Genomic DNA, 144,179 nt, shown 5'->3' with positions numbered 1-144,179 from the left:
AAATTTCTTAAGTATGGTTCTAGAGCCCCTGGAATGTGGCAGGCATCGATGGATATAGCATAGCTATCTATACTCATTATCACCAGAAGTCCTTGCTAGTAGTAATAAGAGCACTGTACACACGTATCATCTGCCATATGCGTGTACATGATGAAAGATCACTCAACAGTAACTACTAAATTTTGTAAGCATGGCTCGACTCTACCAATTATCTACTGGCTCCAAAAGCCATGCAGCTACTTCATTGTTAATGCTAATTGTTGATTTGACAGACTGTAGAATCACCTAGGAGATAGGTATCTAGCTATGCCTGTGGGAAATTGTGGTAGTCTGAATGTAATTGCCCCCGTTAGCTAATAGGCAGTGGCACTACTAAGGAGATGCAGCTTTGCTGGAGTAGGTGTGGCCTTGCTGAAGAAAGTGTGTCACTGTAAAGGTGGGCATTGAGGTCTCATACATGCTCAAGCCACACCTAGTGACTCAGACCACTTACTGTAGCCTGCAGGTCAAGATGTACTTTGCAGGTCAAGACGCTCCTTCTCCCGCACCATGTCTGTCTGCAGGCCACCATGTCACACCATGATAATGGACTAAACCTTACTAAAATATAAGCCACCGCAATTAAATCCTTTTTCTTTAAAAGAGTTGCCGTGGTCATGGTCCTTCTTCACAGCAGTTGAAACCCTAACTAGGACAGGAATTATCAAGGAGGAAGACCCATTCACTGTGGTTTTCTCATTCTCTCTGTCTGGGATCCTGGACCTTGTAAGAGGGAAAGGGAAACTGACCAGCAGCAAGCATTCATCCACCTCTGCATCCTTGACTGTGGATGCAGCATGACCCTTGAACTGTGAACCAGAAAAAACCCCGACTCCCTTATGTTGGTCTCTTCAGAGTATGTCATTTCAACAGCAGGGGTAAAACTAAGACAGCTACTGACAGCAATGGTCTTCAGAGGGCAAGATAGGCTGAGATGGCCTCCTGTGAGCTAACATGCTTCCGCACCCCAGCATGAGGTGAGCATTGCTAGGATTATGTCGTGAGCTGAAGCTGTGATGTGGAGAAAAATCTCAGGATAACTATCCGCAGACACAAATAGGACCCAAGTTCTGACTCAAAAACACGCCAACCATTAAAATTCTGAGCATGACAAAATTGGAAAATATTTGGTTCAAGTGTGCCTCCCATCAGCCTTCTGGGAAGGAAATCTTAATCAAAACAATTTTACAGGAAAGTGGTTAAATATGACGCAAAGGGCCTCCAATATCTTTCCCCCTTTTATAGATGTAATGCACTATCAATTTGTTGGCAACACATACAAGATTAAATGCTTTCTGAAGTGTCCTGAAATTGCGTAGTTCTTTCATGACTGCACTTTATCTGTGCTTTCATCTTATCAAGTTACAGTAAATCATACACAGTCCATAAAATATTCTATAAAATTTTTTATGCTGGAGTGCTAAGTTGGACTTTCCTCTCTCCACTTCATATTTGCCTTTTTTGTTCATTTTTGGTTGTTGGCTTAAACTCAGTCTCACTGTGTGCACTGCCTGGTCTGGAACCCACTGTAGACCAGGCTGGCCTGGAAGTCACAGAGATTCACCTGCCTCTAGCTCCTAGGTGCTGGGCTTAAAGACTTCTGTCCCTACACCCAAGGCCTAATACACATTTTCAAACATCAGGAGTTTTCTGTTGGTGAATTACCAAGAAGTTACTATGTATCTGTCCCTGCCAGGTGCTTGGAAGAGCCAACCTAGTTCCCAGATTTTACAAAAAGTATGGAAAGAATGGCTAAAATGTAAACTAACACTGGCTTACAACTGGAAACAAAATCAGTGAAAACCAGTAACTAATTCCATGCTCTGAGTGCCTCCTACCTATCAGGGACCACACTAGGAATTTGTTTAAATGATACCTGATCAAGCAAGAAAGGGATGGCTTCTTTTTGTTACATTAAAAAAAAAAGAAGGAACCAGAGAGGTAAGAAAACTTGTTCAAGGGCACATGGAGCACAAAGGAAGGCTGGAATACTAACTAAATATTATCTGTATCATCAAATTCAAAGTATATTCTAAAAATAAATATTATTCTGTATTATTATTAAATTCTAAGTCATTCCTTTTAAAATTAAAACAGAGAAAACCCAGAATGGATTCTAATAAATTGTCAGTGCATCTTATTGCTGGTGAGAAACATAAGATTGACAGCTTGGTCAAGTCTGTGGGGCTGATGATTCACACCTAAACTTTGACGCATCAACTCTTTGAGTCAATGTATTTAATGTCACTTGTTTGTATTGAATATTCCTCTAACTATGACTCAGCAGTTTATACCTATGCTTCTCTTCCCTTCCTCTCTCCCTTTCTTCTTCCATCTCCCTCTCCATATGTCCTTCTTTCCTCTCTTCTTCTATTTCCTGTTCCCCCTACCATCACCTCTGTCTTACTCCACCTTTCAGCTTGTTTCAGAATGAATAGTATCTGATTGAGCCAAATGAGTCTGGGCTGTTTTGAGTCCACAAATCGCTCTATCTAGCAGGCATGTGTTTCCATTCTTCTGTGTGCTTCATTGGCAACTCACTACTTAAAATGTCCACCCTCTCTACTTTATTTACTGACCTCTCGATTATCAATATCCCCCCCCCCATCCTTGTGCAGTGTGCCCATACCGGGTTGTTTATTCTATTATCTATAATGTCAGAGCTCCCGATACCTTGCTGCATCAAAATACAAGGCAGAATTCCCGGCAAGATGAAATTCTTCTTGATTCACTCTTTATTCACAGCTTCTCTTACAAGATAAAGAATTAGCATGGTCTTAAAAGGTTTAAATAATTAAGAAGTCAAAAGTCTGGTTTTCTTGCAGCTTATAAAAAGGTCTTATAGAAAACCACAATCTACAGAAATAATCTATGGGTTCAGTCTGTATCTCTAGGCTCCAGGACCCCAACAAGGCTGTCTCTCGTAAGCATTCAGAAACCCCAAGGGCTCATGAGGACTATAGAGATCTTGTTAGCTGAGAGAGTCTTATGGATAGGGAATAGTAGAGACCGCTTGTGACATGGAGAACTGGACACCCTGCAGGCTTCCTGGGTAGAATTCTTCAGGAAGCAGGCGTGTTTTCAAACATCCCAACGTCTTTCCACTACCTTCAATGAAAGCCTCTCAGCTTCTGTGTTTGACATTTTCTAGCTCCCCCACGCCCTCCCACACTCTGTGGTGTTCCTTTCATTCTTGAGGATCATTCCTTTGTTTGCTTCCTTTAATAAGAGATCTCAGCATAAAACGTAATATCAATTTTCATCAGCTTAGCCTGGTTTGGACGAACTCATTTCTCTGAGTAACTCAGAGAGTTCATAGCATAAGTAGAGAAACAATGAGTCTTTAAAGAACTCATAATCAGCCTTGGAGAATTTTGTCATGTAGTTCTGGAAAACAAGGCATTTTGTCTCAGGAGAGGGATCCAGGCAGAGAAAAGAAAGAAAATGAGAAAATCCTTGAAGCATCTCAAGGTGTCTGAGGGGACACTAATATAATATTACCATTCTCTGGTGTGACCAGTGGTGACTACACCCTGGTAAGCTAATCTGTTATCTTTATAGAAACCCCACACGGAAATGCATCTTGCCAGTCCTTTCTGCCTCAACATCAGAGTATCTTAATTTCCCAGATTACTCTGGAACCACCTACAAACATCTTGTGTTGTTGCTTCTTGCTCCTCGCTCTCCCCCGAATTGCACGCTTATTTGCATAAGGCTGCTTTCTTCCTGAAACCTCAAGCCCATAAAGATGATGGCTGTGCCTTCTTTGTTTATCCTTGGATCTTCTCCCAGCAACCAGGACAATACATACCTCCCAATCATGAATGATTGATATGGGTGTTTTTCATATAACTTCAAAATATCTACTTTATAAATGAAGAAATTGAGGCTCAGAAGCTGAGATCATCTCAAGGTCAAGATAAAGTCTGAGGAGCTTGAGATGAACTGAGCCAATTTTCTAAGTGTCATTGAGCTCACATATTTCCTAGAGTATATCTCAGCTTCAGGAATTGCAAACTATTTATTTTACTTTCCCTAATCCTTCTGCATATGCATATAAATAAATACATTTGACCTTCTCCTTCGAATCTTCCTCATAGATTTTTGGATAGACCTTGCACTGTTATCACATTAAAAGTCAAACAGTGACATACACACAGGCACACACACACACACACACACACACACACGCACACACACGGTCAATCTAGAAGAGATGCTTATTTTCTGGCTCAGAAACCCTTAACTAAACTTTAAATTCAAATGAAATCAAGGTAACAACAATTTTATCAAACATATTAATGAGATGCAATAAAAATTTAAAATGATTCTATGGCTAAAAGATGAAGCATTGCACACATAACTAGTAATCATGGAGAATGTTCTAGAAAGTTCAGAAGAAACATCTGACCTCATAGAGGCTGTGTAGCTAAGTTATGGGAGACTCATACTAAAGGTAAACATATGAAGGTGTTAGCCACAGAGTCCTCCTTGGACATGGAGATACAGCACACTTAGCATTATTGTGTTTAAAACCAAACAATGTAATGCTTGGGAAAGGCTTGTAAAAGATCCCATAAATGTAAAATATTGAAAGATGACAAGTGAAACCTGAAAAATAGTCATCTTATTTCCACGGGCTTTCCTCTATCACAAGAAGCATGCAGGATGTTTGAACTGAGTCAAAGACAAATACCCTCAGAGGTCTGAGTTCCTAGGACCAGTGAAGCCATACATCTTTATCTAAGAACCATTTCAGACTTCCTGCACATTTTAGGCTTCATTCATTCTAGAAGAGAACCCTCTCAGAATCCATCAACCTCACTTTCAGCTCAAAGCACAGCATCTAGAGCTATTTGGTATCATTTTACAGTACAAACTTCATTTAAGTAATTTATAGGCAGAAGAGAATGTCTAATTTGCCCATAACTGACGGCAAGAAAATGAAAGACGAGCTCAGTAAATATTTCAGATGACTCGGCAATACAGCTCAGAGGCTTTTTCAAATTCCTCCCAATATCCAGACAAACAGATATACAGATGTAATACCTCCACAGCCTAAGGATTAGACTCTGCCCTGTGCTCAAAGCCCTTGTGCTGACATTCCAGCATTATCCATGGATGCCAATTTAATCACTGTCAAAGGATGCTCTGTGCCCACTGTTTCTTCCAAGCTTATGGCATTCTTGTTTGTTAAATTCATTAATGTATTTTAATTACTCTATAAATTAACCTCTCTTAGGTTCTGAGGGTGGGTGCATGTTGGTGAATATGACATTACACTGCATGCAGCTCCTATAAAGACAGACTAAGTGCCTCTATCCACAGTTTCTCTCAGTCTTATCCTAGCCCCCTTTATTAAATGCTCCTTCCTATTTCTGAGTATTTTTCTGAACCCTGCAGGTGCCTTTCCTCCTCACTCCATACTTCACTCTGACATGTCATAGGTGCTATCTATGAGGTACACTGTGGCAATTTTTGAGGTCATTGTTGTGGACAGGTCATCCTGATTAAGTTTCTAAAAAACATTATGACGTCCAGCATCATTAAACTCCGGTGTACAGACAAGAGACAGCATGCCCAAGCTCTAAGCATCAAGTCATGCTTCCAGCTCAGAGAGCCCCACGACTATGTTCTAGCCCCAAACTTTACCATCATCATTTTTCTCGTATCCCCACCCCCACACCTTCTATCTGTTTTCTGAGAGTTTCCTGAAAGTGAGTTTGGGTCTTGTTTACCTCCTCTTCTCACCTGGTCACCACACTCACACTTCTTGCCAGTGTGTTTCCATGGATCTAGACAGTGAGTCAATATTTGTTGGATTTAATTGAATTCTATGGGTAACCAATTTAAATTCTGTGAGCTCTCCTTGGACCATCTACATATGACCTTTTGAGCTCTTCTAACATACCAAGCTCACTCTGTCCTTCCATATTTTTGTAGCCTAATTTGCATAGACTATTGGGTATTTCTGTCACCAGCTATTTACCGTGCAGGGCAAGCTGGTTGGGCTTGTTGATATTCATTCAGCTGCTGTTATAGGAAGCAGGGAGGGAACGGAATGTGTCTAAAAGGCTGAAAAGTATTGTAAAGGATGGATGGGTCTACACAGAAAGCCGCTGGGGCTTGCAGGAGGGCACAGCTCAGAAAATGCCTTGAACAGCGGTCCCTGCAGACCCATCATTCTCCCTGGCAGGCTTACCCGGCGTGGCTGCCAAGGTTACCACTTTAGTAGTCCCAGGCAGCCGGATTCAACACAGAAATACAATCACATTTTCTCCTAGCAAATCCAGAAGGAATTATTTGTGAGGAGTTGTAGGTCTGAATGCAAGAGAGAAACTTGGACATTGGTTTTAGTGGAATAATTCTTGATATCCCAACAAGGCCTTCACTGTGACAGAGAGGTGTGCCTTCCAATAACCACAGAACAAAGAGGTCAGGAAGCACAGGAGACTGTGATATTAACATGTGTTTAGGATTTCCACAGAACTGTGAAAAGACAGCTGCTTCATCCACAACTTAGATGTTATAGTTTGGATATTCAATGTAGCCAAAAAGGACAATATATTAAAAGGCTTGGTCCCAAGGTGCCAAACTGGAAGAGTCTTTGAGCGGTGGAGCCTAATAGGAGATCCGTAGGTTACTAAAGGCAAACCATAAAGAGGGACTCTAGGAGCTGGGAGGTAGCGGCACACGTCTTTAGTACTAGCACTCCAGAGGCAGAGATAAGCAAATCTCTGTGTGTTTGATGCCAGAGTTTGAGGACTGGTCTACAGAGTGAGTTCCAGGATGGCCAAGGCTACACAAAGAAACATTGTCTCAAAAAAAAAAAATCAAAAAATAAAATAAAATAAAAGGTGGGGTGGATTGTAGGATATGGATTCCTTCCTTTTATTTCTTTTTATTCCCAGTGATGTGGTGAGGTTTGATCCACTGCTCCCTCACTACAAAAGCCCAAGCAGCAGAGCCAGCCAACCACAGATCGCAATCTCAGCACTGCACACAGAAAGAAACTTTCACCCGTTTTGAGTTGATTAGCTCAGGTATTTTGTTATCGCAATGGTCAGCTAACGCATTGGTTCCAATATAAACACACATAGACACTCTGGATTTCCCAGATTATGGCAATGAAACTCTTAAAGATGTGAAACTTATTTGGTTGTTACTAATATGCATACATAGGCAGGGCTAGCATGGAAATTATCATCATATATCGTATCATCTATGTCACAATAGTTGTTGGGGTCAGAGAAATGATAGTAAAATTAGAGCATGGCTTTCCATATTCCTAGTCTTGTATTCTCTCTGGCAAGAAGCAACTTCTCCGGAGGTGTGTGAAGTCTGGGAGGGAAACAAATGTAAGCTAGTTAATTCAGGGAAACGAAATGGAATTTCTAATGTAAACACCGAATACCAGGAAAACGGGTGACCAAATTTCAATACACACAATAATAATGTATAGTGTAACTACTACACGGGATAGCAAGACCTTGGAGGCATGATGATAAGTAAACAGAGTCATCAAAGAGCATAAACTGATAAGAGATTCATCTGTATAAGAGCTGTGCAGGAGAAAGATAAAAAATTTCCCATTAGAACACTGAACCTCTGGGTTTGCTGAGTAACTATGGCAACTGTAGTTCATTATTCCACGTGCTTTTCCTACACATTTCTCCTTCTCTTGCCGGCCTGGTTGGCACCTGTTCATCTTGCAGGTCAAGGTTCAGGTAAAGTATTCATCGGAACTTTCCTTACTCTCTATTATAATATCTCTTGGAACCAGTTACCAGAAACCAGTAATACACATTCTATGCAGAAAGGATTCATGAACAAAGTGGGTCATAAAGAGCTGTACTTTACATATTTTTTATTTTAAGGGTTATACATTTTTTTAAAACTTACAGCTAAAATATAAAAAGGGAAAGACAAAAGTTAGGATTCTGAGCTTTCAATTTCTCCTAAGTCTGGAATAAAGAGGCCTGGGCCACTCCCCTCCCAGAAAGCTACCTTCCTCTTAGTTACCATATGCAGAAAAGGTAGATTTTCTTGTTCAATAAAACATTAAACAAAACTACATTAGTGTGTGCAGTATCAAATCAAGAAGGGGTTCTTCCAAAACTTCTATAGGTTGCTCATTATAGTCCTCATGTTAACTTCTTATGTCACAGAGCCTATGGAATATAAAAAGTGTGAAGAACAGAATGCACCTAGCACACTGGGGGCCACAGATCCCCAGACTGAATCCCCATCCTTTCATTCTGGGGTCTCATATATGTCCCGTATGGTAGGACATTTCTCTAGGTGGATGTAGAATGACATGCTTTTCACTTAGAATTAAAGGATATGACTTTGGAAAGGTTGGACAATTTTTCTGAGCAAGGATCCACGACTGCTCCTGGGTAGCATAAGTTTGATGTTACTGTAAACTGCAAGCCCCAGCTAAGACCATCTCTTCGAGAATTCTAAAATCCTCCACTGTAATCTTGTTTCCCGGATAATAAGAGAAACAAACATCATTCAAACTTGCAATTGATCTTTATTAAATAGTCACTTTCTGCAAAGCATAAAAATAATGTGTAGCCCGAGTTCCACATGATTTTGTTCTAGGAGAAAACTAAAATTACATTTCTTCTCTGAGAATTTCATTCATGTATATGCTGCATCCCTAATGTGCTCACTGCATCCTTTCTCCTCCCTCTACCCTCTGTCTATCCATCCCCTATTCCCTTCCAATCTCTGTCCAAAATATTTATCTTTTGATTTGCTGTGTCTCTTTGGATTTGACCAGGGTTGTCTACATAGCCTTGGGATTTGAATTACCCACTGAAGCATGATAGGCACACAATGGAAAACAATTACTCCCTCTCTCCCAGAGTCCACCAGAACCCTATAGTTTGGGAATGAGCTGTAATATTGTTCCATGAGCCTAACCCCATCCATCACTAACTGCTGACAGGGCCAGGCTTATGCAGCCCTGGTGCAAACAATCACAGCAAATATGAATTTGTAATTCCATTGGCTGTAGCATGTCAAGAGAATGGATTCCACTGTTCTTCTCCCTGCCTCCTGGCTCTCATATTCTTTCCACCCCCACTCTGCAATAATCCCTGAGCCCTAGAAGGTATCGCATAGTTGAGTTGTTTAGGACCCACATTTATCTCTTATTCTTGCCACTGTAGGGTGAGTCTCTTGCCTTCACTATCATTCACTGCAAGTAGAAGTTTCTCTGACCAGAGTAGAAAGTAGCCTTTATCTAAAGGTATAATCAGAAATTTAGAAGATAGTTTGGCATCATATCTGTTTAGCTAAATATCAGTAGTAATTCCCCACCTAAAGCCTGTGTCCTCCCAAGGCATGGATCTTTAATTTTTTATTACATTTATTTATCTGTGTATATGTGTGTCAGCCTGCATGCCACAGAGGCATGAGGAGGTCAGGAGATAACATTCAGAAGTCAATTCTTTCTCTCTACTACAAGGGTCATACCCAGAAATTGAACTCAGATTGCCAGGCTTGACAGTAAACACCTTTACCATTGAACCATCTTGCTGACTAATGGAGGCATGGACTTTTGGCCAGGCTTAGACATCGGACACAGGGGGTCATTCTACCTGGAAGGCCTTGAATCCAGGCTGGCTATCCCTGCAATAGTGGTACCAGCTGTATGTTAGTACACTTGCCTGACATGTTGCTACTGACATTCATACAGTTCACTGCTGATTAAGGTCGTCAATGCCTTTCTTTCCTCAAAACCTTCACAGCACTTTCTAGTGTTTTCAAAGCTATCTACCAGGGAAGATTCCAGTTCAATTCCAGACTGATTTCTTTATATCTTAAAACATGGTGCATTATGTCTTTAACAATAAGGGAACAAATACTTACACAAAATAAAGACTGTCTGTGAGAAATATATAGCTGCCATCACACTAAATGTAGAAAAGACTCAGGACACTTCCTTGAAGATCATTTATAAAGCAAATATATCCACTGTGTCAAGGAGGGGATACCTCCATAGATTTGATCATCAAGGAGGTCCAGGAGGTCCCCCAGACAATGCAAAATCTTGCTTTCCTGCTTGGTTGAACTTGACACATTCAATAAGGGTTCTGGTTCAGGTTTATGATATTTTACAACAATACTCCCTGTAGACCTTTATTTCTTCAAAAGCGAGAAACCATTGGAAAGGATTTTCAAGAACCTTGCAAGGAAGAGCTTAATAACAGGTTGTTTCTCTTTTGTGCATCTTCCCTTTGTATCCCCTGAAAGTGTACCCATACATCCCTTCTTATCCACCAAAATTACAAAACACGAAGAACCAGAAAGTATGCACATGATATAAGTTTAAAGATTTGGATGGGGAAAAATGGCAATTAAAATATCCTCAGTCTTTTTTCTTCTTGGCTTGGGAGAAATTATCTGTTACCATGAGTTTTCGTTTTGTTTGTAAAAATGGATAAATTAACTATTTTTCTAACAAATTGAACATTTGTGTTTCCTTAAAAATTAAGATGCTGAAGTTCTCCACACTAATATGGACAAGTACAGCATTTTTTGAGGTGAAACCTTCACTAAAGAAGAGGTTTCATGATAAGACTGGCTATGTGTTGTATTTTCATTCTTTTAAATCTATTTTAAGTTATGGTTAAGAGATCTGGGCATCGTCATGGCATTTTCAGACATATATAGAACTATATCTATGCTCACTCCAAGATATAGTTCTCTTTCCCTCTTGAAACTGGTACATTTTTTACAGATTCAGATGACCCATTCTCAATTGATTTCTAATCTGGGAGGCTGCAAAAAGTTAATAATGAACAAATGGAAGAGAGGACTCACAAGAACCTGACCATGTTGCCAGTCTGCCTTCAGTATCTTGCCTTCCAAGGGAAAGAGCAGGATTTACAAGTCATCCGATCTACTGTTCACAGGTCACTCAACATGTGAAGCACAGCTTTAACAGCCCTAACCGACTGAGACATTTCTAATGGGATGAAATGCTAGCCTTGGCTACATGTTATTTCTAATGGGATGAAATGCTAGCCTTGGCTACATGTTATTTTAAACAGTAACTAAATAATCATGAGCGCTTTTCTTTTTCCTTAAAATATGTATATTTTAGCAAAAGTAATAATTAACAAAGTGAAAGGACAATCTACAGAAAGGGAGAAATTATTTTCACCAGACAGAGATTAATATTAAAATAACTTACAGCAAAGTCAAATATAAGATAAGTAATATAATTAGGAAATGCTATGAATAAAATCTCAAAAGAAGAAATACAAATGACCAACAAATACACAAAAAGTTCCAATATGAGCAGCCATCAGGAAAATAAATGTCAAAGCTACATTGATCTACAACATCTACAACTCTACAATATCCATCTTATTACAATTGTCATAGCTACCGTCAAAAGAGCAAATCAATTAAAGGGCCAGAGAGATGACTCAGTGGGTATCTTAGCTCTGGTGCTAGTGCTATGATGAAATGCCTTGACCCAAAGCAATCTGAGGAAGAATTTATTCTGGCTTCCAGTTCCAGAGGGTTAGATTCCATATGCTGGAGAAGGGGTGGTAGTAGAAGGAAGCTGAAAGACCACATTTCAATTGCACACAGGAATCGGGGGGGGGGGGGGGAAGGAAGGGAGGGGAGGGAGGGAGGGAGAGAAGGAGTGAGTGAGTGAGGGAGGGAGGGAGGGAGGGAGAACAAACAGGGCATAGAAGAGACTATAAGTTCTCAAAAGCCCACCCCTAGTGATGTTCTTTCTCTAGCAAGACTGTACTTCCTAAAGATTCCATAACCTCCCAGAGAGTGCCAACAATTAGCGACCAAATATCTAAATACATAAGCCTTTGGGGAACATTTCTCAATCACACTTTGACCTCAGTGGATAAAGGCATCTGTCACCAAGCCTGATAACCTGTGTTCCATCCCTATGTCAGAAGGAGAGAACCAAATCCTGCATATTGTTTTTTAATCTCCATGTGTGTGGCATGGAATGTGCACACAAACACACATACAAATAAATGACAAATGCTGGTGAGAATATAGAGAAAAAAAAGAATCTTTAGAAACCCTGAGGAGTGTGTGATTCCTGGAAAAACTAATTATTGAATTTCTGTACAATACACCTATCCACTCGTGTATATGCATATGCATATATATGTATATATGACTTAAATTTAGCATTTAGAATAAATGCCTATATCCTCATGTTTATGGTGACACGCACAATTGTTAAGTTATGAAATCAACTTACGTGCCTAGCAGCAAAGGACAGTCAAAGAAAATATGATATCTATGCACAATAGGGTATATTTTTTCATAATGAAAAATGAAATTCTCCCAATTTGTTCTGAAAGTATTGTAGGAATTAGTAGAGAATGAGAAAGGCATCAGGACTGGTTGGCAGGGGCAAGTGATGAAGAATGGCTGGATATTATCATTGCATTCATCTATGCTAAAATCACAGGACTTTTTGATTAACAAAATTAATATGCTATTAGTAATAATTTTAAAAGGATTACCATAAAAACAGGTGTCTACCATGGAAGCGTCACACAGTCAACTAACTCAAAGCTCATAGGGGCTAATGGAGATTGAACTGACAACCAAGGAGCCTGCATGAGACTGACCCAGGCACTCTGCAAGTCTGTTACACACGTGTAGCTTGGTCCTCTTATGGGACTCCTAACAGCGGGAACAGGGCCTGTCTCTGACTATTTTACTGGCTTTTGAAACCCTACTTTTCATCCTGGGCCACTTTGCCCAGCTTGATGACTGATCAAACTATCGCAATAATTGCAGAGCCTTATTTTGCCTGGTCTTGGGACCCTTTCCTCCTACTGGGTTGCCTCGTCCATCCCTGATGTGAGCATTTGTGCTTGGTCTTTTTATATTTTGTTGTACCATGTTCAGTTGATGTCCCTAGGAGCTTGCCCTTTTCTGGAAGGAGTCAGAGAAGGAGTAGGTCTGGGGGTTGAGGGGTGGTAGAGGGAGGGGAAGGAGTAGACAGAGTGGAAACTGTGGTTGTGATGTATTATATGAGAGACAAATAAATTAAAATTTAAAAAAGAATGAAAAAGACACTTCTTTTTAATTTTTATTTTTTATTCATCTATTTATTTTACATTTCAGCTGCAGCCTCTCTCCCCTGAATCTTTCCCTCCCAGTCCCTCTCCCTCAATCCCACTAATCTCCTCCTCTTCTGTCTCCATGCAGGTAAGGGCAGGTCTCCTATGAGTATCAATAAAGCATGGCATATCAAGTTTCAGTAAAACTAAGGGCATACACACATTAAGGCTGGGCAAGGTGGCCCAGTATGAAAATCCTGTCTAAAGCAAATTAAGGCTCTGCAATTATTGAGATAGTTTGAGCAGTCATCAGAAGAAGGAATTTGCTTTAGACAGGGTTTCTATTGCTATGAAGAGACCTCATGACCACTGCGACTTTTATAAAGGAAAACATTTAATAGGGGCTGGCTTAGAGTTCAGAGATTTAGTTCAGTATCCTCATGCAGGAAACAGGACAGCACTCAGGCAGATATGATGCAGGAGGGGTAGCTGAGAGTTCCCCAACTGGAGCTGCAGGCAACAGGAAGTGAACTGTGTTGCACACTGGGTATAACTTGAGCATATCCTCAAATCCCACCCCCACAGTGGCACAATTCCTCCAACAAGGCCACGCTTTGTAATAATGCCTCTTCCTATTGGCCAAGCATTCAAACACATGAGACTATAGAAGCCATTCTACAGAAGGTAAAATAATAAAAAGCAAAAGCATGAGTTCCTTTACATTTTTTTCTAAAGCAAAATTTCACCACCAAGTCCCCACTGAGAAGAGTCCACTGTGTTTCTCTGATGACTAGACAGTTGCCAAATATCAAATTGCCAATTATGCTAGTCCTCAATACTATATGGGATTCCATGTGAAACATTGTTTTCCCACTCTTTCCTCTAGTGGATTTCTTCAGTGATGACAAGGCAGTGCTCCAACATCCCATTAGAGATTAGCTGCTGTTTTTCAGGACATAATCACAGCCATGTCTCTGACTTCATATTTTTAATTCATCTGGGCTTCAGGCTAGCTTTATGCATTTTCTGTATCCTCTGCAACTAACTGAGCAACTCATGCTTTAGTAGCTACTGAAGGGAAATTGCCAGGTATGTATCCTAAGAAATGTATTCAAGAAGGTTCATAGCTGTAAGTCAACTCTGTCCCTTCAGAAATGTATACAGTGATGCCCTAAAACTCATAATCCTATATTGGACAGAATGTGCCTTCTTGCTGAATACAGTTGTTCTATACAGAAATAGTTAGAATAAGATCATGCTGAGGTAAGATGTATTTGACCTTAGGCTAGCCTTCTCCAACCAGTTATTCCAAATTTGATAACAATACATATAGTATGGGAACCTGAAAACCTTGGGGTGTGACTGGGTCATAATGGTGGAGCCTTGGGGAGTAGAAACAGTGACTTTGTAAGAAGGGGGGCACTTCTCCTCCTGGTCTTTCTGCTCCACTGTATGAGGATATAAACAAAGCCCATTCATCTATAAACTAGAGAACATCTCAGAGGCATCAGATTGGCCACAAGTTTGACAGCCTTTCTGACCTTAAAGCTGTATGCATTGTTATTGTTGTGTATAATAACTGTATAGTATGGGTGCTAGAATTTCAAGGTAGGGAATTTTGAAAGGCATAAGCAACTCCTAACGCAATACGATGAAAATTCTTATAAAGCATGCAATGAGAGAGGCGTGCAGATGAGACCACTAAGAAGGTTCATCAGAGATATGCTGTCCCTAGTCAACGAGCTATCAGAAATTAAGAGTCTAGCACATAGTTTCTCAAACTGTGGGGCTTAACACCTTTGGTAAACCTCCATCTCCAAAAATACTCATATTTTGATTTATAACAGCATAAAATTACAGTTATGAAGTAACAATGAAAGAATTTTATGGTTGGGGGGGTCACTACCACATGAGGAAATGTTTTGAAAGGTTACAGCATAGGAAGCCTGAGAACTACTGGTCTAAGGAGAAACACAACCCTGGTGATACATGGACTTTGAATGTTGGCTTTGAGAACACTGGGATTCACGTTTCCATTGAGTTAAAACCTGTGGTTTTATTGAGCCATCACGGAAGACATAGCAAACTGAAACTAGATGATATTCAGCCCATGTGCACTGGTTTAGCCACCAGCTCTCACACAGTGGCATCATTACTTCCAATTGGTACGTAGATTCTGCTTCACTCTTCTGAAAATTTGAAATCTTCTGGTCTCTCTGTCAAACTGAATGTCTTTCTTTGGACCCACAGACAGTCCTCTAATGTGGAAACTAAAAGTCTAAGGTCTTGTGGACATAGAAGGCAGAGTCTCTGCAATTCAGCCTCCTAATCAGGTTTCATCACGCTCCTCTTATAAGGAAGAATGGAGACCACGCCCATTCACTTAGCACCCCATTTTGTCAGTACAGACTAAGGCCACATCACCTTCACACTGTACAGTGTCACTCAGCTCCTTGGAGAAGATGATGAATGATTACATTTGGAGACCGGTAGGGTCACGATCTAAGGGGCAGCAGATACAGTATCTAGCAAAGACTTCTTCCTGCTTTTCAATTGGTTGGATGATAGAAACAGACATCCATGCCAGCTTGTACTAATAACACCCACCTAAGAGGAAACAGATGTGAGCTATCTTTTTAATATGAACCCTGACTTTTTAGGGAAATTAAGTTTGAGAGCCTAGATTCCTACATTGCTTTTGCCATGATATTAGCAGTCATGTGGGTACAGAGTCAGGTTTTAAAATAGGCAGTAAAGGGAAATTTGGGATTAGAGTAGACCCCAGTGGATGTCTAAGGGATAATAATAGACCCTGGACTGTTACTCCAGTTACTTATTGGATGGGTTCATATGATCTATCTTTATGGAGTAACATTCATTATTTTGCATTTGTTTCATACAGGGATGAATGAATGGTTTCTTGGATGGATTTTTAGGTAGGGTTTGCATGTGAGTTTCTTGTTACTGTAACATGAAGGGATGCCAGAAAGAATGAAGCATGAGCTGGGGAGATGGTTCAGCTGGTAATGCTTGCAGGGCAGACATTTTACCCTGCATGGTTGTGAGTGCCTGTGTCTACTTGGAACATTGAGATAAGCTGATCTCCAGAAACTGCTGGCCAGCTAGCAAAGTTAATCAGGAGCTAGCATTCTGATTTCAGTAAAAGAAAGCATCGTGAAAGATCTTAGATAAATCCTTTGGGAATGTAGTGGCATACTTATAGCCGCCACCAGCCCAGAGGCTGAGAATACCATCAAACTGCACCTGAAGCCTAAAGCAGAGATTTTTTTTCCTACTTGTTACAACCAACCTACTTGATGCTTGCAGCAGCGTGCTTGAAACCACCATGATTTAGAGCTCTCCTCCTTTGTTCTGTTAGTATAAGAACTCTGTGAAATTGTTACCACGTTGGACTGTGGTATTGAGGCCCACCTGAAGCTGTGCTCCTGAGTCATGCACACTTGTGCCCACTCATATTGGGCTCAAGAATAAATGACTGGCTGTACTTTATAAAGTGAGAATTCTGAAGCTGTGGCTGGGGCCCAGGAGGGGGTACAGATTTCAGCCTTGGGTGCCATTCTTCCAGAGATATCTTGTTTTGAAATAGGATTGCTCCCTGAGTTCTGGGACTCACGGCTTAGGCTAAGCTAGCTGGTAGCAAGCATCCAGGGTCTGCCTGTCTCTGCGCATGTCACCATCCCTGTCGGTTTGTTTCATAGGTGCTGGGGGATCAAACTCAGGCTTCATATTTATACAGCAGGTGCATCATTGACTGAGCAATAACTTCGGCCCGTGAGAGCTGTATTTTCACATGGACATAATGGATATGATAATTAGTTTAAAATGTTATACAACTGATATTTATAACAAAACACCATGTTTTATACCTCAGTTATATATAATGAGTACCGAAGTATATATGTAACACTAAATGAAGGCCTTTAGTGTAAAGAAGGGCAGGGGCTGAGAGCCACAAATGATTGGTTTTTGGTATTTCTTATTTCTTACATATTTCTGCAAAGATACCCAAAAAGCACAAACACAGACAACATTAATCTCATATACAATGAAGTCATCGCTGCCAGTATCTGGCTCACCCTCAAAGAAAAACAGAGCTGTACCTGACCTCTATTCCCGACTACATTTTAACACATCTGAGAGCTTGTCTTACCCCAATCTGCTGTTTAGTCTCTGAAAATTGATTTATCTATTCCAGCTTTCAGAGCCCAGGTTCCCTTTGAAATTCAAATGAAGCTCTGTGCAAATGCATCCTCTTTCTCCCAGGAACCTCAGACAGGAGTCTTGAGAGAGTGAGGATGGCACCTGGGAGACTCCGTTCCTGCTCTGCCCTCCCGATTTCATGGGACTTTATATGATAAAAAGCCACATACGCTAAATGCTGCCACAGCTAAGCAATCAATCAGCAGTGACTGCTATTGTTATTTTTAACTACTTAGAGTTCCTCCTTGAATTGTGCAATAACAGATCATTTGAGAAAATTCTTGATTTCAAAATAATTACACAGCTCTTCTTCAGTTAAATCCTTGACTCATTTCTCAAGTTTATAATGATGCCCTGAAAGGGCTTTTGGCTTCTGCAATAACAAGACATACTGCCTACACGCAGATTGGCTGCGAGGTTGCATCGTCTAAACTCTCATTTGCTCGGGTCCCCTAAGGCTCTAAAAGAGGCAAACAATGTATTCCAGGGGTTATGTGAGTTTATAAAATTTGCTGAATAAATGTGCTTGAGCAATAGACAGTGAAGGCCATTGGCTTCTCACTCTATCTTCTCACTGCTCTGTCAGGCGGAGGTGGGAACTAGATTTGAAAAACAATTTGGGTTTAAAGAAGAGGATTGATGAGATTCCCTGTTGCTCCTACGTTATGTTCAAGGTAGACCACGCCTTTGTGAGAGCATATCCCAAGGATAGAATGTGAACTGACCTTATGGCTATGACTGTGAATCAAAAAGACTATGTCCTATGTCACCCAGTACTATAATTAAAGGAGGCACAGCAAGAGTGAGCTACACAGAGCTATAAATTAGCCTGCAGAAAACCTTATCAAACCTCATTACTTAGAAGGAAAAGAGATGATAAACATTTTCTTAACCCAAAAATTATCTCAAAAATTTAGGTGACATTACTAAAATTATTTACCATCAATTTAAAAATAACTGTGCATTGCAAATACATGTTATTAATCATTATAAAAGTCATTTAGTTAAGCTTTTTAATATGCATGACACTTCATGATGCTATGCATTGTAATACCTAAATATTTTTTGTTCTTTGATTTTCAAACAACTTAGGATAAATACAAAAAATAAGGTCAAATGAGTATTTCATAATTTTAAAACTTTTAAAACAGTTAAAAATCAGTCACAATTTTCCTATGACTTAATAATACATATGGAGAGGATCTGGGAAGAATTGGGGGGGGGATATGATTAAAATATATTATATAAAAATGTTTTCATTAAAAAACTAAACAATGGGAACTTTCAATTTTGTATATGCTTCCAGAGTTCAGCTTGCAATAAATATTGGATGCAATACTTATTCTTATGTATAAAATATCCTAGACAAAAAGTAATCAAAGAGTATTTAACCATATAAAGAAAATGCTATACTAGAGATATGGTAGTTAATTAGTAATAAATATGACAGATTTCAAATCTTTATGCTTTTATATAAATTTACCTGAGAATGACATACAATGTGTTTTCATTAGGTTCCTCCCCTAATTCTTCTTAGATATATACTCTTTCCCCACAACCACAAACTTCAACTTTGTGTGGTCTTTAATAACCCATCAATTCTAATTTATGCTATTCATAGACTTGTCCTATAGACTTAATCTATAGATTTAGAGACACAGATTTAGAAAACAGTGTGAAACTATGTCCATTCATGAGACTAATAGTAGAGTGTCACCACTCAAACTAGACTATGTTTTCTTGGCCATATTCAGTACCAAGCATTAGTTTTCCCCCATGGAATCGGCCTTAAACCCAACCAGATAGTAATTTGATGATGTGGGATGTCCTTCTGTATGTGTGTTGCTTTTTATCAGTTGATAAATAAAGCTGTTTTGGCCAGTGACTTAGCAGAGCAAAGCCAGGTGGGAAATCCTAACAGAGATATAGAGTGTAGGTGGAGTCAAAGAGATGCCATGTAGCTGCTGAAAGAGAAAGGCACCACAGCTGAAAGCTTACTGGTAGGTCACAGCCTCACGGCAATTAATAGAAATTGGTTAATTTAAGATGCAAGAGTTAGTTAATAAGAAGCCTGAGCTAATAGGCCAAACAGTGTTGCAATTAATATAGTTTCTGTGTGTTTATCCAGGCTGAGCACCCGGGAAACTAATGAGCAATCACCTACTACAATTTGTAATCTCTGTAACATCTGTGTCACTGTTGAACCCATGGATATACCTTGCCACACTGGTCATTATTACAGTATGAAGGGTTCTAAGCTAGGAAAAACTCTTGATGACAAATACCCCCTAGTAGCCTATATAGCATACTGTGGTGCCATGTAACTACTTAATAGGGCACTTCCTGTACAATACCAACCCGGTTTCTCCATGTCCTTTGATAAAGCATGTGGTCTCTCAGCAACATGGTCTTTCCATTAAAAGTAATGACATTATATTACAAAATTTAGAATAAGTATTTAATTTATATTTCCATTATGAATTATTATTTATGTTCTTAACTCATTTTATATGATATTCTGAAGGAAGATCACCAAATAGTTAAGTTTTGGGCCCCATGAAACCTTCATCAGCTAGTCCCATCACCTTGGTCTCTCAGTGAATATACACATAGATTTGGGTGCATCTGACAATTAGCTATAAAGCTACAATATCCATCATGGGAGAAAGAACACTGGGAATAAAATGAGGACTAAATACCATTTTTAATAATGAATGAAGACTCACTCTTCAATTATGAAGCTCCAAAGTATAGAATTGAAACCCGAGACCAACCTGGAAGGAACATGACTCATCCAAAAGTCAAAGCTAAGCATAGTAGACAACAATTAGTTCATGCACAAGTTAGAAATCTGTATCATAAACTCACTGTATACAAACTGTAAGGCCAAAGAGTTTTGGCCCTGCCTTAACTTGGTATACCAGACTTTGTTGACTCCCCAAGGGAGGCCCTACCTTTGCTGAGGAGTGGATTGGGGTAGGATGGGGAAAGTGGGAGGAGAAGGTGGGGAAAATGGAGCTAGTATGGAAATTTTTTAAAATTTTAAAAAGAAGTTGTGTTTATGACATCATTTTATGACTATGTCTTCTATTAGTCTCACTATCCTGTCCATAGAAAAATAAACAAATGTATAAGTCTTAACAATTCTATTTGTGTTAAGAAATATGATTCACAGTGTTATTGATGAATAATGTCACCTGTTTTAAAAGCCTCCCCAGCTAAGGCATATGCCCAGGCACAAATGCATTTATAAACAGTTTTCTCATCCCTGACTGAAGTTTGGGCATCGACAGCCCCTGTGGGTAAATGAGCCCTCACTCTTAACGTGAAATTGCAATGAGAAATTCCATTTATTCTGAGAGATAAATGAACTGGTGTCAGAAAACGAACCCTCATCAACACAAATAAATCAGGGGAATGTTCATTCAGAAACGCTAGCCTGGAAAAATGATGCAAAGTATGAAAAAATAAAGCAACCACATTAAGTATGTAAAAGAGATTTATTGGAAGTCACATCAGCTTTACAGTAAAATTATGATAATCAGGAAAAAAGCACTGATCTTTTACATGTGAGTTCTTTTTTAAGATGGAATAATAATTTTCTTGTTGTTGAACACCAGAGAACCTACACAGATGATTAGGCCCTGTGATTAAAAAGTGATCAAACTCACTATCAGTATGATAGCCTACTGTAAAAGCAAGCCATTTTTTAATGCCACATGAAAACACATTACTAAAACTTCTATTATAATCCCACTTATGAATAAATTTATTCACTAAGGCATCTTTTCATGTGTCTATATTTCAAGCAATGTAACACCATTTGAAAATGTTTGAGTTGTATATCAAGTTCTTCAACATTGGGACATTCCATCCTGAAGCAAAACTTCTGAGACTCAGGGAGTAAATAGACTTCACAAGCCTGGGAAAGCTGAAGTGTACAAGAATCACAGGGTGTGGCCAGAATTCAAGACCTGGCCAGACAGCTCCAGAGGCAGGAAACATCCCCTTGAGTAGACTCTGACCAGCTGAGCTGCCAGAAGGAGACTGTCTAATACTGTGCTGTACTCAGTTAGTGCAGAGAACTCCAGGGCTGCACCTTCTGTGAGTTACCTATTTTGGGATGGACTTTTCTATACTGTAGCTGACTTTGATTTAGGCCTGCTCCGCTAAGAAATCTTTCCTGCAATAAGCAGCTTTATCAAAATCATTGGTTCACTAAGATGGACTTTAATGCAATAGCTACTTTGGTCTGTTGTGAGTTCCCTAAATGGGGGATGTGGCTATGTGCATCATGACTCCCCAGGAAAAGTCTCTAAAGATAGATGCCAGCATACACCCTAAATTATGAATCTTAGGAATGATTTAACAACACACAGAATAAAATTCTTGCTTGCGACTTGACACTTCCCCTTCACGCTGTTGCTAGGAGACTACTATGAGTTCAAACATCTTGGATCTTCAAAATATTATCTCACGCTTGAATATGAATAAAAACAAATTATATTGCTTTCCAAATTTGTCCTATATAAAAAATAATAATTCAGTTTCCACATGAAAGCATAGTCTGGTCCAAGTTTCCTTTCTTGTTGATCTCACAATTCCAGTAGAAATAGAGTTACATGTATCTTCTTTACTCACCCTGTCTCTAGGTTTTATTAATGGATTTTCTTATCTGAATCTTCCTTCTTTATGTATTTACCCAGAGAAAGTCTATGCAGTCTATCTAGTCATATGAATCCTTGTGTGTGTGTGTGTGTGTGTGTGTGTGTGTGTGTGAGTGTGCGTGCGCATGTGCGCGCGCACACAGTGGAAACATTCTCATATCATGAACCCCACAGTGTATCATATTTCTGTGATTGGCTGATTTTTACTGACTGGTAACCTTCCGGGTTCCTGGGATTTTGTCTATAGCCTTGAATGATTGAAAACAGAGTTATTTGAACCCTTATCTCCTTATTCTACCATAGGCTTCTTGAAGCAGGCACTGACTTTCTTCCTATTAGTTGAGTATTTTCAGTCTCATTTATTTTAGACACGGGACAGGTATCAGATGAGTGAATTAAAAATGCTTGGGAAACAACCTATACAGAGTGATGAATTCGGAGATAATTCTTTAATCTTATCGGAGATTCCAGTTTATCTCATAATGTCTGTACAAGTGTTCATCAGATCTAACTAGCTTTACAATTCTCAGATAATCTGAAAGTGGCTCTACTCGCCGTATGAAAATATTCTACTCTGTGTAGACATGCCGAGCATCCCTGATACAAACCCATATGTTTCCATTTGAGTATTTTATTTCAATCACCAGAAGAAAGCCATTTTCACAACCTGTGGAAATTTAGGACTTCATATCCTGTTACGATAAAGACAGATCATATGAAATTGGAAAATATAGATAGGCATAAGAAATATAATTTTAATGCTCTGGGCTTATAAATGGTTAAGTTGAAATGTCTTTCATCATGGGACCTTCTCTCCTGCACTTACTTTTAATGTAAGAGTTTCTGGTCTAAGGATCAGGTGAGGCTCATTTGTTCTACATATCTATGTATCTCTCTATATGTACAGTAATCCATTTGTAGTGATGGTGGCAGGGAGTTCCTTAATCTACAAAAGCATATCATCAATACAGTGACAGTAAAACTGGGGGAATATTTTACAGTTCATGCAGCCACATAGACCTGTATTCCACTTCATATCAAGCTCTTCACCACCTTGAGTCTAATAGGAATGCTTACCTTGAAGAGTCAGACACTGAGGATTAAACAATTTGGGACTCACACAGAAAAATCTGGGTTCTCCCAAGAATGTTTTCTAAAAGTATACCTAACACTAAAAATTTAACAATACAAAATTGAAAAGAGTGCCTAGCTGTTTAATACAATTCATAGGTTATACAGCTAAACAAAATATCTTGAATTTCGGACATTTTAGATGCCATCTGTAAAGTGCTGACCACATCCCAACATTAAGCCTCGGACTGAGTGATGCTGTATCATCCTGGTCCTCTTGCTGGCATTGAAACTTATACTACTTCCCCATCTACAGTCTGTACGTTCTGGTTCGGTTGTGGGAAAGAGCTGTAATGCTCATCTGGTTAAGAAAGCTACTGACCTCTGTTATAGTACAGAAAGAAAGCCAGTCTTGATTTGGACAGCAACTTCGCAATTACTGAGAACACTATTTCCAGGAATATTTCAGGAAGCCTCCTGAGGTCATGTGGTCTGCGGGCTCACTGGACAAGAAACTGAGCACCCAGTAACTAATGTTTAAATGATCATCTGATTCACATTCACCTGTGTCCCCAGACAGATGGGTCACAGATGACTTTAGTGGTCAGTGCTCTCTAACTCCGTTCCACTCAAGCTGGTTTAGATAAATAAACATAAGTTAGGAAGAGAAGCAAATACACGTAAATAAAAATATATTCATTCCAGAGCATTCAGTGACTCCTTGAAGAAGGATGATATCAGATGAAGAAATGAGTTGACATCCTGTCCATGCATCTCTGACATTTTCTGATGGGTTTTCTCAGCTGTGGATATAATTGTGAGCATCTGAACTTGGTCTGGTGTACCTATTTGGTAATTAATAATTTCTGAAAGTCAGGGTGCTCCCTCTTTCCAGAACTGCAGATTATAAGTCTTACCTATGAACCATTGACACCACCTACCACAGAGGGATGGAGCCATGGCTATCAGCCATCATCACCACCACAGAGATATTGATGACCAAATCTCTGGAGACTGAACCTTGTCTGACGTATTTAATTAATTATGGTTGTAAATTCCTATCTCATGTCTGGTTTATAAGTGACAGAAGGTACAGGGTCTGCACATTAGTTACTCTGCACTTGAACAAAAACAACTGAAGGAAGAGTTTGATTTGACTTTCTAATCAAAGGTACAGTGCACAGGAAGCCACCGTGGAGGGAGAATGGGGCAACTGCTAAGTCCGCAACTGTAGAGAGGAGGTAGAGGTGAGTGCTACTGCACACTTCCCTTTCTCCTGTCCTCGTTTCATCCTCTCCAGAACCCCATCCATGGACCAGTACCACACATGTTCAGGGTGTATCTTCCCATCACAATTAACCGCATCTAGACACTCCTCACAGATATGGCCAGAGGGTTGTTTCCATGGTGATGACAATTTCCATTGAGTTGACGAGAACTGTCATTAGTTTGTTAACTTTTTAAGTCATTATAAAAAGATTAGCATTGAAGAATATTTTACATAAAAGGAAGGTAAAGTTCTCAAATAGGTGTAAGCCTTTTGAGTCTGACATATGTCTTTCTCACCACCAGTGCTTCATGTTTAACAAATTCTCTGTGAAAATGGGTCAGCTAAATGAAATAATGGATTGCAATGATGTCAGGACTGGTTTGAAAATGTTCAAAACTGGATGAGAACTTGAAAAGGGCCCACTAATACTTGTTTGACAAAACTGAATTGATACGGGATTCCCCTCTGTATGCTATGAATTCCATTGGTTAATAAAGAAGCTCTTTTGAGCCTGTGATAGGATAGAGCAGAGATATATGGGCAAAACTAACCTAAATGCTGGGAGAAAGGAGGCAAAGTCAAAGTGAAGCCATGTAGCCCCACCAGAGACAGACGCTGAAACTTTACCCAGTAAGCCACAGCTTCGTGGTGATACACAGATTAGTGGAGATGGGTTAATTTAAGATATGAGTTAGCCAGAAATACGCTTAAGCTATTGGCCAAAGAGTATTGCAAATAATATGGTTTCTGTGTGATTATTTTGGGGCTGAGCAGCTGGGAACAAACAAGCCACCGTTCTATAACACTGAATCAATGAATTTTTTTCTTTTTAAAAATAACTTTATTACAGCAATGATGTTTCAATTAATAGAACTTAAGATGTCATCAGTTTGTCAAAGATATTCCCTGAGACTGTGCCTGGCCCTGTGGGACAAAACATGACTACTTAAACATAACCATTGTCTTTGGTATCAACTTTATTTTTTGTTCTGGAAAACAGACACAGGCACGAAACGGAGAAGTTTAAAACAAGTCTTGCCCTCATGGAATCCTCAAATGAACAAGGTAGAAATATTACTTTTCCTTTAAGTTACACTATGAAATCACTGCTCCCTGTACTGTCTGCAGGTCTACACTTTCCGCTCTTATTTCCCTCCTGCACAATCATTTCTTAAATTGTGCTTGGTGTTTGCCCTGTGCGTTCTGTCTCTTGAGTCTCTTACATGCCCCTTGAAAGTTTCCCAGGCCTCACTCCAAGAAAATCTATGGGTCCTTAAACACTCTAAAATGAGGCATTTGTTTTGCCTGCTGCAGCAATTAGAAGTTGAAGTTAAAATCGATGCAGCAGCCATTGGAGCAATCTGCAGCCATGGGGCTGCAGTTTCTTACAGTCATTGATTTCTCTTGGTTTTGAGCTTGGGTTCAGCTCACTCCTACCACCTCAGTCCCAGTGTGCCTCTAAGGTATCAGTCACTGCTGCCTTAACTATATGCCAGAGTCATCATTTGGTTTGAAATCTGCAAAGGGCACATGAAGGGGGAAAGATATCAAAAGGTTTCCCAGCAACTATTAATCATTCTTTTATTGTTGGCCATACATAATTGAATTACTCCTAGAGAAATCAAGTTCACTCTTGTTTCTAAACCCCAAACTTCACATTGAAGATAACCCCAAGCCATTTTCTTACCACATTATCCTATTCCTCATACTTGCTTCCACAAACTGCCATAGAAGTCTATTTTACTAAATATTTTACATATTCACTAGACTCTAGAATTCCACTCAGGACTTTCTTTCTCTATAGAAGATATGCATATATACATGTATGTATGTATGTATATAATGAATGTCTTTCTCTATGCATCTTTATATGTATTTCTTTATACATAATTATAAATATCTTCCTCTATATGCCTTTATATATTCTTTATACATAATTCTCTCTATATATATCTCTTTCTCTCTATATAAGGTCTTTAACATCTTGCTCATGAGCTACTTGTCCTTGTCACCATCCACATTATTTCCCTTTCCTTTTTCACTTAGTATTTACACCCTCACCATGGGATAAGAGGCATTATTAGTTTCCAGAGAGTCCTTCAAATGTTATCCAGTACCATTCCTTGTGGTTGTGATGCATTGGGTAGTTAGCTGGAAATACATTGATTAGCAATAACAATATAAAGGAAGAAGTTGGCTATCTGAACCTGACCAAGTTATGGCCCCAATAGAAAGGCTAGCTTACTTATTTCTAACTATACCTAGAAGAAGTTGGGTTTGAAATGAAAAAAAGAACTGACTGTGGAAGCTCCAAGTTGTCTCGAATGAGACTTGCAGAGCATGTTTCATGCTTCCAGACAATAAATAGACCATGCTATGTTGCTGAGCTCAGTCTCCAGGGCTCTACCAAGAGGAAAAATGATCAGGACTGGAACACCTATTATGTTACATCATCATACATCTCTTAATGACCATCTTAGCCATACATAGATTTCAAATCTCAAGTCAGTGGTGGGCTAAGGGGCTGCAAATGGCTCTATAGTGTTTTATTTTATTTTATTTTTATTTTTTGGTTTTTCGAGACAGAGTTTCTCTGTGGCTTTGGAGCCTGTCCTGGAACTAGCTCTTGTAGACCAGGCTGGTCTCGAACTCACAGAGATCCGCCTGCCTCTGCCTCCCAAGTGCTGGGATTAAAGGCGTGCGCCACCACCGCCCGGCCTCTATAGTGTTTTAATGAAATCTCTTGAAGATGCTGCCTTGCCTCTGTTGACTAACAGAGAGTTAACAGATGAAGTGCAACAGTAGGGCATGGCTTCCTCCTCAGAGCTGAGGTAATAGTAATCACTTGCAAAGACAATGCACTTCAAAATCTGGAGAACCTAAAGGGAGGGCAAGTGGCTGTGGTGCATATGGCATGGACCATGCAGGACTCTACAAACACCCTTGGAGCTTCATTAAAGGGTTTGAAGGATAACAAGTCTATTTTGATCTTGTGATATAATTTGGTTTACACAAAACAACACAAATAAAATATCAGAGTAAATAAGTAACTTGCCAAACAGAATATAAGATCTAATTCCTTTACTTCAGCAGGATGAGCATCTTAAAGAATTTATTCTCCCCAGACACTATATTTAATAAATCCTGGTGATTTTAGATCTTAAATCTAGTAACTCCTCACAAATCAAGGAGCCTCCACTGTGTCAAGATGGCTTTAAATCCAAATAATGAAAAGCATTAAGTTTGATCTCCGAGGTCCCTGTCTACTCTGTGTTCCAAGAATAGGATGCAATTTTCCCTGGACAAGGCTGAGCTGATGCCCAGGAGGAGAACAGTGAGGTCTAAGCAGATGCAGCTAATTGGGAAAAATGAGGGTTAAAGGGAGATAGTCTTTGGTCTTCCTTTGGGAAGGAAACCGTGCGTAATTTAGTTCAGGTCACAATGAATGAGTTTCTTGTCTATTTCAACATTTCCTTAGGTACTCTAGATCTAACATAGGTTAAATAAAGATGCTCTTTATTTCCAAGGACATCTACCTGTCATTAAAATGGAAGGAAGCATAAACAAGAAGCTTGATGTTAGAAAAAAATACTGTGAAATGAGCCAGAGAGGTTGATCATTGGATAAAATCACTTGCTGCTAAGCCTGAAGACCTGAGGTGGATCGCTATAACCAGTATAGTGGAATTAAAGAATTGACCTCTGCAGGCTATTCTCTGACCTCATCTCTCATGTTGCAGCATCCTTATGCGTGAATGCATGCATATACACGTGTGCAAATAAGTCTAATAATTTTTAAAAACTGGTAGTAGCATAAGTATAGAAAACTTATTAAGCCTGAGAGAAGCACTCTTACTACTATCTCTGTAATTGGAACATTTGGTGGGGAGAGGGGTACTAGATTCACTTTACACTGAAATTAACTAAAAGTCAGGTAAAGAAAAGGGCAATCCATGAAGGTATCACTGAACAAACAAATCCTAGCAAAAAGGAGACAACATAATGTGCTTATAAAATATAAACCCTTCTCTGATTCTGCCAAGTGTACTGTTGGGGAAGTTGGAGAGGGAGAGCTGACTTTCCTCATGGTATTGGGAGGAAGAGAACCTCTGAGAAAAACACATTAGGCAAATTACACAGGGACCTCTGATTTGGAAATCAGCTACCAGATGATACCGTGGGGTTCAGCAAGGGACTCATCACCCATTGATTCTCAAAGGTATGTGTACAAATACATGAATAAACATGATAAAATGATTGAATGCTTTAAAAAAAACAAGGAAAGCCACTTCTCCCAGATAGACATTACGGTTACATGCCTTTTACGCTTCAGTTAGAAAATCCTATAGAAGAAGAGCACCATCTTGGATTTTTGCTAAACCCAGTTTCTAGATTTCCATTCCTAGTCTAAGTATCTAAGACCATGATCATCTTGTCTAGTCAGTCTGGTGTGTTATGCATTGAAAGAACTGCAGAGCAACCATGAAATTTTGCAAACCACTCATTCCTTCCACTCTACCAGCAAGACCTCAAAGTTGTAATGCCATTGCTAGGCTACTTGGATTCAACTAATGTTAATTAGCTAATAATTAGTTAATAATTTAGTTAATAAATATGTTAATTAGTTAATAAGTTAGTCCACTAAAGTGACATCAACAGAACATTACCAATTCCTTTTATGTAAAGATATAAAATCTATACAGAAGCAAAACAGATTATTAGAAGCACATATCACGGGGTCTTCAGATTGCTTAATACATATAAAATATATATCTGCAAGAAAGTTTGGATAAAACCAAGCTTTAGACCAGACCAAGCAAGATGAGTCTGCTATGGCTTAGCTATTTGAGATCGACTTGGTGATGTCACCCATTGATATATGCCAACATGATGATTTCTCTATTTCCCAATTTATACTATGACCACTTACATTTTGAATTATAGATGTTCTCATTTTAACAAGCAGTTCTGTTCACCACTGACTGGGAGACTATAAGGGAAATTAATGTCCTTATACTTCGGCAGGCTCTGCAGAATTCTCTCAGATCTCAAGAGCACCCAACCTTGCACAGTTGCAAATATGTTTGGAGAGGTGGGTGGACAGATGGAGGGTCTGGCTGCCATGTGTTGTTTTGAATGAGAAAGAAGATAATGGGAAAAGGGGTTCAAAATGGAAAAGGTTGAGTCAAAGAGGAATATGAATGGCAAATCAAAGAGTTGGGATATTTGAAGGAAGCTCATGAGATAACCGTAAATTTGCAGGTATTTGTATAAACTCATTCCATGTAGTTTTCTATGAATGCCCTTCCTTTATTTGATAATAAAGCAATAAATTTTTGGCTCACACTTTTGATGCCAATCTGGTTTGTCTTAATGGTGTAGAATCCCTCAGAATCTGAGATTCAGAAATATTTCTTTTCTATAAATGTATGTGTTTTCAATGATATAAAAAGAGAAGGGGTTGGAAAATATTAATATTTCAATCTGAGCTACAGACCATATATTGAGCATGTGCACATGAAAGTTTCACTTCTAACAATAACAACAATGTTTCTAAGGCAACCAAATGATGGAGGAGTTATAGTGACAGGCTATCGCCTTATGATGATGGCTGTGTGTAGGAAGTCGAGAGTGGACAATCACTCAAAGTCTACTCAGTAGTCAGAAACTGTGATCAAATAATCACCTAAGCTTGAGCTGAAGAACTGATGCTGTGAAGGTGCCGTAGCTCTCTTGAGTCTTTCCTCACCACGTGGTTTGTATTTTCCACATTAAGTCCCATTATGAGCTCATCAAAATTCCAAATTCGTTGTTATTTCAAAGAGTCTGGTGTTTGTGCTCCATGCTACACCCACTTTTGCTCATTTAAAGTCCAGCAGAAGGGGGCCTTACTAAATTTGTCATATAACACTTTAATTGGACATCTTACTTTGGATCTCAAGATTTAATTCAACTTATGTTCTTGTCATTTGTAAGCCTGGAAATTCTTGAAAATGGATGAAATCAGATTGGGAGTAAAACCCCATGCATTCTTCTTCCTGTTCCTTTAGGATACCCAATCACATACATTCTGAAACAACTGCTCATCTGGAAAGCTAGCCTTTTGTCTATTTATAAATGATATCTATGATTTACACATCCACTTCCCAAAAGAAAGTTTGAGGTCATTGTCCAAGGAGGCACTGTAGATGTAGTGTCAATACGAGTTCACTGGCCAGTTGTTAACTTACAGCCATCTCCCACCTCTATGGAGGCAAGCCTGTTTGTTATCTGCCAGCTACCTTATGGCATACAATCCAAAACACCCTACTTCCTTTTGAAGCACCAGTTTTACTTTATTTCTATGACATTACATACTTAATTCATAAATATTAAAAATATTGCTGTTTAAAGATGCACAATGCCTGTGTTTTGGATCTCAGAATACCAGGCCCTCAGCAATCATGCCATATCCAAAACACTGGGAAGTTAAAACCTGGTAAGAAGAGCAGAGTCCCATTACATATGTACATGCCAATGACTACCTATTTAATCTTCCTGTGCCTTGAAAGAAAAAGAATGGGTAATAGGATATAATTTTAATTTTGAATAACTTAGTTTTAATAATAAAATAAAATTTATTTTAAAAAATCAATGAGTAGTGTAACATGAGGGCCTGCTTGTTGGGGTTTCTGTCCTGCCCAGTTCACACAGCTGGTATGTCCCAAAGAAATCACACAGAGTTCTATATTAACTATAAACTGATTGGCCCATTAGCTCAGGCTTCTTATTAACTCTTATAACTTATATTAGCCCATTATTCCAGTATATGTTAGGCACATGGCTCGGTATCTTTTTTGGTGGGGTAGATCACATCTTCCTTCTTTGGTGTCTAGATAGGACTTCTGAGGAATGAGCTTCCTCCTTCCCAGAATTTCCCTGTTCTCATAGCCCCACCTCTACTTCCTGTCTGGTTGTCCAACCTATACTTCCTGCCTGGCTACTAGCCAATGAGCATTTATTTAAAACATAATTGACAGAATACAGAATTGTCCCACACCAGAGTAGTATAAAATTTTCTTTCCTACAGAGCCTCTGAGCTCTGCTACCACCTGTCCCCCACCCAGTTTGCTCCCATTTTTATATAACATTAAAGATAGAGGGGATTTGCAGAGGTAACTAAGGTTACTAACCAGCTGACCTTAAAATAACAGCACTGCCCATGTTACTCGACTGGGCTTGGAGTAAGAGCATGACCAATAGAGTCAGACTAATAATGCCAAGAAGAAACCAGAAATGCAGTGTATAGGAAGGACTAGATCTGCCTTCAGTGGCTTGAGAAATAGGATGCCTGCTTGATAGAGGACACAACGGAATGAAGCCTTCCAGTGACCAGTGTAGACGGGACTGTAAATTCTAAATGATACCTACACCAGAAGTGTACATGTTTATCACATTAAGACCCACTCAGAGAGCCCACCACAGCACTTTCACTTCTGACCTGCAAAACTACCAGATAAAAAAGAGCTCTTTTTGAATAGCTAAGTGTAGATGTAAGTTTCTGACCCACCTGGTCCCACAGCCATTCAGTCCTAAAGAAACACACAGAGGCTTACATTAATTATAAACTGTTTGGCCTATTAGCTCAGGCTTATTACTGTCTAGCTCTTAATACTTAAATTAACCTATAATTCTTATCTATGTTTAGCCATGTGGCTTGGTGTCTTTTCTCAGTGCAGCATTTTTATCTTGCTTCCTCTGCATCTGGGTGGCGACTGCAGACTAAGCCTTTCCTCTTCCCAGAATTCTCCTACTCTTGTCACCCTGTCTATACTTCCTGCCTGGATACTGGCCAATCAGCATTTTAGTAAACCAATATAAATGACAAATCTTTACAGGGTATGAGAGCATTATCCCACAGCAACTAAGTTGCTAACGATTTCTTTAATCTGTTGCAGGACATCACCCACTGGAAGCAGAAACATTCTGATAATACATTCTCAGACTATCCTCCTGAAAAAGAGACAGTTTGACAAATGCCCCTTTTTTGGTACCTATCTCACTGTTTCCTTGAACACCAATTTCCTGCAAGCTGCTGGTTTCTGGTCTTTGTTTTTATTTCATTTTTTTAAAACACAAAAATAACCTTTAAGAAAATGACCTTTTGGTATAGCCTTTCCATCTTCGGAAAGTCTATTAAGCATCCTATTAGAGGAAGCTGCCAATAGATGCTCAGGCTCCATGCTGGGCTCACTCATCCTGGGTCCATATCCTACATTCAGGCACTTCTGAGACTCTTCTACAGGCCTCTTATAGACAGCATTCCCTTTAGGATTCTTCATCTTCCTGGTTGTAATTACTCAGCAGATTAGATATGTTTACCAGACTGTAACATTAGCTTGGCTCTGGGTCTAGCTAAACCCAGGTGCCTCGTTTCCAGCCCTGCAGGATAGTACCACCATGTCACCCTATTATACTTCCTCTCTGAGGGCTCCTGAGGGCTTATCATTGTCTGTGGCTATATGAGTCTGTGGATGGCATTGCAGATACTCATTCCATCAACTGAAACAGAAATTTAAATATTTAGTCTACCCAAAAACACAACAAAAAATAAAAAGAAAGGATGAAAAAAGAAAGGAAGGAAGGAGAGAGAGAGAGAGAGAGAGAGAGAGAGAGAGAGAGAGAGAGAGTCAGAGATCTGGTTCTCCATTGTGCATCAACCCGTGCACACCTCCATCCTTAGAGGACATAATGTTTCAAAAGCATGTTGCTTTATAAAGTGGGGCAGGAGAGCAGCTGCTATCCCTCACCACCGTTCATACTTCCATTTTTAAAGAAACTTAGTCCCATTCCTATACCATTTGCACCTCAAGTTTTGTTCAGAAATAAAAAGGCTGTCTGAGGGCTGAGCTCTCCACCATCATTTACTCTCAGCCCAGTTTGGCCAGCTATGTGTTTCTGCATTAAGCACTATCCACAGTGGTAAGAAAACTCTGTGGATGAAGGCTACCACAGTACCAATCTATGGGAATAAACACAAGTATTTAGAAGGTAGCTTGAGAATACGCCCATCTAGCAAAACAATAGTATAGGTTCCCCATAGAGTCCATGACCTCCCCAGACATGGACTCTTGATCAGATTTATATAACCAATTCCTTTGTGGGGAAGCGTTTCCTTTACTCCTGTGAATCACCTCAGCCATGCTCAGACAAGAAACTCTAATTAAACTCCATGAGTCACACACAAAAGATGACATGAAGGCACAGCACCAGAGGCTCCTGGAGTAAAAGGGTTCCAACAAGAGAGGGAGTAACTAAAATCATTATGCAATATATGAAACTGTCACGCAACAACAACAAAAATTAAATTTCTAAATTAAGAAAATCTTAAAAATGGCTGATTGCATCTCCCTCTGGCATTTAAAAGCTTAAACATGACAATTCTTGCTGAGAGAAACATGACAGAAATAGTCATTTAAAACTGAAAGTTTCCCAATTGCCATTAGGAGTATTCTTGGCTACAAAATAGATTTAGATTGTAAACACTGCCAGAGTAATTTTGAATATTGTCTGGGTAAATAAAAGATATAGAGCACATAGGGGCTGGAAGCACATAGAAAATGTCCTCAATCTGAATCTTAGCTCTGAAATTTACTACCTATTATCCTTTTGCAAGTTGTTTTCCTTCAGTAAGATGGATTCTAATATTACACATGGTTATTTAGCACCTGCCTTATCAGGAACAAGGAAAGAATATTTTCTTTTGATGCATCTAAATAATACTAGAGACTCATTTATGTTCATTCAGACAAGAGAGCAAAAGTAAAGGAAAATAAAAAGAATAAAGTATTTAAATTCACTTACATTAGAAACAGAAACCATCTCTACTTACAGATGGCATGATCTCACATCTACACAACCCTAGAGAACCATGTAAAAGTCTTTAGTCCTACTATAACATAAAACTCACTTCATTTCTATATACTTGAAATAACTGAGCAAAGATATAATAAAAGAAATTCCCCTGGATGGAGATGGAGGAGGAGGGGATTGGGAGGATAGAGCGGGGTGAATATGGGGGAGGTGAGGCACTGTGAGTTGAGGAGGGGTAAGACTGTGTCCAGGATGTAAAATAAATAGATGAATAAATTTCTTTTTTAAAAATCAGTTCCACTTACAATAATAATCAAAGGAATACAATACCATAAGAATAGCCAGAAGCATAGTGTTGATCTTCTATAATGAAAATAGTATATAAGAGAAAAACACAGATACAAATCATTAAATGATAATCCATAATCAGCTCATAGTTTGTATGACTTAAGATTATTAAACTGGTAAAACAATATTCAATATATAAAACCATATCTACTGATGCTCTGTCATGTCTATCCACACAAACAACATTTTACTCTGTGTGTGTGCATGTGTGTATGTGTACATGTGTATGTGCATGCACGCTTGTGTGTGTGTGTGTGTGTGTGTATGTGTGTGTGTGTGTGGTATTACAACAGCTAAATAAGAGACTGTGAATTTTAAAGAGAATGATGGAGGCAGAGGGGGATAGGGAAGGCTTGGGAGGGAAGAAAATGAGGAAACAATGTTATTATATTATGATCTCAAAAAGATAAAAATCTATAGGTATTTTTAAAGAAAAGGTATCAACATCACTAATTAGCAGAGAAATGCCACAAAGAACCAAGCGATATCATCTCACATCTGTTGGAAAGGCAATTATGAAATATGCAAGTAAATGGTTTTTAAAAATGCCAAATGGAGGGCTGGAGAGATGGCTCAGCGGTTAAGAGCACTGACTGCTCTACATGGCAGCTCACAACTGTCTGAAAATGCAGTTCCACGAGATCTGACACCTTCACACCAATGTACATAAAGTTAAATAAATAATTTAAAAAAAAAAATGCCAAATGGAACTCTTGGGGGAGCAGGTCCGCATCTCTCCCAGGTAGCACAATAGAGCCAACCCTGAAGTTGTGAGCATGAGAGACCTGTCCACATTATTCATCTGTCATGTGACAGCAAGGGCAGGGGAAAGATGCCTTCCTACCTCCCACAGCACCCCCACCCATCAAAACCTGAGCCAGATGAGAGAGCTGGCCCTTAGGTCAGAAGGGCAGGAGAGTGGCCCCTGCCTGCTACCAGTTGCAACACTTGGGAGAGTGAGCCCTACACCTTCCCTGGGTAGCACAACAGAACCAACCCCATTGACAGAGGTGTTCGCAAGTCAGGCCCAATATCATGAGTAAGAGCTGTCCCCATTACTCACCTGTGGTGGCAGCATAGGCAAGAGAAAAATGTGGCCCCCTCACCTCCCACAACTCATGGCTGCCTGAGGCAGGTGGAAGAACTGGCTCTGAGGTCTTAAGAATAGGAGAGCTAATGCCTCTGGAAGTTCCTTTATTGTGTAGGATAGTTTTGGCTATCCTGTTTTGTTCTATATAAAGTTGATTATTGGAGAGAGAAGGGAGAAGGGGAGGATTGGGGAGAGCTTGGGGGAGTGGGGGGTTGAGATGGTTGGATATGGGAGAAGGGAAGAAGATATCTTAATTAAGGGAGCCATTTTAGGGTTGGTAAGAGACTTGACTCTATTTGTGTTCCTGCAACAATATGAGAGGCATGCCATCTCTCAATACTCAGTACTCAGTGAGTTTATATCCTCTTCAAAGTTTGATAATTCTTACCCTTATAGCGCTCAGGTGATATTTGATGTGATTATAACTAGCATTTTTTGGAAAATAATTATATTGAGCACTTCTTTATATATACTTGTTGCAAGGAAAATGTCTATTCAAGTTCTTGCCTCCCTCTTTTATGCTATTGAATTGTATGAACTCATATATTCTATTATATGCACTGGTCCTCTTGTGAAGAAGTTCTTCCTTTAGTTTGATGTAGTCCCATTTAATTTTCTTTTTGTTCAATGATGTTGATGTCATACACAATAATATCTTTGTCCTTTGTCATGACCAAGAAAATAGAAATTTTCTACTGTGCTTTAGAATTTTTACATTTTTGGAGGATCAGATTTAATGTTTAACATACTTTCATTGAACTTTATGTATTACATAAGATAAATATACAGCATCATATTTCTATGTGAATAAGCACCATTTGCTGAAGAGATTCCTCTTTGCTCACTGAGTGTTCTTTGGTCAGAGTAGTCTACCACATCTACACAGCTTATTTCTAGTGTCTGCTCTGTTCCATTAGTCAATGTGTTATTTTTTCCCACCACACAGTTTTAATAACTACAGGTTAGTAATGTAATTTGGAATCAGAAAATGCAATAGCTTTATCTTTTACTTGAATAAGATTATTCTAACCACCATAGGATCTTTTATAGCTTCATGGCAGTTTTAATGTATTTTCTTATTCCTTTGAAAAATGCCACCAGAACTTTGATAAGGATTGCATTGTGTCTATAGAGTGTAGTGGGTCCTATAGACATCTCTATACCTATCATTTACTTTGTGTAATACACAATAATACCATAGCCAGATTCATGTATGCTAATAAGATTTTATTCTGTTATCAATTTCTATACTTCATTGCTCTAGTCTTATTAGAATTTTATTTTGGGGAAAACATAGTTCCTTCATGGTAATCATTTGTCTTCTTGTCATACCTGCCTTTAATATATCTTGGTCACAAGATTCTCCAACTCTGCTCCAGAAAACTCAATAGTACCAAACTAGACCAACAGATGTGGATGATTTCTGGTTTTACTATAAGAATATAAGGAGCACTGCTATAGTCCTCCTTTTTCAACACTCTCCAATTCCCATTCTTGACTTGGTCTAATTTAAGGGTGTGAAATACTTTGTCAAACATCTATCACCTTATGTAATTCTGGCTATTTCCATGGAGACACCTATTGCAAATGAGTAACCTATAGCAGATACCATTTCTCTTTAAAGAACAAAACAAAACAAAGGATCATGAATTTACATGCTGTTGAGAATTTTAAAAAGTATTTTTATTGACTTCTAGTTTGATAATAATGTGGACTAAAATATGCTTAATGTGATCTAAATCATCTCAGATCTGTTTATACTTGTTTTGTGACATTTATACAGCCCATGCAGAAGAGCATTCTAAGTACACTTGAGAATGTAGGCACTACAATTGTATGGCAGAGTTCTGCTTATGTTTCTTTGGTCCATTTGGTCTACAGTGATGTTTGAGTTCAATATTTGCTGTTGATTTTCCATCTGGATGTTCTATCCACTGTTGAAAGTATAATATGAAAGTTACTTAGTGTTATTACTCTGTTGTCTGTCCCTTTAGTAGGGAAATGTTAGCTTTATGCATTCAGATGCCATGATATTGAATACCTATGTACATACATACATATATATTACAATGTTTATTTGCCTGATGATTTTATTCCTTACTCATTGTATAATGGCTTTGTTTCTAGTCTCAGATTTAGACTGATAATTTATTCTCTTCAGTAAAAGTGTATCTACCAATATACCTTGGCACAGCTTCACTATTTAAAACCAAAGTGAGTCTTCTGCAGTCAACATTAAATCATGTCTTTTCTTTTAAATCTATTTATTTAGTCTATTAAGTAATTAATTGGACAGTTCAATCACCTTGAAATTAAGATGATGGTTGGTATGTGAGGGCTCACTTTTACTACATGGCTCACTCTTTAGTCACTACCTTACAGACATTTCCCCCTCTATTCCTTTCATCCTGTATTTCTTAGCATTGATGATGATCTTACACACAGTAGTGCTTTGATCCTTCATCTTTATCTTTTCTAGATGCTCCACAGGATTCTGCTTATATGGTTACCATGATGCTGTAATATAACACAGAGCAGTAAAGTCTAATAATTAGCTAATAGCCTAATCTATATTCCTTTCAAAATGCCACACTTTATTCTCCTCTTCCCATATTTAGGTTTTGATACCACAATTTATATATTTTAGATTGTGTGCTCGTCAATAAATTATGTGTGTATTTAAGTTTACATGTTCATGTGACTAGGTCAGTGTATCTATGGAGGCCAGATGTGAGTGCAAAGAGTCTTCCTCAGTGGCTCTTTACTATCATCTATCTATCTATCTATCTATCTATCTATCTATCTATCTATCTATCTATCTATCTATCTGTGTCTTCTATCTATCTGATGATTTCATTGGTTAATTAATAAAGAAACTGCTTGGCCTGATAGGTCAGAACATAGGTGGGTGGAGTAGACAGAACAGGATGCTGGGAGTGAGGCAGATGCCTCAGGCAGTTGCCATGATTCTCTGACCTGAGACAGACGTGATGGAGCCAGCCGCCAGGTCAGACATGCTGAATCTTTCCCGGTAAGACACTACTCATGGTGCTACACACATTACTAAATATGAGTTAAAGCAAGATGTGAGAATTAGCTAATAAGAGGCTGAAACTAATAGGCCAGGCAGTGTTTAAATGAATACAGTTTGTGTGTTGTTATTTCGGGTGTAAAGCTAGCCATGCGGGAGCCGGGCGTTACAAAAAGCAGATCTGCCCGCAGCTCCTTCTACATCTATCTATCATCTATCTATTATAATCTATCATCTACCTGTATTTCATCAATCTATCTATCTATCTATCATCTATCTATCTATCTATCATCTATCTATCTATCTATCTATCTATCTATCTATCTATCTATTTTGAGACACGACCCCTCACTGAACCTAGAGCTTCTCAACTCAGTTCACTCCTCAGCCAGCCCCAAAGATCCTCTTTTCCTCCCTAGTACTTGGGTTATACATGTACAGCAACACCAAGCTTTCATGGGTGCTGGGGGATATGAACTCAAGGCCTCATACTAGTATGACTGACTCATCTCTCCAGACCTTTTAATAATTGTAGTAGTGGTCTTCATAGTTTTTTGTTCTATTCTCTATACTAGAGATATATATGACTTAAGTATTCAGCACTCTGAATTAGAATATATCCTGGGTTTTGTACTTCTAAATATCTTCATGTATGAAGTAGTGTCCTTTCATTTTGAGTGGAAGAGTAATCCCTTTACTATTTCTTACAAGTCAAATGCAACTGTGGAGAACTCCCTCAACTTCTGTTCATCTGGGAAAAGGCTCTATATCTTCTTCATCATTAAGTAATGTTTTTCTGGGTAGAATAGTCTTTGCTGTGACTTAAAGGAATTCACTCTACTATCACCTGCACTACAAATCCTGTGCTTGAGAAAACTATTCAGAGGCTACATACAAGGAATATTTTCTTCTATTTCTCCATTTGAGAGTCTTTTATTTTCAGCAGTCTATTTATAATAAGCCTTGAGATATTCAAAAAGCTGAACTTTCTTGGAAAGCTTTGAGTTTCACATGTAGCCAGTTCCTCCACTTACATTAGAGTTGCATTGCATCTCAACTAACTGTAAATTGAGACTATATAGTAAGTGGGAAATACCTGCAAGAAACCTGGATGACTGAATACCATAGCTTACCAACATAATGAACTGTGGAGTATCAATCATTCTCCCTTAGGACTGCATAGCTAAATGTCACGTGCTCATCAGTGTTGCTCCCTACCACAAGACACTGTTGTCCTAGGAAAAGATCAAAAGTTAAGTTTCCCCCCAGTGTCTATTATATTAGCACCACCACAAAATTAAAGGCTCTTAAGCTGATCTACAATAAGTCAAAGACTTCCTGTAACTTAATACTAATGCTTGTTCAAATATTGAAAACTTTCTCCCAGTGCTTACTTAAGTAAACTTCATTTCTTTTCTTTGGTCTTCTTACAATTGCTAAAACTATAATGTTTTAGTTTTATTAGTAATGTGTGATGAGTCTGAAAGACTTTTCTGCATTCTTTTCTGTCTTTTGACAGAAAACCTACTCTGCTGATTGGGTTTTTTTTTTCTGATTCTCTTATTTGCATGTTTCATTTCATTCATTGTGTCTTGCAGCCAGCATTTCTGTCTGGTCCTCTTAGATTTCAAGAACACCTAGCATGGTCAGGGCTGCATGTCCATATATGTGGCTGAGGTTTGTTTTGCTTTGCTTTGCATTGTAGTGCTCATAATCCAACTCTTAGCTGTGTGCATGCTAAACAAGTGACTCATTCTTGGCTTGTTCTCTCTCTTGTTCTCTCTCTTGTTCTCTCTCTCTCTCTCTCTCTCTCTCTGTTTCTGTCTCTCTCTGTCTCTCTTTCTGTCTACCAATTCAATATATCTTGTGAACTTTTGCTTTCTTTGTGTATTGTATTCCTGGTTCTGTCGTTATCCACCACTGTTCTCTAATACCTTACTTCCTTAGAGGAATTCTTTTGAATTCTTTGTCAGGTAATTCATAAATCACTATTTTATAAGTGTCAGTTACTAAAAAAATTATTGTATCCCTTTGGTGGTGTCCTGTTCTGTTGCTGGGTTTTTGCTGTTGTCTTTGGGATTTGATTGTGTTTTTCTTTTGTCCTCAGGATCCTGGTTGCTTTGTATTGATTCTCTGTTTTGATGGAGCTGTAAATTCTTCTACAATTTGCAGTCTGAACTCTGTGAAAGAGCAACAGTTATGGCTGCAGGGAGAACACACGGCAGCATAAATTCTGTACAGTTATTTCAACTGAGGTTAGTATAAGCCAAAAAACACAGTGGTCCTCGGCTTCAAAAGCTAGTTACACAGCTTTGGTGGAAATTCAGTAATAAAAAGATACTGGAGGGCTCTGAATTTTTTGTCTCTGAGTGGGGAACTCATTATGAAAGTCATCCCTCTTTACTCTGGTTTAAGCTAAAAGGTGGCACCGGTGTTGACAGTGACAGGGTGTCTCATCCTTGTCACCCCAGTACAGCATAGAACATGAGTTTAGATCATAGACGTCTGTGGGGCGACAGAGGCTCTATACAGGTTAGTTTGTTTTGACAAAGCCCTGATGTCTAAATCACACTTAATTTACCTGTGGAACATTAGAGAAAGTGGGTTCCAGAACACAGTTGCTCTGAACTCAGAATGATGTTCCTCTGAATTAGCAATGACTCCCACATCTGAGGTTTGAGTTGACATCTACAGTGCAGGCATGCATGGAGAAACCGTGCTTTGGTCTCAGTGAATAGAAGCATAGAGATCTTAATGGTTGTATCCCAGGGTTGTGTGACAATGACCTTCTGTCTCTGAGAGCAAAAGCCAGAGCACAGCAGTATATATAAAATACACAGCAGTGTATCCATGAATCTGTTTTTGCTATGGATACCAATTATTTCAGAGAACGATGTTTTGGGTACCTTCTGCAGAGCAGGACCCTGGAGACCATAGTGACACCTACTACATGGCCAATACTGGTACTGCCTTCCTCTCTTCTCTTGCCTTCCATCTTTATTCTTATACATCTCCAAATGTCCCATGTATTCAGGTCTCCACAGAGTTATTTTTGTGCAACTACTTCTTTTATCCTCCACTGTATAGCTGAAGTTCTTAATTGAACCCTTGAGGCCTCCTGAGGCTAGTTTAATTCTTGTATAACGATCTAATTGTAGTTTTGTGAAGCAATAAAGACTGCTATTTTCTACCTTACCACATTGCGGATGTCACATGTTCAACAAAGGTGTCAAGACAATTCATGGTGGGAAGAACAATACTTTCAGCAAATAGGACTTAGCCACCCAGATATCAATATCTTCACATGAAAGAATGAGATCGGGCCCTTTGGTTGTTCCAAATACAAGTATCCAAAATGCATCACTAATCTAAATGGACCAGGTAAAGCTATAAAAGTCTTGCGAGAAAATACAGTAGCAAATTTGACCCTGACAAAGTTATAAGCCTCATACTTATGCCACCAAAGGCATAAACACAAAGAAGAAAGTGAAATTGGATGCCATAAAATTGGCAACCTAGGTGGCACTGCACACAGTACGAAAGGAAAAGTAAAAATCAACCTGAAAATATAAGATGCTTACGAAACATATAATGAAAATAAAAGGTGGCTTATAACTCAATAGTCACAAAGATAGATCAACTTCTTGAAAGAATAGGCAATGACTTGAATAACCATTTTACTTGAGAAGATATTGCTTTATTCCCCAATTCTAATTTCTTTTTACTATTTAAGAATACACACATATAGTGCACTCTAATCAAATCTACCTCCCACCCCAAGTCAAATCCATTTCTGATTCTTGTACCACTTTTTCTTTCCCTGTTCAACTACTCTTTTTAAACTTTCTAATTTTATGTGTTTCTGTGTATGTGTACCTGGGTGTATGTATCTGCACCATATGTGTGCAGGTGCCTTAGCAGTACAGAAAAGGAAATTAGATCCCCTCTATTTGAAATATTGGTAGCTGTTAAATAATTAATGTGGATGCCGAAAGCCACTGAGTTCACTTAGTGCTATTTGTATGGGCATGGGTTTAGGACCATCTATTGCTACCTAGGTAGCATCTCAAGGACCATATCTCCGAAGAAAACCAACTCTTCCAGCAGGCATCAAATGTCAATATTTCCCTAGCCAAGCATGGGACTTCATAACTCCCTTCCCCAGCTCATGCTGGGATTTTGCCTGGGCTCATGTTGTCAGGTCTTATGCATTTGGTCACAGCTGCTATGTGTCTAAGAGCACTGTCATATCCAACAGATTCTCTGTCATTTCAATTCACTATCTCTGGCTCTTACGTTCCTTGTGCCCCCATCTTCCACATGATACAGTCAACTTAGACATTTTTTAATGTAAGTTAAAAATAGAATTAATCATGCTATTTCCAATACTTTGGTAACATATCATAGCGCTTATGTTAGATGATCGTCTTTATATCATCTTATAATGGTTGTTTCTTAGTGGTATATTGAACATCCATTCCAATGTACAAAGCCAGAGTCAATACCTACCATACACAAGGAGGTTAAAGACAAGCATGGATTTAAAGTTTATAAATACAAGCTGGTAGAGTAATTTTTGCAAAGCTGTTTTGGATTGTCTAATAAGTTTAAGAATGGTACTCCGTGGTATTACAATTCTTTATTTAGATGGCATACACCCAATAGGAATGTCTATGAATGTTAACCAAATATTTATATTCACACACAGGAACAGGGCTATCAGAAGCTTGAAAAGACTCATACATGCATACATACATGCATACATGCATGCATACATGCATGCAAACATGCATACATGTAGATAGCACACATCGTCATATATTCTGCCTGCTGTAAAATCAGAATTATAGTTCTGTCAATCCTTCCAGTGAAAGTGACAGAGGATGCCCTGCTATTGTTTCGTATACTTAACCAGACACATCATCCACGGTGACATCAAGGAACTCTCTGTAACTTTGTTTACATTGATCTTTGCCAAGCTAACAAAATTATGACCTGAACTCATAGGGCTGACTATTTTACATGGCTTTCCTATTATAAAGGAATGACTTAATGAGAAGAGAAATTGGTGGGAAAATTGATCTGCTTATTCATTCCTTGCACATGAACCTTTAGTAGTACATGGAACATGCTTTCCATCAAAGAGTAGATTGCCTAAGTTGGACCCAAGTCAAACTCTGGAAGCTGTGTTTCACATTTCCTGAAGTTTTCTATTGCACTTAACCCTTCTAGATCAGAACTGTAAGCCTGTCGAGGGGTGTGCTGGCTAATGTTAATGGCCAACTTGATAGACTCTAACATCATCTGGAAGACAGGATTCTGGGAGTACCTGTGGGGGACTATCTTCACTACACTTATGGATGCCACAATACCCAGCTTAATTATGAGTGAGATGATCTTCTGGGCAGCAGACCCTGGAATACATAGATGGAGAAACAGAACTGAGCAGGAGTACGGTTCTCGCTTCTGGCTGGAAATGTGATATGACAAGCCGCTTTGGGCTCTGCGTCTCATGACTCTGCTGTCATCATGGATGTCACAGGTGCCTTGACAAATCCTCCTCTTCTTAAGTTGCTTTTGTCAAAATATTTTATGGCAGCAACAGAAAAGAGAGCTACAGCAAAGACACGGTGTGATTTATCTCCCAGTCCTTATGACCCAACAATTTTAGAGATCACATAAAATGATCTTAATAAATACTTGTTAAAAGTGTCAGCTTAGTCAGCCAGAGTATACTTTCCTTCCCTGTGGGGAAATTTAGAAGCCTTTCTATACCACACAGCTTTCTAAATTTAGCTACACACAAAGGAAGATTAATGTGAAGAGGAATCAGATTCTAGCTCGCAATGAGTGAAAGGGACTAGGTCTTCTGTGCTAAGGAGGCTTCAGAGTACCTAACTGTAAGCCTTGGAGACTTAAATACTGGCTCTAATTCCTATAAGCAAGAAACTCTGTAATATTGTTCACAACTTTAAATAAAACATATGTTAACAAGAAATATCAATAATAATTACTGTATCGCTACTAAATTAAGAATGTTGTCTAGTTTCTACATCTTTTACCCACTTCTCACAATAACTTGTGAGATAGGGGCCTACTACTATTTTTCTCATGTTATTGATAGAACACAAAGACAGGAAGACATTTAGCAACACATCCTAGTAGACACAGCAAAATGTAGAGCCAGAAGCAAAACCAAAGCTTTGTGGTACCATTATTAATGAATCTACCCTTCAGACGGTGTCTTTTGGTGGTGGTAGCAGTGGTGGTGGTGATGTTGATGATGGTACAATATATAAAATCGTTCTTTTGGTGGCTCGACATATTTATGGGCAGTTCCTTCTAAAAGTGATCTCTAATTTTCACAGCAATCCATGAAATCACCCATGTCTATTTTACAAATAGAGAAATTGGGGGCCTGGAGAGGTGACTCGGTGGTTAAAAGCATAGTAATCATGCAGTGGACCAGAGCTCAGTTCCCAGTGCCCATGTTGGGATCTTGTAACTTCAGTTCTGGGGATGTCCAACATCTCTAGTCTCTATGTACATTCATATGCATGTGTGCATAGATACATAATACACCCACACATAAATACATAATTCAAAATAATACAAATAAATATTTCTTAAAGTTAAGGAAAGAAATTATGAACAGAGTAAGTAGCACAGTACTACAACACATGCTCATGGCATAAACAGAGGTAAGGTCAGATGACATGACAATCCCACCAAATGCCATGCTTTCTATACCACAGGCATCCTTGGTTATTTTCTATATCTCCCCACTTGGCATGATGGTATTATTCTCATAGCTGGCTGGCTTCTCTCTCTCTCATCTATTCAGTTGTAGCTTCAGCCCCAACCACAAAGACAAGCTTGTTCTCCCCTGAGTTCATTATATTGATAATCCCTCATGCCTTCTCCCTACCCTTATGGGTAAAGCTTGCATAACTCTCTTTCCCAGATTAACTATCTCAGTGGAAGCCTTATCGGAGAACATTCCAGAGTTCTTAACATGTAGAAATATTCCCCATTGCCTGCTTCTCCTGTGACTCTGCACAGTAGAAGACACTAAAGACAGTCACACTCTGAGCCAAGTTGCATCTGACTCCACACATTATCGTGAATCGTTTTGTCAGGGCCAGTAGCCAACACATCCTTTCAATACAAGGTTCCATTTGAAGTGTTTATTGTAAAGACCCCATGAAGATGGACAGCAGGTCAAAGAGGGCAAGAATTATGGCATCACAGTATAACAATAGCCTAGGAATGAGCTACTGAGTTTCCAAACTCTTGAGAACAGAGAATGAGTCTAATTTTCTTAGCCCTCTATACATTTCTTTAGGTTGAATAACATAAAATTCAATAAAAAGAATCCCATTTTTTTCCATCCCTTTTAACATTGCTATAGCATCCAGTTGTTCCTCTTGTTCCTTGTCAGGGAAGATACTAATGTCGTGTTGAGTTGGATCATTACATATGAGCATTTGAGAAGACACTATGCTTTTCAGAGTTTTTGACAAGACTTTACAATGAACTTATATATAAAGCCAAGATAGTTTTCAATATTATTAGAACTGGTAAAAAAAAAAAATCCTAAGACATAGCTAAGATACATAGGGAATGATGCAACCATATGGAAAAAGTCAACCTACAATGGATGAGATACATCCCAAGGTGAAGTGGGTCTAGGGAGAAATAGTTTGTGACTATCTAATTTATGGATTTAGTCGCTAGAATAATCTGGAATATAGCATTCGATAAGAAGAAATGCCCATCTTTTCCCTCTTTCTGAACCTTATATTCCAGTCAAGCAAACAATATAAAAAATGTGCTCTCCCCTCCACAGCAACAAGATGAGAAAAAAATAGAAGGCAGAGTAGCCAGTAAGTTACTATCAAACGCTGCTCTTAGCACATTGAAACAATGAGGGAAGCACAGAGTGTTATTTTCCAGCTCTGGCATGAGAGGTAGGAGTTGATATGCAGAGATCTACTTGCCATCTTCTTCATAGGATTTGCCATCTGTTCCCTGAGATGCTCACAAGCACTTTTCATTGTTAAGAGACAACTCTACAATCGTTTCTCATAAAAAAAAGAAACCAAAGATTGCCAAGGACCCGCACATAACTCAGCACACAGCAAGGCATTTTCCAACCCTCTTCTGCAATGCCGTTTCACATATAAACAGTTCAGAGGAAAATATTTATGGTCCTATGACCTCCCCCACTGGCCTTAAAAAGAAACTGAATTTCCAACCAGATCCATTTACAAGGAAAAAGCGATCCATTCTAATAAAACTACACGGTAAGCACATTAAGTACATGGGGAAATATCCTCTGATGAACAGAGATAGTAGATTCACAGGAGTAACAGCATCCTTAGTCAAAGTTAAGGTTGGCTGCCTCTGGTTTCATTTGAAAATTTCCCAGCTATCAAAGCATGATGAGACTACAAAGAGGTTGCTTTACAGTTAGACACATTTGCTTAGCCAATGATCCCAATTTCAGTTTTGCACTAAAGGTATGAAGCAATGCATGAAGAAGAAAAATGGCCAAGATAATTTAGAACACCCTTCAACTTCTAATTTACACATATATAGCCCTATCACCAGAATTAATATCAAGGGTATACCAAAAGATCAGTAATACGATATTTATCTCTAAGAAATATTTTCTCTATTTTGAGAGAAAGACCATCTTATACATACAGTGTAGAATATTATGAAACACATGTAATGAGAAGTTAAAAATAGCCACCTATAGGACTAATCTTGCCAAGTTCATATGAGCATCCAAATGGCATTAGAATGTAAAAATGTGAATTAAATTATTTTTGGAGAAATAAAGAATAAACTTGAAAATTGAAAATGGATAGGGAGCAATGAGGCACTAACAACTATGTCTTTGTTCTTGACTTGAGTCAAGGGATATTGGCGGCAGGCATGGATACGCAGAATAAAGTGAGAATCAGTAGAAAGTATGACTTGAGCTGTGCAGAATGACTGTCCTATAAAATATTCAAAGTGGCAAAGCAGAACAACCTACCCACACACACGGAGTCCTGCCTGAGTGTATGCACTAAACACAAAGGACATGCACTGTCTGTAACTGTAGAGGTATGATTAACCAGGATATCTTTTATCTCTATTTTCCTTCTGAAAAAAACAGCTAATAATCCTTACTATTATACCAAACTCTAATCTTGTTCTATAAGAAGAATATGGTACATTTTTAAACATATAGGGTAAATATAGCAATAATTCAAATACACAATGACTTCGAAAAAAGTAGTCTTAACTTATACCTAATTGTTAGATCAACTGCAGCTGGCTTGTCATATTTATTTTCAGTTGTCACAGATGTCTTCTCTGGAATATAGACCATAAAAAGGGTTCAATTGGATGATGATAGATAGATAGACATACAAATAGATAGAGCTAGATGATAGATTATGATAGAAGAGTAATAGATAGATAATGATAGATAGATAGATGATAGATAGATAGATAGATAGATAGATAGATAGATAGATAGATGAATAGATAGATAAGTAGATAGGTAGACAGGTGCATGCATACATACACATACATACCGTTTACTTTATATGTGCATGTGTATATAAATACACACTTTCTTTTCTGAAAGAGTCAGTTTATCTTGCCTACTGAGTGGAGTGTTACACACTGCCTCTATGTTCATTAGTCCAAAAGCTCGTCAGTGATGGTGCATCTGGGTGAGCCACAGTCAGCATAAAAACAAAGAAAATTTAGTTTGATAAACATGTTGACTAAAAAAATAAAATGTAAATAAAAGAGACACCCACAGAGAGAACACATATACATGCAAATATCAACCCCCAAATGCTCAGGTTATGAATTGATGCACTGTGACTTAGTAAACAATTAACTTAGAGAAGACAAGAAAAGGGTTTTTCTATCAGGTAGAAAGCATGTCTCTAAAAAGGAGGCAGCAATTAGTTCCTTCTTTTTCTTACACACAAGTGCCCTGGCTTCTCGAAATGTTAGAAACCAAATTCCTTCTACATAAGTGAAATGAAAAAGTATGTCTACATGTATCCTGGCAACAATAAAAGATAATTTTTTTCCCAATAAAAATAAGCAGGTGACAAATAGAGTAGGCAGAATTTGCCAAAGGAAAAAAGTCCAAGTGTCAGGAGCAACCTAAACAAACAAGAAATAAAGAAGATGCCCATAAGAACATTCTAGAAGGAGGCAAAATTTTAATGAAATTAGAATCCTAAACTTCTGTGTAATAAGAAACATAAGGGGGCCTGTTCATAATGGATAGATATGTGTTGTATGGACATAATTAACCAATATTGCTATAATTCAGAGCATAATGGAGAAGATGAGCTTGGGGAATTCAGAATGTAGTTGGTAACTCAATGAGGACAGGAACAAATGCTAGACCAAACAAAACAATAGTCAAATATTACAAGATTAAAACATAGAAATAAGAAATCCTCTATCCCTCTGGGAATATTAGAGAAAAGCCTTTTTGACTTGGGTAATTAATTATAAATAAAATTTAAATAGCTAATCTTTATTATGACCCTTGCAATTCATAAGTAAGCTTTTAAGCCAGTGCCTCTTGAAGATAGTCTATATCATGGAAGATAAGATATATTAATGTTGCCTTGGCAGATCTGGGAGAAAAGAACTCACTACAAGTAAGACCTGTGAAATGAATAGGAGCCTTGACAGTACTAAAGATGGATCTCTACCCCCTTCCTAATGGAGAGATAAAGAGGAAATTTGGGAAAAGAACATTGATGCAGTGTTAATACATTACCTCTCAAGACTAAATATATTAACATAACCCTGTCTTCTGCAAAGGTGGTGGTTGTAACATGAGGGCCTGCTTTTTGGGGTTTCTGTCCTGCCCAGTTCCCACAGCCATTAAGCCCCAAAGAAATCACACAGAGAGGTCTATATTAATGATAAAATGATTGGCCCATTAGCTCAGGCTTCTTATTAACTCTTGTAATTTATATTAGCCCATTGTTCTTATCTATGTTAGCCACATGGCTCAGTACCTTTTTCAGTGGGGCAGTTCACATCCTGCTTCTTCGGTGTCTGGACATGACTATAGGAAGAGCTTCCTTCTTCCCAGAATACTCTTGTCCTCATTGTCCCACCTATACTTCCTGCCTGGCTACTGGCCAATCGCATTTATTTAAAATATAATTGACAGAATATTAAATTGTCCCACACCACTGGTAGTCATCAGACTTAGATATCCATTTTGGTTCCCCACTCAGTAATATCACACAGACCTGTGTTTTTTATTTATTTATTTAGGAAATAAAAAGACCTGTGGGAAAGAATGGTATGAAAAATATCCATAGCCAACAATGCATAAACATATACCAAATGGAAAGAAGGAACATAAAAATAACTAAGCTATAAGTGTTGCAACCTTAGCAGCTAGCTGCAGAAGAATTTCTACCCTGAGAAAAATCTTCTCTCCAAATTATCATTATCAGATACAGTCCTGAAAACCTTGTAGAGTGTTCCTAAGGAATCCAGTAAGCCCTGCTTCCATATCATATACCACACTAATATTCTTCATGAACCTTTTTTTGAGATGATATAAAGCTAGCATTAATCTCTGCTCAAGGACATAAGCCTACACTCAAGTGCTGCCAAATCTATTTGTAAAACTTTCAGTTACACTGACTTCACCACAGTACTACTTTCCATAATATCCAATTGATTTTCTTCCTTTGTTTTTATTTAAATCCTTTCATGTATCCTCTGCACCATCCCTAGCTAGAACTGACAAAATTATTAGTACATTGCATAAAAGAAGTAATGGCTGCAAATAAGATGCACATTTCTCCATAAAACACTCAAAGCTTATGAGAAGTTGATCTTAAACTTTGTTTTCCTATCTTTTATATCATTCCTATTAGCTGTGCTGTTTCCCAACTTAGACAAGTGGTTAAGTTCCCCTATCCATACTACTGTGAGTAGGCATTTGTGCTGTGTTAAGGCTAGTTGTGTCTTCTGGCTCTCTGGTACTGTAGACCCTTGGTTTTAATTCTTTGTTAGTCATTACACTATATTCTAAGAGGCTTATGCTTTTTCTGCCTCATGGGCTTTGGGCTCGACTGTGCGACTCTTTTGGCCAATGAAACATAAGCGAAGGCAGCACTAGCTTACAGAAAGTAAGTCCAAGAGTAAGGACTTCATCATCCTTTTGCTACAAGAACAGCTTGTCTCAACTAGGGGCTTCCTCCTCAACTTAGATAATACTCTGGAGCTGTGTGCTACAGTGCTACCAAGATCTGCACCTGACTCAAAGATGAGCTAGGTGACATCGCCTAAGCATCTTAGCAAAATCACACTGCTATAGTGGCCTGGTTGAATGAATTCCAGAGAAAAACTGCAGAGCACCATCAATTCAAGTTCAGTCTATAAATGTCACACTTCTTACATACTCTATCACTTCAATAGCTTTCCTGGGTTCTAAGTACATCTTCCTAATTCTCTCAAGGAAATCCGCTTACTCAATAGTTCATGTGTTTAGTAACATCAAGAGAAATATGAATAGTATGGACGTTCAGTTACACCTTATTGTACCCAATCTTTCATTAATGCTTATTTTCTCACACGTCCTTCACCCCCAAAGCATTGTAGCAACTCATGACCTTCCCCACCAAATGTGAATACTCAAAACCTTTTTGGCATATAACAGCCTCACCGAGGCAAAGTGTTTGTTGTAAACCCAGTCCTACCATTTATATTTTGCCCAGAATTTTACTTTTTATGAAATCATTTTCATAAAAATTATAATGCTATTATAACTGATGTTCAATCTCAGGAGATTATAGTTCATACATTCTAAGAACTTTTGACTTTATGTCAAGGCTTTTACATGTCTGTTATCTTGTTCTTTGCCCCATATTTTGTCTTTAATATCTAGAAAGAAAAGTGCCATGTTCATCAAATACTAAATCTATATAGCTCATAGCACAGAGTCCTACACACAGTGGTCATTCAACAACGACTGTGGGTGAATTATGAGAGAGAACATGAATAAATGAGCACAGTTATCAACTAATATGTCAAGAATCATAAATCATAGAAAATTAAACTGAATTTTAGTCCTTGTCTCAAGATTCCAGTTCCCATGGCCCACCTGAACTTCTACCCACTCATGCCATGGTCCACTGGCTATGGGAAGATGTAAACAGAGGCAGGATGAGTAGCGACGATTTTAAAGACAAGTTAAACAGCCAGGCATTCAACCCCTTTTCTGAGTTTCTCCCAGTGTAAAATTTTACTAAGGCAGCCTGACACAAACCCTGACACCCTCAAAGTACAATTTATGCCAGAACATATTTTGCTTGTGTATGTAAAACTGCAGACCATACAGATTTAGTAAACCTGCAGGTTCCAGGGACTGCAATATTGATGCTTCAAAGTCAGAAACTTGGCCAGCCAATTGGATCTTCCTTGTCTGCAATAATAGATGACAAGTTGTTTCTGTCTGATAAACAACACAATTTCTTTAGTGTTTACAAATACAAGAAAAATTATGCCTTTACCGCCATGTCAAGTACTCCATTTAAAAACCTTTGAGTCAACCTTTATGGATGCACAGGTTGATTGTTCTGTAGTTGCTGTTGTCAGTGGCTGGAAAGACTCTTTATTCTTCCCTGACAACACAATGTTTAGGATCAGGTGGTCTGTATAGATGTTTATGGCCCAATTACTTATTGATTGTGTGAATTGGGGCACGGCACACACATTTCAAACTGGTGATCTCTAAGGTAATGGTTAATAGTCAACATGAGCATGGGGTTGGAGAGATAGCTGTCCATAAGGTGCTTGCCGTGCAAGCATAAAGACTTGAGTTGGGGTTCCAAGCGCCCACAAAATAAGCCATGTGAGGCAAGGCATATGTCCAGTCCCACAATGGTGGAGGCAAAATGACAGGAATACACCCCGGAGCTAGCCCAGGGAGCCTAACTTAATCAGCAACACCCAGTGAGAGACTCCTGTCTCAAAAAATTACATTGAGAGCAATAGAGACACTGAACATGGACTTCTAGCCACTAAGAAAATGTGTACACGCATACCCACACATACATGAACATGTACACAAACACGTGCCCATCTATACATATATGTGTATGCATGCAAGCATGTGTATACTCAAATAAAAGAACTGAGTGAGCAAATGAGGCTAAAACAAGATGACAAAGCTTTTCGGCTTTATTTTTTGACACCTCTGAGGCAGAGGGAAGTCAAGCAGAGGAAGCCCCCCTCCCTCCCTGTTTAAACCACAGAAAGTCAGCTTTTAAAGTTGCAGATTCCAGACTGAGGACCAGAATTCTCTACTCAACTATCCATCCTTCAGCAATGCAGTTCTTCCTTTACAATCATCCAGTGCTCTAGCAGAAGCCATCTGGAGACAGGTTCTTTCAGCTAATCCCTTCCATCATATAAGAAAATTATCTTCCCTTCCCAACACTTGGAAATTGAGGCCCTCAAAGTTGAGGTGAGTCACGGTAGCGCCTAAGAAGAATGATCCCCACCCTCTTCCAGTGAGTCACACCTCTCCTGCCAAGCTGGGCACTCTTCACAATCTTGTTTTCTCCAATATATGAGATATCATCTTTAATTTGAAAACTGTTTCCATTCCAGATTACCTATGTTCTTACAATAAACAGGCCACATTCTCATTTTTTTTCCAAAGATTGAAACTTGTGGCTCAAGATGAAAGTGCAGATTAGAAGTCTTATCGGATTTTCAACAGAGCCCATGTTCCTGTTCCTAAGACTGCAGGGAGCACATTGTCCTAAGACCTCAGAGACAGTCACCCTGACCCCAGTAGAAGATGCTAGAAGGAACAACTGACCTTCCCTGAAGGCACTGAATGTGTTAACAAGCATTGCTTCCTTTTTCTACTATCAGAACTGAATTTCCTCCCATTTGAGAGCTATCTGAAATTCTTGTCATTGGTAACATGATTCTTTGTCTCTTTTTAGCTCTGGTCACGGAAGGCATTGAGATATTCTCTAGATTTAGTGAATTCATTAAGCTATTCACTTATTTTTTGTTTTGTTTTGTTTTTTTAAAAAACAAAAACAAACTGTCTTTTTCACTTTACAAACCAATTCCAGTTCCCACCCCCTCAACACCATCCACTCCTCAGAGAGGGTAAAGCACATTGTTTTGGGGAAGGCCCAAGACCCTCCTTACTGTATCTAGGTTGAGCAAGGTATCCATTCAAAAAGAATGAGTCCCCCCCAAATCAAGTATAAGCAGTAGAGATAAATTCTGGTCCCACTGCCAGTGGCCCTGCAGTCTGCTTCAGTCATACAACTGTCACCCACATTCAGAAGGACTAGTTTGGTCCTATGCTGGTTCCTTCCCTGTCCGGCTGTAGTTGATAAGCTCTCATTAGCTCAGGTAAACTATTTCAGTGGGTGTCCCCATCATGGGCTTGGCATCTTTGCTCATATTCTCACTCTTCCCACTCTTCAACTGGATTTTGGGAGCTCAGCCAGTGCTCTGCTGAGGGTCTCTGCCTCTGTTTTCATCAGTTATTGGATGACGGTTCTATGGTGACATTAAGATATTCATCTATCTGACTACAGAGCAAGGCCAGTTCAGGCAGACTCTCCTCTATTGCTTGGGTCTTAAGCTATTCACTTATTAAGTGGGCAGTAAGCACCTATGGTTTCAGACCTTAGAAAAGAATTGTCTTATCAAGATAAAGATTCATTTTGATACAAAAGATGCAGTGGCACTGTAAGGTTACCTGTTAGAATAGATGAACATTGTACCACCAGTTCATTGAAGCCTTAGCTGGTCGAGCAGCCAGGCTTTGATACTTAACTACTTAACTCGGTAGGTGGGATGACCTCTCTCTCTCTCTCTCTCTCTCTCTCTCTCTCTCTCTCTCTCTCTCTCTCTCTCTCTCTCTCTCTCCTTTCTTATATACATATGTCATTATACAAATAATATCAGAGGTAGAAATGTACATTGCAATATGATAAATATATCAATATAACAATTGTTTTAAACAGAGGTAGAAGCATACTCTCATACAATAGAGGTAGAAGCATACTCGCATACAATGTTCAATATACAAGAATCAACACCAATGCAATTTTCTAATAACAATAATTCACAAATACCAATCATCCCATCAAACCAGGTAATTCCTCCCCCTTTTTTTTCATAAACATTTCCTTCATTCTTCTCTCTCCTTCATTTCTCATTGACTTTCCACAAACTATGAAAACTGCCAAAATGTTCATTTTTTTTCAAGGATGAGTAGTTTCTGGATATCCTCCAGGTTATTCCAATTTCTCAATATTCTCTACAGCTACTTTGCTTCTCAGGTAAACTTGAACATAAGGGAGGGTTCACTTTGAAATGCATTGTTATTCCCAAGACATTCACCCAGGAAATGAGGTTTAATGACACAAACAGAACTTCTGTAAGGACCTTAGGAACCAATTAAGACTGAGACTGTTAAAAAGAAAACAAAAATGATCTTCCAACGACTTAGAAGAAAAATAGTAAGTTATTTTTCCTTAAAGGGACCAGAAATAGAAAGAAAAATATCCCTCCCAGGGTGACTTTGTTCCACTATAGTGTTGCCTTCTTCTCCTTAATTCTGCAAATGGGACAACAAGGACAGGAGTTTCAGGAGAACAAACCAGGGATGTACCCGCATTTCTGGAAATTGGCTACCACAATGGTGCAGTATCGGTGTGGGAAATCCCTCACAAGGAAAATTATATTCTCAAAGGTAAAATGCTGCACAATATGCCATTATTATTATTCTACTTTAGATGTTTTATTCAACAACTAGTCTCAAATACTCCCCCCAGTCGTCACCAAAATGGGCCACAGATGTTCCTGTCCCTAGATTCCAAGTTCCTCTTGTGCCTGAAATCTTCCATACTCCACCAAGCACAGACATGAGCTAAATGCCCAGGCAATATCTACATTTTTATTGCACTTTGCGTCTTTTTATCAGGGACCCTGCTCCGGTGGATCAGAGGTCTATTCCCTTCCCTTCATACGGATTACTCTCAACACAAGTGAGGAAGAGCACATTCCCCTGTGAGTTCTTCATTCAAAGGATAGTTTAATGTATTTGTGAGGTGCATTACCCTATTTCAATGCATATAACCCAAGTAATTAACATTTTTATGGCCTTTACTTTTGTATTAGAATTTTGTATCAGGCTTTCTTTTGGGCTATCAACCAGCTCCTAAATCATGACACAGAGACTTAATGTTAGTCATGAATGCTCAACTTTATCTTATGCTTGTTTCTTGCTAGCTCTTATAATATAACCTGTTTCTCTTCATCTGTGTTTACCTTTCTTTCCTTCTGTATATCTTACTTTTACTGCTTCTCCTGTCTGACTGGCTGATAACTGCCTGGCTTCTGCCCCCTGGAGTGTCCCTCTCTTTCTCCTTCATTCTCTCCCCCCTTTTCTTTTCTCTTTCTTCTCAAGCCTAAATTTCTCCTCCTATTTATTTTCTCTGTTTGCCCACTTGCCTATCCCTCTCCTGCCTAGCTCTTTGTCAGTCAACTTTTTATTTGACCAATCAGGTGCCTTAGGCAGGCAAGGCAAAACAAATGCAACACAACTTTACATAATTAAACAAATGCAGCATAACCACATGTAACACATCTTTACATCAATAACAAAGGCAACAGAAACAGACGTAACTCACCTTCACATTGTTAAAGTAATATTCCACAGCATAAACTTAAGTAACACCTCTTTACATAGGTAAATATTCCACAACAGAATTTATCTTACAATAATCTTATAAATTATCACCACTCTTCACAGTAGAATATACAAGTAAGTTCAAATTACAACTACTTGGAGATTTCATCATGTCTGAGCCATGTTCTTACTGGCATGTTCTCCATGACTTGCTCAGCTTGTTTTCTTATAACACCCCAAACCACCTGCTCTGGCTGCCACCACTGAGAGTGGGCTGGCCTTCTCCTATTAATCATTAATAAAAAGAAAAATGCCCACAGTTAACTCTGATGGAGGCAGTTCCTCAATTGGGCTCCCCCTTCCCAAGTGACTCTGGTTTGTGTGCAGATGACCAAGACTAGCCAGCACACATCTGTGGGCATGTGGAGCTGTGCTATATAAAGAGAGATTAAAGAGAGGCTGACACAAAGACAGTAAGAAGCATTCCTCCATGCATTTGGTTTGAGTTCCTGCCTCGAGTCTCTGCCTTTGCTCCTCCGCATGTTGGACTACAACCTGTGAGATGAAACAAAGTCTAGCCTCCCTAAGTTGGCTGTGGTCAGTATTTTATCGCAGCAACAAAAAATACATTTGGACAAAACAAAAGGACATTGTTTTAGGAGGGATGGAAGGGAAAGAAAGGAAGGATGGAAGGAAAAAACAAGAGAAAGAAAGAAAGGAAGAAAGAAAGGAAGGAAGGAAGGAAGGAAGGAAGGAAGGAAGGAAGGAAAGGAGAGAGAGAGAGAGAGAGAGAGAGAGAGAGAGAGAGAGAGAGAGAGAGAGACAGAGAGAGCAGTCATGGAAAAACTCAGAAAAAATTTGTAAAACCATGAAAGTGGGATCAATGTCAAAAGATAGAGAAATCTCAATAAATATAGGAGGAAAGAACCTTGATGCTATCACAAATTTCTTCTGGAAAGTGCTCAATAAACTTGCATACAAATTCAAATTAAGTCAAGTGAAAATTAGAGAAGGACACATTTATTGACAGGCAGGTATTAATTCTACATCATCTAAAATAAAATTTGAAACACAATAAGTATTGTAATTACCTTAAAATAAACTTTTAACCTATAGTAATTCAAACAGTACTGTTGGGGCAGCTGGCCCAATCCCTGCGTTCAGGGGCGTGGCTGCTCCAGCGGGGTAGCCATGCCCCTTAAATAGGATTGGGGAGCCGGAAGGCGCCCCGTTCGTTTGCCCCGCGGTCACTCCGCTGGACCCTTGGTTCTGTAAGTTTCCTTATCTCCCTTTGTATTAAACTTGAATAATTATAAAAGGACTATTTTTGGTTATTTCCAATCTTCGCCGCATCATCTGGCGCTCCAACGTGGTGCTAAATCCACTTAAAAACCTCGTGGGTCAAACCGCGACTTGCTTTGGCCCCGCGGCCCGGCCGGAGCCTGCGCTCCCCCCTCCCTCCCAGACGAAACCGCGCCTGAAACCAGGCCTGCTGCCCGGGAGCTGTTTGCCCGGTCTCACGGGCTGCTCCGCGCGCTGCGGGCGGGTGGATCCGGCTCAACTTTAATTAAGCTGATTGAGCCGGAGAACGCATTTTTTTTTAATTATTATTATTCCCACGCCTCCATTCGGAGCAACGCAGTATCCTTTACTGTGCCGGGCCGGCTGCTTTGCTCGGTCCAGAAGCTGTTTGCCCGTCCTCACTAGTCGCTCCGCTCCGCGCAGCGGGGACCAGAATCCGCAGCTCCCTCCTGCGCTTAGCGTCGTCCCAGTAGCCAGGTACAGACACCCGCCATTGAAAGCCGTCCGCGGGCGCCCGCGCGCGATCCGCCCCCTCGGCTTCCCTCGGCTCTGCGCCCTGCGCCGCGCGCCACTCTCGCGCCCCGCTGCACTCCCCCTCCCCACACCTCAGGGCCAAGTCGCCCGCCAAATCGTTTGTGAAGTTCTTGCAGGGAACCGAAGCCCCGCCCCGCCACTTCGCCGCTGCTTCCACAGCTACGGTGCTCTGCGCGGAACGCCATCTTTGGTTTCCTACACACGTGAAACTCGGGGCCCTACGCCATCTAGTGGCAGACAACGGTAATTACAGGTAATTTTTCATTTGATTAAAAATCAACCGTTCGGATTGACAATGTCCGACAATATCACTATTAACGGATTCTATAACTTGTTCAACTACACGATGACTGAATTTTTGAGCGATACAGATGTGGTTTCCCTTGGCTGGATATTTACAGGGTTTGGTATCTTCTTTATTTTTGTTTGTTTCATTACAACGTGGTTGGGAAATAAAAAGGAGATAGAGTCCTTACAGGCAGGAGCTAAAAAACTAAACAAGGACATAAATGGTTTGGAAAACACTAATAAACAGCTTGAAAAGATGGTTGCAGCTCTCGAGGAAAGGGATAAGAGACTTTCCTCTGAGATGGCTTTGTTACTTGAGAAATTTGGAACTTTCGAGGAGAAGTTTGAATTTCATGAGGAAAGGAATAACAGATCTCTCTCGGAGATGACTTTATCACTTGAGAGAAAAATGCAAGGTATGGAGTCAGGAACAACGGATCTGAATCATAAGTTACAATCTCTGTCGGTAGGAACTGAAACATTATCTGAGGAGATTCGAACCGTTAAATGTATTAACAAGACTTTATCAAAGAGCTATGAAAGATTGCTGGACAGAATTTCAATACAAGACGGCACCATTCATGCCATGAAAATTCTGTCCAAGGATGAGACGTTATCGGTATTGGACAAACTTCATACCCTTGAATCCTCTATGAAAGCCTTGGAACATAATACTGGGCAAGAGATTGAGGCATTGCAGAAGGCAATGGTAAATAGATTTGAAAAGATCGAGGAACTTATGGACTCTCATGAACAGGAGCGAATAGTACAAAAGAAAGTCCCAACCCCATCGAATAGAACTCTCCGGGATAGCTTCAATAGAACTCTACCTATTTTCCCAGTAATAACTACAGAAAAGGTGACTGGTTCTAAAAACCCTAAGATCACCAAGGAATATACATGGGAACCTATCCGTATGAATGATCTGAAAGAAATTAAACAAGCTGTTATGAATTTTGGGATGCATAGCTCCTTTGTTAAGGAGATGCTAAAGTCTTGGTCCCTTACAATTAACCCAACCCCTAGGGACTGGTTGGACCTAGTCTCAGCTGTGTTAGAGAACGGTCATCAGTTGAGCTGGAAGTGCATGTTCAGACAAGAGGCCAGGCTTTTAGAACAGCAGGAAAGATCAAAGGGAGTTGACATCACCCTAGATCAAATTATGGGTGAAGGACTTTATTCTGATCCTCTAGAACAAGCTAATTATGATGAACACACTCTATCCATATGTACTACCGCAGCCTTGAAGGCTTGGGACAGGGTTCAAGACCCAAGACAGAGAACGGAATCATATATCAGAGTTAAACAAGATCCGAGAGAACCATTTGTGGACTTTTTACATAGACTAACTAAAGCTGTACACATAGGGATATCTGACCCAGAGGCAAGGCAGGTAATAATTGAGTCCTTGGCTTATGAGAATGCCAATGTAGAGTGCAAAAGGGTATTGACGCCCCTAAAGATCAGATCAGCACCCCTGGAGGAATGGGTCTTACATACAATGAATATTGAATCGAATGAGCTTCACGCCCATCACGCCCATCACGCCCATCACGCCGATAAGTGGGTAGAAGATGCCATTGCCAACGGTACAAGAAGATATCAGAATACCAAATGTTTTAATTGTGGCAGAATAGGACATATGAAACGGAATTGCAGACAAAGGACTTACAGGAATAATAATAATAATAATGCCTTTGCCAGGAATAACAGGAATAGAAGGCCTCAGCCTTCAGGGTTATGTAGGAGATGTGGGAAAGGCAGACATTGGGACAGCGAATGCAAATCATCAAGAGATAGGCAAGGAAATCCGTTGCAGGCGGGAAACGCCATGGGGGGCCTCTCGCAGGCCCCCATGGCGAATGTGGTCCAGTCATTTCCCGTTACAACGGAGAACATGCCTTGTCAGGACAATTAGAAATCCCCATGTCTGCTGTTGGAAGCGAAAATAGCCCAAGAGATGAATTACGTGTATTTTGGCAAACTTCTATAAGTGATCAAAGACCAAAGTTAAGAGTGTGTGTAAATGGCATTTTCATTACTGGCCTGCTGGACACAGGAGCGGATGTTAGTATCATTACTCCAGAATCTTGGCATCCGTATTGGCCACTACAGGATGTAAATGTTCGACTTTTGGGAATTGGGACCCTATCTCGAGTAAGGCAAAGCACTAGATGGGTCGAATGCATCGGTCCTGAGGGACAGATAGGAAAATTAAGGCCATATGTAGCTAATATTGCAGTAAATTTATGGGGTCGTGACCTATTGCAGCAATGGAATACTCAAATTAACATTCCTGCTGCCTCTAGAGCATATATTTCTGAGGAAAACATCAAAAGGTATTACAGATGGCGAAAACCAGCCATTCGGGCTGTACAAGAACACAAACCAATGGATGCCCCTCCAGAACCACCAACGGCCCTACCTCTAAAATGGTTGACTGAGAAACCGATATGGACAAAACAATGGCCTTTATCTGAGGAAAAGTTGCAAGCTTTAGAACAGCTAGTACAAGAGCAATTGGATGCTCGACATATAGAAGAATCTACCAGCCCTTGGAATTCTCCTGTATTTGTGGTTAAGAAAAAATCTGGTAAATGGAGAATGGTGACGGATCTCAGAGCTATAAACAGGATTATTCAACCTATGGGCTCTCTGCAATCTGGACTTCCTTTGCCTTCTCTATTACCAAAAGGATGGCCTCTCATAGTTATTGATTTGAAGGACTGTTTCTTCACAATACCTTTACAAGAAAAGGATAGAGAAAAGTTTGCCTTCACTGTACCTACTTATAATAACTCTCAACCTACCAAGAGATACCAGTGGACCGTCCTCCCACAGGGCATGTTGAACTCTCCTACCCTGTGCCAATACTTTGTGAATCAACCATTACAAATAATACGCAAGATGTTTCCCAAATCCGTTGTTTATCATTATGTCGACGACATATTATTGTCTGACTCAGACATGGATACCTTAGAGAAACTGTTTGAAGTGGTAAAAACAGTTCTACCTAAATGGGGATTACAGATTGCTCCCGAGAAAATTCAGAGAGGAGATTCTGTTGATTATCTAGGTTATAGAATAGGTTTGCAAAAAATTAAGACACAAAAGGCACAAATTAGGAGAGATCAGCTGCATACTCTTAATGACTTTCAAAGGTTGTTGGGAGACATTTCCAGCCTTCGACCGGCTGTTGGGATAACACCTGATATGATAGTTCACTTAAACAAAACCTTAGATGGAGAAAGAGACCTAAACAGTCCCAGAGAATTAACAGCTGAAGCAGAAAAAGAACTGACAATGATTGAAGAAAGATTGCAAGAAGCACATGTGGATAGGGTGAATCCAGAACTCAGTAGTATTCTCGTTATATTGCCTTCAAAAATTTCTCCTACAGGAATTCTAATGCAAAGAGATGATATTATTTTAGAGTGGCTCTTTCTACCTCATAAGCCAAGTAAGAAATTAAAAACCTATGTGGAAAAGGTTTCTGAACTAATCATAAAAGGTAAATTGAGACTTCGCCAACTAGCGGGCATAGACCCAGCAGAAATCATAGTGCCTTTCACCGCTGATGAGATACGAAAATTGTGGGAAGATAATGAACCATGGCAAAGAGCTTGTGCTAATTTTTTAGGAGAAATTAATAACAACTATCCAAAAAGCAAAAGGCTTAACTTTATAAAGAGAACTTCTTGGATTCTTCCTCGAATTGTCCGTGATGCTCCGATAACTGGAGCCCGCACGTTTTATACTGATGCTAATAAATCAGGGAAGGCAGGCTACAAATCAGAAGACTTGAGTAAGGTGGAACAAAGTCCTTATGATTCTGTCCAAAAGGCAGAGTTATTTGCCATTCTTATGGTGCTAAGGGATTTTAAGGAACCTCTTAACATTGTTACTGACTCACAATATGCAGAAAGAGTTATTTTACATATTGAAACTGCCGAATTCATACCTGATGATACTGAGCTAACCTCATTGTTTATCCAGGTACAAGAAATGATCAGGAACAGACTTTGCCCTATGTATATAACACACATCCGATCCCATACGGGTCTGCCAGGTCCTTTAGCACGTGGCAATGCAGATATTGATCAGCTATTGATTGGTAGTGTGCTGCAGGCTTCCGAATTTCATGAAAAGCATCATGTCAATAGCAAAGGCTTGAAAAAAGAGTTTTCTATTACATGGCAACAAGCTAAGGAGATTGTAAAGAAATGCCCTACTTGCTCTTTCTATAACCAAGCACCACTGCCTGCAGGGACTAATCCAAAGGGCACCAAAAGGAATGAAATTTGGCAGATGGATGTGTTCCATTTTGCAGAATTTGGAAAATTAAAATATGTACATCATACCATTGACACTTATTCAGGATTCCAATGGGCAACTGCTTTAAGCTCAGAAAAGGCCGATTCAGTAATCACTCACTTATTAGAAGTCATGGCCATCATGGGTATACCTGCGCAAATAAAGACGGATAATGGTCCAGCTTATGTCTCTAGAAAAATGAAACGGTTTTTTGCCTATTACAATATTAAGCATGTTACAGGCATACCCTACAATCCTACAGGTCAAGCAGTCATTGAAAGATCAAATAGGACGATAAAGGAAATGTTAAACAAGCAAAAGGGGGTGGAGAATACCCCCAGAAATAGATTACATAATGCTTTACTAACTTTGAATTTTCTCAACGCTAATGAAAAGGGGACAACGGCTGCAGAGAGACATTGGATAATGGAAAAGTCTGTTGAATTAAATCAACCAGTTTATTTCAAGGATGTGCTAACCTCACAATGGAAGCCAGGGGATGTGCTGCGTTGGGGAAGGGGTTTTGCTCTTGTCTCCACAGGAGAAGAAAAATCGTGGATACCATCAAAATTAATAAAGGTTCGGTTTGAAGAGGAGAACCCCCTTGGAAAAGAAAAATAACAATTCATGCACAAGGATGGTGACCATACTGATGGTAAGAAACATATAGTACGGGGGCAGGGTTTTTTTTCTTATCCCCACAGGAAGACACTCACCTTCAAAGGACCTGAGGGACCCTGCATACCTTGAATATTGATGAATTGGAGCCAATTGCAACCCAACAAGGATCAGCATTAACATTGGGTAAGCTCGGTGAGTATAGAAAACAATTTTTGTATGTGTGTCAATATGCATTTCTTCATAGATATTCAGAGCTGGTTTCTTGGAGTTGGACTCTGGCCCAGTCCCTCTCCAATTCCAAGCTTGTTTATAAGAGATTTCTCAGAGTTTCTGTCTCAGGTTAGGAGTAATATTATGAGACAGAATATTAATAACAATAATGTTGATAATGGTACCAATATATTTGCCTTCTTTGCCTTCATTCATATCTATGGTTGTTTTTAATGCACCTTTCATTGAAGATATGCACGTATACGTCTGTATGTGTCCTTGTAGATAATGCTTATCTCTCTCACAACAAACGACAAAAATTTTTTTTTCTTCAGTAATCTTTGCAGTTTCCAGGATGAAGACGGGGCCCCGCAACATCAACTCCAACTAGTTATTATGACGTCATGTTTTAGTAGCGCTAATATTTGGCCTGTTTTTTGGTACCAATTGCACAGAACACTTTTGAATGGTGCGCATTTTTGACAACGTTCTGGCCTCATTTTTCAAAAAAAAAAAAAAAAAAAAAAAAAAAAAAAAAAAAAAATTCAGAGGCTGGACACATTTTTCCTAGACGAAATGTTACCCTGGGTATTCTACCATCATTTGCTTTCACAGGAACCCCTGGGAAGAAAAGTCGCCCCTATGTCAGCTGGAAGCAATCTTGGATGACGACGCCCCCCCCCTCCCAATAAAGTTTACCCTCAGATTTAGGGACACTAATTGGCGGCTGGTATAGGGTGGTCGGGTTGTGGAAGGCTTTATATGGACTCAGGGGTATAATTTATGTGTATATCTATATGTATTAAAAAAAAAAAAAGGGGGGGGGGGAGGGAGGGATTAACTGGTGATCTGAAGGAATAATCGATTTTTGTGAGTTATTGTTTTTCTTTTTTTTAAAAAAAAAAACTATATGAGTGTTGATTCTTGTATATTGATATATTGAACATTATATGAGAGTATGATACCACCTCTGTTTGAAACAATTGTTATATTGACATTGTTTACTATATTGCAATGTACATCTCTACCTCTGATATTATTTATGTAATGACATTGTTTACCATATTGCACTGTACATTTCTACCTCAGATATTATTTATGTAAGGACCCTGTTTACATTTGGAAATCATTGTCTTCATTTTTTGCACAGTCGTCTATTCTATTAGTCATACAGTTACATAAGTGTTGAGAATTATATGTTGGTCATATTTATATTTAGGACAATCAGGTTTTTTAGACACATAGAGGTTGTATTTAGTATAGATAGCATAATCTTCAACCTCTTTGAAGAACTGTAGAACATGGCCTTTAATCTAACCTACAGTTTTGTATTTTTGAGACACAATCACTCCTGGCAACAATGCTCTACTCCCGAGAGAACGTTGAGCACCAAAGACACTCCACTGGGAGTTTGTCTTCTACTTGGCAGAACTGGCCTTGGGGCAAAGAAAAGCCCATACCTCCATTACTGACTAAAGTACAAAATATCCATAAGTGGATAAAACAGAATTGTCTTATCTTGCCAAGACAGGATAGGATAGTTCTACTAAAGGTTCCTTGCCATTGTATAATGGTATGTCAGGTTTTTTCAGGCCTCAGCCAAAGTTGGTTGCCTCAACATTGCTATCAAGACTTCGTGTGGTTGCCCAGGTAGTCAATTGTCTCTGTCTTCTGTTGCACATTTTGGAAGTTTCTCGTTTGTGCTTCCTGGTTGCTTTGGTAATTTTACTCTCCTTCTCAGATCTTTGATGGGGTTGAAGATTAGATAATGGTAGCTACCTTCTAGATTATTTAGACTTCTCAAAGTAGAGTGATTAGAAAAATTCTTCGTTATATACTTCTCGCCTGATATTGTTTACTTTTTGTAATTTTATATGATCAGTTCCCATTGTATATAGTTGTATTTGGTTTCTGAATCTGTCTTATTTAGACAAAAAAGGGGAGATGTTGGGGCAGCTGGCCCAATCCCTGCGTTCAGGGGCGTGGCTGCTCCAGCGGGGTAGCCATGCCCCTTAAATAGGATTGGGGAGCCGGAAGGCGCCCCGTTCGTTTGCCCCGCGGTCACTCCGCTGGACCCTTGGTTCTGTAAGTTTCCTTATCTCCCTTTGTATTAAACTTGAATAATTATAAAAGGACTATTTTTGGTTATTTCCAATCTTCGCCGCATCACAGTACTGTAATAATGTTGGAATAATAAAATGAAATACACCAGGAGATGCAGTCAAAACTAAAGAACAGGTCTATCTATCTACATAAAATATGAGAAATCAAGTCCAAAGAGAAAAAAGTAGATGTACAAAAAAAACTGGAGCTGCTAAACACTGCCCTGGTCAACAGAAGGGACAATGCTTCACACAAAGCCCAATTATGTGTCACACAACCAGTGTTTCAACAGTTCAACCAATTGGGCCAAATATTAAGTTCTGTCTCATCCTCCAGTAGCCAATTGTCCTCTTGCCAACTTACTACCACTTCCATCACCCCAAAAAACTATGCAGGGAAATGCTTTCACAGTCATCAGTATGCACAAAACGTTTTTCAAGAACTCATCAAATCTCAAAGCACAGATATATTTTTGTACTGTGAGGATAAACATACTTATTTCTTGTTGGCAACAAGGTGATGATTGCAATTGTTATTTTTTAAAAGTCTACCCCATTTTTTAAACACATGAAGCAGTTCCCAAATAACAATTTCAGTATATAAATACATGAGATTATAACTGTTCTTACCGTGATTGAATATCTGTTAGAGATTAGTAATAACAATTTAAATTTCGTGGTCCAAAATTTCAATTCCTTTGCTACCAACATGGATGTGTGTCATATATCATATTTCTATTGTATGTTTACAGTAAATAAGTGAAACAAAATCTAATCCAATTGGAAAATGCAAAATCCATTAAAAACAGGTAAGTTATAGTGAAGAAATAAAGGTAATTTATATTTAAAGATTAATTTTTTATGATTATGTGGCCTTCCCTCTCCCTCCTCTTTTACTCTTTTTTGTTCTCTCTCTCTCTCTCTCTCTCTCTCTCTCTCTCTCTCTCTCTCTCTCTCTCTCTCTCTCTCTCTCTCTCTCTCTGTGACTGTGCCTACCAGAGGAGGTTTTTTTTTCCCCTGGGGTTGCTGGTATAGGGGGTTATAAATCACAATAAGTGACTGCAACTCACATTCTCTGGTAGAATGTTAAGGACGGTGAGTCCTTAACTGATGAGCCAGCTCTATGAAAATGTTTTTCAATACAGGCAACCTTCTATTATAATTAGAGTTGTTAAAAAAATATTGATTATAAGTTACATATGTCTCTATTTTTGAGATTGTAATTTAATTACAATCCTCCCTTCCCTTACCTCACTCCAAAAATTTTCATGTAGACCTTCTGGTCTCCTTCACTTTTGTGGACTCCTTTTTCAGTAATTGTTACTGCATGTATATAGTTATTTTAGAAAAGCTTTATTTTTATTTCATCTATGTTTATGTGTATGTCTGTGTACCTGTGGGAATGTGAGCCACCTGCTACCCAGAAAATGTGTATATTAATAAAGGAGGTACAAGAGAAACCTGAAGTGTTTTTGTCTTTCAATCCCATATCTTAAAATAAAAACAGAAAACAATATGTGTATCCCAGGATGTTAAGAAATATTCAGAGTTTCTATTACTAATTACTCACAAAAACTTTATGATGACAATTTGTAAAGTTTAGTGTATGTGAATTTCGGATCCATGTTTTTTCTTATAGAACACATTCCATTGATATAGGTGCTCAGAGTAAAACCATGTGTATGCAGTAAATATATTTGCTTTGTTGTTAAAATAGACAAATTAGACCTAAATGACTGTGTACCACAGGGAATGTGTGAATAAAACTCACAAGGGAGGCAGACTTAGTTTGTCCGCAGCATAAGTAAGTCAGTTCAATAACATAGCATCATTATCCCGGGTTCCTAGAACACGCTGCACACTGTAAACTTTCCTCAGATTTTCCCGTTAACCCCAGGCTAAATATGTTCCTCTCTTTGTTGTCATTCTGTTTCCTAACAGGTGGCCAGCACTCTCCATTTCTGTGCCTCTGTGGTGGCCATTTTCTGAACACAGGAGCAAATCACCAAGAGGTTCTACGTTTCATATAATCTTATTATTTATTCTAAAAGCAATCCTAAAAGACTATACTACAACCGTTTTTAGAGTTCTCAACTGCTCTACAGGGGATTAAGCATTTTGCTAGGACCAAGTAAACAGCAAAAACTAAGGTGGGGAGAGAGACAATGATCTGTCTGGTGGCGAAGTTCAGTGTCTTAATAATGTATTCTGAAATTTACTTTAAAAAGCTTTATGAGTCACGAGGCATGAAGATGGTCTTTAAAAGTGGTTAGTTCTCATAACCTCTAGCTCTTCTTAAACGCCCCTTTCTATTCTGAACTGAATAGATTTAAATAATAAGATAAAAGTTATTAAAATCAGAGGGCCTATGCACCCATTTCATCTAGCTACACAGGCGTCTCTCTGCTATACGTTGCCCTCTAAATAGAAAGTGCTTTAGATAAAAAATTAATAGCTGAAATAATTATACAGCTTCTAGGTGAGTCATTCTGCAACTTTTAGTCCTTGGAAAAATTCCACATTTCTAGTTATTTTCTATGCAATGATTTCCAGCTACCCACTTACATTCTTTTTAAAATCCCATCCCTCTATAAAGCACTTTTATGCAATATGGCTGATTTATTTGTGCGTCAAACCTATATTTAAAATTCTCACTAATACGAAAGATGCATATTAAAAAGTCTGCATTTGAGCCTTTCAATAATCTCATCAGGAATATTACCATGTTTAACCAAATATTACCCTGGAGACAGACTGAATTTGAAGCAAAAGACATTTTGAGTCGATTAAATTAAACAAATATTTATTGCCTCTTCCTTCTTTTATCTCAAGTTCTGACTTGACTTCAAGGACATAAGCGACTACTGCCTGTATCTGAGTGAACTGCCTACTTAAACGGTTTTTCAGCTGATAAATCAAAACGTAGTATAATAAACATCAGTAGAGATGTGCATTGCTCACAGAGGCAGCAGAGTTGTCGAATACATTCAGAATGTGAGAAATGGTACTAAGTAGACTGCTCAAACATGATGCTTTAGCTAGATTTTGAAGGATGAGAGGGGAGAAGTTGGTCTGTGAAAATCCCCAGGATGGATTCCCATTGATTTGTGCTCTCTCCACTTGACCGCCAGCTTTGACTGGTCCCAGTAGCCACAGATGTCCCACATACAGCTCCCTCCCGTCCTTTGTAACTTTTCTCCTTGTTCAAGTCAGAAGCACGTGCAGACATCTCCTTTGCTAGTGCTGTATGGGTCCTCTTTTGCCACTTCCAAATGCGGTTACTTTGTGGACACTTCCTCTCCCTCAACTGTGCCTGAGCCTCTGCTCCACTCTACTTTTCTGCTCTTTTATGCATCAAACTACTTTTTCTTCAGTTATGAGAATGGTTACACTCTCCTCCATAATACACGCTAACCCCACTAAAAGTACAGTGGGGAGTTTATTTGTATCAGCGTTCCCTTCTCCATCCCACTGCTCCACAGATGCTAACTGCAACATGAGCCAATTAATGACCACAGTGTAGAGTTTTCAGAAACACATCCCAGGAAAGGAAACTTGAAAACATCTCGAGAGAGATGCTCACTTCTTCACTCCTGAAATATACCTCCCCTTGATGAGAGTTAGAACTTAACTTGTAAACAGTCTGTTATGATTTGGATCATGTCACTCAAAAGTTCTCACACTGAAAGTTTAATGCCCAGGGTGCCAAGAGGTGGAAGGTGGAACCTAATGGGATGTCTTTAGGTCAAAAGGCTCCTGCTTCTGAGACAATGGAGAGCAGTGAGTTCAGCTTCCTGACTCTTTATGCTCTTGCTCGTGCCCTTTCCACATATAATGAGATCACAAGACCCTCAGTGTTGTAGACGTGGACTCCCGCTTGCTGACTTCTGAGACTCCACACCCGGAGGTGCACAAACTTCTGTTGCTTAGAACTTTCACAGTTTGAGGCCTTCTTCCATAAGAGTGGAAAACGAATTCAAACAAACCCCGAATGGCTATGTGCCGAGACGGCAACCTTTAATTGAACTCTCCCATAAGGAATTATCCAATAGTGTTTAGTTTCTGACTTTCAGAGATGGGGAAAAGGAATAAAGGTCCTTTCATGATTTGTTCCCAAGGCTCACACTTGTAGCAGTAGCCTTAGCTCAAGCTCGACAATAAAGAAACTCCCGACTCTGCCTGGAGTCTGGAGAGAGGAAATAAAGAGACCAGAGCTATTTCAAACAAACAAAAAAAAAATCCATGGAAAGAAAGATCCAAAACAAACAAACAAACAAACAAACAACAGTAAAAGGAGAAGTGTTAAATGCTTCTAAGAAAGAAAGAAGTGAAGTAACTGAAGAAGGTCATCAGATTTGGGGAGAAGCAGAAATTTTGGGAAAATACACTACATGGAAGAATGAATGGTTCCCCTTTCCCAGCAGGGAAAAGAAAAGGCACGGCCATGACTTTAGAAGCATAAAGAAGTTTGGAAGATGTCAGATAATGAAGTCAGACTGGATGCTAACCCAGAAAAGAGCTTCTAAATGACCAAGTATCTCCGAGGACCCTGTAAATGAGTCCTCTCCCTAAAACACCAAAGTCCCTGTTTCTTCTCAGAATCCCCACGGTGAAGAAGGGTGGTTTTCCCGTTGCCTGCCTTACATAGTCATTGTCAGCGAAATGCGGTAACGCAGTCCATTCCTAATCTTTCTTTTACTATGATGCAGAGTCTGCAACTCTATTTTGAAAGTCTTGGCAATCTGCTAGGAACTAAAATAAATAAATAAATAAATAAATAAATAAATAAATGAATGAATATAAATAAATGAACAAACAAACAAATGCTATCAGAATTTAAAGAAATTAAAATTATTAATTCTTTTCTCGTGCATTGAATAGCTTCTTGCATAACTAAACACATCATGACTGCTAAGAAGGGAGGCCCATTAACGCAGCAAAGTGGATGCTAAAGGCCATCCCTTACTCGGTCTTTTCACTTCCACATCCAGGTTGACTTTTCAATTCTGTGTGTGGGAAATCACAGAGAAAAGATCCATGTGTGGGCTGTACTGAAATCACATTAAACTTCTGCCTGCTAGAAAATCAAAAATGGTCCAGAGAATCCCTTGTGGAACCTCTGAGAGAAGATAGTAAAAGTCATTAAAAAAAAAAAAAACAAAGCAAAAAACAAAAACAGGAGGGCAGCATCCTGTCAGTAATATTCAGTGTGAGGCTGAAGTTTTGTTCATCTTCCTCTTCCATCACATGAAGTAACACATGATATTGTGCTCCAAGCTAGAAAAATATTGAAAAGGTAAGCTGTCGAAATGTCTAGGCAGACTGCTACAACAAATAAACCCTTCAGGAAATACTAGCTTGATTAGAAGAGAAGCTTGTGACAGCCCTAAGCTGGTAGACTGGTCAGTGGAGTGGCTCCCACAGCTACCCTTCAAGGAGCCACACTGTCAAAGGATATTCTGTCTCTAGAATATGGTTTCTAAGATCGATGTGGGATGCCCCTCTGTATGCTGTATATACCAGTGGTTAATAAAGAAGCTGTTTCGACCAATGGCTTAGCAGAATAAACCTAGGTGGGAAAAACTAAGATGAATGCTGGGAGAAAGAAGGTGGAGTCAGAGAGAAGCCATGTGGGAGACAGATGCTGGAACTTTACTGGGTAAGCCACAGCCTTATGGTGATCCACAGATTAATGGAGATGGGTTAAATTAATATACATATACACATATATACATATGTATATGTGTATATGTGTATGTATATATATATATATATATATATATATATATATATATAAAGAGTTAGCCAATAAGAAGCTAGAGCTAATGGGCCAAGCAGTGATTTAAATAATATATATATTATTATTTAAATATATAATAAATATTTATTTATTTTATTATGTTTACATAATATGTTATATATGTTTATTATGTATACAGTATTCTTCCTACAGGCCTCATTACAGATGGTTGTGAGCCACCATGTGGTTTCTGGGAATTGAACTCAGGACCTTTGGAAGAGCAGGTGATGCTCTTAACCGCTGAGCCATCTCTCCAGCCCAAATAATATAGTTTCTGAGTAATTATTTCAGGGTTGAGCAGCCTGAAACAAACAAGCAACCTCCTACAACACTAAGGTCACCCTCTCTAGGCAACCAGAAGAAAGAGCACGAAGGAGCTTGGTGTTTACACACCGGGTCTAGAAATGACAGATTACACTTTCTCATTTTTGCCAATCACATGGTCATACATGGGGCTGAGTGTGGGCTGCCTGACCTATAATTATATAACAGCCATGTTCCAGCAGCTACTCAACGATACCAAAAAGGGAAATCAAACACTTGAAAGAACTTGCCATCCTCATTCCCCTAGACCAACCCCAATAAAACTTGCTATGCCTGCTCCCTCAATCCATCCCTGGGTCTTGCCAGCCCCACTACAGTCCCATAAGTGCTTGTAGGTAGTGACATGTATAATTAGATTTAACAATATGTTTGTGACCCAATGGGGGTGGAGGGTTCTGGGGCCAGAACATCCTCTCCTCTCTATTATTTGTGGAAGAAAAATTAGTGCTTCTTGAAAAATAAATCTACTCATCAACTTGAAGCTATAGAAAGTGTTTAGCAATATTTCCAATAGAATTAACACAACCAGGCTCACTCACACAAGCAAAATTTATTCATTGTGGATATGACAGTGATGTGAACACGGCCTTTACTTAGTCTAATTCAAACATCAGGAGTAAAAAAAATTAAAGGATTAAATATTTGAATCTGGCTAGGCAATGTTCAGAGGCCAAAGACATAGAAAATACACCAGAACTATTGTTCATGGTAACCACTTCCCACCCAGTAGCCATTCAAATAACACAGGGCAGGCTCAGCATGACTATGACAACAGCTTCTTATGTGACTTTCCCCTGACCTCTCTGAATGTTACTGGTCTGCAGAAAACTCTTAAGACTTTGAAGAGCTTATGCGATAACTTTCCTAATACAAAAACCTGCCTTGGTTCTGCTTCCTGACTCTTGGGGAGGTTCAACTCTGTTATAAAAACTGCATTTCAAGAATTCTTTTGTGTCCTTCTTCTCTACCACAAAGTTGGAAAGGCAAAAGTAATATATTTTAAGATACATTTTTATTTTTAAGTCTCTCTCTCTCTCTGTGTGTGTGTGTGAGTGTGTGTGTGTGTATGTGTGTATATGCATGTAAGTATGTGCATGTGTGTGAGAGAGGGTATGCATGTATATGTGTATATACATGTGTATGCATGTGGGTATATGTATGTGTGTGTGTGTGTGTGTGTGTGTGTGTGTGTGTGTACACACGAGTACAGGTACCTGAGTAGGCCAGAAGAAGATTGTGCTGGTTAGTTTCGTACAAAATTGACACAGGCTAAAATCACCTGAGAGGAGGAAACCTTAATTAAGAAATTGTCTTCATAAGATCAGGTCATAGTTAGGCCTACCTATAAGGAGTTTTCTTAATTATTGATTGAATGGGGAGTGCCCAGACCATTGCTGGTAGCATCATCCCTGAGCTGGTGGTCCTGGGCTCTAAAAGAAAGCAGGCTGAGCAAGCCTTAGTGACCAAGCATATAAACATCACCCCAACATGGCCTTTACATCAGTTCCTGTGTCCAGGTTCCTGCTCTGCTTGAGTTCCTGTCTTGACTTCCATCAGTAATGGACTATAATGCAGAAGTCTAAGCCAAATAAATCCCTTCATCTCCAATATGGTTTCATCACAGCAATGATAACCCTAACTCAGACAAAGATGCAATGCCCATTGGAGCCAGAATCACAAGGAATTTCTGAGCCACCTGACATGGTACTGGGAATCAAATTCAGGTCCTCTTTAAGAGGAGCAAGTGCTCTTGACCACTAAGCCATCTCTTTAACCCATTAAAAATACAATTTAAATCAGCACATTGTGTAAGTGTGAGCACCCACCCCCAATATGACTCATCCTGTACTACAGTTTGCAATTTTGTGCTGCCCTCAAGAAAATACTTCCACATGATCTATGCCTCAATGCATAAATACACCAAGGTGCGGGACTGATGTTCTTCACAGCACACAGAGCACTGTTTTAAAGCCCTCTTCTGGAGCATAAATGATGAAATACTAAAAATATTTTTTTGATTTTTTTTTTAGGAATTAAGACAAACCAAAGCACCAATTATGCTCAATGGACTTTAAGAGTGGTTTTTTTATACTAATGGTGAACATTTCTTTTGCAGTAAGGGCCTAAACAGTTTGTCTGTAACCTTCCTTCCATCTGCCTAGAAATTAGGTTTTACTGTATCCACCAAAAGAGATATTCAGAGTCAGGCAACCATTCAATTTCAAAGTCAAAGTCCTTGGTGTTTTGATTATTACAAGCATCCTTGTTTGTTTCCTATCTCTTAGGTCCCAATGAGCCCAGTTAGTGTAGCACATGGGCCTCTCAGTGCTTGGGTAAAGACTATAAATGAGGACGCTATGTCACACATAGATTCTGACTTGGTGAATACAAAACAACAACAGCAAAGCCACTAGCAAATGTTTACGTTGTAAAACAAGCTGAGGAAGGGAGGACATCAGGAGAGGTACATAAAAGAAAACTGAGTGTCTCAACCAACATTTAATGAGTGTCTATTTAAGATAAGCATCATGGTACAGGGTAGAAAGGACAGGTCACAGGTTCAGTGTCTCAAGAGGAGATGAGGTAATTGCAACCACCCAGGACTGAAACATCAAATCTGACAAGTCTGCTCACAGGAGAGATAGATGCTACCCATTTGCAGGGATGACAACATCCTTCTGGAGAAAGTGACCTTTGAGGTGGGCCTAGGGTTCACACGATTCACAGGACTGCTAGCTGGATGAATGAATAGAGCTTTCATCTCAGGGAGCATGGGGGTCCATTTTGTATGAGAGAACATCCACAGAGTTGAAAAAGATTCCTTACATAAATATGCATATGAGCATGTATTGGTCATATGTGTGTATTTATACACACATACACACACATACACACACATACATACACATACACACACATCACTATAATTTTTTCCATTAGTGAATTGTTATAGACTCTATTTTTCAGTTAGGTTACTATATAATTTGGTGTTATATCCATCTTCCAAGAGAAATTCAGTAACCAGTGAAGTTAGGCACTAAGTAAGTCAATGTGACCAAGACCCAGCTGAAGACTCTGGTGCCTCCAAGTGACACCTCTGAGTCACTTCAAAACTTTCAGAAAGGCCCGTGAGATGTTACAGTATGCTTATGTAATTCTCACTAGAAAAAAAATCCCATTTGGGAATGGGTTAATTGAAGGCACAGTGGAGATTAATCTTTCACATATTTAAACTCTGAGGATGCATGGGATTAGGATTGAGCACTCTACATTCTGAATTTATGTAAATCCAAGTTTTTAGCACCATTCAGTAGATAGTAATTAGTGTCCTTGCACTTTTTGACCCCAAGATTGGCAGCAAAGTTATACAGGGGATTAATAGAGTGAGTTATGCCATGATCCTGCCCATGGATAAATAGTACATCTTCCATTTTCCTACCTGGGACAAGTTACTTGATATCTCTGATTCAGATTCCTGGTTTGTAAAACTTCAGTGATAATAGCAGTACTGACATTACAAGGCCCTTACAAAGATTACAAACCTCTTCCACATAGACAAATGCCAATCACAAGAGATGCCCAGCAAATGTTGACAGTAATACTTACGAATCCTGAAGCACACACACATGCAAACCTTTCTTAAAGAGTAAGAAACAGCTTGTGTAATTCATTTTGAACATACTATGATTTTCAACATATGATGGGCACCTGTAAAAGAAAGACGTGTAAACACAACACTTTGACTTGAACAGAAAAGCATCTTCTCCTTAGACTCATTGTGCCAAAGATAACAAAGTGCTGAGCAGTCTTCAGCTGCTAGAAACACAGGCTTTGGGTTAACAGTTTCCTCATCCTACACACTGTCAGTAAACAGGTAGTTGCCGTTGCGCCTCTTTTACTGTTAATGTAAGAATTCATCTTAGAGAAAAGTATAACCTGTGTGGAACATCTTTCCTCCTACACTTGTCTATAAACACCGGTGTGTTTTGGCTGGGTAACTAAACAGAGATCTAATGATATAGATAAGGCATTTCCTCAAAAGGCAACCATCAATCAGCAGTCAACATGCACAACATTCCAGATCCAGCAATAAGCAGAGATTGTGGTTAATCATAAAGGCCACTAGAAAAAACGGCATCATGTTAGGGATCAGAAGACCTGAATACAAGAACATCCAGAATTCACAAATGCCATTATCATTTGGCAGCATCTTGTACACTGCAGGTATTTAGTACATGTGAGTAATACATAAACCCAAACCTGATTGTCAAATATGTGAGAGCCAGCCAATATTAATAATGGAAAAAAAGCAGACACAAGGGGCAGAATGAAATCAAATTAGAGGCCAACACTAGAAGAAGAGTCACCAAGAAGTGCAAGAGACAGAGAGGAAAACTTGCCTTCCCATGCAAGTTTCCTTAGCCCAGAACTCAAAACTAATAAAAGTTAAGTTCCCGATTGTGCAGAGCAAACTTGGTGTACACACTGCTGCAGGGATTGGTTTGGTTTTGCTTTTTGATTTTGTTTTTATAGTCAATATTTTCAGTAAAGCTCTCAGCATCTAGAAACAGACGGTGCCAGGAAGGCTAAGAGGTGGAATTTTTGTTGTAATTGTGCCATCCATAACCAGATACCACCACAGCTTAGCAGCTTCCATGAGCTGTCAGAGATCTTGCCCTTTGTACGTTCTTCACCAGGAACATTATCTTCTGAGAAAATTAGCACCTTTAAAGCCACATCATTACCTAGGTGGGAAAAACATGGCTGCAGTCCAAGAATCTCACAATAACACACTGCCAGCTTCCCTCAACAACAATGAGTCCTTGGTAATAACACATTACACGTTGAAACTTCTTTTAGTGCCCGCTTCTTAAAGGACCAAGCTAGTATTTGCTCTTCACAACTATATATTTGTTAATGATCCACTTAGAAACACTTGCTAACCAAGTTCTGTGTCCCATGCATTGTGTTAAGCACCACACAGGTACAAGACCAACCCCTGACTCCAAAGCTCCACAAGATATTACAGAAGAAAAAAAATATTTATAGCACAATAGTAAGTACTTTGATGAAGAAAAACATACACGCCTCTGATGAGAAATTTGGAAGGAAGAGAAGGTTCCATGCAGGTTTCTCGGCTGGATACCAAGTAAAAAAGATATGCAATGTTTGGTCTCCTTTATGAATTGAGCACCCAAAGTAGATTCTCCTGTTCCATAGTTTGATGGGCACCTTTAAAAGACAGGTCTGTAAACATAACACATGGAAGATGAGGCTTTTGTTTGTAAATTACATTTATCTTTAGGGAACAACCTGGCTTTTAAAATCCCTAACATCCAGACAGCCAACAGTCCTCAGAAACAATAAAAGCACAAAGATACTTTTATTTGAACATAAAAGTATCTTCTCTTCAGACTCATATTGTGCAAATGATATCTAAGCACCGAGCAGTCGTCAACTCCTAGAAATATAGACTTTTTAAAAAAAAAAAGTGGAAAATTAACTATAACTTTTTAATTAGTTTAAGAATTTTGTATAGGGAGAAAGATGTTTGGGCTGACCAGAAGGTAACATAGACCATGTGGACATAGCCCAAACTGTCAGTCTCCTTCCTGTGTAAGGGAAGAGCGAGCACTGTACAGAGTACGACAGTGACCAGAGACACCTAAATCTGGTGCCACATAAGTCATTGTCCTTCTGTCCATGCGATTTTAAAAAGCTTTGCTTCCCACTGGACATGCTTCTCACTGGTCAAGCTAGTTTCAGCTTGCTGTGATCTTTAAGCTTTCAAGATCACCCATGGGTGTGTAACAGAATGAATCCAATTAGGCTTTCCACAGAGCTAGCCACACATCCATGCTTACTGAGCCGTTCATAATAGGCAAGATGTGGAATTAGCATAGATGCCTATCAACAAAGAGCAGATAAAGAAAACATGGTATATGAATGCAGTGCAGTTTCAGTCAGCCATGAAAGCCATTTAGGGAAACAAAAATTAAAGATCATGCAGTTAATTAATCCAGTCCCCACCAAAAACTACCTGCATATTTCCCTCATATTCAAGATATAGAATTCAACAAATGAGCAAAATAAAACTCAGAAGCAGAGACAGGGAGTATTTGGAAGGAGAAAGGGTACCACTGAGAGGAGAAAGGAAAGAAAACAATGAGAGATGGAGAAGGTCATCACGTTTGCTGTACATGCATGAGAAGGTCATCATGTTTGCTGTACATGCATGAGAAGATCATCACGTTTGCTGTACATGCATGAGAAGGTCAGGATCAAATCCATTCTTTCCCACAATGAATTTAAAATATCAAAGTGCTGAGCAGTCTTCAACTCCTAGGAATATAGAATTTTTTTTTAAAAAGTGGAAACTTAACTAGAACCTTTGATTTAGTTTTTTAAGAATTTTGTTTAGGGAGAAAGATGTTTGGACGGACTGGAAGGTAACATAGACCATGTGGACATAGCCCAAACTGTCAGTCTCCTTCCTGTAAGGGAAGCGTGAGAACCATACAGAGTAAGACAGTGACTAGGGCCGCCTAAATCTGGTCCCACTTACAGTCATTTGTGCTATAAAAACGTTTAAATGTAATGAACTCTTAAGAGCTAATGAAAGCTCACAGTCCCAGTAGAAGAGTCGGTATATAAAGACCCTGAAGGAGGAAAGGAGGCTCAATGTGTGAAGAAAAGAACAAAAGATATTTTATATCAATTGTGCCATTAAATGGCCAGAAACATCTCTCTCTTGACCATCCAGAACAGCAGGCAACAAAACACATCCAGTGTTGTGGATGGACAGGCAGACCGTGTGGTGTCATCTTGGTTGATGATAAGATTCTACCTTCCAAGGTCCACAGACAAGAGTGCTCCACGGCCAGCCTGCTGTACCTGCAAGTGTACATGAGATGCTGACCTGAGAAGACAGGGGACAAAGCATCCCCCAAAAGGGCCTAAAAGCCAAAACAAAACAAAAAAAAACAGGCCTCCAGTAATCATCTGAGAATGAGATAAAAAGATAACATTTTAAAATATGTTTCTCAGGGAATTTGAACACTTTGAAGTCTCACACATGGAAAGATCACTCCAAACACATTTTAATAAAATGTGAGTCATCAGGTACACGGTGGGTGTAAAGAAGCCAAGGCAAAAGTTACACCGGAGACAAGGTGTTTGGGTGCTGAGTGCTTGCGTTTGAAATGTTTTTCCACTAGCATGGAGCATACTCTGTCATCCCTACCAGATTGTCCTTCCTGGGCCAGCACCTACAAATTAGGACAAGTGTCTATTATCTCTGGAGGCTATGCATGCTTTCAGTAATTGGAAACAATATTGTTTCCAGTCGTCAAGATTATAGGACAACAGATCTAGGCGGAGTCTCTGGAGTAAGTTCACACCTCTCGCCTGTGGCATAAGCTACAGGTATAAGTGAATTATTGGGTGTGGACTAGACAGGTGTCAGAACTTCATGTGACTTCATGCCTCAGTTCCAATGATCTGGGATTTAGGATCTATATTAGCTATGGTCCTCTAAAACAGAACTTAGAGAATTAATATATATAAAAGGGGGATATGTTAGATTGACCTACAGGATGTTGTCCAGGTAATTAAACATGACAGTCTCACTATGGAAAAGTGGAGAATCTGGTAGTCATTCAGTCCACAGTTCAGGCTGGACTCAGCAGTCCCAACCTGGCTTGGGAATCTTGGAGGATCCTGGAGAACAGATGGTCTTCAGTCTATGTTGGAATTCAGGAGAAGTTGGCTTCAACAGACTAGAAGAACTTGCCTACAGAAGTGAGAGCAAACGTGGGGGGGAGCCAAGTTTCTTCTTTCATGTCCTGTTATGTGGGCTATCACCAAAAGGTGTGGCCCAGCTTTTGGGTGAATGTTCCTTTTCCAAATGATCTGACTCCAAAATGAAATCTGTCATTCAAGCACACAACAGCTTGGGTTTTATTTAGTTGGTTCCAGGTGTGGTCAAGGTGACAATCAAGATTATCCATCATAGGGCTAATGCATACACACTCTTCTGGCAAATAAACTATTCTGCTTTCATTTTTGACCAGACATTTAGTCCAGCACAATGCTGAAGTTTGCTGATGCACTCAGTAAATGTCTGTTGACCAAATGAATAGAGCCCACTTTTCCAGGTAGGCTGGCAAAACCATATTCTCTTGCAAACTAAAAGCTCAATGCAAACACGATGACCTCTTAGGTGTCAATGAGTAACAAAGATGAGAAGGAAATGGAAGGTAGTGTCTTCAGCTCATTTCTAGAGCATTTTAATAGTAACACATCAGAAGCCACTCTCCCCTTGTTTATCAGGGTTGTTATTCAATCAAGGCCAATCTCTTTGATGTGCTTGAAAATGCACTGTAAACTCTTCCAAGACAATGCCAAAAGCTTCCCAGAAAGAAACTACATGAGAAAGAGAAGGCATTGCCATCAGAACCCATCGGGAGCCTTGACCGCGCTGTAAAAACCAGCCAGCTTTGATCTTATAACACAAAGTGTTCATCTCCTATGAAAGTGGTGCTTGTGTACAGGCTCAACAATTTAGGCAAAATTATGACATGGGAAGACAGCGTAAGAGGAGATTGAATAGGCGTCTGAGTCACAGTTAGCTGACTCTAATTACTAGAGTCTGAAGATAAGGGTCCTCTCCATCTAGAGAGGGATGTCGGCCAATTTCCTCACAGTCAGTTTCAACCCAGTGATAGTAGCAGCAAACACACACCCATGCCTCATTCCTGGCCTTCAGAATAAACATTCTGATTGCTGCCATATCTTGCACATTGAATTGAATAGCCACTAAAATTCATATTTCCACATGCTTAAATCTTTAAATATAATGTAATCTTATTTGAACTAAAACCTTCCTAGAGGCTACCCAGTTAAAATGCTCTTACTAGTTTGACTTTTACATGTTTTGTTTGCTTGTTTTTGTTTGTTTTTTGTGTGTTTATTTATTTATTTGGGGTGATTTCCCTTATAGCCCAAGTGGAGCTCCTGTCCTTCTTGCCTCTCTGCCTCCAGAGTGCTGAGAAGATCTTGCTTTAATATGAGGGCTGTATTTGTAAGAAGAGGAACACATGGCTGGAGGGATGGTTCACCTGTTAAGAGGACCTGGCTTTGGTTCCTAGCACCCACATGATGGCTCCCAATGATCTGTAACTCCAGTTCAAGGGGACCCAATACCTTCAGAGCTCCGTGAGCACAAGGCTCACATTGGTATACAGACAGACAAACAACCAAAACACTCATACATATAAAACAATTAAATCTAAAATGAGGTTTAAAAGAAAGAAGCCACAAAGAAGATGAGATAAAAAGAAAGACACAGGCAGAGTGATCTATACACCAAGAAGAGAGACTGGGAATAAAGTCTTCCCTCACCGTCACTAGAGGAATAAAGCTCTATCAACAGTTCAATTGTAGACAGCTGGAGAAGGTTGAGGACGGGGCATCAGGGTAGTATAGAGAAAGAACTGAGAGGATTTCATTGGTGTGAATGAAAGTCATACATTAGGGCTCAGTGACCAGAGTTACCACCTAGTCATCTGCACAAGATGCTCACACTGCCTTTAAGGATACTGCTGCTGCTGGAAAACAGGGAGTTCTGACATTTTATCATATGTACCTCAATGTGTTTGATTCCTTATCCTGCCTCCACCACAGGTTTCTCTGGGAAAGCAGGGTTTGTCGGCCCTTCTCGTCACCGTGATCTTGCAGCTGGCACCTGATACACATTCGTGAACTATTTGTTTGGAGAAATAAAAGAGAGGAGGAGGGAAAGGAAGAGGCACAGGAGACACCATATGTTCTGGAGTATGTCACTAAACCATCATGGGACATCCTCCCAGACAGCCATTTTCATGCAGAATGAGGAAATTTGTCCTATGAGAAAGAAAAATTCTCCCAGAAGCCAAGAGAGTAAGTAAACTGTGAGTCACCAAGGGGAAACTTTGGTGTGATGGTAGCCTCGTGACTCTCTGTAGACTGTGTTTCCTGTCTCAATCCTCACTGGGCTCATAGCAAAAGTCCTTAGGAAGCAGAGACACTACATGGAGAATATGAAATCATCTTCATCTACTCCTTGTATGCCCTGGGGACCACGTGGCACTGTTACAAGGAGCTAGAAGAACATCTCTCAGCACGATACCACTCTGTTTAGAGGTGTGTTTTGAGCCCGGAGACACTGGAGTCCTACAGAGAGCATCATAGATCTAGCACAGCACCAAGGGTGGCCAGAAAACTGAAGCAACAGTCTGGGCAGACATGTATGTCATGGGAACAGAATCTCTTCTTGAAATCAGGCAAATCACCCCCCAGTGATTTCTAGAAATGCTCACCAGGACATAAACTCAGTGCTCAGAGCTACGGTAATCTGTAGGTTTATCTGTAAGCCTATGAAGTTTTAGTTTCCATTATTAACACCCCATTTGTTCCCTAAAGCTGACACCCCAATTATACCCTGAAGTTTGTGAGTCACAGATATGTTTCTCAGCATATGTACTATGCTTTAAGTAAAGATGTTTGAGATATGACTCTTCTAAAAATTGAACATGACTTGGGTTTTTTCTACCAACTTAGGGGTTTTATTAAGAATATTAAGCATGGTTCTATCTGCCCTCAGTGCCCGAAGCCCTTTAAAATATATGAGGACATTTACTCAGAACTAAATGTCCACATTGAACCCTTATGTCTGCTGTGTTAATTTATATCAGAGGAATGATTTAAAATTGCAATAGACAGTAGTTGTCAGTGAACTTGCTCCTAGAAATTATGTTTCCTTTGGTTTATTTATGCTTGACCTTGGAAAATCATAACTACTTTTCCTTAAAAAAATACACATGTCAGAAAATCCATGATGCCATAAGTCCTGTCTTCTGGGCTGAGGAGGATCAGTGGGGCTGCAAGCTAAGGAAAATGCTTCAGATTTAGACTGCAAGTTTTGCCACATTTATTGAGTCTGTTAATGCTGTATGTACATCGTTCATACTCCTTGACTAAATTCCCAGTAGTTACTATTGCCAAAAAACTGAACATCAAAAAATTAATATTTTTCTGAGTATACATACAAACACATAAACATGCACACACATACACACAATGTTCATATATACTAACACAAACACACACACATATACATACCACACATATAGGATGACATCCTAATCCAACAGTGTAGTCACAGAAGAGATGGTTATGGTAGTTGGAATATAATTGGCCCCCATAAGCTCATAGGGAATGACACTATTAGGAGATATGACTTTGTTGAAGTAGGTGTGGCCTTGTTGTAGGAAATATGTCACTGTGGGAGTGGGCTTTGAGGTTTCCTGTGCTTAAGCCATTCCAGTTTCAGCTCACTTCCTATTGCCTGCTGATCATTATACAGGACTCTCAGTTCCTTCTCCAGCACCCTGTCTGGCTGCACGCTGCCATGTCCTATCATTATGACAATTAAATGTTTTCTTTTATAAGAGTTACTGTGGTCATGGTGTCTCTTCGCAGCAATAGACTAGACAATGATTAACACAAAACACTCTAGAAAATGGTAACTTTGGTCAAAAAATCCATATTGCTATGATAAATTTTAATTAGAGGTAGTATATTTATTCAGTATCTATTTTGTGCCAGAGGCTTTACATGTGACATCATGTACAGCATATCATGTGACCCTCACAGCATCTACATGATCATAGCAGTACATGACATTATATTCAGTATTTCATGTGATCCTCTCAGCTCCCTACTATTTCATAGGTGTAAAAAAAAGTTTTGAAAAGGTCAAATTTCAGAAAATCTCAATCAGACACTTTGCTAACAGACAAAAACAGGGTCTTGAACTCAGACCCCCCCACACACACTGCAAACCCTTCCTCTCAGTTTTTGCTGTCGATGATCCCTTAATCACTACGGCACTGCCTTTACAAGGTCAGGAGGGAAAACAGTGGTGGGGGGGAGCTCTCCTGGATCATGGAATTCTTAGTCTGCTCACCACTAACATGGGATTCACCTAATTGCAAGTGAAGTTTAAGTTATGCATTGGATAGCTTTGGGTATTTCTTCACTACCAAATCAATTAATGCTTACATTGACTCTACTTTTCATTTCACCCCTCACTCTTTTCCAAAGAGGGAATGAGAGCAATGACTATAACTGTGTGAGTCCCACTGCTTAATTTAAGTTTCATACCATACAACATGTATTTCTTCTCTCCTGTTCCCACAGGCACCAAATAACTGTGATCTGTTTATTTAGCTGAGTGTACATTTATAAGATATATAGCTATGAAATCATTCATTCATTTCTGTAGAATGTTTATGTTCTCTTAACAAAAAAACTTGCTAAGAATACCATGGAAGAAACACATATGGCTGTGCAGGAGAGAGATACAAGGACAATGGCACTGGGTTTTGATTCTACTGCATGGACGGGATTTGTGGGAGCCTAGTCTGTTTGGATGCTCACCTTCCTGGACCTGGGGTGAGCAGAGAGGACCTTAGACTTCCCATAGGGTAGGGAACCCTGACTGCTCCTTGGACTGGAGATGGAGGGGAAGGGGTAGGAAGGGGAGGGGAGGGAAGTGGGAGGAGGGGAAGAGTTGGAAATTTTCAATAAAAAATAAAAGACTAGCACTAAAAAAATACTTGTAACAGTCACAATCTCCATTCTTATATGCAAACTGTGAATAAACATGGAATAACAGAAATTCAGAAAAATAAATTTGGCATTGCATTCCACACACACACACACAAAGAAACACATAGAGAAAGAGACGGAACACTAGTCACTTTTATCTTTGTTGTGACCAACTCTCCCACAAGAAGTCACTTTAGGGAGGAGGGCTTTAATGTGGCTCACAGGTTGAAACTGATGCCTGGGAAGGAATGACAGCCACTACCCAGAACACAGGGTATCTGCTTCTTTACATCTCAGTGGACTGAGCAGAAACAATGGGCCAGGAGGAAGTCAGGCAGGGCTCTAAGATGCAAGACTCACTTCCCAGAGATCACTTCGTCATGCTAAACCCCACTTCTTAAAGTTTCTACTACTCCCCAAACAGCACTCTCAGTTGAGGACTAAGTGATCAAACAAATGAGGCCGTTGGGGACATTTTTATGTGGAAACAATGAAAGGAAGAATGGAGCTTACAATTGCTGGGTCTCCTAAGTATGAAGAAAATCTTTCAAGGAAGCCAAGGAGATGGCTGGAACCACATGTTTCATATCAGATATAAATGATAGAATACATTTAGGCCAAGAATACTGACTATTGTAGAGACAAACTTGTCAGCCACTCAGAATCATGTTGATACTTTAGTCAGCATGAAAGACAAAGAAATACCTGAGCTGTCTTCTCAGGTCACACTCTTCCTTGGAGTCTAGAGTGACCTAAGGTAGGGAAAGGGTGCAAAGTTGCTCCACGGTAACAGTGTCCTTTATGACAAAAGATGGAAATTTCTTAGGTTCTGAGAGTCTGATACCTAGAAAACGAATCACTTGTCATGACTAAAAGACAAAGAAAGCCTTGGTCTATTCCTTTCCCATCACCTTCTAATGTGGGTGGACAGGGGAAAAATACATAACAGAATCATAGGGAACAGAAATATGAGCCAAAGCAAGAAGGCAGGGCTATTAAAAAGAGATTTGACATCAAATCCCAAGTACTCCTGGAACTAAGAGAAACTACACACTAAAATTTAGCTTTACTGAAAATCAGAAACTATTATTTATATATGGTGACAGAAGTGGAAGTTTCCAAAAAGGATACCCCAAAATAGCTCTTGGCAACCAGTAGACTAGACTCTCAAGGGCACTGGCTGTGGCTTTGTGTCCAAGAGTCTCACTACTCTGTTTTATTCAGAAATGGATACCGAGAAAATCTTGCCCTTTTGATTTCCTTGCTATATGCGCTTATCTCATCTACAGGGGTGTGGGAAAAGGCATGGCGCACATCCAGACGCTACAGATAAATCATATAGGACTGGAAAACATCTGTCCCATTTTTCTGGCACAGGGAGTCACTGATGACCTCAGGCAAATCATGTCAGCTAAGATAACAGGATTAAATTGAATCTACAGAGACCAAAGAAGCCAGTCACAGAGGAAGTAAGAGTAATTCCTATCAGAACCATGGCTGCCATGGGTTGGGGAAAAGAGGCGGGTGGGGGTGGGCGCATCTGGAGAGGCGGGTCGCATTCAGGCAGAGAAACATTTGAGATGGGAAAGATTTGTGGAAGTTAAAATGCAGATGATAATAAGCCATCCTGAGGATGTTATAAAGTATGTGTAGGAGGGAGAATGGAGATCATCAATATCACCTTTCTCCCTGCTATATATAGAAGAATCAATGCGACGGGGGAAACGAGAAACAGAGATTTAAGCAAGGGAGCTCAGAATGACAGATGCTCTTGAGGGTAAAGACGAAGGAAGAGCTCCACCATTTGTACTGTGATAACAGGGAGCCTGAAAGCATCTGGTTAAGCAGGGCAGTTGCGATGATATGCTTGCTATAGGACCGATTAGCCTCCTTCATGGAGCTATGTTCTCTCCGGATCCTCAATCAATAAGCACAGTGAAAGATTGATGCATTAGTCTCTGACCTTTGCAACAGAATGATAAGAAGCAAGAGGCATGATACTAAGTAAACTGGGGTACAGCTCATGAAACATGAAACATGGGGTACAAGCCACGACCCTGTCATTTCTGAGATAAGGGCCATGACGTGGATGCATATCACAAGTTGTAACTAAGAGGACCCTCATGCAGAAGGAGAGCATGCACTAGGTTCTTATACACCACACCCATAGATTATAAAAGGGAAGACATAGGGCAGTGGCCTTTAAGGCATGCTGTCAGACATGAAGTCTAGCCAATGAGAGTGGCCTGCAAAGGAGGAGCTGGGAGCACAGCTTTGGGCCAATTTTAGATCTCCCTCTCTGTTCTGAGCTGTGCTGAAACCCTTTAGCATAAGAATTAACTTTAAAAAAAACAGAGGTCAAGCCGGGCGGTGGTGGCGCACGCCTTTAATCCCAGCACTCGGGAGGCAGAGGCAGGCGGATCTCTGTGAGTTCGAGGCCAGCCTGGTCTACAAGAGCTAGTTCCAGGACAGGCTCTAAAAAAGCTGCAGAGAAACCCTGTCTCGAAAAACCAAAAAAAGAAAAAAAAAAAAACAGAGGTCAAAGGAGTCTGTGAAAAGGAGGTAAAGTCTCGAAAACATTACCAATGACTCCAGTAAAGCAGACACTCAGCTGCCCAGAACCCTCTTATGAATCTGCGTATAGTTTATTTGAGATGCTATGTTTCCCATTAATTACTCTCACAGTATGAAAAGGCCATCAATGATATCCTGTCTGCCTCCGCTGGCTCCTAGCCTCCGTCATGGTTTCTCAAGCATAGCTACTCTATTCTTACTCTCTGAAGAAGATGGTTTTCCATAACTTTACTGAGAGAATAAAGAATACTGCTGAATTAATGCTCTTTTTCCAAAGCACATCTCTTTACTGTACAATCGGGCATTTGGGATGCCAAGATTTGCTCTAGCCTGCGGGATGCTTGTCACATGGGGACAGTAACAGGAGAATGATAGTAACCAAGCGCCAGGATGATCTTGCTGCAGGGAGACCCTGAGTATTCTCTGTAATCAGCATGGTCTACGCTGCTGAAGAGTGGGAGGCATCTCAGATCCATATAATACTTTTTAAGCAAAGTGTGGGAGGGATGCACATGCTCATTCCTTCTGATAGCACTTTCACATTCGTGGCAGAACAATTGTGAGTCTGGCTATATATTTGAAAAACACCTACGACAATAAAGGCTAACATATACTGAGCTTTTGCTAGTCATGCAAATGCTTCGAATATGTATTCATATGTACACATATGATGCAAGTAGCAGAGCCCATAATCAACAAGGCAGGGTAACGTCAGTGCCTGCACACTTCTTCACACTGTCTGTCACTCCACAGCATTTCTAGAAGAGAAAATAAGAAGAAAGACAAAGACCCCTGAGTAGTGGAGTTTGTCGAGCAGAGTCTGATGGTAAGTCATAGCAAATGTGTGCTCAAGGGAAAATGTCTTACTCAATGTTGCAACTCCTATTAAGTCATATCAAGGCTCCATTTTGCACAGAACATCCTCTCAGGCACAACAGGAAGGTGATAAATGAGAGCTGAGGGCTTCCTATGACCTTGCAGTCTGCAGATAACCTTGACAACTTGCAAGTGTTGTGCAGAGGAGGGGAGTGAGACCGCTGCTAAACTAAGTGGCCTTTGGGCTGCCACTGGCAGGACTCAAACCCCTTTCCACCTAGAAGCACGGTTCAGAGAATGATGTATGACACCCATGCTTTCGATTATGAATAGTAATCAGGTAGCAAGGAGAAATTATGCAAGTACACAACAGAGAAAAGTGGATAGACAGCAAAAGATCATCAAGTGGAGTGTTAACAAAGTCTAGCAGAGATGGCTGCAAATGCCTGATTAAGAAACCAAACAAAGATAAAAAATAATAATCAAATTGGGGGCTTGTAAACAGCAAAAAGAGATTGACTGGGGAAGCCCTGTTGAGTCTGCCCCCTGTTGAGGCTGCCTCCTGTCGAGGCTGCCCCCTGGAGCGTCTAATCAAGAGGATTCCCAGCAGAGCACACTATCCCCTTGGTTGAGGCTTCCAAGTAAAAGAGCAAATAGCAAACAGAGGATGGATAACATTGACAAGTAGGGTACTTTCCAACATCCAGCAGAAATCAGCTGAGGAAGCTGAAGCAGTCAACCAGAGTTCCTGGTTAAGCTTTCTCTCCATGGATTAGTGTCTCATGGCGGAATTTCTGACACCCTAGTGTCCCATTGTAGGTATTTTTTATTGTGGGATAAACTAGTAACATCTTTTGGAAAGGGTTGGCCTTTCTAGCAATTCTCAATAACACTGTGGTTTTAGGTTTTGGCTGCTATGTTGTCCTTCCTATCACAGAGTTAGTGGATCTCTACATCCCTAGACAAGGGCTTTGAGATGATACTTTGAAACAAATATCCTTAGATCTGAAATAGGGTAGCCAACCCTGCTACCAGAACTAGTTTCTCCATGAGCTCAAACATCATATGGCAATTAGCACTGCAGTGTTCACTGGAGCATCACTGAGAGAGAGACTTAGGGTGCTGATTCCCAAACTGTAGTCTGCAGCTTGCTTGTCGAAACAAATGCTCAAAGTTCGGAGTCCCACTTGCTGCTTTCATAGATCCCTGTCTGTTATTGCTTGACCATGCTATAAGGCAAAGCATGTCAATCAAGAGTGGCCAATCCACACTTATTCAACCACACTTACCAACTGACGTGCCATGATTTCCAAATTTTAAGAGAAACCATCTCAACTCTCCTTGATCTTATATTTCCAAGGACTCTGAGTGTCCTCTGAGTATGTAAAGACTTTCCTGTCCTAAGCATACAGCTTGCCAAGATCCCCCAAATTCAAAATGATATCTGTAAGGATGGAATATCAGACTGACTGTCCCATATGCCTACATTGACTAACTTCTATTTTGAATTGCTAGCCCGACATATCTCTTCCTAGTTCTGCTGTGACTCAGCCTCTGCTTCAGAGACGTAACTTCAATAGTGGGCCTCTTCCATTCTGCTCAATGCTATAGGTGGAAATGGGATGCATGTGAAATTGACAAAGAATCAATAATATCCTAAAAAGATTTATTTCTGTCCAGAGGACTTCTTTGTCATGCCCCTCCACCTCCATCTTTTCTGTTCCTTGAAGTCAGGACATCCAAACATTAAGATGTGTTGTTACAGAGGGGAACCTGTCTACTTTGCCTTCTATAGAGCCCTTACCTTCAAAAATAGATGATGAATTGCTCAAAATTGGGCTTATCTGCTACTAAAGAAATAAATGGCATAGATCTCTAATCTGCTCCCATATTCTCACCTTTCCTAACCCCCATTACCTCCAAAAATAAAACCATATTCTCACTACAAGGTCAGCTTCTTCAGAAATAGCCACTGTTCTCCATAAAGTCTTCTTTCTCTTGTCAGGGTCATAACAGTCCACTCTATTAGGACTCCACACTTGGACCCCAACAATACCTTCTTCTATATCTAGGTTCACCCTACTACTTGTGAAATAACATAGCCATCACCAGGGCACATACTGCATGCCCTAATACAGACAGCAGCTTTTATTTATGGGTGTGTTCCTCATGATGATGTCTTCTCTAGAGACTCCGTTCTCAAAAACAAGGTAGAAAAGCTCATCCTCCATATTCTCCAACCTCTTAACTACTGGGAGCTAACTGCCATTGACACAGAAAACCCATATTCCCCGAGGGAGAAAGCTCTGTTCTTTCCCCTCCTGTTTATTTAAATTTAGCCTTAGCATCCACAAAAATAGAGGACTTCTTAGCTTCATTTGTGAGTTCAAGATCTTGTAGCAGAGTAAAGTCTGCAACATCAGTGATCACTTACTTCAGCTGCCCATATGATGATTATTTACTCTTTTTTAAATATTCGCTATACTTATATTATTTTTTATTTATGTGCAACTGGTATTTTGCCTGCATGAGGATGTAGGGTACCCTGGATCTGGAGTTACAGGCAGGTGTGAGTTGCCATGTGGGTGCTGGGAATTGAACCCAGGTCCTCTGGAAGAACAGCCAGTGCTCTTAACTGCTGAGCCATCTCTCCAGTCCCTTATTAAGTCTTAAAATATATTTAGCTCTTTATTAAATCTGTTTATGGTTTAAAAACACAGAGTTGGCATACAGATAGTTCTATGTGTTTAACAGAGAAACCTCTTTGCAAATAATAGAAGCCTGTTACCAATTTAAAGCAATAATGACAACCCAATAGTCACTGATGAAGATAATTGATGTTATGGTTTATTAACTGCATTTATGTTGAAATTCCATTGCTTTACTGTCAGTTGGTTTCCCTTCACTGCCAGATAGTTCTTACTACAATTGTACTGAATCTTCATCACAGTTCTTCTCTACAGTGCCTGAGAATACTTCCCTTTATGCAAGAAAAATGACATCTTCTAAAATATGCTAGCCAATCACATGTTACCCAGTGCGTTCACCCTTATGTTATAGTATCTTTGATAGGAAGACTATAGGAAGGTACTTTGCATGCTACCCAAAGAGGAATGTAAACACCAGTCCAGCCACAAACCCTTAGATCGACAATAGTGTCCTACCTGCAAGATGTACTAGCACATTGGTGGCACAAAGCTTGTGGGAGTAACCAACCAATATCTGATGTGACTAAAGTCCACTCCATGAGATGGAGCCCACAGGCAACACTGCTTGGGTGACCAAGAACCTCAGACGAGATAACCCAGGGGCCTAGGGTAAAACCAAATACTATTGTTCTAGTAAAAGAACAGAACAAGAATATGACTCTGAACAGCATTGTGCTACAGCCATAGATCAACATTTTGCTCAGTTATCATCAGAGATGCTCCTACAACAGATGGGAGCAAGTGCAGAGACCCACATGTAAACAATATTCAGAGAATGAGAGACCTTGGAACTGAACACAGAGCCCTAAGCATGATGCCTCTATCAAATACCCCCTCTCAGGGCTTGGGAAACCTTGCCGAATGGGGAAGACTGTAAGACCAAAGGGGATGGAGGACACCAGGGAAACACGGTTTTCTAAGCACTGTGGTACTGACACACGTAAGAACCCTTAGTCACCGAGGCAGCCTGCATAATGCCTGCACACGTCTGAACCAGATGGGTCCTAAAACGGAAAGGACAAATGGACACATGCCCTCATCCCTATTCCAAATGTTATCTCCAACTGTTAACCAGTGCAAATGAAAATTTAGTTGTCTGCAAAGAAATAAACTACTCTTGAAGAAAGGCACCTGCCCGCCAGTAGACAGCCAACAGAAAATGAACTCAGTGACGTCTTTAAAAGTTTGTTATCTCATGGTGTCATGTCAAGGCTTTTTTTAAATTTTTTATCTTTTTTTTTCTTATTCTTTCTCTCTTTCACTTTTTTTTACCCTACAGACTCTTTGCATATATGACTTCCTGTTTCTGCTTCTATGGATTCCCGAGTGTGGGAACAAGTGGACTTCTGCATCTGTATCTGTTCTTCTGCCTTTTCATGGACTCCTTTCCTTCTGTTTTTGTTTGTTTTGTCCTATCCAGATTTTCTTGTTTTGTTTTGTCTTATTTTATTATATTATTATATCTCTAAGAATTCTGTTTCCTAATGAGACAGGAAGGGGATGGATCCTAATGGAGAGGAACATGGAGAAGCAGAAGGAGAGGAAACCATAATCACGATCTGTCTGTCTGTCTGTCTGTCTGTCTGTCTGTCTGTCTGTCTATCTATCTATCTATCTATGGAGAAAAGATCTAGTTCAGAAAAAAGAAGCCATTTCTCGCATCAGAGTTTGTTTTGTTCACTTCTTCCTCTTCTACTTGGCATTTTTTTTTCCCAAATCTACATCACAATTACCACAGCATTTTTAAAAACTCTGAGTCCCTCACAGGAGCAGTCATTTGACTATAATTTACAAATTTAAAAGCCATAGAAGCCCAGTTTTTAATGTGTGTGTGATCGAATACAAATGCTCCATAAATGCAGTACCAAGAAAATAACGGCAAGAACATGCGCAGATACGCTGCCCTCTTGCTCTCCGCTTCCCAACTCCCTGCTTCCCTTCCCCTCCCTGCTGTTCATCTCCAGCAGTTCTCCCTTCCTCTTTTATGCCTCATGGGTTTAATGTTAATCTCACAACCTTCCTAGATGTTAATTAGCACGGAGAAGTCAAAGGACAACTCGCAGTCGTCTCGAGCTGGTAGTGCAGTATGTGTTCTTCTTTTCTCACCATGTTCCCCATTATCTTTCCTTCTTTGAACATCACACACACACACACACACACACAGAGAGAGAGAGAGAGAGACAGAGACAGAGACAGAGACAGAGACAGAGAGAATTAATTTTCTTTTCAAACTTATCTGAGGATAAGTACTTATGATTCTTTATTTCTTCCCATGTAGTACCCATTATACATTCATTGCTACAATGGTCTACCATGTACTTGCCTTTTGAACAAATCTTGCATCCAAAGCAAATCAGTAGGCTCTTCCTAGCAATACCTACTTCTGGCAAAAAGATTGTAATGGCTTTGAAATCACTAGGCAATGAAAATAATGCTACATAGAACCAATCTAGTCCCTCTGAATGTAAGTGACAGTTGCATGGCCGGAGCAGACTGCAGGGCCACTGGCAGTGGCACCAGGATTTATCCCTACTGCTTGTACTGGCTTTTTTGGGAACCTATTCTCTTTGGACGGATACCTTGCTCAGCCTAGACATGGTAGGGAGGGCCTTGGGGATTTCCCCAAGCAATGTGCCTTACCCTCTCTGAGGAGTGGATGGGGTAGGGCCAGGAGGTATGTGGAGGGAATGGGAGGAGGGGAGGGAGTGGGAACTTGGATTGGTATATATAGTGGAAAAGATAGTTTGTTTACTTTAAAAAAAGAAAAAAGTAATATTAAGTTGGGAGCCAGAAGCTATGTAGGCTATTCTATGTGATCATGTGGCTACCACTTAACCATCCATGGTCTCCTATGAGAAGCTCAGCTGAAAGCAGCCAAAAATACTGATGTCAGAATCTGAATGTCATCCTGCCTCCGAATTTCCTAAACCACCAGACTTTCACCATTAACACCAACTTCCCATTGTCTCAGGTTGTGTAACCAGGTTTCTTGCCAGAAAGTAGCAGGAATGTCCTGGAGTCCCATAGAGTCCTCACATCTCTCTGAAAGTTCCCACCGCAGCCTGCATTTACTGTTCACATTTCTATCAGTACTTCGGTCTTCCATGATCCCATAATTTGTTCAACTTCAGTTACAAAATCTCAGGAATATTTATGAATTATCCCTGAAAACTGGTTCCAAAGCCTTCTGAAGCATATGGTGAAGTACACCCACATTTGGGATTTCAGGGGTAAAAACACATGGTCATTTACCTGGTTGTTCTCCAGCATGCAGTAGAGCAGTGCATTGCCACAGAGCATGTAATGGCGAGAACTATTCGCCTCGTGATGATCAAGACAGAAACAGAGATGGGAAGGGAACATACACCTTCAAGATCATGGCCCCTCAACTAGATCTCAACTATTAAAATTCACTTCCCCATAGTGCCACCAACTAGAGACAAAATCCTTTAATAAATGCAATCTTGGGGGGGGTGGCATTTCATATCAGATCCATAGAACACACCATTTCCAGTTTTCTGACTTCCGTGAGGAATCCTTAAGTGGAAAATGTTCCTCTCTTCCTCTGACCAGAATGGGTGTTTGAGATTTTAATGTCTTATCTAGGTCAATTGAGGGTAATGGAGCTGAATTTTTCAATTTATAGAGAAGACCATCAGCTTTTTATTGAAGTAGTGGATAAGAAAGTAAGGAGGAGACTCGCTTAGACCTGATTACTACAGTTAACTGTCTATATCTATCTAAGCAATACCCACATGTCAGAAAAGCAACCTTTGCCATGAAGAATGTTTTGCTCCTGGATGGCAAACTCTTCCTTACTGAATTAACCACACCTTGGACTTTTGTGGGATTTATAATACCATGCTATACATCCATCAAATACAAAATAGGCAGTGTTTATCTCTCCACTTGTTACCCAGTATTTTACCAGAGGAACCTGGTGCACTAATGATAAAGGCAGAAAAGTCCATACATATCCCTGTACTGTTCGTGTTGTTATGAGGATTCTTTTTTAATCACCCCCAGCTCCCTGATTCCTGATAGTCATCTACTGCCCACACTCCTATTTCTACACACACACATACATACACACACACACACACATACACACACACACATACACACACACGCACCCACCCACACACACGCATACACACACATACACACACATGCATACATACACACACACACACACACAATTAAGGAGAGCTGTTGCTTTTACGAGGAAAAGACGAAATCCTACCCTGAATATATATTTTCAGGATAGGTCTTTGGTCATCCATGTCCCACAAGGACAGGAGGCTTCAGAATCAGAAAATATGAACAATCATCTTGGTTTGCTTAGAAAGCCAAGTTCTGTCTTCTAAGACACAGTACTTTCATAACTACAAGAGAGGAAGTTCCACACAAACCAGAAAAGTTCACCCTACTATTCTCTGTAAATGGGTGAGCACATCTTTCATATCTCATACTTAATCTTTGTTATCTTGCTCCCCAGCCTTCTATACCAGCATGACCACCACCACAGCCTACCTTACTTGCCTTCAAGAAGAACAGAGAAAAGTAAAGAAATGGGACAACTGCAGAAATATCTAACCTGAAAGTTATTTCTTACAAACTGCTTTTATGCCTATGCTCACACCAAGGAAGTAGAAGTAGTATGTGGAAATCCCAGGCCTCTGTCCTCCCCAGGATTGGATAGATGCAGACCGGTAGGTGGCTCTTTTGAAGACAAAAGAAAAGTATGTTTTGGTGGAGGTTGAAAGGCAGCCATGTCGAAAGATAATTATTTTGCCAAACAAATAGATGAGAAGAAAGGTAATTACATTAGCTCACTTCAGAGTAATATAGGATTCTGTCTGCAAAGTGGAGGAAATTAGATAAGGGAGGAAATTAAGATAATATTTTTTTAAGTTTTCACAGGATAAAGGTAACAAAAAACTTAGTTAAGTTAATTTTAAAAGACATGAAATCTGTTGGTATGAAAATAAAATTGTAGGAGCAATGAGGATCAAGACTTTGTAAGTGATAAGTCATGCATACAAACAAGAATTTATAAATTGGAAAGATGAAGCAGAAGAGGAAAAACAAAACCAGCAATGGATGATGTTTATTAAAGGCTTGGCATTGGCTAATAAAATTATACTTTAAAATTAATTGCCAATAGCTTATATAAGGCAGAAATTGCAAAGAATACTTTGTGAGAAATAGTAGTTAACTCTGTCTGTTGGAGGGTTGAGTGGTTGGAAGACTTCAAGCCTAGTGTTGGGTCCAGCCCAGTTAATGCAGCTTTTAATGAATGACGATGGGGAGACAGGAAACATCTCTGAACTCAAATCCCTCAGCCTTGATGAACTGTGCTGTGAAAGCTCTGGAACCAGGAAGAGAGCTAGGGAACGATGCATTAAAAAGGTTAGGCAGTTTAATCCTTCAGCATCCATCTGTGAAGACCAGCAACACATGGTCATCTTTCATGTGGGACCAGCACTCACTGTTGATGAAATAGAAGATATGCAAGCCCCACCATAGCATAGGTTTTCCCCCTATGAACCATTCCCATGATTTTTTTCCTTAAACAAGAGAAATAGCTAGCCTCATTTTGCTTCATATAAGTACATTAAGCATGTTTCTGTATCATATATATATATATATATATATATATATATATATATATATATATATTCAATGATTTGTCAATGTAATGTGCCTTTTAAGGAGGTACCAAGAGGTAAAGGTGCAGAAGGATTTACATTTTCATAATGTTGGGGTCAGGAGAGAAGTGAGGCATGATGCCCCTGTTGATTACTCGGCTTACTGGTGGAAACGATGGAATACAAGAAAGAAATGGAACTTGGACAAATAAAGAATTGCTAGCAATTTCATTGAGTAGTCAGGAAAAAAATGAGCCCTTTTCAAGGCTCTGACCCTTTTGAAGCAATAATGGTTTACAGTCAAGGGTGGATGGAAAGATGTGCGGACATGGAGCATGAGGGATGCCGTTCTTTGTTCAGAGATGCAAAACGGTGTCCTTAAGGCACTGTGGAGAGGTACTGGTCCACAAATTATGGGCTTCTGATGAAGTAAAGACATAAATGAGGAGAATGTATTAGGAAAGTTCATGGCAAGTAGGCATGATGTTTTTATGTGTGTTAAGTTAAATACTGAATGTTTGAGGCTAGTTTGTATCTTTTCTTGTCTTCCCTGTTTTGTGAGGCAGAATAAATACTTTTGGTATTCTGTTAAAATAACAGGCTTGAAATTAAAACAGAAAAAAGCAACAAGCTAGGAGAAGCGAGCAAGAAAACAGTGGTTCTTCTTCACAGACTGCGAGAAGCACTGACAACTTTCAAGGTCACTGTCAACAGAAAAGTGGGATGACAGCGGAGGTATCAGAGCTTGGAGACTGAGTCTTGCTGTCAGACAGCGTGGCTTGGAATCTTTCTCTTGCTGACACCTCAGATTGAGGATGTCGGGTTTTCAGAACCATCGGGTGGCACATTTACTTTATTTTAAGCAAAAAAAAAAATTGAGGTGTTTGTTATAGCAGCAATATAAAACCAGTACACAATCGTTCTTAAAACTAGCATGCCTGTCTTCCAGTTCTCGACACTCTCTTGCTTCCCTGACACACAGTGTGGACCCAGAGGACAGAATAGAGTCTCCCAAAGCCACACTGGCAGAAGACAACACAGGAAGGCAACAGCCATGGTCCCAGTGTCATTATTCGAGAAACCTTTTGGGTTTAGTTGGACGTGAGCGAGCAACGGTACCGACTTTGTAAAGCTGTGGAATTTGTAGACGCCTTCAAATCAGCTAGCCAACCCAGAGTAGTACTAAGACTGGGAGAATGCGAGAGCTAGGATGATGGGCGAAAGTGGTAAGGGGGTCGTACAGATGTGTTTACAATGCTGCAGCTTTCTCTTGGAATCTACGAGAGGCCACAGAAGAACCACTGACATTTACACATATTAAGTATAACCTGGTTAGGGAGGAGAATTGCATCAGAGAGGAATCTTGCTCTCTTGTGCTTTTACCACAAAGGTAATTGCTGTTACCCTAGGATTTGATGTATCAATATGGTGTTAAGGATGTGAAAACATTAGTGAGTCCAAGTTTCACAAGGGGCATGTAAAATAGCTAAGTCTTTAATGAGGGCATAAAGGACATCAGGAATACAAAGGTTCAGAATATAGACAACTCAAGTGAACTGTTAATCAAGGAATCTGCTGGTGATGCTCCTTCCTTTCTGATCATTCTGGAGACTTAATTCCTATTAAGTCATTCAGAAAAACACACCCAAACACATCAAACTGCATTCTGGATTCCATCTAAGTTTCCAAATCTCTATTTAAACACCATGCTAACTGTGTCTCCCCATCACTCACATATGAGTTTCAGCCACATCGAAAATCCTAGTCAGGATCAATAAAGATAAAGCTACTTCTCACCAACAGAATGCTGGGAAATGGTGGTAAGAAACAGCATCAAAGATATAAGGGAAACTCTCTGAGATGTATGTCTAGTGTTCTTTGAAACTAAGCTGTAAATAACACAATGGCGAATCGACATTCATAAAATTAAATTATTTATTCATACAATAAAAATCTAGAGTGTATGAACACACATTAGTGATGGCTAGTATGTTTTTATTATCGTTGCATATATTAAGTAAAACAATGAGCTTCATTGTGACATTGTGACATTTTACATATGCATATAACATACTGTGAGCATATTCACACCACCCCCCACTGCCGGTTCTTAGCCCCTTCCTGGCGAACACATTTTAATCCTCAATTTTATTCTGAGGTTTATAAGATTGATGATTGGCATTTAAATGGAGATAATGTCATTTTATAGTCACATGCAGAAAGTAGATATTAAAATAGAAAGAAGAGAGTAATTATAGCCTGAAACACATCGGGGTCATTGTCAAAGATCTTTGAGACCTGGATGAAGCAAGTTGCTGGTGGCATAATAATTTCAAAATTTAAGTGTTGAACCGAATGAGGGCATTTTTTGAAAAGGGTACCATTTGTTAGCCGTCGCCACATCTTCACATCTGCCACTGAACCTAAAACAAGTTTGCAGCAAGTACATTTATTTTAACGAACACAATGTATGATCATTTTATTTGTGCCACTTAGCAATATGGTTTTTCTTTCGATTGGAATGAAAAGCCAGTCTCCATGCCAAAAATAATTAAAAAGGAAACAAATCCAATAAAAGTCAGTCATTCATTCAGAAAATTGCCCAATTAATCGCACTTTTAAATGTTGCTGTCAGAATATGGCCAACATTCATCATTGAATAACAGCAAAATTAAATGGAAGCAGTCCCCGCCATGCTCCCATAAGACAGTAAGTTATCCTGTGTGTGCTTTCCTCGTTTCCTGTTTGTCATGATGCTGCCTCACTGAAATCCAAAATAATAACTTGTGTTAGCTGACACTTAAGGAAAAATATCTATTAAGAGTGATGGTCTGCCACAGAACAAGATCACCGATTTTCAAAGCCACTGTGACCTATGACTGCATTGCATAGCCAAAGTTTGTACTGACTAGCCATAAGTCGAAGAGGGAAATGCCCTGTGTATGCCGCGGTGGTGCCCATCATTATTCTGCAGTCAGATCTGTAATAACCCTGAGGATATTAATGTAACCAGGTCTCCCACCACTCACACCAAGCATAGATCAATTCAGACTTCATCTACTCTCAGGATAGCAGCTCCCTCATGGTTCCCTGACGGATCTTTCTGGAATACTCTGTAGTTATGGTTGTTATGAAATGAAATAACTTTATACAGTAGATCATTAAAGCAACATATCTCAGAATCTAATTCTATTGGGTTAGAGCAAGTTTGGAATTGATACAAGGAAAACGAAAGCATAAGAAAGGGCTCCAATCCAGTGCAACTAGTGTCTTAGAGGAGGGAGTGTGAACACACACACACATATACACACCAGGGCCGCGAACACACTGAGGAAATGTCTTTGAAGACACGCAAAGCAGATTCCTACACATAAGTCAAGACAGCTCTCAGAAGGAATAAACCTTACCAGCACTTTGGTCTTGAACTTAAGATACTTCAGAACTATCTTTAAAAATGCAATTTGAACCACTCAGTCTATAGTATTTGCTGTGGTATTTCTAGAAAACTGAAAGTCCAAACTCTGCTTTCAGACATCCTGCTCCAGGTGTGTCCTTTGATTCAAGTTCTTATTACTGACCAGTGTGCTTGGAGAGACAAGCCGCCTCCAAAAGCACATTCTCCAATGTATTCCATAAGTAGGCATAAACCTACACGTAAGTGAGGTCCTGTCTTCAGACAGACAAAACAGGGGAAACCAAAGAAAGCAACTCACACCAGTAAAACTCCAGCAAAGGTGAAGGTGGCTAATGATCAATGATTTAACTAATGCTTTAACCGTCTCAGCAACACTGAGAGGTGATAAACTTCCCCATTGTAGAGATGGATAGATGAAAATGCAGAGGACTCAGGATGCCTCAGACAAGAGGTGGCTGAGCACTGTGAAGCTAAGCAGTTCCACCCGTTTCCCTGTATCACTCCACTGTGTTTCTGATAAACACAAAATCTACAGCAGCCCAGAAGTGGGTGGAGCATCCTAAGGCATAGGGAAAGGAGCAGTTCTGACTTTAGAAATCAATAAGAGGCAATGAATAGGTTGGGGAAGTATTGCCTTTAAAGCTGTGTTGACCTAGACAATGAAAGTAGAGGGAGGGGCAGGATTTTCAGATCTGCTAGGAATGGTGCATCTTCTGAGTCCAGTTGAAACCCCAGGTATCCAGCCAAATCAGAGTTTCATGGCACAATAAGTAACTTTTCAGTGTGTTGTACATGTGTGAATAAAAACCCTTGATGCTTGACACATGTTTTGTTGTTTGGTTGGTTTGAATGCCACGATTTCAAGACCTCTTCTGAATATTTAATCAATCATTCCTCAGATAAGGAAGTAAAGAAGTCTCAGAGAAGGTCTCTGTCTAGAATAAACTGAATTTGGGAGTAGTTCTTTCTTAGCATCATTCTTGAGGAGCCAGGGGTTGTGGCTGTGGGAGAAAGGTAACAGGCCCCAGAAAAAGCAACGGCACTCACTAACTCAGCTGACTCAGAAACCTGAAATATACTTCTCTCATCAATTGATCCTATAATTAAAAAGCAAATGTCCAAGGTAAACCAAAATACAAAATACCTGCTTGTTAATTGTCTTTTGCTTACATAGATTTGATGCATAAACCCCAATATGGAACAAAACCAGATAATGCAGGGGGTATTAATTATGACCTTGTTTCCCATGTACCAATGCTTTAGAAAATAAAATACAAATGGCATACATGGTTTTTAAGGCTGACGTCACACTACATTTCTATACTCAATTCTGAAACACAACACCTCCTTGAGTCAAAATGGTATCTGGCTTCAGATTTTGACTGTACTAATCCCTTCCACAGCAGAGACCCACCCCCACCTCAACCCCCCCACCCCGCATCATTGTTCTGCCTGCCAACACGAGCACAACAATCAAAGCAACAGTACCTCTTCAACTTTGTCTTCTAGCCTGGATATCTACTGCATACACTCAAATTATGAGTGCCTTGCACTGTAATAGTGGGTGGTTGCATAATGAAGTTAAGAGTACAAAGGTACTCCAATGTGGGAGCACTGAACTAAGCTCCCAAGGTCCAGATGAAGAGCAGGAGGGAGAGCATGAGCAAGGAAGTCAGGACCGTGAGGGGTGCATCCACCCACGGAGACGGTGGGACTGATCTATATTGGGAGCTCACCAAGACCAGCTGGACTGGGACTGAACGAGCATGTGATCATACCAGACTCTCTGAATGTGGCTGACAATGAGGGCTGACTGAGAAGCCAATGATAATGACATTGGGTTTTGATTCTACATGTACATGATTCTGCATGTACAGGCTTGTTGGGAGCCTAGTCTGTTTGGATGCTCACCTTCCTAGACCTGGATGGAGCGGGGAGGACCTTGGACTTCCCACAGGGCGGGGCATCATAACTTCTCTTAGGACTAGAGAGGAAGAGGAAGGGGGAGGGGGAGTGAGAGGAGGGGAAGGAAAATGGGAGAGGGGGAGGAGGTGGAATTTTTTAATAAATAAATAAATTTAAAAAGATATTTTTCTAAAATAAAGAAAAATATATTTAATGTCAAAAAATGAGTACAAAGATGTATGGAAAGCAAATTTCAGAGAAAGGAAGAAGGGGCAAGACAGAGATCAGATCAGTATGAGAATAGACATCTCTTGAGTGAAATTCTAGACTTTTGCAGGACTGCTTTGCTCAGCTCTTGACCAGAAAGTGGTGGCTCCACAGCTAGAGCTGAAGCAGGGGAACAACTGGAAACTGTCAATTCCTCCCTAGAGCAGACTAGGGAGTCCTCTTCAAGGGAAACAGACAGCGAGCATTGCATCCTCGTGGCTGCCATACCAGACCAGAGAGTCATTCCTAGCAGAGATGTGAGACAATTTCAAAATTTACTCAATGTTGACTTGCCCCAGGCACCATGTGATGACACTATAGAGCCAGGGAAGAAGGAAGCAAAAAACTTTTCACCAAAAAGATGTATCACTCAGCAAACAAACATTAACCCTCCACTTCAACAATAAGTAGACAGTGTGTACCACAAGCAATGGAAGGGCAGGCTAGAATGAAGTTTTCCAGGAGGGACATTAAAACTACCATCAGAATGCGCTAGGAGAGAACTGAGAGCAGCAATCTTGAATTCTGTTAAATTTGATAAATGGGTGGGAAATGCTTATTGGCAGAGGTATATATGTAGAGCTCCCATGGTGTAGTTCCCTTGCCAGAGGCTGTAGGTATCATCCACAGTAATTGTAATCACCAAGGTTATGCTAAGATAATTCTACATAATCATTTCATTAATACAGTAAACTGTAATTCTTAACACTGTAAGATCCGAGAAAAAAACATTTTTAAATATGCACTATTTTTTCAAGACACACACAACCTAAAAGGAAAATTTCTGTATTAAAGGATGTGATAATATTGTGCTGTGATCCAATTTTTATTTACTTAGTTATTAATAAATTTAAGCATTTTTCATGTGTTTGCTGGTTTGGATAAATTCTTCCATCAATTCCCTATTCAAATCTTTTGCTCATTTCCTATCAGCTTGGTTAATTCTTTTTGGTTTACTGCCACTCACAGTCTTGTAATAAGTAGCTAGAACCTCTCAAATATGCATTGCCAGTAAATATCATGCATGGCTACATAATATAGTTATATTATTTATTAGTTACTATTTTTACAAGGTGATTTAATTCTGATGGGAATGTTTCCATTCATGTGGCAGAGCTGGAATCCCATCTACAGATGGAAGTGGACATTCCCACCTAGATATCTAATTGTGCTAGTCCTGTACTCTTTTGCCTCATTAATTAATAATGTGATTTGTCACAGTAAACTATTACTAATAAACAGTCAATTTCTAGATTTCCTCATCTTCTCCATTGGTTTATTAGCCTGGGCCATTGCCAATTTTCACATCTGAATCTCAGCTCTTTAAAAGGACATATGGCATTGGTCAAAGATTTCTAGGCTCCACATCTTCTGACACAGTGACCATATACCAAGTGTGGGCACTGGGCAATTGAAGTGTGTTTGGCATGGCTGCAGAAATAGATTTTTAATTTTATCAATGAGAAAATGAACCTGCCAACCCCCTTCCCACCCATAAAATACAACGGTTCCTTGTTGACAAGACTCACTCCTGCAACTACACATGAAATCTTTGCAGTCTGCATCAGCGCTACTCAAGAAAACAAGCATACAAATTCTCAACAAAAATAAAAGCAAATTAGGTCCAATATATTAAAATGTTGCATATAAGCTTTTGTAACCAGGAATGCAATATTGGACCAGCATACAAAAAATCCATCAGAACAATGTATATTAATAGACTAGAAAAGTTCTATGTGATTTATAATGAATCTACAAAGTATTTGACAAAACTCAAAGCTCATTCATAAAAAGATCTCTTAACAAACTAGGAATTATAAGAACACTTTTTCTTAATCTAATAAGTATATCTACATATGCCAAGCCTAAATGGGACTGTCATGCTAATAGCAAAACTGTGTGTTTTTCTCTTAGATTATGGAAGATAATAGAATGTCTGTTTTGGTTAGGGATGAAGTTCAGTGGTAGGTTGCTTGCCTCAAATGTGTGAAGCCCTGGGTTCAATCTCCAGTAGTGCAAAATATGTATGAATCCATAATGGGGGGGGGTCCTTTCTAAGAAACTACAGTAAACACAATAGACAACATAAGCCAGGCAGGATGGGTAAACCCTGCAATTCCAGTATCCTGTGACAGAAAACTCTGAGTTTGAGGCCAGCAGGTACTACATAGTAAGACGCTGACTGCCTCAAAACAAGAAATGAAACAATGAATAATAAAGAATGAATACCTATTCTCACCGTGTTTATTTGGAACTGCACTGTAACTCTAAGCTCCTGAAGAGCAATAAGTAAAAAACACAAAGTGTACAAATTTTTCGAAAAGAAAATGAGAGTCATGTATAGAAGGTAGGATTGTCTGCGTAGATAACCAAAGATATCCACATGGAACTATAATATGTCATGAACATATAAAGTATAGCAGTATTGTAGACTACTAGTCCAACATAGATTAATGTTACTATTTTTATGCTTAGCAATAAATAATTAGAAAAAAATCAAAACTTTTTATTCATTACTATATAACAACTTAAGGATAGCCACAAAGCCTTCAGCATTGCTCTTACCAGGAAATTTAATCTGTTCTTGGTTTTTGCATTTGATAATTCTTTGACACTTCTGACACCAAGGTGACATTTATGTCCCTTCCATTTGACTTCGGCAGGCTTTCTAACTGCTTGAAAGAAGGAGGAGGAGGAAGAGGAGATGATGACGAAGAAGATAATGAAGAGGAAGAAGAAAAAGAAGATAAAGAAGAAGAGAAAGAGGGGGAAGAAGAAGAAACAGAGCAAGGCACTCTGTAGAACTTTCCAGATTCTGCCTTAAAGTTTCAGTGACTCACTTTTGAATTCAGCCACCACACGGTGAATGGTCAAGTCTCACAAAGGGCCCACATGAAGACCTGTCAGTAGGCAGCATCACCTGCCAGCCACAGAAGTGATCCGTCTTGTATCTCTCACTCAGGTGAACCTCGTTGTGACTCCAGCGTCATTCATTCCCTGGCTACATCCTCACAAACAACTTGAAGAATCTGTAGGAGGAGAAGCCACTTGTTCATCCTGGCCACCCAGAACCAAAATAACCACACTGAAACTGTATCATTTAAAACACTGCTTGGCCCATTAGCTCTAACCTCTTATTGGCTACCTCTTCCATCTTAATTTAACCCATCTCCATTAATCTGTATATCACCACGAGGTCGTGGCCAACCAGCAAAGTTTCAGCATGTCTCCAGTGGCAGATCCATGGCGTCTCTCTTAGTCTGCCCTTCTTTCTCCCAGCATTCAATTCAGTCCTTCCCACATACCTAAGTTCTGCCCTATCAACAGGCAAAGGCAGTTTCTTTATTCATTAATGGTAATCACAGGACACAGAGGGGACTCCCACATCAAGAACCATCAAGCTAAACCAAAATTGTAAAGGAAAGACCTTTAAAATGTCTTGTTTTTAGGGCTTGGGGGATCAATTTGCTTTGCAAGCCTAACAATCTCAGTTTGCTTCCCTGAACTCACACCAAAAAAAAATGGACATGGTGCCGGGATGAGCAAGCATCTCTCATCTCAGAAAGTGAGACAGGCAGATTCCTGGAGACTTTCTGGCCAGGCGGCCTAGCCTACTTGTTGATTTTCGGGCCAGAGAGATCTTGTCTTAGAAAATAAATAAAAAATCTAAAAGCTTGGTAATGCCTGAGGACTGACACCCATGGGTGTCCTCTGATTTTCACATGTTTTCTACCACATGTGTGTACCTGCACACACATGTACACACATACACACAAGTTATTCTTTCAAGGCATAAACTATTAGGGTAGTTTGCAACCAAACAGTGGACAACTATAATGAAAGCAGAACACTATCTACACAATGCAACTTTAGATTATTTCATGAACATCCAGAGTCAGCTAAGAAATCAAGGAGGCGTGTACTGTGGCTCTTTCTGTCCATAGGTAACCAGCAACTACCTGATAACTGAAGCCATTCTTATCCATGTTTCCCAGAGTCAAGCTAAAACATGTGCTTGTTTTCTCTGGGGACTTTTGAGAATAAATGATTGTTCTTTCTATAGGCAGCTCCTGGGACAGTTTGTCCCCATTTCCTACCAGAGAAAGCTTTCCCATGAATACAAATGGAAAGATTTTCTTGCGTCTCTTCAAAGTGATCCTATCGAGAATTCTGAGTTTTGTCTAAACTGTAGGAAGAGCCTGTACAAATCCATTGTTCTTAAAGAGCCGCATTTTATTCTTGAAATGAAAGCAATTCCTTTGTTGGCATCAAAAACAAGTCAGTGGTGTGTGGGTGTCATGAAATCCCATCAGCTACCAAGGAAACAGAAAGTTTGTCTGGTACTTTTCCTTCACCTGAGACCCAACGGCTCTTACTTAAGAGTTCAATTTTTAGTGCCTGTTCTGTGCCAGCTTTAGCAAACACCTTATTTAGTTCCTTCTGGGAACCCTCTTTTTCCATTAAATTCCAAAGAGAAATAGATTCCCAGACCTGCTAAGAAAGTGATTTTGGACCCACTTGTCATGATAGGATATTGGTTTATGGAGCCTGGGATGGGCATTCATCTGAAATCAGAATCTCTGCTTCCCCTGCACTTCTCTGCTTGCTGTGGTCCCTGTTTATTTACCATGATGTGTATTCCCCATTACAGAGAACATTGAGTGCAAAGACTGAGACCTGACTTTCATATCCCTATGGGGCTATGCTCAGCAGGCAGGGGCTATGTTTTACTTATCCCTGAATTCTCAGTGTCTAGAGAGTGGGCCATGCAAGTTTCATTGAATAGTAAATACAAATTCACCCAACCACCTTGGCTCACTGAATGGCAATGGAACCCTGCCAAGGGATGGAGCAAGCTGTAAGAGGTATAAACGAAATAAGATGAGGTGAATGCCTAAGTAATTAACAATGTCTGTATTTGCATTTATTTGCATAATATTTCTTCATTTATAAAATGCTTACACATTCATTTTCTGACATAAACTTCACAGCAGTCAAATTAAGAGCTTCTGGCATTTTTTAATGAGGTTTTGTGTTTTGCCCAAAGATAAGGGATTAAGAACTAGTGAGTTTGAAAATAATATCCAGTTTTCGTGACCTTCCATGCAGCATTTTCCCATCAGAACACCCTTTGGCCAAGAATAATAAGTGAATGCTCACTTTGGCAACCAACCATGGACAGCTGAGAGTCTCCACTTGAGTTTCTGAAAATTTTGAACCTCAAGGTCCTCGTGTATTAACCTGTAATATTTATATTTAATGTGCTTCTTTCCAACTGAACCATATTTATTAAAATATTTATGGATATCATTAATGTATATTAATATAATTTAACAAATTAATAATTTAATTTAGAATATAATTACACTCTATTACTAGAATACTATTAATACTTATTAAGAGGCATGAAGAGTCATACTTACTATTTTTATTAAAAAGATACATGCACAAAATAAAATAGTAAGTGAATATAATTTTTAACATATTAAAGTTCTAAGTAGCATTCTCAAGAAGATATGAGAAAGATTACAGAGAACCTGAGCACTCAGAAAGATGATCTCTTTTATAAATCCTGCGCTTTGTTTCCTGCCTGAGGCAGGGATTCTAGTGAGGTCAAGCCATGTGCTAACTCAGAGCAAGGCTAATCAATAATTCAGTGAGCCTCCAGTGCCAGGCTGCCCAGGTTTCTCCATCCTGCCCTTCAAGATGGAATTAGCTGTATTGCTAATGCTTTAGTTCATCTTTTCACTAACCTACTAAGAATTCTCTTTGAAAATTATGCAGACTTCTAGAAATTGTTCAAAAATTCTAAAGGAGAGCTACTAGGTGGTTCCTCAATGAGTTTTCTGAGCACCAAATGAAAAATTGTATCGTCCAATGGTTTGAAGAGAGATACCATTCATCTGCCAGCTCAGGGACTAACTGCAGATTAATGATACATTGCCTTATGATATTATAAACAAGGTCAGATGTTTTGTTGACTCAAGTCTAGATACAGGCACACTTCATTTAACTTCTAGGATTTCCTGGGTGTAGCATGTGAAGTAAATATCCCCGTGAACCTGTCAGGAATTTCTCACTGAGAACAAGTGTACATGGATCTAGCCTTGAATTTGGACCCACTCTGAAATGTACAGCCTTGACTCTAAACACAAAACTATTCAAAGGCTTCCCACATTCTGTGCTTTCATGTGTTTGTGACAGCGCTCACTACCACTTTTGTTTCATCTCTGCCCATCAAACAGTGGCGGCCGTTTATGAATCATCCCACAGAGGACATATATTCATAAATCCATGTAACCGACTGACTCCATTTCATAGATGTATGAACCATCCCACGGTGGACATATATTCATAAATCCATGTAACTGACTCCATTTCACAGATGAGGAACCATAAACTCAACACACTTAGGCTGTATATTCAAAGCACACAACCTGTGACAGAACTAGCATTTGCATTTTAATCTGTTCTCATTATGTTCTTTTTCTCAAGATGCACGCAATGCCCCTCTTAAGAAAACCCTCTGTGGACTTACAACCCTGAATGCCCTCTACATAATCCTTCCCCATTCAGCTTCCACTTCTCAGCACTGACCTGAGACAATTCTCAATGTGTTTCTAATGGGATGTGCCATTAAACCATGAAATTCTTAATTCTTGTAGAATTAAGCTCCCACACAGCTAGCTTAACACCTGAAATAACAACACACAAATTGTATTCTTTTAAACACTGCTTGGTCCATTAGCTCTAGCCTCTTATTGGCTAACTCTCACATCTTGATTAACCCATTTCTAATAATCTGTGTAGCACCACAAGGTGGTGGCTTACCAGGAAAGATCTTAACCTACGTCCGTCTCAGAGAGGAGTGGCATAGCGACTGCCTGAGGCGTCTGCCTGCCTTCCTTTCTTTCTCCCACAATTCTGTTCTGTCTACTCCACCTACCTAATTTTCTGTCCTATTAAAGGGCCAAGGCAGTTTCTTTATTAACCAATGAAAATAACACATAGACAGATGACCCTCCTCCATCAAATTCTTAAGGACTTGTTATCCTCTTTTATTTCTGGTACAGGTTAGCCATCAACCGGCATGTTTTTATTCCATCAAAACACAAGTATTGAGGAGGTAAAGTGTCTTCTGATACTGACTTTTCAATAACATTACCTGATTTAAGGTATGTGTTGTGCTTGCTAGCTCTCTAAAACAGGGACATTATAGACACAACATCTGTAATAGTTACTTTTCTCAGCACCATGGACAAACAGCTGACAAGAAGTGATTTAAGGAAGGATTGATTTTGTTTACAAATCCCTGCTTCCCCCTTAGGGTGAGAAAGGCACGGCTGCAGAAGCAAGAGGTAGACTGAGTCATAATACATCAGTAGTCAGGAGGTAGGAAGTGAACAGAAAGTAGAACAAGACTATCCAACCTCAAGGCACACACACGGGGAAGGGAGGCACTTCCTCTAGCAAGGCTCCACCTCCTGCAGATTCTTAGCCCTTTCAACATGGTGCCACCAACTGAGAAGTCAGTATTGGAACACATGAAGCAACCCTTGAGAATCAAATCACATCACTATCCACCTGAAAGATGAATTAGTTCAGAAAGAGTTAAGTATAAACACACACTCTCCTCAGACAGTGCCAGGTCTTCTGCTTCACTGAACAATGGCTTTTGTGACCAATACAGGTCAGGTGACAATTTATTATTTGTTATTATTTATGTTACCGATGCTGTTATTATTTATTGTCACTGAAATGTATTTTAAAATCAAATGGAACAATTCTTAAAAATGACTCCGAGACAACGGCCACTGGCCAAGTCACCTTATTTATGCTCATCAGTGTATTTTCCTGTGGTAATAATAGCAGAGCGCATGTTTCTCCTACAGGGCTTGGGAGCTATACTGTCCTGAGACTATCAACCTAGTCTATGAGGCAAACACAGACACAAAAATACTTGTTAAAAAGTCCATGGAGTCTCCACAAACAAATATGTTTACTCTAGAAAAAAAAGAGAGAACTTGAAGCACAAGGTGAGTGACTCATTTAAAGCCATTATTCCAGAAGGGTTAGAGCAAACTTAGATCAAGCTGCCATGACCATGACTTTTATTTCTTTTTCTGATTGCTATAACCAAACATCTTATAATAAGCAACAACGGGGAAGGGGCTTGTTTTCAGCTCACAGTTCCATAGCAGGAAGATAGGGAGGGTGGGGCTTCTGCCTTGGTGTAGGAGCAAGTGCACATCTGGTCATATCACAGGGGTAGCTGGAAAGCAGAGAGAGACTTGCAACAGAACAAGGCTTATGCAATGATCCTTCTGCTCTCCCTCCGTGTTGATAGCCACCACCCAGCTCTTGCTCCTTCAAGGCTCCCTAAGTCTGCAGAAACACCATCGGCAACCTGGGGTCAAGTTCAAACACAGGAACCTGACAAAGACAGTTCATATTCAAACCTTAACAATGGCAGAACAAACCAATTTTGAAGTTGACTACTGTCTTAGGGCTATTATGGTTGTGATGAAACACCATGATTAACGTAACTTGGAGAGGAAAGGGTTAAAGTTGCTTATACTTCCATGTATCTGTTCATCATTGAAGGAAGTCAGGACAGGAACTTACACTGGGCAGAAATCTGAAGGCAGAAGATGGCGCAAAGGACGTAGAAGGACCATCAGCCTAACGGTGGAACCACGCACAAAGGAATGAGCCCTCACCCATCAATGACTAAGAAAAAGCCCTAGAGATGGCACTTATGGAGACTTTTTCTCAAATGAAATTCCCCCCTTTCAAGAAGCTCTAGCTTGTGTTGACATGAAGCTACCCAGAACAATTGACTCCTTGTCAACTTGACACACAAACATATCATTACTAAGCCATAACCTTTCCTTTCTTGCTCTTCCCCAAGAATACACACTAATATCGATATCACAATATAAAGATTCCAAAACTTTAAAAATTCAAACACTTAAAATTCTTTTTTTTAATCCAAAGTCTCTCAACTATGGGTTCCTATTAAATAAAACATAAAAATACTCTATCTCAACTCTATATACCATGCTTTGTTGACACCCATTGGAGGCCTGTCCCTTTCTGAAGAGAAACAGAGGGGGGTGGATGGGGGCAGAAGGGAGGCAATGGAGGCCTGGGAGGAGAGGAGGGAGGGGAAATTGCAGTTGGAATGTATTATAAATGAAAATTTTTAATTAATATGAAAGTACTAACAAAAAATACTTTCTTTCTTTCAGAGGGGAGAACCAGGGTACAGTCACAATCTGAACAAAGTGAAATAAAACAAATTGCACATGTGTAAATAAATCAATGTCCATGTGGGAGTCAGGAGAGAGGGCAGAAGGGCGGAGAGGGTAGAAGGGCAGAGAAAGAAGAAAATGTATAGCCAAATGAAAAACAACTCAGTGTCCAATTATCTGGATTTTACTCACAGTCTTCTGGATCCCTCCAAATGGCTTGGGTCACTTCTCAGGCTCCGCCCTCTGCAGCACGGTTTGTCTTCTAGGCTACAGCTGGCTCCACTCCACCCCTGCTCCTGTTCTTGGTGATCATCCCATAGTTTTGGCAATGCTGCAGCTAGGCTGCACTTTGACCAGGATCCTCTCCTGGGCTCTCTGCAGGGACTCCAGCCCTGCCACACAGGGCCAAGTCTCAGGTGCTCTACAGGACCCCTTCAGTACTTCAAAACCAGCACCACAGGGGGGATCCTCCTGGTTGCCAGCAGGAGGTAGACCCTTCACCTCCTCTGAAATACAGTTTATGTGTCCTACCCCAAGGAAACACTTCCCAGATGACTTCACTTCAATGATGCTTGTCTCTTCTTAAATACAGCAGATACTTCAGCCCGGCTGATAGGCATCCATTAAGCCCAGCAAAGCAAAGGTTTTACTTCAATGGTTCTGGTCTCTTGTTATTCACAGCTGATTCTTCAGCTCCAGCTGCTCAGAACCACAGATTCTTCAAACAAGAGGCCTGTTGGGTCTTTGCTTCCCTCTGAAACGTCACAGCCCAGGCATCCATTGTCTACATTGCTCTCAAAAGCTTCCAAGCTCTTAAAGAACAGCTCACTGAACTCTCAAAACTCAGTGGCTTTTCTAGTCCAAAGTTCCAGATCCTCCCCAAACAAAATGGTCAGGTCTGTCACAGCAGTAACCCACTACCATGACACCAACTTGTCTTAGCTAGGATTACCCATGCTGTGGTGAAAGACCATGACCAGAGCAACTTGGGAGGACAGAGTTATTTAGCTTCTGCTTCCACACTCCTGTTCATCATCGAAGGAAGTCAGGACAGGAACTCAAACAGGGCAGGAACCTGGAGGCGGGAGCTGATGCAGAGGCCATGGATGGTTGCTGCTTACTGTCTTGCTCCCCGTGGCTTGCTCAGTTTGCTTTTTTAATAGAAACCAGGGCGAACCCAGAGATGGCCCCACCCATAATAGGCTAGACTCTCAACAATCACTAGTTAAGAAAAATGCGTTACAGTTGGAGCCTTTGGAGGCGTGTTTTTGTTTTTTTGTTTTTTTTTTTTTAGTTGAGGGTACCTTCTTTTTGACAACTCTAGTTCAAGTCAAGTGGACATAAAATTTGCCAGCACAACTACTCTGAGAGACACCATGATGGGATTACCCTGTGTTTTATTCCCCAGTTTTAGCACAGCCTAATATCTGATAGGTACCCAGTGAGGAAGAAAACACGGTCTCTGCCTCCTGTGGCACAATCCTCCATGGCTTTTATGGTCTCAAGCCAGTTGACCTGAAACAGGAGAAACCAGGGAAAGCTGAGTGACTCACATGGGTCATACTGTTTACAGTGGACGCCTTTGAACCCTATCTATCTAACCGCAAAGCTCTGGCCATGGTACGACAGTAGGAGTAACTAACAAACCTGAGTTCATTTTCTGGGCTTCATAATTCAACTGCTATGTGACTCGAAAGTACATCTCCAGTGGGGGGAGGGCAATGTTAGGATATTTTGGTATTGCAGTTTTTATGTTTTCTTTCTTTTTTCTTTGTTTCTGAAAGAGAAATGAATTCTGTTCAATTCAACCAACTTTGTTACCTACAGGAATTTATCTAATGTTCATGTATACTTAGAAAACAGATATAATCGGTGTTGAGGAAAATATCATGAGCTATGTCCTTCAATAAATGAAGAGCCATCACTAACTTTGGGGTTCCCTGTGTTGGGATACTGCCCTCGCCAGCAATAGACATCTCCGAATGTCAGTTCTCTTCATTGGTCCAGTCCTGTCATTCAACATGTGAGGAGATGGTACCTTCCTCTCCTTGGGGGTGAAAAGGTCCTTCGGTTGAGGAATATTATTTTCAGGTGTATGACTTTTGTTTACGCTACATTTGTTTAACTCTGTGAAGCTGTGTTAAAAAAAAAAAAACACCTGTGTTAAAAGCCTGTCTAAAACACCTGATGGTCCTAATAAAGAGCAGAATGGTCAATAGCGAGGCAGGAACGAGGCTAGGCAGGCCTGGCAGGCAGAGAGAATAAATAGGAGACCTCGGAACACAGCAAAAATAGACAGGAGGAGCAAGAAAGAAGAAGAGGACATAAGATCGGGGACCAGCCACCCAGGCAGCCACGAAGTAAGAAGGAAAGTAAACTATATTGAAATAAGAAAGATAAAAGCCCAGAGGGGAAAGGTAGACAGGACAACTTAGAAAAACTGGCAAGAAAAAAACCAAGCCAGGGCCGGGCATTCATAAGTAAGAGTAAGCCTCTATGTATGATGTATTTGGGAGCTGGGTGGTAGGGCCTTCAAAAAAACCAAAAGAGGAAAAAAAATCACATTAACATCCCTCAGAGGGCTATAAACTGCTTTTAAACGCTGTCCCCAGTCCTCTCCTCCAGCAGAAATGTCACTCTTTAGACACACCTAGAGGAATGGCCTCAGGGATGTCAGTTCATCTCCCTCATCAGAACAGAACAGAACACTTGAACAGAAGAGCCACTTCCATCCACTGGACAAGCTGTCATTCCCTTCTGCTTCCCAGATGTGACATCTTATGCATCTGTATGTTGAACTTCAACATAGGACTTCAAGCTGGACTTGAGTTTTCGGCTTTCTTGACCTGTTGTCCTTCAACCTAAGGACAAACATTAAAAAGCGCTATCCTTTTCAGTGTCCACTCTCCTGTCCTCCGGAGATGTCATATCTCATTCTACCTCTGCCTTCCAACAATGTCTCTATCGATCTAGCCTATCCCTGCTCCATAGTAATAGCGTCTTCTATTCTATATCCTCAATTCTCCTATCTAAATCTGCCCAGTGGACATGGCCTTGAGGGAAGAAAGTTCTTTCCCTTCTCAACTACAAAGGAAAAAAATCCTCTGCTCTGTATGCAGTTAAGCCAAGCTAATCAGCACAGTCCCAGGGCTGCTCCATGAGTGGCCAATAAAAAACGAGCTCTGGACCCACCACCCCCAGTGATGACAAAGCTTGTTGTCCTCCCTCATTATTCTTCACCTTCTTCACCCCTGGCTCTATTACTCATCTCATTGACTCCTAGCAGCAAGAACCTGTGCCTCATTAGTCATTGCTTGGGGCTCAGGCACCGCTTTGTTTTGCAGCACTGTGCTTGACCCCGCCTTCTCCAGCAAGGCCTGTGTCCCCCTTCCCAGGGTGCTGGGTTCTCAGACTGCATTCCTGTGTCTGTGCCGCGTAGCAACCTCACTCAGCATGCATTGCACCAAGGCTCTAAACACACACTCCTGGACAACCTTAATCCACCAAAGGGAAAAAAAGAGCTGGTGCAGGTTGGGTGGTGGGGTGATCAGCTTCCACTGTCAACTCGTGCCCACTTGGTGGGGTTAGGAATGGCTTCGGAAGCACAGCTCTGGTGGAATCCGTGAATAGTTTACAGACTGGGCTAATTGAGATGGGAACACCCTAAACATGATTTGGCACCATCTGTTGGCTTGGAGACACAGACTGAATAAAAAGGAGGGTTCCAGACAAGACGCAGGAGACAAAGTGACTGTGACACAAACATGGGGATCTGAGTTTGAATGTCAGAAACCATAGAAATGGGAATCACTGCAGCATGGACTTGGAGCCTATGGTTGGGAGACTGGAGGATCCCAAAGGCTTGCTGCTCAGTCAGTCTAGTGGAGACTGTGAACTCTTGGTTCAGTAAGAGACCCGGTCTCAAAAAAATAAGGTGGGGGACAATAGAGGAAGGTGCTCAGAGTTGATCTCTGGCCATCAAAGTGAGAAACTCACACACACACACATACACTCACACACACACACATACACTCACACACACACGCACACACACAAATGCATGCACACGCATGTACATGCACACACTCATGCCCACATGCATGCACTAATAAAGGGAAGAAAAGAAATCTGAACACCAGCCTCATCTCTCTGATTCCTGACTGCAGGTGCAGTGTGACCATCTGCCCCACATTCTCTGCCATGATGAGCCAAATAAACCCTGCCTTCCCATGGTCATTTCTGTGAGGGGCTTAGTCACAGCAAAGAGAAAAGCAAGCAATCTAGCAGGGCATTAGAATGGCCGCCTTTTTGCTTTTGTATAGCCAGTGGAAGATCCTCCCTTTGCCCTCAGACGGCTCTACACTGGTGCTGTTGTCTGGTTTTAAGCATTTACTTATGGGTACAATCACAAGCACCCTACTAATGAAGTCAACCCCCAAGGTCTTCTGTATGTACACCCAGAAGCTTTCTCTCTAGGATGCCCCATGGACCAGCAGCCACTTGAAACCTTAGCCTGTCCAATCAGGTGAGAGAGCTTTGTGCATAGATTAATAAGAATTGGCCATGAGTTTTTTCATTTTCAATGGTCATGATCTCCTAATTGCCAACAATCAAACAAAAAGTATTTTAAATAGTATTTCAATAATAGTTAATCCTCATGTGGAAACTAGATCATCAAGAAACATCTGGGATGAAATTACAGTCTAGTTACAAACCCATAATGCTGAAATATTCAACTGAAAACTCAGAGAAGAATATGCATAAAAGGAAGGCAGAGCATGGATTCAGGGACCGAGTTTCATCTAAATGACTGAAGAGCGAGCAACAGGTGAGAAAGGGCATTGACCAAAGCAAGCCTCATTCTCTAGAGACTGGGGGATGTGCACAAATATTGGCAGCTCCTCTGTAGCACACCCAGTTTCAAAGCGGGTACTTTCTGCAGGTCTACTGAACCAAGTCTCCTCTTTTGTCTATTCAGGCAGAGAATGACTCAAACCTAGAGAGTGGTTCGGCAACATCTGGCCTCAGTTTACCAGATTTGACTCAAGACAGCCCTGTAATCAGTCAAGCAGCTGCCTGTGTCCTTCTCCATTATGATATATGATCTAACAAAAGGGAAGCGTCTATTTTAGTACCCCCATATCCGCTCTCACTCTGACTAAGGCCTGGACTTGCTGTCTAGCAATTAATAAGGAAAGAATGGGAATGTAATGGAAATTCTGTGTACATTTTCTCCTGCATTGAGCATTCTATACCTAACCTTGAACACTTAATACCTTGTTGACTTGTGATTCATCAGAGAGAGGTATCTGTATTTATAAAAGCAGGAAGTAAAGCTTAGCACTCACTAGGATGGCCAATGTTGAAAACAAAAGAGGAAAACATGCACTTTAAAATTATAAGTGATGAGAATGAAAAATAAACCATTTCCGTGACTAAAAATGAGAATTTCAGGCGTAGTTTCTGATTTCCTAAAATTCACCGGAATAATAATGGTGGTGTTGACTGGTAGATCTGGAAAGTCCTTGCCCTACAACCACAAGCACAAAGATGAATCAATATTCCTTTAAGGTTTAGTGCACACACATCTCTCCTCACCTGCCAATACTTTAATCAACTCCTTGTTTCCTTTTCTTCCCCATGTTTGTCACCTGCTATTCCTATTGCCCAGTAGTTCATATATCACTCAAAGCATATTGGTATTTTGTGCCTGTGAGGCAGTTTGTACATGTAGCTTTCTCTCTCTCTGTGTGTGTGTGTGTGTGTGTGTGTGTGTGTGTGTGATGTTTGTTTCTCAAAGAGAGAAAGGGTGTAGCTAGAGGGCAGCATCTGGGAGGAGTTAGGAATGGGGAAAAACAAGATCTGAATACAATGTATGACAAATAATTTTTAATAAATAAAAGTGCACACCAACATGCCTAGCTTTTTCCTGTGGATTTCCAGACTCAAATTGAGGTTCTGTGTTTACAAGACAAAAACATTACCAACTGAACTACCTCCCCAGTCCTATACATTATTTTTTAAGCCTATTCATTTACTTCTCACGGATTTCCACTGACCTGGACCTTGGATTTTCCTCTGCCTAAGAGGTTTTGTTCACTGAATAGGCATACATCATATTGTTTACATATATTTCACATATTATGTTTAATGTATTTTATTCACATGTGGAATACTGGGTTTAAAGGCATCAGATTTCCTTTAGAACATGAGGCAGAAAACTCTATGCCTCAATATGGTTTTCAAAGGGAAGTTAGTTTAACATAGGAAATTTTCTGATCAAGTACCTTCCCATACATTTATATTAAAGAAAACAAAAAAAGCTGGAGCATTCTTAGGCAAAGGTGAACAGGTGTAGGGGATCCTGGGAATCCTAGTGGGTGCCATTTGTGCTTTGAGACCATAAGGCAACTTGGTCAAGCTGTCACTTTTCACATTTAGCAAATAATGACAGAATGCAGCACCCAGAGCTTAATTTCCCTGTGGTTTTGTAGATCCCTGGACATTAAACCTTAGCTTTCACTCAGTGCTCCTCAACATAACATTACTTTAGACACACTGGAGGTGATGTGGAAAAAAGGAGTTTCCAATGTCTATTTCTAGAAGTCCATTTTCAATTGATCTAGCTATCTGTATTTATGAAAAAAATCTCTAAAATATTTTAAGTTTAAAAAGTAATTAGAAATTGCTGGTATGTCTGATTTGTTGACGGTCTACTCTAAGTTGTGCTTCTTGCCTACCCTGTGTGCCTCCAAGTAATAAGTAACAATAAATCCTCTTTGGAGTATCAGAAAAACAAAAAAAAATTATCAGATTTCAACAGAAAGGGATAATACTGAAGGCTTTGGTAGAACAGACCCTGGTGACAATAACAGGAATCTCAGCACACCAAGTCCTGACTATTTGTCTCCATGGAGCTACGCTGGCAGCTGAAGCAAAACCCACAGTAGCGGGAATCAATACAGACCATGTTTCTCTCACAGGGCATGAAAAGAGAAAGCCTCTTGTAAAACAACCTTATGATGAGTCAATAGATGACCAGTGTTCATCCTTTCTTAGAAATGGGATGAGGAAGTCATGGCTCTTATAAAACAGAAAGGCCAGCTCTGAAGGTCCCCTTAGACAGAACTTGGGAAAGTGAAGTTCCATTAGAGATTTTTTTGACTGCCTAATCTATAGCCCAAAAAAGAGGAGTTTCCTATCTGTGACATGGAGTAAACTTCATCAGCTAGAGAAGAGCCTCAAATCTCTCTAGAAAAGTATAGCAGGTTCTTACTGCATGAGATGAATCAGTTATTAATGTTAAGGCCTATTAGTAATTGCTATGGCTATAAAGAGCTTGTTTCTCATAAGGAGAAAATGTAAAATGGATCAAAAATAGTCCCTTGGCAGAAGAAGTGATTAAAAGAAAAATATTTAATTGCCACTGTATTTATAACAGCAAGGAAATGGAATCAGCATACCCACGAATAGATTAATGGACACTGAATTAAAAGGTTCCTGTATCCAGCAATAACTAACTGGATGAAAGGACCTATAACCAAGGTGAGAATCTCAGGAGAAGAGGCTTGCTAGAAAAGCCAGAGGCAGGTGCATGTCCTGAGTTAATTTTATTTTATTTTTTTGGTACAGAGGGCACTACGATGGATCTAACAAAAATTCAGTAGTTGTATATCTGTCCCTCCAATAAGAGGCTAACCATTCCAACTTACTATAAGTTGAGACAAAGCTTGGACAGAGAAGGAACGTTGAGAAAAAGTAGCCATGACAACCTGAGTTCTGAGTATCCTAGATGGGTAACCATGAAACTCTTGGTCTAAGTTAGTTCCAAGGTCCTCAAGAAAAGGAACTGTAGATCAACCAGAGAAATAAAAGATCTGATTCTCTCTACCAGGAAATAAAACTCAAAAGCAAGACATGCTAAGTCATTATGTTTGGGATCTGTCTCTGGGAATGATCCCATAAGCAGCGAAATGACAACAGCATTCTATAAGGCAGCAGAAGAGGTGCTTCTTCCCACATCAATCAAGAGCTTATTTTACTGTGCCAAAGACTTAACCATGAGATTAATTGTGGCGGTGCAGCTAAAATGAGGTGGAAAAGCAAAAGGACGCCAGATGTCCATGAGAGGCAAGGATGCGTGGTATCCCTATCACAGCCAGGGAAAGGCAATCGTGATAGAGCAGGAAGCAGGCGGGTGGACATAATCTTCAGAAAATAAACAGAGCCGCTGGCCAAAGATAGAGCTAAAGGTGTTAGGAACTGACAACCAAGAAAGCCATGGTAGTGAGAGTCTCACTTCTTTACCTTGCTTGCACGGAAGGTTTATGGGGTTAGTACACATTTCTTGTAATCAGAAGAAGATGGGGAAGGAAGAGAGATGGGATGGCTTAGAAAACAACAGACAAAAAAAACTAAGGATAAACAGCTAGGCTAGACTAGATAAAGAAGGCAGGGGCAACAAAAAGTCCTCCATTTATCTTGCTTCGATAGTACACATTATGGAAGCTACTCACAAAGCTAAACACAAATAGCGTACATCACCTTCTATCAAGGAAGGTTGAATCCAGAAATCACCACATTTTCTAGAGAGAATGAAATGGAACACAGAGATGATGAGATGAGATGAGATGGTGGGGAGAGAAGGCAGCAGACACTGGGCAGCAAGAATGTTGGTAAGACAGAAGGAGCATGTGATGCTCAGCTGTGCCTCGGCTGATTTCTCTGGGAAGAATGGTCAGAGCTCCCCATTCAGGAAACGTGACGGATGATGTGCCATGTTGACAGAGGCACATAAATATCTATGCTTCCCAGCCTCACCACCAAGAGAAGGGACGAAAAGGGAGGGAAGGCTTCAGACAAAAACAAAACTACAGGCGAGGACGTCTTGACCCTCGGGCGTTCCAGTTTTCAACCCTGATGTTGAAATCCAATCCGTCTCACAACCCTCTGAAGCACAGAAGGTGACCAGTAACGCCAAAACACTGGAAGTGGAGAGATGGAGAAATGCAGCCAGTGAAAGAATACAGGCTTTATCTGCAGGGAACCCTAGGCTGGAGCGAGGAAAACCAGCCTGTCTGGCAGGGCCTGAGACTCCCCGCCCTGGCTGAATCCCCATCCTCTATTGTTCCTTTCCCCTTACACAGATACCGGCAAACATAATTTCCACTCTTCCAACGGAGGTAACAAGACACTGAGAAAGAACGTGGACTTGGCTGTCACCTCCCTCAATCGTAGTTTGTATGACCTTGAACAAACTTCCAACCCTGTTGAGAATTTGATCTATAAAACGAGAACAAAAGTCCAGTCATTCCAGTCTCTGAGCCACCGGTGGGCATCAAGTAAAGATTATCTTTGGGGAACTTGGAGATACAGCCTCCCCGGCCTGAAGGCATTTATAATTGTCTGCTCCTGTACACTGCCCTCTGCCGATCACACATGGTTGCAGCATTTGACCTGTCAAATCCAAAGGGCATCAGAATACAGTGACTTTTTCCCCTTGATGAACTTCTAGAATTAATTGACAGGTTATTTATGTCACATAATAGGAAATTAAGGGGACAATTACCAAGAGCCAAAATAGATTCACTGAGAAAATATTTCTTGCTGAACTGACATTATTTTTATGGCTGATGATTAGAAAGTACATTAAATAGAACCGCTGTAAAAACACATGCCAAACATTTCCTAATAACACTGCAGAAGAGATCTGGCACTGGAAGCGGAAACGGGAAGCAGATGGGAGGCTCTGTGGCAGGGGTGAATCACAGGATCCATGCTAATGAATTTCTAAGGTGGTACCGAGTATCCATTTGTATTCCTGTGCTGCTTTGCATCTCTGTACGTGACATGGATGAAAATGGGAGACATTTGGATTTCATTTTCCAGTGACATATGCTGGGCTGAGTAGCTCATAAAATGAGCAGAATTTGTCTTCCAAATGATCTCATGAAACTTAAATTAATATGGAGATATGACGCTGCTCTGGTCCCAGATAACGACTTCTTTTTTTCTTACAATGTAAACTAACATGTTAGAAAAAGCTTATTTTTACACAACTTTTAGTCCTGAACAAAACAGAAATAACATATTTCAGATGGATGTAGGTATAGGTATGGGATTGGCTTACAGAGTTATGGGGGCTGAGAATGCTATGCTCTGCTATCTGCACACTAGAAAACCAGAAATGTCACTGCTGTCCTATAGCCGTAGCCTAAGTTCAGCTGTTACTGAACTACGCAGGCCTTCAGTCTATGAGATGAGACTCATACACACTGGAAAAGACTGTTGGTTTACACAGTTCGTCAACTTCAAATCTAATCTTTTTTTTTTTTTTGAAACATCCTCACAGGCATACACAATAATAATGACTTTCCAGTCATCTGGGCATCTCTCAGCCCAGTCAAAGTGATGTAAAGTCAGCTCTTGCTGTATGTTGTTTAGATAAGAGAAAGAGAGAGAATTAGCGAAGGATGCACCGTTTGCACATAAAGGCATGAGTTAATGTACACAAATTTTAGAAAGGCAGGAGCAGGTCAGTATGATTTTTAAAATGTTGGAAATCCACCTGTTCTATCCTTCACCACAGTGCACTCATTTCTTTCCTAAGAAAACTGTTCTACATAGTCCAGCGAGGCCAGGATGTTTACACTGACAATATCCAAGCAACCCTTTGACTTTTGGTTGGGATGTCATATGACTCCAGCCCAATCCATGTCCTTATTGGATTTTCCTTGGCTAGAATTACCAAGGATAGGCACTACAGTAGGCACTACAGCTTCTCTGAAATTCCAGCTTTAAGGCCCATACACCGGTCAAGAGCTAGCGAGTACTCCTTCCTATTTGTTCTCTTCTCCTGGCCTCCTAACTGGAGGCTCAGGGGTATGTCACCCCCCCCCCCCAGTGTCAGAGCATACTTTCTAGATAAAAGTAGATCAAGGAGGAAAAGCAACAGAGAGCAGAGACTAGCATAGAGACTTAAAGAGATTGTTCGAGTATCAGATCCATCATATTCAAGATATTGGATCAATCTCTTGGTCTTGATGAATCATCTCTTCATTTTTAAGGTAGTTTAAATAGGTTCCTGTTACTCGTCATCAAAAATTCTAACCATTTCCATTAAACATTAAGTGATTTATGAAGTGTATTATCATTATGGACTTTTTGTAGCCCAGAGACAAGAGATTCCTTGCTATATTCTAAGTACTCAGTAGATGCAAGGTTAGGTGGATATAACTCAAATATTAAGGTTGGGGCTTTTGACTCAGTTGAGAATGACTTCCAGAGGCTGACATTTGAGTTTCTCACACTGTGGAGCCTAAAACAGCAAAAATTTAAACCTCTTTTCTGTCCCCCTTAATAGCCTTAATTTTGTGTCCTGGATAGTTTTAATGGTCAATTTGATAACATCTATCATCATCTAGGAAGAGGAAACCTCAAACTAAAAACAAAAACAAACAAACAAAAAAACGCCTCCAATAGATTAGCCCGTGAAATGTCTGAGAGGCATTGCCATGACTACAATGTAGGAGAGCCTGGCCAGCTCTGGGTGGGACCACCCCTAGGCTGGTGATTCTAAGCTGTTGTGCAAGCAACCAAGTTTACAGACAGACAGAAAAGAGCCATTCTCCATGATTTCTGCTTCAGTTCCTGCTTAATGCTTGCTCTGGTTTCTCTCAAGGATGGCCTGTGACCTGGAAGGGTAAGGGAAATAAATCCTTTCCTGCACCAAACAAAAGCAAACTTGAATACTGTGTTTTGTTTTCCCATTGAAGTTAGCTCATTTTCTAGACTCTCCCCATTTGCTCTAGGTTTTAGGAACGACGAAGTAATACTTTCTTATTCAACAGCTTTCTACAATCAGACTATTTTAGAAAATACAAATAGGTCCAACTATCTAACTTTATTGTCTCCATTTCGCTTGATTGATATTCCACTTTCATTTTGGACATACATAACCATTTTACCATATACATAACATATATCTGAAAACAAAGGAGAAAAAATCCTTAATAAAACACAGGCCACTTCTGCCACTAAAACTAAGACAACATGGAGATTGGTGTAGCCCTGAACATTAACTCATAGGAATTGACTTTCAGAAAGGTTCTCATGACTATGGTTCAAGACCATCTGCTCCCCAGCTTCTCCATGTATTACTTACAAGTTCCTCTATTTCCAGGCAACAGCATCAAACACCTTTTATTTTTTTCCTTTTCTTTTGAAGAAGAGATATGTCTTGTTCTTTCATCTTTAGGGAACTGTTCTTCTGTAGCAGGTGACAGGCAACCCTACCCCCAACAGCCCTGTTATAGTCTATGATACCTGGTACAATGGCATCCTACATTTCTTCAGAAAGGCAATGCTTAATCTTATCTCCTCAGATAAGGGTCTCAGGGAAAGGCGTTAAGCATGAGAGGATTTCGGTAGCATCATAGAGAACATTAGCCTGACCTCCACATGGAAGTTTAGGGTGACATGTCCCATGCTAGGATGAAAAAGAGAAGGCAATGACTTTGGGAGAGGAAGCCTGTAAAAGAGAAAACATTTTTCAAAGTATTAGACAGTCTATGTCTACTTTTATAGGAAAACAACACTTGATGTCTGAAAGACCAGTGCTGTAATCGTTGATTCTTCTCCCCCGACAAAGAAGACAAACAGTACGCATGGCAAAGGGACTGTGTAGCATGATGTAATGTCACAACTGTCACTGGTCCTCTGCAGACATTATATCTAACCACGTGAGAATATCATCTTTAAAATGGTCTTAAATAAAAGGGAGAAGTATGAGATGAAAACTTATACAAGAATTTATGTAAGAAGCCGGGCAGTGGTGGTGCACGCCTTTAATCCCAGCACTCGGGAGGCAGTGGCAGGCGGAGCTCTGTGAGTTCAAGGCCAGCCTAGTCTAAAAGAGCTAGTTCCAGGACAGGCTCCAAAGCTAGAGAGAAAGCCTGTCTCTAAACACCAAAAAAAAAAAAAAAAAGAATCTATGTAAGAATGAGATTTTTTGTTCTTCAAGTCTGTGTTACAATGTTCCTAAGAATTAAAAGAGCCTTGATATGCAAAGAAACGCTGCCCTTGGTGACTATTTTCTTACCAATATTGCAAATATCTAGAGGGGCAATATATACATACAAAAATAACTCATAAATCAAAATCCCTTCCTGTAGGAAGTACCTTTAAAAGTACATAATTGGCCTCAACAAAGCCAAGTGAAGCACAACTTTCAAAGGCTTTTCCTGTTCTGTGCAATTAGTGTGCTTTTCTTTCTTTTCCAAACACAAAATGATTTTCTTTGATTTTCCTCCCACATACTATTTGAAAAGCCATGCAGTATAAAGTTCTCAAAATGCCAGATAAAATGTTCCAAAGGTCATATTAACATCTGAATATGGCCCATTAGCTTTCTACAAATATTTAGAGGGTTTGGATGCAAATTCACTAATTTTATGATTTTTTTTGGTGATTGTCAATGCTCCCTACTAACAAGTGAAATTTACATGATTAGAAAATAACGAAAATTCTTGTTTTCTTGTCCTTAGTGTCACCAGCCTTGTGGAGGGTCCTGAAGGAAGATGTTTGTATCCTACAAGACACAGGATGAAAAGAGTTAACATTTTACTTAATCTTTAACAGGGGCTGAATTTAGTGGAATAATATTTTCCTCTAAACCAAGAATCAAGTAAATGCACCCAATGAAGGATTCACCTTGCCACACACAGGTTCAGAGTGTCCCCTAAGTTTTCTCCACCATTAGTTTAACTTCTAAAACTCTATGCAACAGACGTTTTCAGTGACCCCCCCCCCCCCAACTCATACTGTTAAAATAGATCTGTGGAAGAAGGTGTCTTCTTCCATGTCACACCTCCTAAATTATGTAGCCAGTTGTAGCTAGAAGCACCCTAAAGTCTGCTCCCCATCTGGACACCATCCCACCTTCCTCTGTTGTCTGCCCCATGCAAATGCTGACTGAATTCCTAACTTTGAATTCTTCTGCTGATTCTATTAGAATAACACAGTCACAGCCTCAGAATCTTAGTAAACTTATTGGAGGCCATAGCCCATGGCCCAATAAGCTAGGGCTGTCCACTCCAACCCTCGATAAGAAAAGATGGGTGCTAGACTAATCTTCATCCGAAAGGCTCCTCCGGCAGCAGATGGGAGCAGATGTAGAGACCCACAGACAAATTTTGGCCAAGCTCAGGAAACCCCACAGAAGAGGTTGGGAGAGGGGAGATGGTAGGACCCAGAGAGGTTGAGGACAGCAGAGGACAGGGCCCACAGAATCAACTAAGCAGGGCTCCCAGGGGCTCCCAGAGACTGAAACAACAATTGCCAATCACCAACCATGGAGCCTGCATGGGTCTGCACTAGGTCCTCTGCATCCAAACTGTGGTTGTTTATCTTGGAGTGTTTATGGGGGTCTTCTAATAGTGCCTGTGGGGGTGTCTCTGACTCTTTTGCCTGCTTGTGGGATCTTTTTCCTCCTACTAGGCTGTCTCATCCAGTCTTGATATAAGAGTTTAGGCCTAGTCTTACTGTAACTTGCTGTACCATGTTCCAATTGATACCCCTGGGAGGCCTGCTCTTTTCTGAAAGGAAATAGAGGAGGAGAGAACAAAGGTGGGGGAAGAGAAGAGAGGAATAGAGGGAAGGAGAAATGAAAGTCTGGATGTACTATCTGAGAGGAAAGAAAAGAAAAGGAAAAGGAAAGGAAATGAAAGGAAAAGGAAAGGAAAGGAAAGGAGGAAAAGCAGATTTGTTCAATGTGGCCCCATACAGGTTAGTGACAAAGAGATCCCGTGACCCCCTCCCACACTCCTTTGGGGTCCTGACATGAACTGGAGTTTAAACAGAAACCAGGAGCTAGGCCTAACTAAAGCAGTCTAGCCAAGAAGCACTGAGTTCCCTGCCCGTCATCCTCTCAGTTCAGAGTCCCTCCAGCAAGGTCACCTGACAAAATATAACTCCTTCTCCAGGAGACAAGTTCCTCCTCTGATAGTTTCTTCTTCATGGTGCCCATGGTAGCTTCAGCCATTTCTTCTTCCAGCAAAAGATTCCTGGGGAGAAATTTTAATTTATGGGGATCCGTTCTTTCAGAAGTCTAACAGGCAGAGGAGCGAAGCATAAGCCTGCTTTTAGAACACATCCACTTTCGCCAGACCAGTGGGTTCCAGAAGCCTGACCTCACCCTGGCGGCTTACACCTGCTTCTGCTCACTTCATTCCCAACTGTGTTTTCTCCGCAGCACATAGGAGCTCTGAGGTGACCTTCTTCACTTCAACCTTCGTGTACCTGCTTATTGCTGATTCCACCCCTGCAAGAATAGAAGGTCCTCGCAAGCATGGATTTTCCTTCCCTGTATCTATTCTGTGTGGCTTCGGCATAAACACAATTTATGTTAGAGTCCAGTAGTTCTTCCAGCAACCTTCCTTCTTTCACAGTTACTGACAAAAGTTCAACTGGGGTATTGCCTATGAGTCCCTAGGTAACCAATAATCCCTGGTGCCGGATTTCTCACCTGGGAAATAAATTAACATCAAAGCAGGTATTGACTCTACTGGGAATTCCTGCCAGGGAACTGGAGTCTAGCTGCTGGCTCCTGTTGCGAGACCTCAGCCACCATTAGACAGCCACAAGAAACTTCTATTCTGCCAGATGGGCTCTGATTCTCTTCAGAGATCCCTGCAATGCTGTTGTCTGTCTGTCTGTCTGTCTATGATGTAAGTAAGTCTTGTCATGAAAGTTGTATTTCCAAGTGTCATAGGTATCCTCTTGATTCCTCCAACACATCCAAAACCTAGCAAAGTAAGAACCTGAAACAGCCATCAAGATCACTTGGAGGAACCGCGGCAGCTGCCCGGAGAGGGACCACCGACTCTCCACAACTCCCCCTGCCACCAGCACACTTCCTGCTCTTCCTGCAGGGGTTATTCTCCCCGGATACTGCCTCTCTCTTCCTGTCCCTTCCCAGCTTGCACCCAGAATCCTGCCCCCCTCCCCCTGCCTCATCCTCCCGTTCTTTGGGGCCACAAAATCCCACAGCTCAGCCTGTTTGGGCTCTGGGGACCTGGAATTGAGTGCACCCAGGCCGGTGGGAGGTCCCCTCCTTCATTTGACTGCCCGGAGCAAGGTAGGCCTTTGTCTGAGAGCTGCTTGGCCTGCAAGGGGACCTGAAAGTCTGCAGGAGGATCCATCGTTCTTTGGGGTGAGTGAGGAGTGAGTGCCCGAACCGCGGCAGCTGCCCGGAGAGGGACCACCGACTCTCCACAACTCCCCCTGCCACCAGCACACTTCCTGCTCTTCCTGCAGGGGTTATTCTCCCTGGATACCGCCTCTCTCTCCCTGTCCCTTCCCAGCTTGCACCCAGAATCCTCTCCCCCTCCCCCTTCCTCATCCTTCCGTCTTTGGGGCCACAAAATCCCACAGCTCAGCCTGTTTGGGCTCTGGGGACCCGGAATTGAGTGCACCCAGGCCGGTGGGAGGTCCCCTCCTTCATGTGACTGCCCGGAGCAAGGTAGGCCTTTGTCTGAGAGCTGCTTGGCCTGCAAGGGGACCTCACAGTCTGCAGAAGGATCCATCATTCTTTGGGGTGAGTGAGGAGTGAGTGCCCAAACCGCGGCAGCTGCCCGGAGAGGGACCACCGACTCTCCACAACTCCCCCTGCCACCAGCACACTTCCTGCTCTTCCTGCAGGGGTTATTCTCCCCGGATACTGCCTCTCTCTTCCTGTCCCTTCCCAGCTTGCACCCAGAATCCTCCCCCACTCCCCCTGCCTCATCCTCCCGTCTTTGGGGCCACAAAATCCCACAGCTCAGCCTGTTTGGGCTCTGGGGACCTGGAATTGAGTGCACCCAGGCCGGTGGGAGGTCCCCTCCTTCATTTGACTGCCCGGAGCAAGGTAGGCCTTTGTCTGAGAGCTGCTTGGCCTGCAAGGGGACCTGAAAGTCTGCAGGAGGATCCATCGTTCTTTGGGGTGAGTGAGGAGTGAGTGCCCGAACCGCGGCAGCTGCCCGGAGAGGGACCACCGACTCTCCACAACTCCCCCTGCCACCAGCACACTTCCTGCTCTTCCTGCAGGGGCTATTCTCCCCGGATACTGCCTCTCTCTTCCTGTCCCTTCCCAGCTTGCACCCAGAATCCTCACCCCCTCCCCCTGCCTCATCCTCCCGTCTTTGGGGCCACAAAATCCCACAGCTCAGCCTGTTTGGGCTCTGGGGACCTGGAATTGAGTGCACCCAGGCCGGTGGGAGGTCCCCTCCTTCATTTGACTGCCCGGAGCAAGGTAGGCCTTTGTCTGAGAGCTGCTTGGCCTGCAAGGGGACCTCACAGTCTGCAGAAGGATCCATCATTCTTTGGGGACACCAAACACCTCTGCGCTCCTTTTGAAGGAAGAGATGGGCAGGCGCCAATGCAGGAGCTCCTCCAACAACATGAAAGGCAACATGACATCACCACAAGCCAGACATCCCGAAACAACAAGAATTGAACACCCTACCCCAGAAGATATAGAAGAAACCGACATTAAACAGCACTTTATAAAAATAATAGAGGACCTTAAACAGGAGGTAAAAAACTGCCATAAAGAAATGGAGATGACAAACAAAAAGGTAGACGAAATAAATAAATCTCTCAAAGATACCCAAGAAAAACAAGAAAAACAAGAAAAAGCAATCAAACAGGTAAGGGAAACAGTACAAGACCTGATAAATGAAATGGAGGTATTGAAGAAAACACAATCTGAGGGACGACTGGAAATGGAAACTCTGAGTAAACGAACAGAAACTTCAGAGACAAGTATTTCCAACCGAATACAAGAGATGGAAGAAAGAATCTCGGACTCTGAAGATACTATAGAGGAAATAAACTCACAGATTAAAGAACTAAACAAATCTAACAAATTCTTAACACAAAACATTCAGGAAATCTGGGACACCATGAAAAGACCAAACCTAAGAATAATTGGGGTAGAAGAAGGAGAAGAATTACAACTCAAAGGCCCAGAAAACATATTCAACAAAATTATAGAAGAAAACTTCCCCAACCTAAAGAAGGATGTTCCTATGAAGGTACAAGAAGCCTACAGAACACCAAATAGACTGGATCAAAAGAAAGCATCCCCACGCCATATAATAATCAAAACACAAAACATACAGAATAAAGAACAGATATTAAGAGCTGCAAAGGAAAAAGGTCAAGTAACATATAAAGGGAAACCTATCAGAATTACACCTGATTTCTCAATGGAAACCATGAAAGCCAGAAGAGCTTGGATAGATGTGCTACAGACACTTAGGGAACATGGATGCAAGCCTAGACTATTATACCCAGCAAAGCTTGCATTCACCATTGATGGAGAAAACAAGATATTCCAGGACAAAAACAGATTTAAACAATACGCAGCCACAAATCCAGCCTTGCAGAAAGTAATAGAAGGAAAATCACAAACCAAGGAGTCCAACAACGCCGACAATAACTCAGGCATCTAGCGACCCTTCACCAGCACAACTAGAAGAAGGGAAACACACAAACTCTACTACTAAAAATGACTGAAGTTAACAACCACTGGTCATTAATATCACTTAATATCAATGGACTCAATTCACCTATAAAAAGGCACAGGCTAAGAGACTGGATACGAAAACAGAATCCAACATTTTGCTGTTTACAAGAAACACACCTCAACCACAAAGACAGGCACCTACTCAGAGTAAAGGGTTGGGAAAAGGTTTATCAAGCAAATGGCCCTAAGAAACAAGCGGGTGTGGCCATACTAATTTCCAACAAAGTTGACTTCAAACTAAAATCAATCAGAAGAGATGGAAAGGGACACTTTATACTCATAACAGGAAAAATCCTTCAGAATGAAGTCTCAATCCTGAATATCTATGCCCCTAATATAAAAGCTCCCACTTATGTAAAAGAAACACTTCTAGAACTCAAGGCAGCCATCAAACCACACACACTAATAGTTGGAGACTTCAACACTCCTCTCTCACCAATGGACAGGTCAATCAGACAGAAACCTAACAGAGAATTGAAAGACTTAATGGAGGTAATGAACCAAATGGACTTAACAGACATCTATAGAACATTCCACCCAAATAGGAAAGAATATACCTTCTTCTCTGCGGCTCATGGAACCTTTTCGAAAATTGACCATATACTTGGTAACAAAGCAAACTTCCACAGTTACAAAAAAATATTAGTAACCACCTGTGTCTTATCGGATCACCATGGATTAAAATTAGAATTCAACAACAATGCTACCCCCAGAAGGCCCACAAACTCATGGAAACTGAACAGTCAACTACTGACCCACACCTGGGTCAAGGAAGAAATAAAGAAAGAAATTAAAGTCTTTCTTGAATTTAATGAAAACAAAGACACAACATACTCAAACCTATGGGACACAATGAAAGCAGTGCTAAGAGGAAAGTTCATAGCACTAAGTGCCCACTTAAAGAAAACGGAGAAAGCACTCATTGGTGACTTAACAGCACACCTGAAAGCTCTGGAAAAAAAAGAAGCAGACTCACCTAGGAGAAGTAGAAGACTGGAAATAATCAAACTGAGGGCAGAAATCAACAAAATAGAAACACAGAAAACAATCCAAAGAATCAATGAAACAAGAAGCTGGTTCTTGGAGAAAATCAACAAGATTGACAAACCCTTAGCCAAACTAATCAAACGGCAGAGGGAGAACACGCAAATTAACAAGATCAGAAATGAAAAGGGGGACATAACCACAGACACAGAGGAAATTCAGAAAATCATTAGATCTTACTACAAAAGCCTGTATGCCACAAAATTGGAAAATGTAAAAGAAATGGACAGTTTTTTAGATAAATACCATATACCAAAGTTAAACCAGGACCAGGTAAATGCTCTAAATCGTCCTGTTAGTCGCGAAGAATTAGAAACTGTTATCAGAAACCTCCCTACCAAAAAGAGCCCAGGACCAGATGGTTTCAATGCGGAATTCTACCAGAACTTCCAAGAAGACCTAATACCTATACTCCTTAAGGTATTTCATAATATAGAAACACAAGAGTCACTGCCAAATTCCTTCTATGAAGCTACAGTTACCCTGATACCTAAACCACACAAAGACTCAACCAAGAAAGAGAATTACAGGCCAATCTCACTCATGAACATGGACGCAAAAATTCTCAATAAAATACTGGCAAACCGAATCCAAGAACACATTAGAAAAATTATCCATTACGATCAAGTAGGCTTCATCCCAGAGATGCAGGGCTGGTTCAACATACGAAAATCTATTAATGTAATCCATCATATAAACAAACTGAAGGAAAAAAACCATATGGTCATCTCATTAGATGCTGAAAAAGCATTTGACAAAATTCAGCACCCTTTTATGATAAAGGTCTTGGAGAGATTAGGGATACAAGGGTCATTCCTAAATATAATAAAAGCTATTTACAGCAAGCCGACAGCTAACATCAAATTAAACGGAGAGAAACTCAAGGCTATCCCACTAAATTCAGGAACACGACAAGGCTGTCCACTCTCTCCTTATCTCTTCAATATAGTGCTTGAAGTTCTAGCAATAGCAATAAGACAACATAAGGGAATCAAGGGGATTCAATTTGGAAAGGAAGAAGTTAAACTTTCATTATTTGCAGATGATATGATAGTATACATAAGCGACCCCAAAAACTCCACCAAAGAACTCCTACAGCTGATAAACTCCTTCAGTAACGTGGCAGGATACAAGATCAACTCCAAAAAATCAGTCGCCCTCCTATACACAAGGATAAGGAAGCAGAGAGGGAAATCAGAGAAGTATCACCTTTCACAATAGCCACAAATAGCATAAGATATCTGGGAGTATCGCTAACCAAGGAAGTGAAGGATTTATTTGACAAGAACTTTAAGTCTTTGAAGAAAGAAATTGAAGAGGATACCAGAAAATGGAAGGATCTCCCCTGCTCGTGGATTGGGAGGATCAACATAGTAAAAATGGCAATTCTACCAAAAGCAATCTATAGATTCAATGCAATCCCAATCAAGGTCCCATTAAAATTCTTCACAGAGATTGAGAGGACAATAATCAACTTTATATGGAAAAACAAGAAACCCAGGATAGCCAAAAAAATCTTATACAATAAAGGTACTTCTGGAGGCATTACCATCCCTGACTTCAAACTCTATTACAGAGCTACAGTATTGAAAACGGCTTGGTATTGGCATAAGAACAGAGAAGTTGACCAATGGAATCGTATAGAAGACCCGGATCTTAAACCACAAACCTATGAACACCTGATTTTTGATAAAGGAGCCAAAAGTACACAATGGAAGAAAGAGGGCATCTTCAACAAATGGTGCTGGCATAACTGGATGTCAACCTGTAGAAGAATGAAAGTAGATCCATATCTATCACCATGCACAAAACTCAAGTCCAAATGGATTAAAGACCTCAATATTAATTTGAACACATTGAGATTGATAGAGGAGAAAGTGGGAAGTACTCTACAACAAATGGGCACAGGGAACCGTTTCCTATGCATAACCCCAGCTGCACAGACTTTAAGGGCAACATTGAATAAATGGGACCTCCTGAAGTTGAGCAGCTTCTGTAAAGCAAAGGACATTGTCACTAAGACACAAAGGCAGCCTACTGACTGGGAAAAGATCTTCACCAACCCTGCAACTGACAAAGGTCTGATCTCTAAAATATATAAGGAACTCAAGAGACTAGACGGTAAAATGCCAATTAACCCAATTAAAAAATGGGGCGATGAACTGAACAGAGAATTCTCAACAGAAGAAGTTCGAATGGCCAAAAGACACTTAAGGTCATGCTCAACCTCCCTAGCTATCAGGGAAATGCAAATCAAAACAACTTTGAGATATCATCTTACACCTGTCAGATTGGCTAAAATCCAAAACACCAATAATAACCTTTGCTGGAGAGGTTGTGGGGTAAGGGGCACACTCATCCATTGCTGGTGGGAATGCAAACTTGTGCAACCACTTTGGAAAGCAGTGTGGCGGTTTCTCAGGAAATTCGGGATCAACCTACCCCAGGACCCAGCAATTCCACTATTGGGAATCTACCCAAGAGATGCCCAATCATACAACAAAAGCATATGCTCATCTATGTTCATAGCAGCATTATTTGTAATAGCCAGATCCTGGAGACAGCCTAGATGCCCTTCAGTGGAAGAATGGATGAAGAAACTGTGGAATATATACATGCTAGAATACTACTCAGCGGTAAAAAACAATGACATCTTGAATTTTGCAGGCAAATGGATGGAAATAGAAAACACTATTCTGAGTGAGGTAACCCAGACCCATAAAGATGAACATGGGATGTACTCACTCATATTCGGTTTCTAGCCATGATTAAAGGACATCGAGCCTATAAGTTTGGGATCCTTGAGAAGATAATAAGAAGAACCTCCACCTGATGATAGATGAAGAAAATGACAGAGCCCCACCTTGGAGCACCGGACTGAGCTCCCAAGGTCCTGATGAGGAGCAGAAGGAGAGAGAACATGAGAAAGAAAGTCAGGACCGTGAGGGAACCTCCAGCTGGCGACAGATGGGGAAGGTGACTGAGCCCCACATTGGAGCACTGGACTGAGCTCCCAAGGTCCCGATGAGGAGCAGAAGGAGCGAGAACATGAGGGAGAAAGTCAGGAACGAGAGGGGTGCGTTCACTCATGGAGACGGTGGGACAGAACTAATGGGAGATCACCAACTCCAGTTGGAATGGGACTGATGGATCATGCGACCAAACCCGTCTCTCTGAGCGTGGCCAACAGCGGGGGCTGACTGAGAAGCAAAGGACAATGGCTCTGGGCTCTGATTGTTCTTCATGGACGGGTTCTGTGGGAGCCTTCTCAGCTTGGTCGATCACCTTCCTGGACCTGGGGGGAGTTGGGAGGACCTTGGTCTTAGCATAGAGTGGGGAACCCTGATGGCTCCTTGACCTTGAGAGGGAGGGAGGGGAGGTATGGGTGGAGGGGAGGGGAGGGAAGGGGGAAAAGGAGGGGAGAGAAAGGGGAGAAGGAGGGGAGGGAGGGGGGAGGAGGAGGGAAGGAGATGGAAATTTTTAAATATAAAAAAAATAAACCATGAGGAAAAAAAAAAAAAGAATTACAGATTCACAATAGGACAGATTCAGACATAAAAGACCTCTAAATGGGTCACAGTGTTGGATGGGTGTACATAGGCTTGGGAGAGAGAAGAAAAAGAATATAGAGAATAAAGTTAATGCCTTTAAAAAAGGGCAAAATATTTAAAGAGACAGAGTACAAATAGTTATAGATTAAAAGAAATAAAGAAAAATAAGCCACGTAAAAATGGAAAATTCACAGTTTGGATTCTGTACATTATTGTATTTTCTTTCAATTTTTTGACTGTGAAGGAGCTAAATACAGAGAGACATTTCATTGTGTGGTCTGCTAAGCTAATCCAACATGTGTATTATAAAGCTATCTTGACTTCATAATTTAGATCTAAGGATATGATGCGTTGGAAAAGAGTTTCTTCTTTTGTTTTCTCAGAGGATGAGACCCTGTGGATTGCTTCTATGCCAATATGGTATGATAGACCATGCCCTCCTGAAAGGTTGCTGTGAACACCCTCAAAAAAATTACTTCACTCAACTGCCGACTGAGAGGAACCTGGCACACAGGACACACCATGAAAGACCTGATTAACAGCACCCCTATACAGCAGGAAGTTTGGAGAGAAATAACTATGTCCATATTCCCAGATATTGTCTATAAATGTTCTTTTACATTTAAAGGGGGATATTATATAGATATGAATAATTTACATCGGTATAAACTTTATTGATATAAATTTAAGGTCAATTTTGTTATATGTATATGTATTTCTGATCTTGATTAAGGTATTGTGATTGTGTATTTCATTTAAAAATGTAATGTATAATGAGGAAATATAGGTTGTTAATGGATAATCAGATAATAGCTTATAGTCATGTTAGTTAGATTTTCTAGATATATAGAGATATATTTCAGTTAGATAGGCATTCTTCCTATCTTTCAAAGGCTACAGAATATGGCATTTTAAATAACTTAGGGTTTTCATGACAATGAGACACGTCTGCTCCTGGCAGTACCAGCTACTTCAAGAGGAAGATGGTCATCAAAGAGGCTCCTTATGGCGTTTGCTAGCCATTTGGGCAAGAAACTGCTCTTGCCTGAACTGTTGGATAAACTGGACACAAAGAACCCGCAGAGAGAGGACTGCTGAACTTGCCTAAAGGTAAGATGATCCTTCGAGGTTCCTGATTCATGAAAGAGTCTGTGAGAAATTCTGCAGGATACAAAAGAAAGTAGTGACTGAACTGTCTCTGAAATTTCCTGCTTCATGAAAAGGTCTGCTGGATACTATGGGCCTGAAGGCCGAAGATGGATACCCAACAGTACAAAAGAATTTTGGGTGACTGTCCAGGCAGCGAGATGTCTCTGTCATTTCTAGAGTTTTTGAAGTTGCTTACTTCTCATTTACTTAGGTAATATTAATAATATATCCTTCTCGAGTCTTGATGGAGTTGAAGAATAGATAGATGGTTATAGTTTTCCATTGTTATGATAAAAGATAAAACAGATATAAATATTGTAACTGTAATTCTTGCTTGATAACTGTTTTGTTATTATATGTATTTTTACTATGTTAAAGCTAAAGCCTTTCTTTTTTGTTTGAACAGAAAAAGGGGAAATGATGTAGAAGCATCTTCTGTCTATGTGTTACTTTCATTGGTTAAATAAAGAGACTGCCTTGGCCTTTTGATAGGACAGCAGCTTAGATAGGCAGAGTAGACAGAACAGAATTCTGGGAGGAAGAAGGCAGTGTGGCAGATGCCATGCTTCTCCTGCCCAAGACGGACATTGGTTAGACTCCTGCCTGTAAGCCACAGTCAAGTGGCAATACACATTAATAGAAGCGGGTTAATTAAGATGTGAGAGTTAGCCAATATGGGGCTAGAAATAATTGGCCAGGCAGTGTTTAAATGAAAAAAAAAAAAAAAAAAAAAAAAAAAAAAAAAAAAAAAAGATCACTTGGACACATATGATGAGTGTTCATCATAGGTTCAAAACCCTCTAATGCAGTATAATATTTTATGAAACACAGCTCTTGTGCACTGGAGTGGATCTGAAGAGCGTAACATTTAGCAAATACAGAACCCACTGGCCATTGTCAATCACTGCCAAGAGATAAGCCCCACTTTATGTCCATTCTTAAGTTATTCCTATAAATCATCATAAGGGGCCAAGGGAGGCAGGATAGGGAAAGGAAAATTCCAGCATGTAGAAGAAGAGCTTTCTGCCATGCAGAGCCGCTCAGCAAGTATGGGGACTGCCTTGTGATGAGAGTTTCCCTGCACGGGTAGGATCAAGACAGAGCTCAACAACAGAAAGTGTTATTTCTTTGGGGCTACATGTGAGATGTCTGTGCCTCTTATGATTATTAACTTTTATATTAGAAATGTTAAAAGAGTCTAAATATTAAATAGACATATCTAGATTGCTACCAATAAGTCTAGAGCTTCAGAAAATTTAACATCCACTGCCATTAAATATATAGGACTCAATTATTCCTAACTCCTATTTGCACATTTTCATATGTATATATACACAATCATGGGTAATATTTATTGCTGACTTGAATGGATTTAGAATCACCTAGGAGACACACCTCTAAACATATTAGTAAGGCTATTTCTGTAATCATCCTACCAAAGAGGAAAGTCTTATCCTGAATGTCAACTGGAGTCCCAGACTAAATGAAAGGGGAAAGGGTAGAAGAAGTCAGGATTCATTCATCTTTTTGTGCCCACCGACTGGGTGCAGTGTGCCCAGCTGCCCAATGCTCACACTACCTCGATTTCCTTACCACACTGGTCTGAGTCCCCTGTCTTTCCACTCTTCGGTTTCGTCATGTGTGTTTTCATAGCAGCCAAGAAAAGCAACTAATATTCAAATGAGATAAACAGTGAAAGCCTTACCAAATTTTTCCTGGGTTGGTAAAGTGTGTGGGCTTGCCGGGCGGTGGTGGCACAAGGTCTACAAGAGCTAGTTCCAGGACAGGCTCTAGGAACTATAGGGAAACCCCGTCTCGAAAAACCAAAAAAAAAAAAAAAAAAAAAAAAAAAAAAAGTGTGGGCTCAACAGCAAATATTTAAGTTCTAGAGTCTAGGAAGCTTTGTGGTCTAGCCACTGTCTGATGAGGGCCACTTTCTACCTGGTATATGACCACCTTCTTACTATGACAGATCTCTCTTGTCTCTTTAGTTTTAATTTATTCTTGACTGCTTCACACATATATATAATATACTCTGGTCATACTTGTTTTCTACCCTCTCATATCCCCTCCTCCAAACGTATTCACCTCCTGCTGTCTTGCCTTTTTGTGGTTGTTGTTGTTTTATTTTGTTTTAGATTCTGCTTTGTCGTTCATTATGTTTAACCAAGACTGCCAGCATGAACATGGCTGCAGAGCTATCCACTGAACTATGAGCAACTCACTGGTGGCTATACCACTGAAGGGATTGATGCATCTTCCCTCATGAGCCACCAACTGCCAATAGCTCTCTGAGAAGAGTGTAAGTCCCATGAGCCCTTCTGAACCACGCTTGAATGTTGATGGCGGTCCATTTTGCATAGGTCCCATGCAAATAACTCTAACTGTTTTGAGTTTGTTGATATCAAGGTCATCTCATGCCCAGAAGACAACTTTCATATTTATGTGTGTGTGTCTGTGTGTGTATGTATACTATATGTATACAGTATTCTGTTTGCTTGTATGCTTGCAGGCAAGAAGAGGGCACTAGACCACATTACAAATGGTTGTGAGCCACTATGTGGTTGCTGGAAACTGAACTCAGGACCTTTAGAAGAGCAGACAGTGCTCTTAACTGTTGAGCCATCTCTCCAGTCCCAAGAAGACAAGCTTCACAACCTTCTTCCCCATCATCTGGTTCATACATTATTTCTTTCCCCTCTCCCATAATGTTCTTTACCTTGGAAAGGGCAACATTGGGGTAGGTGGTCCTTCTGCTTGTGTGTTGCTTTCATTGGTTAATTAATAAATAAAAAAATGTCTTGGCCTAGTTGATAGGAGAGAACTTAGGTAGGCGGGTAAGACAGAACTGAGTGCTAGGAGAAAGAGAGGCAGAGTAGGAGAGAGACACCATGGAGCCGCCAGAGACAGACATGCCGAATCTATTCCAGTAAGCCACTGCCACATGGCGATACACAGAGTAATAGAAATGGGTTAAATTAAGGTATAAGAGTTAGCCAATAAGAAACTAGAGCTAATGGGCCAAGCAGTGATTTAATTAATACAGTTTCTGTGTGGTTATTTGGGGCTTAGATAGCAGGACGGTCGGGATGAACAGGCTGCCTGCACCCTCCTTGCAACACAGCATGGATGTTCCACTGAGGGGTGAGCATTCAACAGTCACTTGTTCTCAGTACTTTAGAGAGTTGCTGCATTACCCACTACTTGAAATGTTTTCTGACCACTGCTGAAGATAGCACTATTCTATTAGTATAAACATAAATATTTATGAGGTAGTTTGATAACATCAGTTAACAAAACCACCAGTGTTATCCTCTAGAGCCTATATCTCTTCAGCTGTGGGCCTTTAACCAGGTTCACTGGATGAGGAGTCTACCACTCATTGACCAAATCTTAAAGCAATGACAGCGTGTTTGCTGGTATCTTCAGAAAGAGATTTTCACGAGCCACCTTAACACGCCACACTGGCCCATGGAAGCATAGGACAATACCCCATATGCATTTAATTACACCAATCCGTCTAGCAATAAAAGGAAATATTGAAATCCTCATCCTGGAAATCAAGCAAGCAGGTTGCCATGTCTTCCTGGAGATTCTGGGAAGGGACTCAGGAGGGACCAGAGTGACTAAAAAACAAGACAAGATGAAATTTCAGCTCCTATAGTCATATGAAATTTAAAATATATCAAATATTACAATGCATTTCTAGGCCGCATTAATATAGGCTGGTGATAGACAAAGAAAAGCTTAATGTAAACTGGAAAGCTGTATTTGGTAACTTAAGTGAATCATATAATCCACTTAGGGGATATGCTTCACTAACCATTAGAAGGAATTTTCTGGTTGAAAAGTCAATTTTTTTAAGTAGATAAAGAAACCTTGAAAGTTTTTTAGGCTGTTAATTTCTTTCGCAAATCTGTTCCTTATAAATTAATCGAGGGTAAAAGTAGATTTCCAATCAGTGGGCAATGAATTGATGGCATCCTTCTACAGGATGTTTTCCTCCTCTCTGCACAAATTATTCTGGGCTCAGTGCTCTAATCAAGCTTACACTGCTACCTGGAAGTCAGAACAATGAAATTCCCACTAGCAGATAGAAAGGTACTTGGAACTGTTTCAGTTATGCAATGTACCTCGGAGTGACAGCTTTCCCTAAGAGATTATCTGCCCCATGTTAAGGGCGTGGCAGATAGCATATTTTAAATATTTGTAAGTGATTGAGCCATCCTTTGAAAGGTTGAGTCTCAAGTGTTGCCAAGGGAAGCTAACTCAAGACAATTCTTCATGAAAGGTTAAAAAAAAAAAAAACTATGGGGAAATAATGGGCATGGACTTTAAAGTCAGCCTACCCAAACATTTAAGCGACCATTTGCTCCCTAGGGAACCAAGTGCTGTTCTGATACAACGGCCCCACTTAGAGAATGGAATGAGAGATCTGCCTTGGAAGGAGGTTGGGAGCATGAATGGAATAAAAAGGGAAGGATGGAAAGGGCTATGTCTCTGAATTATCACAAGATAGACACATCACTGTATAGTCTGGAATGTACTGCATCCTCTTAGCATCTGCATCCCAGAATGGGTGAGCAGTCAAGTGTCGTTAGGTCATTTCCCAATGTTTCCCTGTTGCAGAGTATTGGAACATCGTCCAGGAATGGAACTGTGTGAGGGGAATTCTGAGTGCTTGAGAAAAATCTGCAAGAAAGCAAGAGTCTTGTGATTTCAGTTTCTTCAATAACACAACATTGTTCTTGGAATGCACTTTCATGTCCTCCCAGTTGTGCCAGATAAGAGTGAGTTTACTTTAGATTATTCTTTACAGGTGACTATTGTCGTCTATTTATATGTGTCTATGGAAAAATATGTTTTTGCCACATGTGGCTTATCCTTGTGATTGTACACTTGACTCCTGGGACCCTTCTTAACCCTGGAAGTATAAATTGTCTGATGCTCTGAATAAAGTTGGCTATTGCATGAGACTTTTTTAGTCTGCTTCATGTTTGGTCTCTACTCTCCCAGGTTCAACCATTTTATAATGGCAAACAGTAGAGAAAGATATGAGCCCTTATAAGGAAAACCTTGGCAATACTGCATTAATATAAAGATAAGAATTCAGGTTCTCAGACCTATGGTCCCACAGATGGTCCTGGTTAAATAAAATGCCTCACAGAGAAAAACAATAAGATATCAGTGTGGTAAAGGGATTTGTAATGACCAGAGTAGAGATGGATAGAAGGTATGTAACAGAGGATAGGGATGGGAGTAATTAGGATATTATATACATCTTTGAAATTGTCAAAAGTTTAACAAAAGAGAAAAGGAATGGATGAATTCAGGATTTCCTTTGCTTGCTATAATCTGTCTACCAAGTCATGAATGGCAAGCCCAGAGTCCCTGTGCTCTAACTGATGGAAATCATGAATGACAGAAGATTGATTCCTGTGTTGCCAGCTGTAAGCTCCCAAACACCAGAGTTTTACAGTCCAGGTTTTCAGATAGAGCTGGAATAATTCAAAGCCAGACCTTTTTGGTGCAAAGAACTCACGTCAGTGTCTCTTGCTTTGGGTATTGAATACCACTGCCTCTGCATTCAGCAGCTAGTGTTGCAACTCCCAGGCTTCAGCCATCAGGACACTTGGCTCTTAATGCTAACTAGCACCATAGCTCTTCAGCTTTAGGTATAAAATCCTTTTTCAGGGACGACAGCTCGCAGTCTGAGTAAGCAGTCTGTGCACCCTCATCTCAGCTCTGTGTATTATTATCTATTCACAGTCATGCTTAAATTCTCCAACCACCTTCTCACCACTGTTGGAAGCTCCTGGGTCTGTGAGTTCTTTTTGTTACCAGCTAAACCCATTCTACTTATAATAAAGACCACAAGTCATTGAGAAGACCACGAGAAAAAGTCTTTACTAGGACCTTATACAGTAGCGCCACAGGTCATTACTCAAGAGAGTAATTCAGGATTAATTGGAAAGGGATGAGATGGTCTATTATGTATCCGGGAGAGAAGCATGGTATGCTTTTTGAGTAGAGACAAGTTCCATCAATCACAAGTGTCAGGCATGCACATTGAAAAGCCACCAACCTGCACCACCCACAAGTCTCAAATTGGCATGTATGTCCTTCTTCCAATCACAAGCTTTGTAGTAAGACATCAGAGAAGCACTCTCCCCACACCAGGTCTGAGTGAGAATCCCGGTAAGAAGGCTGGAGCCATCCCAAGCAACTGTAGGCAAGGGCATCTAGTGTTCACTGAGGCTTGCCAAGGTCAAAGCGAATTCTTCCAGATTTGGTATAGGTTTCCCAGAGCAGCTGTGACTGGCATAAAGCCTTTTGAACCAGAAGCCATCAACTCAGCAGTTGCCATGGATGAAATGAACCTCATGATGGGAACAAAGTTTCCTCAAGGTATCCACGAAGTGGCCAAAACAACCATCTGACATGATGACAATCTAGCTAGCTGGCTCTTAAGAAGGAACTCCTATTCAAGACACTAGGCGGTTTTTGTCTAAGGGTCCAAATGATTCAATCCCAGCAGCTTAGTTTATTTGAGTAAAGAAAAATATTACAGAGTGCTTATAATGAAGACTGTCTTATTAAGAGTTTTGATTAGTGTGAAGAGAGACCATGACCACAGCAACTCTAATAATGGAAAACATCTAATTGAGGTGACAGTTTCAGTTTCAGAGGTTTAGTCCATTATCAGCATGGTGGGGAGCATGGTAGCATGCAGGCAGACACGGTGTTTGAGAAGGTGTTGCTATGTGCTGATATGCAGGCAAAAGTAAGAAATCTAGGCATCACACTGAGCAAAGTTTGAGCGTCTATGAGACCTCAAACCCCAGTTTCACAGTGACATACTTCCTCTGAAAAGGCCATACCTACTCCAACAAAGTCACACCGCCCAATAGTGCCACTCCCTTTGGGGACTATTTTCTTTCAAGCCACCATAAAGACTTGCCATAATATTCCTATCGTTACCTAAAAGTATTAACCTGTAGCCTAATGACAATAGAGGGGACTGGGTGCTTCTGGTTTGTTTCTTCAGTCCTTCCTCCTTTGGTAGCAAAAGCCACTCCTGGAAAACAAACAAACAAAAAACAGTGAAAGTAAAAAGAAGTTTTTGGAGCCCAGAGTACTATGCAATCCAGCCTGCCCTGCTATTAGTAACAGCAATAATAGTAGCCCCACCTGCTAACAGTCTGTTTTCCAAACCCTGCACAGCTCATGTTCAACAATCTGGTTTTAGAGACAAGGACGCTAAAGAGTTAGCTCATTGAGGGTCACAACCCTGGTCTCAGACAGCACCCTACGTCAGAGCCCACCTTCACCATGGTTCTTATTCTCTTTTCAAACCATCAGGGTGGAAATAGAAAGTCTTGAGAAAATAAGCACGGTGAGTAATGAGAAAAACATCACAGGCTCCGGCGAATTCAGATCTGCTATTCTGGGCAGAGCACACTGGAGCAAGGGCCCCTAAGTAGCTTACATAACTGGCCTGCTGCAGGAGTGCAGTGTGCATCCAGCTACAGACAGGCAGAAGGTGTCGCTGCAGGGGAATTCGCTTCTTAAAATGCTGTTAATTAAAAATTCAGCACATGGCTCACTGCAGAGCAAAGAAGTCCATACCCACTACTTATACAATCTGATCTGGAGATCAACTGTCCCATCGCAGGAAGCAAAGACAAGCTGGGCTTCTGAGGGCTGTACTGCAATAAGATGCTCTGCACCCTTGGGTTGGGTGTGTGTGAAAAAAAAAGAGAACTTTAATCCCAATTTTGTCTTAAATAATTGGTCAATGGGGCTTGTAGAAGATACAGGAGCTACAAGAGAGATTCATGATGGAGAATGTCAGGGAAATTTCTTCATCAAAAAGAAAATAAACAAAACAAAACTCTCAAATGAATGAAATCAACCTTACAGCATGGTCTCCTGCTATCACCTTGGGCCCAGTTCTCAGCTTGGAATTGCTCTCCCAAGTGCTGTTCCTCAGAAAGCATTTTTTTTCAGGAGTTTGTTATTGGTCCCATCTGTCTAACAGGATTGCTCATCACCTCTAAGTTAGCTGAAAGATGTTTGTTATCAACAAATTACATAAGTACCTGGTAAATATTTTATGAAGAGAATTGTAAATATTTCCCTCTCCGTTTGCAAGATTGAGTGGTATTTACTCATCCTGACACTCCTCTTGGCTTGGCTACCCTTGTTGGGGATTGTGAAGACATTCTCAAAGCAGGTATGGTTCCCCATGAAGGGCAGAGCCATTCCTCTGGACAGAACTGTTATACCTATTACCATCCTCCAAGTGGCACCCACAGAGCCTAAAGTTAAAGGGTCAAGAATCTACAGAGAGACATTTCCCATCATGATACCAGAAAACAGAAAAAAAAATTATTACAAAGCAAAATATATTACTTTGTTTGGTTTTGGAGATAGTCTATGCTGATCTCAAACTGCCTATATTGTGTTCACAACCTTGAATTCCCATCTGGCCTCTGTCTCTCTATTGCAAAGATTACAGGCATGCACTACAATACATGCTTGTACACAGTGCTGCTGACTGAACCTAGGTTTGTGGTGTAGGAGGTTCTTCTGTCTATGTGTTGCTCTCATTGGTTGAATAAAGAAACTGCCTTGGCCTTTTGATAGGGCTGAACTTAGGTAGGCGGCGTAGACAGAACAGAATGCTGGAAAGAAGGGCAAACGGAGAGCTGCCATGGAGCTGCCAGGTCAGACACG

This window comes from Arvicola amphibius, chromosome 2, assembly GCF_903992535.2.
Source record: "Arvicola amphibius chromosome 2, mArvAmp1.2, whole genome shotgun sequence".
Lineage (NCBI taxonomy): Eukaryota > Metazoa > Chordata > Mammalia > Rodentia > Cricetidae > Arvicola > Arvicola amphibius.
Note: the sequence above shows the minus strand (reverse complement) of the source record.